The 135,696-nt window shown below is 43.1% G+C and overlaps 23 protein-coding genes and 1 long non-coding RNA gene across 30 annotated transcripts in view; 11 read left to right on the forward strand and 13 right to left on the reverse strand.

Moving 5' to 3' along the window:
- LOC129592898 (uncharacterized) overlaps positions 1–1,149 on the reverse strand; it is a 4,133-nt gene extending 2,984 nt beyond the window's left edge. For both annotated transcript variants that reach the window (XR_008691021.1, XR_008691022.1), the window contains exons 1-2: positions 828–1,149; positions 1–23 (exon numbers count right to left, since the gene is read on the reverse strand). The exon at positions 1–23 is cut by the window's left edge and continues 81 nt beyond it. This is a non-coding gene — a long non-coding RNA (uncharacterized LOC129592898). The remainder of the gene's footprint in view (positions 24–827) is intronic.
- Positions 1,150–15,235: 14,086 nt separating this feature from the next.
- Positions 15,236–17,942, reverse strand: LOC129592940 (uncharacterized). 2 transcript variants are annotated; one of them, XM_055489100.1, is made up of 3 exons: positions 17,456–17,942; positions 16,071–17,310; positions 15,236–15,881 (listed from the first exon to the last, which is right to left on the reverse strand). In XM_055489100.1, exons 1-3 carry the CDS (start codon positions 17,787–17,789, stop codon positions 15,386–15,388), a joined length of 2,070 nt encoding a protein of 689 aa, XP_055345075.1. In that variant the 5' UTR covers positions 17,790–17,942; the 3' UTR covers positions 15,236–15,385. The 2 variants fall into 2 exon arrangements, with proteins under 2 accessions (XP_055345075.1, XP_055345074.1); XM_055489099.1 differs by having other exon boundaries at positions 15,239–15,929.
- Positions 17,943–18,712: 770 nt separating this feature from the next.
- LOC129592908 (uncharacterized) lies at positions 18,713–21,602 on the reverse strand. Its single transcript, XM_055489062.1, has 4 exons — positions 21,545–21,602; positions 21,081–21,244; positions 19,838–20,975; positions 18,713–19,256 (listed from the first exon to the last, which is right to left on the reverse strand). Exons 2-4 carry the CDS (start codon positions 21,094–21,096, stop codon positions 18,713–18,715), a joined length of 1,698 nt encoding a protein of 565 aa, XP_055345037.1. The 5' UTR covers positions 21,097–21,244; positions 21,545–21,602.
- Positions 21,603–24,468: 2,866 nt separating this feature from the next.
- On the reverse strand, positions 24,469–26,226 carry LOC129592909 (uncharacterized). The gene is made up of 3 exons (XM_055489063.1): positions 25,917–26,226; positions 24,869–25,147; positions 24,469–24,794 (listed from the first exon to the last, which is right to left on the reverse strand). Exons 1-3 carry the CDS (start codon positions 26,224–26,226, stop codon positions 24,469–24,471), a joined length of 915 nt encoding a protein of 304 aa, XP_055345038.1.
- A 955-nt stretch (positions 26,227–27,181) lies between these two features.
- Positions 27,182–32,857, reverse strand: LOC129592884 (short/branched chain specific acyl-CoA dehydrogenase, mitochondrial-like). Its single transcript, XM_055489027.1, has 7 exons — positions 32,186–32,857; positions 30,850–31,157; positions 30,128–30,260; positions 30,007–30,044; positions 29,523–29,601; positions 28,734–28,873; positions 27,182–27,956 (listed from the first exon to the last, which is right to left on the reverse strand). The coding sequence occupies exons 1-7, from the start codon at positions 32,517–32,519 to the stop codon at positions 27,540–27,542; spliced, it is 1,449 nt and encodes a 482-aa protein (XP_055345002.1). The 5' UTR covers positions 32,520–32,857; the 3' UTR covers positions 27,182–27,539.
- Positions 32,858–35,433: 2,576 nt separating this feature from the next.
- LOC129592900 (uncharacterized) lies at positions 35,434–37,645 on the forward strand. Its single transcript, XM_055489045.1, has 4 exons — positions 35,434–35,609; positions 35,876–36,059; positions 36,317–36,581; positions 37,032–37,645. Exons 3-4 carry the CDS (start codon positions 36,472–36,474, stop codon positions 37,285–37,287), a joined length of 366 nt encoding a protein of 121 aa, XP_055345020.1. The 5' UTR covers positions 35,434–35,609; positions 35,876–36,059; positions 36,317–36,471; the 3' UTR covers positions 37,288–37,645.
- A 716-nt stretch (positions 37,646–38,361) lies between these two features.
- LOC129592941 (uncharacterized) lies at positions 38,362–39,848 on the reverse strand. The gene is made up of 3 exons (XM_055489101.1): positions 39,402–39,848; positions 39,123–39,251; positions 38,362–38,955 (listed from the first exon to the last, which is right to left on the reverse strand). Exons 1-3 carry the CDS (start codon positions 39,468–39,470, stop codon positions 38,536–38,538), a joined length of 618 nt encoding a protein of 205 aa, XP_055345076.1. The 5' UTR covers positions 39,471–39,848; the 3' UTR covers positions 38,362–38,535.
- A 6,113-nt stretch (positions 39,849–45,961) lies between these two features.
- Positions 45,962–51,046, reverse strand: LOC129592937 (uncharacterized). Its single transcript, XM_055489094.1, has 3 exons — positions 50,357–51,046; positions 48,989–49,929; positions 45,962–47,327 (listed from the first exon to the last, which is right to left on the reverse strand). Exons 1-3 carry the CDS (start codon positions 50,857–50,859, stop codon positions 46,249–46,251), a joined length of 2,523 nt encoding a protein of 840 aa, XP_055345069.1. The 5' UTR covers positions 50,860–51,046; the 3' UTR covers positions 45,962–46,248.
- Positions 51,047–51,749: 703 nt separating this feature from the next.
- On the forward strand, positions 51,750–54,620 carry LOC129592935 (major facilitator superfamily domain-containing protein 1-like). The gene is made up of 3 exons (XM_055489092.1): positions 51,750–52,145; positions 52,821–53,295; positions 53,697–54,620. The coding sequence occupies exons 1-3, from the start codon at positions 51,853–51,855 to the stop codon at positions 54,363–54,365; spliced, it is 1,437 nt and encodes a 478-aa protein (XP_055345067.1). The 5' UTR covers positions 51,750–51,852; the 3' UTR covers positions 54,366–54,620.
- Positions 54,621–54,981: 361 nt separating this feature from the next.
- Positions 54,982–56,476, forward strand: LOC129592965 (ELAV-like protein 2). Its single transcript, XM_055489124.1, has 4 exons — positions 54,982–55,479; positions 55,636–55,790; positions 55,961–56,120; positions 56,205–56,476. The coding sequence occupies exons 1-4, from the start codon at positions 55,269–55,271 to the stop codon at positions 56,405–56,407; spliced, it is 729 nt and encodes a 242-aa protein (XP_055345099.1). The 5' UTR covers positions 54,982–55,268; the 3' UTR covers positions 56,408–56,476.
- Positions 56,477–57,612: 1,136 nt separating this feature from the next.
- On the forward strand, positions 57,613–60,476 carry LOC129592882 (major facilitator superfamily domain-containing protein 1-like). The gene is made up of 3 exons (XM_055489021.1): positions 57,613–58,026; positions 58,699–59,173; positions 59,660–60,476. The coding sequence occupies exons 1-3, from the start codon at positions 57,734–57,736 to the stop codon at positions 60,338–60,340; spliced, it is 1,449 nt and encodes a 482-aa protein (XP_055344996.1). The 5' UTR covers positions 57,613–57,733; the 3' UTR covers positions 60,341–60,476.
- Positions 60,477–60,585: 109 nt separating this feature from the next.
- Positions 60,586–65,006, forward strand: LOC129592881 (uncharacterized). The gene is made up of 5 exons (XM_055489020.1): positions 60,586–61,420; positions 62,017–62,093; positions 62,225–62,652; positions 63,259–63,612; positions 64,217–65,006. The coding sequence occupies exons 1-5, from the start codon at positions 60,720–60,722 to the stop codon at positions 64,718–64,720; spliced, it is 2,064 nt and encodes a 687-aa protein (XP_055344995.1). The 5' UTR covers positions 60,586–60,719; the 3' UTR covers positions 64,721–65,006.
- Positions 65,007–69,901: 4,895 nt separating this feature from the next.
- On the reverse strand, positions 69,902–71,758 carry LOC129592957 (uncharacterized). The gene is made up of 2 exons (XM_055489115.1): positions 71,071–71,758; positions 69,902–70,419 (listed from the first exon to the last, which is right to left on the reverse strand). The coding sequence occupies exons 1-2, from the start codon at positions 71,698–71,700 to the stop codon at positions 69,967–69,969; spliced, it is 1,083 nt and encodes a 360-aa protein (XP_055345090.1). The 5' UTR covers positions 71,701–71,758; the 3' UTR covers positions 69,902–69,966.
- Positions 71,759–74,149: 2,391 nt separating this feature from the next.
- LOC129592910 (N-arachidonyl glycine receptor-like) lies at positions 74,150–75,748 on the forward strand. The gene is made up of 2 exons (XM_055489064.1): positions 74,150–74,710; positions 75,275–75,748. Exons 1-2 carry the CDS (start codon positions 74,150–74,152, stop codon positions 75,746–75,748), a joined length of 1,035 nt encoding a protein of 344 aa, XP_055345039.1.
- Positions 75,749–76,796: 1,048 nt separating this feature from the next.
- Positions 76,797–78,524, forward strand: LOC129592911 (P2Y purinoceptor 8-like). Its single transcript, XM_055489065.1, has 2 exons — positions 76,797–77,357; positions 78,045–78,524. Exons 1-2 carry the CDS (start codon positions 76,797–76,799, stop codon positions 78,522–78,524), a joined length of 1,041 nt encoding a protein of 346 aa, XP_055345040.1.
- Positions 78,525–79,835: 1,311 nt separating this feature from the next.
- Positions 79,836–81,827, reverse strand: LOC129592912 (proteinase-activated receptor 3-like). The gene is made up of 3 exons (XM_055489066.1): positions 81,258–81,827; positions 80,420–80,812; positions 79,836–79,850 (listed from the first exon to the last, which is right to left on the reverse strand). The coding sequence occupies exons 1-3, from the start codon at positions 81,825–81,827 to the stop codon at positions 79,836–79,838; spliced, it is 978 nt and encodes a 325-aa protein (XP_055345041.1).
- A 6,684-nt stretch (positions 81,828–88,511) lies between these two features.
- Positions 88,512–91,023, forward strand: LOC129592962 (uncharacterized). Its single transcript, XM_055489121.1, has 2 exons — positions 88,512–88,789; positions 90,080–91,023. The coding sequence occupies exons 1-2, from the start codon at positions 88,708–88,710 to the stop codon at positions 90,703–90,705; spliced, it is 708 nt and encodes a 235-aa protein (XP_055345096.1). The 5' UTR covers positions 88,512–88,707; the 3' UTR covers positions 90,706–91,023.
- Positions 91,024–91,857: 834 nt separating this feature from the next.
- Positions 91,858–94,933, reverse strand: LOC129592906 (uncharacterized). Of its 2 annotated transcripts, XR_008691024.1 has the most exons (3): positions 94,498–94,933; positions 92,926–94,105; positions 91,858–92,604 (listed from the first exon to the last, which is right to left on the reverse strand). XR_008691024.1 is itself a non-coding variant. In XM_055489058.1 (2 exons), the coding sequence occupies exons 1-2, from the start codon at positions 93,108–93,110 to the stop codon at positions 92,040–92,042; spliced, it is 750 nt and encodes a 249-aa protein (XP_055345033.1). In that variant the 5' UTR covers positions 93,111–93,278; the 3' UTR covers positions 91,858–92,039. The 2 variants fall into 2 exon arrangements, 1 of the variants encoding a protein (XP_055345033.1); XM_055489058.1 differs by lacking the exon at positions 94,498–94,933 and having other exon boundaries at positions 92,926–93,278.
- A 1,967-nt stretch (positions 94,934–96,900) lies between these two features.
- LOC129592913 (uncharacterized) lies at positions 96,901–98,067 on the reverse strand. The gene has a single exon (XM_055489067.1). The coding sequence runs from the start codon at positions 97,951–97,953 to the stop codon at positions 96,901–96,903; it is 1,053 nt and encodes a 350-aa protein (XP_055345042.1). The 5' UTR covers positions 97,954–98,067.
- A 1,987-nt stretch (positions 98,068–100,054) lies between these two features.
- LOC129592952 (uncharacterized) lies at positions 100,055–102,655 on the reverse strand. Its single transcript, XM_055489111.1, has 4 exons — positions 102,274–102,655; positions 101,638–102,199; positions 100,662–100,900; positions 100,055–100,401 (listed from the first exon to the last, which is right to left on the reverse strand). Exons 1-4 carry the CDS (start codon positions 102,396–102,398, stop codon positions 100,242–100,244), a joined length of 1,086 nt encoding a protein of 361 aa, XP_055345086.1. The 5' UTR covers positions 102,399–102,655; the 3' UTR covers positions 100,055–100,241.
- A 5,114-nt stretch (positions 102,656–107,769) lies between these two features.
- Positions 107,770–113,649, reverse strand: LOC129592885 (alkylglycerol monooxygenase-like). Its single transcript, XM_055489028.1, has 9 exons — positions 113,095–113,649; positions 112,592–112,899; positions 111,963–112,090; positions 111,182–111,333; positions 111,053–111,099; positions 110,356–110,519; positions 109,472–109,550; positions 109,195–109,405; positions 107,770–108,416 (listed from the first exon to the last, which is right to left on the reverse strand). Exons 2-9 carry the CDS (start codon positions 112,877–112,879, stop codon positions 107,947–107,949), a joined length of 1,539 nt encoding a protein of 512 aa, XP_055345003.1. The 5' UTR covers positions 112,880–112,899; positions 113,095–113,649; the 3' UTR covers positions 107,770–107,946.
- Positions 113,650–114,263: 614 nt separating this feature from the next.
- On the forward strand, positions 114,264–120,426 carry LOC129592972 (phenylalanine-4-hydroxylase-like). Of its 4 annotated transcripts, none has more exons than XM_055489136.1 (12): positions 114,264–114,310; positions 114,490–114,549; positions 114,716–114,883; positions 115,173–115,511; positions 116,271–116,338; positions 116,476–116,526; positions 116,599–116,744; positions 117,446–117,708; positions 117,852–117,947; positions 118,558–118,691; positions 118,795–118,910; positions 120,114–120,426. In XM_055489136.1, the coding sequence occupies exons 3-12, from the start codon at positions 114,725–114,727 to the stop codon at positions 120,152–120,154; spliced, it is 1,413 nt and encodes a 470-aa protein (XP_055345111.1). In that variant the 5' UTR covers positions 114,264–114,310; positions 114,490–114,549; positions 114,716–114,724; the 3' UTR covers positions 120,155–120,426. The 4 variants fall into 4 exon arrangements, with proteins under 4 accessions (XP_055345111.1, XP_055345109.1, XP_055345110.1 ...); XM_055489135.1 differs by having other exon boundaries at positions 114,293–114,310; positions 114,412–114,549; XM_055489134.1 differs by having other exon boundaries at positions 114,281–114,549.
- A 1,000-nt stretch (positions 120,427–121,426) lies between these two features.
- LOC129592887 (solute carrier family 22 member 6-like) lies at positions 121,427–125,955 on the forward strand. Its single transcript, XM_055489032.1, has 10 exons — positions 121,427–122,230; positions 123,094–123,154; positions 123,428–123,597; positions 124,165–124,610; positions 124,676–124,714; positions 124,778–124,879; positions 124,944–125,072; positions 125,275–125,401; positions 125,463–125,511; positions 125,608–125,955. The coding sequence occupies exons 1-10, from the start codon at positions 121,841–121,843 to the stop codon at positions 125,745–125,747; spliced, it is 1,653 nt and encodes a 550-aa protein (XP_055345007.1). The 5' UTR covers positions 121,427–121,840; the 3' UTR covers positions 125,748–125,955.
- A 5,899-nt stretch (positions 125,956–131,854) lies between these two features.
- LOC129592950 (uncharacterized) lies at positions 131,855–133,865 on the forward strand. The gene is made up of 5 exons (XM_055489109.1): positions 131,855–131,860; positions 132,348–132,512; positions 132,857–132,955; positions 133,024–133,170; positions 133,239–133,865. The coding sequence occupies exons 4-5, from the start codon at positions 133,038–133,040 to the stop codon at positions 133,751–133,753; spliced, it is 648 nt and encodes a 215-aa protein (XP_055345084.1). The 5' UTR covers positions 131,855–131,860; positions 132,348–132,512; positions 132,857–132,955; positions 133,024–133,037; the 3' UTR covers positions 133,754–133,865.
- The last annotated feature ends 1,831 nt before the right edge of the window (positions 133,866–135,696 follow it).

Consider the following 135,696-nt stretch of genomic DNA (forward strand, 5'->3'; position numbering starts at 1 on the left):
GTACTTTATACTGGTATTGTTGCCTGGAAATGGAATTGCAGCAATAAAACACAATACCGAAATGGAAAAAAATTGTTTTTTTTACCCTTCGTGAAATATGAATGGCCCCTTGGGAGCGGGGGGTCTCTTCACAGCCGCTTTACTTACTTTGTTCGCTGAACATGCTACATTTAAGACTGTATGGTCCCAGTTTTGCTCTACTACTACTATTAGTACAAAATTTGAAATTTGCCATGAACGTCAAAGCTGCCAACATTCTCCGCCGTACTGCACGTTTGCTGTAACTTCCTTGTAGTTGCAAGTATCTGATTTAAAGAGAAAACCTACCTTATTGAGTCGATTCCGTCATAACCTTTTCCTTCAACGTTTTACCGTAATAAGAACATATAACAATTAGAGTAAGGAGAAGATGATCGTCATCTGCTTTCCTTTTTTCTATTTTTTTGTGCTTTTATTGTAATCTTTGAGAAATTATCATAAAAACAACAGCGTTTGCGACTTAGAGAAACTTCTCATAAAACTATAGCGTTTATTTTTTGTTGTTGTTGACTTGTTAATGGTAGGACAAGCTCGTATTCTTAAATTTAATTACTACGTTAAATCTAATAAATTCTGACAAACATCCTGCAATATTTACTCTGTTGAAGATGTTGGCCACAATCCCGTTTCGACAGCTACTGGTACAATTTCATATAAATATATTTAAACGCATTCCGTTATCTGATCGGGGTTAACAGAATTATTTTGCAGGTGAGCAATCGTTTTCAGCGTTGAGGCGTATTAAGACATATTTACGTTCTAGTATGGGCGGCGATAGGGACACGCACCTTAATTTATTGCACTATAATCATGATATTCCTGTGAACATACGGCAAGCGTCCCTCACATTTCTTTCGCAACATGGCAGAGACAGTTCAAAACTTTTTGGTTCTTATCTGGAGGACTATTTGCAAGAGAAAGAGCACTACAGTCCTCCAAGGCAGCCGACCCATTACGAAGCGATGAACGAGGAAAATGATGCGGACGAAGAACAAGAGCCTGTACACCATTGCGGCTTGCCAGAAAACGATCGCATGGAGAACGAGGCTAATAACGACTGGACTTATGCCAGCATTCATCAAAGTGACGACGAATGAAATTTAAGCGATAATTTTCTGCTTTATGCGAACATGATAGAAGTTACGCTTGCTTGTGAAACAAAGTTGTCCTTGTTTTAACACGATAACAACGTGCTTTGTTATAAAAATTTGCGCATGCTTCCATTTTCTGATAACAGTGTCCGATAAGATATCGTTTAGTACCATGCGGCGTGCGGTACCTTATAAAGTGGTACTTGCAACGGACAAATAGCAATTTTAGCGTCAGATTCGCGTTCAGCGCATTTGATTTGTCTATAAAAAGTGAAAAGAAAGTCAAAAAAAAATGATTTATGACCGACCGCCCTTAGGGGGACGGCGTGGTAGGGTCAGGGGCGGAAGTCAGAAAATTTTTTACTTCTTTTCAACTTTTAGAAACGTTTTCTATGTCAAAAAATTCGCTGGTTTTGATTGTGTAATTAGTTTTGCTAAAAAAAAAGAGGTTGGGGGGTAAACTTGATTTGCTAATATCCTTACGAAGTCCATGGACGTAACTTAAATAGGCGGGGCTGTCACACTGTCACCAAAATTCTACCGTAAGCGAAAAATACCGATTCAAAAAATACAATTTTAATAAATATTTTGTGACGTAACTTAAATAGGCGGGGCTGTCACACTGTCACCAGAATTCTACCACCATAAGAGAAAAATACTGATTTGAAAAATTGAATTTTAATAAATATTTTGTGACGTAACTTGAATAGGCGGGGCTGTCACACTGTCACCGAAATTCTACCAAAAAGCGCACAATATAAAAACTGTGCTTTTTACAATCATATTCTAAATTATTATTAGTAATCATAATAAATAACGAAATGGCTACGCGCGAGAGTATCGCGCGCGTAGTACTTTGACTACGCGCGAGAGTTTCTCGCGCAAAGTCAAATAACCACGCGCGCGATTTACCGAAATTAGTAACTTATCGATTTTGAACTGACTATTATTATATCTGAATTAACAACCAAGGTCAACATTAATGTTATACTAGTGTCCGAATAATTTCTTGCATATATACCAGAACTGTGTGCAAGCAAGCATAATTTCGTATTACAAGCCGGCACAATTAAGCAGTTTGAGCTACCTACCGGTACTTGTGACGGTTGCAATTTTTAATTTTGTACTATTTAATCCTCTAAAATGGACTCGCCTTTGCTTAAAACCGAAGATCGTTTTATGTCATACAAAGCAGCTGTAAAAGTTGTCCAAGATCAAGGACAACTGATCAACCAAGTTTTTGCAAACCCTGGACGAAACGCGAGGACATCGAAAACACATCCGCACCATGCAACTTTCCCATACAGTTCCGCCCGCCCTATCTATAAATATCGCGAGGCGAATATCGCCCACACGGGAAGGACGAGCAGGTTACGCACCAGTCCATCACAACGACGCTCAGGAGTGGTTGCAAACCATACGTTCATCTTCATCACCCGCGTACCGCCTCGCATCATCGCGGGTACCATCAACGCGACGCGTCGGTCGACGAGAATGTTCGCGATAGTCATCACGAAAGACAGTTTCAACCAAGGGACGAGAATTTGCAAAGAAATACGACAGGGGGAGAACGAGATTCTAACGCAGGCAAACATCGCTAAATAGTAAAACACCAAGACTACGTCAACATTGCAAAGTCAAAGGTAATTTATAGCCTTGCGATTCCGGAAGTCGGCCGAGCGCTGGGCACTGCAGTTACTGAGTCTGCCGCGAGAGGCATCTAAGGTCAGTGTCTGCTGTTTCTCACCACGTGTGCGCACTGTACGATTGTCTGAAGCCTGACGCTGTAAGGATCTTCTGCTCGACGGGACAACAGCCAACAAATCTTCTAAAGTTGCAACTATTTCGTATGTTCTGTTTACCGGATTCAAACGGTCAGGTCGAAATTGAGTACGTCGCAGTATACGGACAGCCGCCGGTGAGGAGCAGCTGCCTAATTTATCCTTCTGCATTTGCTTATGACCTGCTGCTGCAAAACCTATCCATATAGCAAATTACTACCCCGACCGAAAATTTCGGGAATGGTTTCGCGAAATCGTTATAACGGGAGTGTTGAGGCAACCGCCAAAAACAAAGGGGCGAAATACCCATAGTAAGACTGTGATCACCTTTCAAAGCATACGCGTTTCGGGAAAAGAAGCCAAAGCGGTGAGAAAAGCAGTGAAGCTGCCGCCTAAACGAAGAGATACTGCTCTCTGAACTCAAATTATAAATTTAGAATTAATATCTGTAATGCTGCGGCATTTGTGCCAAATTTTAGTTTATCATTGCTCGTTTATGAAAATAAAAAACAACAAAACTCTCGCGCGTAGCCGATTGTATACAAGTTTTACTACGGGCGAGAGCTCTCTCGCGCAGTCAAACTACTACGCGCAGGAGCTCTCGCGCGTAGAAAAAGTGCTACGCGCGTGAGTACTCTCGCGCGTGGACCTGACCAATAAATAATTATGAAAATTATTTTTAAATTAATAATTTTTAAAAATAAGGAAAATAAAATGTTTTTTAGAAACATCCAATTCCATTAAGGAAAATTCCATTAAAAACGAAAACTGCTGCCCCGAGCCTTGAGCAGCGTCATATCGACTGCCCTGGCAACATTCTTATTTGGTGTTTTTGGAGTTCTTCTAAGGGATATTATTGAAATCCATTTGGTCAATGCGAATACTTGGGACAGTTCCCATCCTGATTACGACCCCGTTCATGAAAACGCATGTGTGCTCTTAGGGGTGCTCGGCCAAACGTTTGTCGGTACCTTCTTGGGACTGCATAGTGTTATGTGGATTTGTGGCTTGGCTCAGTCGATTACGGCAGGAATCAGTATATCGAAAATGCTCAGACGCAGCGAAACTCCACAAGTGGTGTACACACAATTGGCTTCTATTATACACAGGGTGCTTCAGGGCAACAAGTGTATTTCGTGGCGGACCAACCCGTGAGATCGGCTATTCCGCATGATCCATTGGCAAATCCAGTTCAGTCAGCTGTACAAAGGCCATGATAAATTTTGGCATACATATTAAATTTGGGTTAACGCTTTCTTGTCAATCCGATGCATTTTTTGACAAAAGAGGTACGATTACAGCACATACGCTACTTGTATATTGTATTATTCTTAAATCATCTGCAAGCACTCATGGCTAGATTCCGGTCAATAGAAGTATATAAAGATCGCTCCGGACTATCTAACGGTATTCAGTAACATTCATTGTGGTTTAATCTGTATGCATACCGAATAGTGATTATTTGAGCAGGTAACGTGGGCATTGCTCAATGATCCAATAATGGTCACTATTTTAGCGGTTGTCTGGTTCGTTTTCCGCTGCCAAGGTACTGGTTCTCGTTGATCTATACACGTAAGACTCATACGATACATTTGCACTATAAGTCGAATTCAGACGTATCGTTTCAATAATGATTTTTTTAAGAGGCGATACCATTGACCTTTGTAACTCTGTAAAACGCGCTGTAATTATCGAATTTTAAGCTCACCCCGAAATAAAAGTTCCCTCGTGAAAGGGCACCGCAACATTAGCCCCTCTAGAGGAGGGTCACCAAATACAATACAACTCCACTCGAACTAGGTGCCCATGGGCTTCAATTAAAAGTGCGGAAAAATGTATACATACAGGTACTCACAAATATGGCAATGTGACCAACCTTACTCAGGCAATAAAGATGGAATATGCTCTAGATGTACTCAAACGGAAACTCATGGAAACATTATATGGAACTCAGCACTAATATTCCCACACACACGCGCTTATTGTACACACTCACTCAGGATCCTGTTGGGACGATGTTGTTGTTCCTGGTTTCCGTCGGATGATGCTACTTCCGGCTCACCCACATTGATTTCCGCTCAGATAACTATGCCTAGTTGTCTTTACGAAGGTCAGCATAACACACGTCAGAGTGCCGTAACATGTCACTAATTATTGTAAATGTGCGCCACTGGGCATTCGACGCCATATACGTTTAGAAGTACCCGTAGAAATGGTTATTTCTCAGCTTAGGCGCTCTTTAAATCCAGATGCCTAAACTGATGTACAAAGATCGCAAAAAAATCTACAACAACCGTGCTATTGTGATGTAATTTCCAGCAGTTTTAGTTAAGGAGACAATACCATTCCAGTCTCTGTGCCTCAAAAAATTCTTGCAGAGCTTTAACATGGTTTCCCGTGCAATGCAAACCTACGTTGCGATGACCTAGCTACAATACAGAAGGTAAGAAATTCTTTACGCGCTTTCGCATTTCACACTTTGCTGCTTTTCACATCTTTCCGCTGCGTTTAAATGCTTCAAGCGCAACAAAGTTCGAAGAAATGTCTGTTTTTCAGCTTGGCGTATGCCTGTGAGATTCACTACGACTGCATCGCAATAATTATTAATATGTACGCGTAATTGTCCCAACCATTTCAAACCTGGAAACTCCCACTTGGATAGTCTACTTGGGACTTTTACGGTATACGGACAAAGAGGTGCGTAATGCGTTTTTAGAAGCAACGTACAATCATAATCCCGACAAGCTATGTTCCAGAAAATGCAGAACATCATGTTCGTTTATTCTGGGCAAGAACGAGGTAGGTATGATTACCCACTGATTTTTAATAACGCAACCGGCGGCTATTTTCTGTAAACAACTCGCTCCCCAGAACGTAATCGACAGTGGCATAGTTCAATAACCCGAATAATAGAAAACCGCTCAACATACATAGATAACTTAATCCTCGCGCCTAATGTCTCTTTCATAAGTTTTTCGTTGCTTAATCCCGCTGCGGCCCGTCGTCTCAGGCACCAGTACAGACTGTACAGTTATCCGGCGCATTGATGGACCATGATCAACCGCTTTATCCCTGCACGGCACGCTGCAATCCATCGGGATAAACATTTTATGTTTCTCCATTGTTTCACTTGTCCACAGAACCAGAATAATCTTGTACATCTCCCCTTTCTTCCCGGGCTGCGGAAGACGCGGACATGCGGCGATAGACCGGCGGAGCCACACGAATTCGCAATCACAATGTAGATTCCACAAGTACGCTTTATCCCACGTTAACCCGTTGTTTTCGTGATACCTCAGATAATCTAGAGACCAGATTTGCAAATGCTCTAAATCGTGAAAGCTGTTGATTTCCGGTGCGCTGACGGATCGAAGCGGATCACGCGAATTTCCGGTGATTCGAAAGATTCGAATTCGTTATGCCGAGCTGGAAATCCACCACGTTCGCTACCTCCAGCTGGGCCACTTTGCCGGTTATCCATGTGTCTTCGCATAAACGGAGATCCATGAGGACAAAATAATATCCGTTTTCTTATAAGGACCAGACATCTGTCCATAAAAAGGGTACTCGTATGGTTGGATATCGATGATATGGATGTGAACCGTTCGCAGGGGCGACACGGAAATCGCGGTGGTCATGTTCTTGAGGATTTTTTGGCGAACGTCGTCGTAGCACTGGATGCCCAGGCCGGAAAATCCCGTGAGGTACCACTTTAGCTGCACTTAAGCTGCAGCATGAATCATACAGTGTTAACAGATTTCAATGCACAAGATACCATCTGGACATACGTAGTTTGTTTTTGCTTTTCCCAAGATTGCAAGCAACAGCAGTTCCGATCTGTTGCCGAGTACAAGGTCGAAATCGAACACTTCCGTGCCGTTTTTGAATAGAATTGGAAACAAAATTAAAATTTTACGCTAAAAGAATGATTGCGTGAAATACTTAGTTCTTTTGATAACTACGTTTTCCTCACACACCAGGCGAAATTCTCTGATAGAAAAGCGTGCTACGAGTAGAAAAAAGCAGGAATACAAGTATCACAGAAGATTGCCGCATTCTTCGGATGCAGGCCCGCCACAAGGTTTTTGGAAAGGGGGGGGCTGCCGGACTCAAAGTATGGCGAAAAGTAACACGTGACACGTCGGCCAGCCTCGCCCTGCCCCCTTTCAGTACTTTAAATGCGCCCCCCCCCGGCGGTCAAAAATCCGCAAAAGGGGGCGCCCGCCGGTGCGCCCCCCCTTTCTGGCGGGTCTGTTCGGATGGCAAAGTGTTGTCCAGAAAACGCACGTAAATCGTAAAGAAATGATGGTTTGAAAAGTATTTTTCTTTAATGAAGTATTCCGTGTGAAGATGTTCCCACAAACGATTAATTTGCACACTTCCGCTGCATGTTTGCAGCGTGCTTTCACTAGGCAAGCCTGCGGAGTGCGGATGCAAGTAAAACGATTCATCAACAGATAAAAGCGCTTTTAGTTTAGATCCAGCGATAATTAGTATATACAAGTATCGGTCGCGCTAGCGCGCGACCAGTTGTGTTCGAGGTATGGAGTAATGAAAAAAATGCAGAATATACTTCGTACAGCAATAAAAATGATTTTGAGAAATATTTTATATATGAAACCCCAGCGAGACCAGCTACGAAAATATTTTAACACGTACTCGTACAGTAGAAATGAGGACAGTTTTCAAGGTTTCCGGTTAAATTCGACCAGTGTTGTAAAAACTGTGAAAGTCTCCGCAATTTTTCGTTTTGTTTCCATTTTTCACGGTTCTTTTTTACGTTTTTAACGTAACTTTATATTGCCGATCTAACGAACTGAAAACCTGAATTCTTTTGTACGACCGATAATATTTAAACGGTGATTAAATGAATGGAGTGGGATCATTTACACGATGCTCGCAAAAACCATTCAGCCGATATTTTAGCGCAGAATTAATGGAAACTTGTGAGAACCAATTAACAGTTGCCCAAGGTGACCTGGCAGGCTGCATCTTTAGCTACTAACTGTAAGATTTTTGGCCATTCAGTTAAGCTCTTGAGTATTCATAAAACTAAAATAAATACATATTTATTAGATTTTGGGGTTAGTGAATACCCAAGCTACCACCAGTACCACAGAGCCGCTATGTGAGTGAATACGGTAAACGGGCCGCGGGCTGGCTTTTAGATATTTAGAAATTACATATAAATTAGACAATTTAGACCGTGAGATATTGAGGTACTCAAATTTCTAGATATTTTTAAATTTCGAAACTTTGGAGGCTAAAAAAAAAAGGTAACGGCCCCGCTGCGCGGGGCCGAGTCGAAATATTTAGAAATTCTGGAAATGTAAAAGCTTTGGAGCCGACTTTCGGAACATTTATAGTTATTTAGAGGTATTCAAACAGATTTAAAAACATCTTAAAGGTTTCAAGAATTAAAAAAAAATTATAAGTTTGATGGGATTGAAAATTTTAAATAACTATAGTTTAGGTTGCTAAGTTGCGAAACTTGTATTTGCTCATTCGAGACTTTTATAGAATTTACTGGAAATTTCTATGAACTTTAAACGCTAAGTACTGAATGTTTGAAAGGGTTTTTGAAAACGTTCCGGAAACCAAAATTTTTTCCAAGTTGCAGGTAGGAAGCTTTAGAAGATGCTGGATTTTATAAAACAATCAAAAGCTTCACAAATGGAACCTCGAATTAGGAGATAATTTCCAAAACTAACAACCTTTAAGTACTAACAACCTTTAAGTACTGCAGCTTCTAAAAACTTTTTTAGACCTTTCTCCAAAACTTAAAATTTTTTTAAAGATGAAGGTAGGAACGTTTGCACGATGCTCTATTTTATAAAATTATCAACTTATTGAAAAAATCAATCTTGATTTAGGAGATAATTTCCAAAAAATAAGGACGTAAGGATATATGAATCTATTGATATTTTGCTACGGTGACATCCGGAATCAAACACCAAGTGAGCAAATAACCCAGCTACATACGCAACTAAGATATTTATTTGTATACGCAGTATCTTGCAAACAGTTTTGTGTCGAGATTGTTGGCGTTGTTTCGAGAACCCCAGAGCCGCAATGGCATCACCGCCCACTGTAACTGCTTTGCCAGAGTATCAGAAACTGGTTCCTGTATACGGCATCTTCCAGGTGCTGTTTGGAGCAGTTATGATTCTCACCGACATTATCAGTAAGTAAAAACTTATTCCTGTGGTACTGAAAAACCGAAGAAAACTCTTTCGCGTTTGCCACGGTACATCTCGAAAATATTTTACAGGCTTCGACATCATTGCGACATTGGACAGCTTGTACTTTAGTCCCTTCAACTCCGCATTTTTTTCCGGCTTTTTTTACATCCTAACGGGCACCTAAGGAATCGCCGCCGGTCAACCATTAACCAACGGACAGTCGTCGCGTTCCCGTCGGTGTCGGGGGAAGCTACCTTTAATAAGTATCACATGAGAGCACTAACTAAGTACTAAAAAGAAAATACAAGTTTCATGATGCATACGAGACTGCGGTAACTACTGCTCCTTAGGGGTGAACTGCCATTCACGCACCCCAATGTTAGGGGGCCAGTTATCTGCCGTGAACATTTTCTCAGACTCACTGGCGTAAGAACCAACACGTGCGAATAAACTATTCTTACGACCATTTTTAGCAGAATAAAGCGATACAAATCTCACAGCTATCCCCATAGATTCAATGGTTTTCTTGAGATCTTGGCTGTATTCGTCGTTTGATTGGTGTTCCGTTTGCTCCCGCGGGGGGATGCCATGTAAGCAGTAGTCTTTCGTCTCTTTCTCTTTCTCGACTTTCCCAACGCGCTTGAGAAGCAGTGTCGTCATCACAATGTCTTCACTGGCGTTAGAAGCTTTCTCTCGTGTACCACGGACCACCTTTCCTTTTTTGGCAACGGTCGCCCATGTTTCTTTGGCACTGGTCTCGACAGGGGGGCTGTCATCAAAGCAGGGGCGGGCAATCTTGGTGTCAGGGGTTTTCGTGGGCGCGTTGTGACTGCTAGTGGCGGGAGTATTTTCGGCGGGCGTCGGCGCGGTCGATCGAAAACCAAATGGTTGAGGAGCTAATCGACCAACATCGGCGGTTTTCGGGGTGGGGGTTGCCTGCGTTACTTTCATTGCCTCGACGTCGTTCCGGAGAACCTGCAGTGCCGCTGTGATATCATCGTACCTTTTCTGGCTTTCTCGTAGCTCTTTCATATGGGCTTCCATCGAAGATATCTCGGCCTTCAAGCGCTGGTTCTCTTCCACGACCGAGGCAACGATGGTGGGAACTTGCTCTGCGATCGCCTTGATAATCATAGCTGGCACGACTTCGTTAATCAGATCCAAGGCTGGAGTCAGTGCAGTGTTAGGGTTCTCCTGTACCTCGATAAGATCGTGGACTAAGGCAGGAATCATTTTTCGCATTATCGGTAGTAGTCGGCTGAAGGACCATTGGTTAGCTGCTGTGGCATCAGGAAACTGACTGGCAAACGCTTCGATGTGAAATGGGGGGTCTGGTTCGTCGGGGGCTTTGGCTGCCATGTTTGTCAAATCTGAACCCCGCAGGCCTTACTTATCTCATGCACAACGATTACTAGTATTCCCAAACAATAATCCAAATATCAGAGAAAGTACTGGAGAAAAATGTAGTTAAAACAGGCTGTGCATGAATCTTATTAACCATAAGATCTAGACTATGATTCTGCTTCTAGATCTAGACCGTCGGTGTCTGCTTCTCATCATCATGGTGATGGGCATCATGTCGACTATCTTGGCAACGGCCTTAATCGAGATTCTTGGATTTATGCTAACCATATCTACTGGAAAGAGCTGTTCTAAGGCGGACATTTACGAAAGTGGTGACAGTTACGATAGCAAGACAGGGTGTCCAGCTGCAACGACCAGCGGCAACGCCATCCTTGGCTGGCTCTTGGCACTGCAAAGTCTTATGTGGATTTGTAGTTTGGCTCAGTCAATTACTGCGGGAATATTCGCACACAAAATGTCGGAAAGCAGGGAAATCACACAAGTTCAGCCTTTACAGCCTGGCGCCACTCATCCACCCGGGGAACCGCATCAGTGGGTTCCTTTCGTGGCAGAATAATCAGTGACAACGGCTGGTTGACAAATTCCAGTGAAGGTTAATTTATTGCCGAGTTTATGATAAAATGTTTGATAACATTGAGGCTGCCGATAAAAACACGCGCATGTTCCGGATCTCAATATTATCATATTATGCAAGCGAAGGCGGCTTTAATTACGCACAGCAACGTCATGAAGCGACGCTGCATACTGAAATTTAGTAACTTATTAGAATGCACTACTTTTCAGTTAAAAATATTAGCAATACAGAAATTAAGCATAATAACCAGTCAAAATTACTTACTTATTTATCGAAAACAAGTAAATTTGACTGTTAATAGTGAATTTTGCTTAATTTTTGTGTTGCTAATTTCTTAAGTAGAAAACCGGCAATAAATTATCCTTCATTTTAACCTATCTACAGGGCTGTATTTTAGGGACAGCTGATGGGATGTACAGCTCGTGTTTGTAAGTTGTAAGCGTCAAATATGTGCACAAATTGTTATGGATTTTTGCTTTTTGGCTACGAACTGGAAATGCATGTAACTAATAATTTTATATTTATATTAGTGGATTATATATCGTCCATAAATAAATCTAAATTAGCCTAGCGCACATCCGCTGCATCCTGTTCCGGTTCGTGTTTTTCCCAAGTCTGATCTGTTGGTTAACAAAATTTATTAAAGATGAAAGCACACTTAGATGCCCAATAGTGAAGTTAATAGAATTGTATCAGATAAAATTTGTGTAGCGATTCTGTAGCTTAGGACGTGCACTTACGGAAGTCCAATGTTCAGCAACGTCTTTATTTGTAGAATGTAGGCACGAAACCATAAAACTTAAAATCCGCCAGTCGGCCAACGCCTTAAAAATACTTTAATGTTACCGCTTCCGGACTCCTCTGGGGGCACTGGAGCCCCGGCTGCTGGGCGGCTGGTGCTCTCGGTGATCGGCTGTGTGCGGTGACCGTGGGTCAGCAAAAAGCCGGCCGACCGGGGTCGGCGGAAGAGAGCGACCAGTGCCCTGCGCAACCGAAGGCCCCAAACAAAACCCCAAACAATCCAGTAAAAGGATTGATGCAGCAGTTGGCACGGTTCCACGGATGTATTGGTAGAAATTCCACTGGAAGTGCGTAAAATTCGGCTGTCCTTATCTCGCCAGAGCAGGCCCTTGCGTCGCCGATGCGGAAGGGGTGCGTGCTTGATCCTATCGTGGTACGGCAGCGCAATCTGGTCTTTTCATCGTGAAATTCGCTGTTGTGCAGGCTAGTTAAGCAGACGCTAGCGCACTGTAATCCGGTGCCGTCTCGAATTGGTTCGTCTTTGTGGTTCCCAGGTATAGGTCAGCAAACTCAGCGTTGGCAGTTACTCCGTCCAAGAGTGGAGGTTAGCTGTAGGTGCCAGAGAAGGGAACCGGTCCCGCTTGACGTCAGACATGGCGAAGTTGTCGCTAGAGACCCGCCTTTTTGTCGGTGCAGCTATAGCTGATGGCCTGTCATGCTGACCGAACGGAGTGCCGCCGTCGTAGATGCCCTGCTATGCCAGCAAAACGTAGTTGTAGCCGTTGCTGGAGGCCCCTTTCGTCGGAGAAAGGTGCGGCCCTAGGTGAAAGTCAGCTTTGCCGTCAGAAGTGGTAGAGCCATCGTCGCTGGCTTGATGTTTGCTTCCAGTTGATGGAGCATAATTGTTGGCTTTTTCGCTTCCGTTCGAGGTGGGTGCAGTCGTCGTTGGTATGCCTGCATGCGGTCCGAGGGAAACGCCGCTGATGCTAGGACGCCTAACTTCCGTTTGAGGAAGGTACAGCCGTCGTTAGGAGGCCAGCTTGCCGTCGGAGGAGGGCGCCGCCGTTGCTAGGGGGTCTGCCTCCCGTCCGAGGAAAGTGCAACCGCCACTAGAGGTCTGCTTGCCGTCGGATGTAGGCACGCCGAAGGTGGCGGCCTTGTGTGCCGTCCGAGGAAGGTCCAACCGCCGCTGGGGGTCTGCTTCGCGTCGGATGTAGGCGCACCGAAGGGGGCGGCCTTGTGTGCCGTCCGAGGAAAGTGCAACCGCCGCTGGGGGTCTGTTTGCCGTCGGAGGTAGGCGCAGCCGAAGTTAATGGCCTTGTGTGCCGTCCGAGGAAGGTGCAACCGCCGCTGAGGGTCTGCTTGCCGTAGGAGGTAGGTGCAGCCGAAGTTGGTGGCCTTGTGTGCCGTCCGAGGAAGGTGCAACCGCCGCTGGGGGTCTGTTTGCCGTCGGAGGTAGGCGCAGCCGAAGTTGGTGGCCTTGTGTGCCGTCCGAGGAAGGTGCAACCGCCGCTGGGGGTCTGTTTGCCGTCGGAGGTAGGCGCAGCCGAAGTTGGTGGCCTTGTGTGCCGTCCGAGGAAGGTGCAACCGCCGCCGGTGGCCTGCTTGCCGTCGGAGGAGGGCGCCGCCGTGGTTGGGGGCCTGTGCCGTCCGAGGAAGGTGCAGTTTTCGCAGGTGGCCTGCTTGCCGTCGGAGGAGGGCGCCGCCGTGGTTGGGGGCCTGTGCCGTCCGAGGAAGGTGCAGCCGTCGCCTGTTGCCTGCTTGCCGTCGGAGGAGGGCGCCGCCGTGATTGGGGGCCTGTGCCGTCCGAGGAAGGTGCAGCCGTCGCCTGTGGCCTGCTTGCCGTCGGAGGAGTGCGCCGCCGTGGTTGGGGGCCTGTGTCGTCCGAGGAAGGTGCAGTTTTCGCAGGTGGCCTGCTTGCCGTCGGAGGAGGGCGCCGCCGTGGTTGGGGGCCTGTGCCGTCCGAGGAAGGTGCAGACGTCGCCGGTGGCCTGCTTGCCGTCGGAGGAGGGCGCCGCCGTGGTTGAGGGCCTGTGCCGTCCGAGGAAGGTGCAGCCGTCGCCAGTGGCCTGCTTGCCGTCGGAGGAGGGCGCCGCCGTGGTTGGGGGCCTGTGCCGTCCGAGGAAGGTGCAGCCGCCGCCGGTGGCCTGCTTGCCGTCGGAGGAGGGCGCCGCCGTGGTCGGGGGCCTGTGCCGTCCGAGGAAGGTGCAGCCGTCGCCGGTGGCCTGCTTGCCGTCGGAGGAGGGCGCCGCCGTGGTTGGGGCCTGTGCCGTCCGAGGAAGGTGCAGCCGTCGCCGGTGGCCTGCTTGCCGTCGGAGGAGGGCGCCGCCGTGGTTGGGGGCCTGTGCCGTCCGAGGAAGGTGCATCCGTCGCCGGTGGCCTGCTTGCCGTCGGAGGAGGGCGCCGCCGTGGTTAGGGAGCCTGTGCCGTCCATAGCAGGTTCAGCCATAGGTAAAGACCTGCTTACGGTGCTTAGACGGTTCAGCGCCGTTAGTGGTTCTGCGTCGAACTTCCGTTGGACGTGGCTATTGCGCTGAGTGGTGGTTGATCTTGTCCTCTGTTCGCTGTGCACTGGACTGATGGCTCTCTTTAGGGTCGCTTAATGAGAGTGGCGTTCAAGAACTTCCACGAGCACGAGCTGTCTCCTTAGCTCTGTCGGATAAGGCGCGGATTCAGATTACGCAGATGATAACAGAATCATTCTAGCTAGCGCTGAATGAGCCATCGCACAAATGGCAGCAGGTAGAGACTAGTCAGTTGCGCAGTGATCAGCTAGATAGCCGCGAGCCCGCGACCGCAGATGAACAGCAAAGAAGGCTGGCGTGCGGAACACCTCGAAGTCCAAAATCCAAGGTGTGTTGATCAAGGAAGATCTCGCTTCCAAGGGAAAAACAGAAGAAAAGAACAGAGATCACTCGCGCGCACACGAACTCGAAGGAGCAGACTCAGAAACAAACAGCAATGCAGAAATGCAGAATCAGTGCGAGCGCACGAATAGTGCCAAGCGCAAACAGCATGCCCGTGCAAGACGGCGGCCGCTTTGATCTAAGCGCCACGGCGACGCGCACCGCCACCAACAGACTCACGTAACTTGCTACACATGGGGAGAGGAGAAAGCGGGAGCGCATGTCCTCCAGCTAACATTAACATCAATTAACTCGTTAATTGTCATTTAACATTATGATCATATCTTATTGTTTGATACTGTATGATCATATGGTATCTGTAGCAGCAGCGCATCCAATACGCATACCTATATCGTCAACGTTGGGTTAAAACAGAGAAAGCGCGTGTACATATGTGTCATTCGAAACGAAAAATCTCCAAGTCTGTTGGAAATTTTTTAATCCAACCTAAATAATTTTACAGTACTTAGAGATTTTTGTTGTCTTACGACACTCGTACTATTAAGGTGGCGTTCGGGTGGTATCAGGCTGTCTGAATCGGTAATTGTTTAATTATTAAAACTCCACTATTTTTGGCAAAACCAACAAGAGATTACATAATAAAAGGCAAAAATGAATTTTTGAGATCCAGAAAAATTGCAGTTATTCTCACAAGCATTTTGCCGGTTGAAAATGATGAAATTATCTTATCGTTTTTGTGCGTTAATTATCTCGTCAACCGGAAGCACGCACTATCTATCAGTTTCTTGTTCAGATAACATCGCTTGTCCAGATTCTCGAGCGACGCTTCTTCCCAAATATTCGTTTCCGGGTTATAAACCTCCATGGTTTGTGCCAGATCACCCTCCTCACCAGATGGATCGCTTTGAGTACAACCACCGAAAACGTACAGGCGCCCATCCGAAACAAAAGCTCCGTGCTTCTGTCTTGGTCGCCGCAGGTTGGCGATCGGTTCCAGTTCCAGGCTGGCACTGTCAATTCGTACACAGGTATCCAGAATTTTTCCCGCCACATGCATTCCGCCCGTAATGTACACGTGATTCTCCATAACAGCGCAAGCATAATCCAACCGCTGGTGCTCAGCGGGCATTTCGCGTACGAACTCCCATTCGCCAGTAGAGGCGTTGATTATTATGCATAATGCCGTGTTCAGGATGAAGATGCTTTGTCCGTCGTTAACCACGGCCATAGTCGGAGCATTCCTGCAGAAGACTATCATCATTTCCCTTGCAAAGTTCAGTTTTGGTGGCCTGTAAATTACAGCATTGGATCACGAAACGGTACTCGATTCAGAACAGTAATACACCTCAGGACCAAAAAAGTACTGTAGAACGGCCAAAAATAGTGTTATTGCTTTAGTCGTTGATTTGTATATTAATAATCTAACTCACAGTTCACAGATGTCACTCTCGTTGGCGCCTTCCTGTGTGATTAAAACAGTAAAAGACTGCTCCAAGACGATGTTATCCCCGTCAACGGCCGCTACATTCAAGAGTCTGTGCTGTTCATTCAAATTCGGGGTTTCGAAGGAATAAATCCTGTTCCCAATTGCCATCGGTGTTCGGTACCACGCTTTGACTGCGAAGTTAGCGTTAAGAATGGACCATTTCCCCGTCAGGATATCTATCGCCATGATGTACACAGATTCTTTAGTAAATTTTCCGCACACTTTCACTTGAAAGAATAAACGGCTTCCCATTACGACGTACGAAGAAAGAACATGGCAATCCGAATGCGGGTGTCCCGGAAGTTGAACTTCACGAAGCTTTTTGGCAACTGGGTCGTATAACTGTAATACAGTGAATGTCAGGCGTTCCGAACCTGGATAGTTAACCCCGGTTCCGTACAGCTTATGGATAAATAAAAGCTTTTCATGCTTATTTAACCAGAGATTGTTTATTCTGGAGAGATTATTCCGGCAAATGCAGTCTTGATCATCTTCCGTCCATGGCGTGAACGTATAATTTGGACACAATTCCCATGCGATTTTTATTAAAGCACTTTTAAGGTATGCTGCCGTTAAGCGACGGTTGCTGTCAACAAACAACTCGTGCACTAGAAGTTCACGGAAATTCGACGGTACCCGCTCGTTGACATATGGTGCTGCTCCATTCATCACGTTCATCGCAAACACGTTGTCATTGGTACGTTGCTGAATATGACAGTAATGTGCAACCGAAGAACCTTCCGCTGTTGGAACAACCATATGCAGTACTTGCTTATCAGCACCGTAGCTACAGTTCAACAGCTCGTGAAGGATGCATCCGAAACTCCAGATATCCGTCGCGCGACCCGGCGAAGCGGTCGGCACATCGCCAAATTTCCTCAGCATTTCCGGTGACATGTAGCGAATACTGCCGCGGAGTGTCGGGATATCGTAGGAGCTGGTGACGGTGTGGTGCATCTGGGTGAAATCGTCCAGATCGCCAATTAATACCCGGTCATGGTTTGCATGGCAGTGGCGCAGGATGTTCGCCGGTTTCAAATCACCGTGGATTATCTTGTGCTCGTGGAGGAATTCCAATCCGCTACATATTTGCAAAGCGTAGCAGAGCAATTTCGTTGGACGGAGAAATTCCGTTCCCTGGTGCGCTGTGCGTACTTTACTGAGGAGATTCGCCAAATCGCCGCCTGCGAGGAGACGTTAAAGAAAATAGCACTTTAAAACGTAGGGCAGGCAAACAATGCCAAAATGAAAAATGGGCAAATCGGCTAAGCAGTGTGCGAGTTAAAAATCGGCACTAGTAAACATTTCCGTCTTATATTGTATGCATACCGTTGCAGTACTCCATTAAGAACTCCACAGACGCTCCCCCTGTCGATGTATTGATCGATATTTTGTGGTAGTTGAGCAAATGGCTGTGTCGAATAGTAAGCAGTTTAGTCCACCTATCGCGCAGTCTTCTCCAGCTGTCCGCATTACTGTAGTGATCGGATTCCCGGTACAAATGCGTCACTTTCACCGCAACTGCAGTTGCTCCAATATCACCACCAGATCCCGTAATATTCCCTCGGTAGACAATGCCAAACCTTCCTCTCGCAATGAACGCGGTGCTATCATACTGATACATGCAACTGCTTCCCAATGTATCGCTTTCAGGTGCTTCCATAACGTATAGTATGATTAAACAGGAGCGTGTTTAGCTATTGCGAAATGCCATACGCAGGTAAACGACACTTTGGAGCCGTGTACTTATAATACATTAGATAATGTTTATGATTAATTTTATCAATCTCAAGTTGAGATTCTCAACTGCGCAAGGTACGCGTACCTGTGAAAACATACTCTCAAGTCTAGTCAGCAGATAACCAACTGTGGTACCCTTACAGCCACTGCAGTGCACGTAAGCTCGTAAACTGTTTAATACTGGTTCGTTTGTACTGATCAGCTGCTGTTTGTATGTACCCCGTGTTTCACGTAAAAATACTAGTACATGCACACATGTGACAACTTGCCTTGATACTGAACGGTTCGTGTCGTCGAGGATACAGTAAGTGCGCAAGCGCTTTGAAATTATTAATAGCCTGACAGTGCATGCAGAAATTTACACGCCGGTCAACGTGCAATATTTCACTAGTCGTGCATTATTAAATTTGACTGTTTTTGTCGTCGGCAAACCAAGAGTTGCCGAATACATATTTAACACAACGAATTAGCGTTAAAAACTGGAGAAGATAGAGCCTAAATTTAGAACAGCAAACAGCAGATTAAGAAGAGATTTTTACTATTCGACCGGCTAAAAAATTATCAAGGGTATTTTAAAACCTCACTATTTTTACGTAATAAATTAAATATTACTACTCTGTAAGCGTTGCTGAATTCTGTGAATAAGCGTACATAGCTACTGTTTTTCCAAACTGAAATTAGAAGTACTTCGAAAAGACAAAGTGTTGTCAAACAATTAAAACGTCTTCTGCCTTGTTCCTAAGCTCATTAATGCTTTATTATGTTTCATTAAATTATGTCGTACAGGATCTTACAAACTTGAAAGAAGAGCACCAATCAAAAACAGAACCATTTTTAATTTTAGAGTTATCTAATAAACTGAAAACATGCAGTTTCTATCAAATCCTTGTCCAGAAAACATTGCGTGTCCAGATTCTCGAAAGGGAACTCTGACCATATATTCGATACCGGGTCGTAGACTTCCATTGTTTGTGCCAACTGACTTGACTGTCCAGAAGCACTCGGCACGCAACCACCAAAAACATAGACTCGGTTGTCAAACGCAAACGCACCGTGCTTATGCCGACGGTTCCGTAGGGGGCACATCGTCTGTAATTCGAGGTTTTCAGCATCCAAATTAATGCGTAAACATGTGTCCAGCGTTTCCCCCGACTCACTCGATCCACCAGTAATGTACACGTAGTCACCCAACACAGCTAAAGCAGAATCCACCCGTCGGTGCTCGGGCGGTATAAAGCGCATGTCTTTCCAGTAACCTTTGGTTGCATGAATTTTCAAAAATAGTGGCGTACTAGTACAAATTGTATCTTCTTCGTTAGCCACCACCATTATTGGGGAATTGCTACAGACTTCCTTTACGATTTGATGGCCATAAATAAGTTTGAGTTCCCTGCAATATCAAACGAAAAATAGCTAAGTACTCATAATGGTGCTTTTGTGTGTAGATTATTCTGCAGTATTGTGCTCTTTAGTGTTTCTCAATGACAACAGCGACATTTCTAATCACACAATTTAAAGACCAACAACGTGTTGATAAAGCATTACTCTAGTGAAAATACGAGTACAGAGACTCAACCAGAGCCTTAATTATCATGAAACTCATCTGTAAGGACACCTATTCGGAAACAGGTTGTGCTACACAAATGGAAAGCAACGTTTTCGGTCGTGTTGTATCTGGTACGAGTACGGGTGGTGCAGTCACTGCCACTGCAATGCTCCCGTGCGTGACCGCATCGTCCGTATGTCACCGGTAAAACTAAAAGGAACTACATCGTAATATTAGCGGGCCGAAGGCGATTACTGTCAGTAAATCCGTGGCAGCGCAGCTAACGTAAGCCGAACGCCCGACGGAGCCCGGACGTACATTTACTGTACATACTACGGCACATAGCCATTCTATGAACTGTGAAGATGAATAAAGACTGTTCAAAGACAATATTATCCCCGTCCACCGCTGCTACATTCACAAACCGGCGTTCTTCACTCGGATCCGGAGTTTCAAAATAATAAATCCTGTTCCCGATTACCACCGGTGTGCGGCACCACGCCCTGACTTCAAAGTTCGCATTCAGTGCACACCACGCTCCCTTCTCCAAGTCTACGGCCAGAATTCGCGTTACGTCCTTTCCAGATTTTTCCTTAACTACGACTTGAAATATTAAGCGAACCCCCATTACGACAAACGATGAAAGAATATAACTGTCTGAATGTGGATGAACAGGAAGTTGAATTTGACGCAATGTTTTGGCGAGGGGATTAAACTGTTGCACTGAAGTGGAGGTCACCCATTCCGATTCCGGATAGTTTCCCCCGGATTGTTTTAATTTGTGTACAAACAAAATGTTATTTTTCAGATTCGAAGGGGGTGGGTTTCCATGAGATGAAGTATTCCGGCAAAAGCAGACTGAATTATCATCCAGTTCCCTCCACTGCGTAAAACTCGGATATAATTTCCAAGCGATTTTTAATAATGCATTTTTAACGTCTGACGCCGTAAAGCGACGATTGCTGTTTACAAATAGTTTCTTTTCCAAAAACTCCCGGAATATGGAAGGTACCAATTCGCTGATGAATGGAGCATAGCCGTTAAGCACGGTCATGACGAATACGTTATCGTTGATGTTTTTCAGCATATGAAAATAATGCGGAATCAGGGTGTTTTCGGGTGACAGGAGAGTCGCGTGCAGCACTCGCTTATCCACACCGTAACCGCAATTCAGCAGCTCGTGAAGGATGCACCCGAAACTCCAAATGTCCGTTACCCGACCCGGGGACGCGGTCGGCATACCGCCGAATTTTTTCAACATTTCCGGTGACAAGTAGCGAATACTGCCGCGGAGCGTTGGAATATCGTAGGAGCTGGTGACAGAGTGGTGCATCTGGGTAAAGTCATCCAAATCGCCAATTAATATCCGATCATGACCGTCAGCAGTGCAGTGACGTAGGACGTTTGCCGGTTTTAAGTCGCCATGGATAATTTGGTGATTGTGCAAAAACTCCAGTCCTTCGCTTATTTGCAGAGCATAGCAGAGGATTTTATTAGGCCTGAAAAATTCGATTCCTTCGTGCGAGTCACGAACGCTGTTCAGAAGACTCGCCAAGTCGCCGCCTGTAGTAAACGTTAGAACAAGTTGTTATAACACTGCTTAGGGTAATCGTATTTCGCAAATCGACTAACGCGAAATCAAGTGATGAAACTGCTCGATATGTTTACCGTTACAGTATTCCATTAAAAATTCCACGGACGCTCCGCCAGTTGATGTACTGATTGTCACTTTGTGGTACTTGATCAAATGAATATTTCGAATACCAAGCAGTGTTGTCCATCTGTCGCGCAGCCTTCTCCAGCTGTCGACATCATCGTAATGCTCGGATTCTCTGTATAAATGGGTAACTTTTACGGCTACCTTCGTTTCTCCAACATAATCACCACCCTTTGTAATAGTTCCTTCGTAAACAATACCGAACCGTCCTCTCGCAAGGAAAGCGTTGTTATTATAATGATACTCGCAACTGCTTCCCAGTGCATCGTTTTTGCGAAAATTCAGCACCTCCATGATGCAGTGACCAGTTAATGATACAATAACTGTATCATTAGGTTATAGTATACTGCACTAATTTCTATCGTTAACGTAACCTGCTGTGAACCATTAGTCATAATACAATTTATACATGTACCTGTAGTCAGGCGTACCGATACTATATCCGCCTGTGCTACCGTAGGCGCCTTGGACGCGTTGAGTTACTAAACGTAATGTAAATATCCTAATAAAATCGCAATCATAATGTAAATAATATAAATAATGCAAATAATAGCAAACCTCATCGTCAGATAAACTTTTATTGCAACTGGGTGTGGATCTGCAATAACGTAAGATAAAGTAATATCGGTATGAGAGGTATCTGAAAACATAGAGCTGCGATTAGAAAGTGTATTCAGTCCAGTTTAACCCGATAGCGGCATTGGTTTACCACGTTTTTCAGTGACTTTACTATGTAGTGTGATAATTTTACGGTCAAAAGCCGGTTTAGATTATGTGCAGGCGGCATCGCATTTCATGCTCGTTTACTTAGTATGTATTATATGCTTCTCCAAACTGACTCAATGCTACCGACGGTCAGCTCTTATTGTTTGTCCCAATGTTGGACCACGTCCAAGTACATACATTACCTCCACAATTCCTGATAATTTATAACTCAACTCAATATCACCAATAATTTTATATTCCTCTCTTGTACAGAGTAAACTGCAGAACCGATGCAGATATTCAGGTGCAGTCTGCAAATATACACTGGACAATAAAAATTTAGGATTTCCAAAATCTAGGAACGTACACTGGTACAGAGTACAGCAGTGCGCAATTGATGAAAATTTATACATGAAATAATTTCGACCTTTGTCGCAAACGGCGCAAACTACAGATAGCTCCAACCCAACGCCATCTTCCACAGAGAAACCAGATACGATAAAGGCCCAACGTAAAACAACAACAACTATAACTGGTGCACTCAGATCTCCTTTTCATCCCTTACATTCTGATTTGAACTCCTCCTCCCCCGCTTTCGCACTGTTTCCCATAAAGTCGTGCTTGATCGAGTAGACAACTTCCGGTTGACTATTCGACATTTTTTAACCCACTCTGTTAAGTTTTCGCAGAGACGGAGCAAAAATCAATCACGAGATATTTTATTACCGTTAGATATAATTATAATTAACATTTACTTTTAATTGTTTTAATTATTGTTATACTTATTTATTATAATTAACGTTTGGTATTTTCTTTGAGATATGAGGAAAAATCTGTGAACGATCGAAAAGAATGAGATCAGTTATTTGTCGGGAAAAAATTAAAATAACAACAAAAACCGAAGTGGAATAAATCTTGAAAACTTCCACGGACTTGCAGCTAGATTGCACTTTGAGAAACGAAAATATTAATTTAACAACGCCATCACACTGCGATACTCGTACACCGGAACAACAAATGACGGCGCCTGCTTACATAAAAAATTCTTTGCAAAATTCAAATTATAACAGGAAAATACGGCATATTTGCTAAATTTTTACATGTAATGCATGCTGACTGTACAGCACGTTCAGTACATACTCTACTTATCGTTAGTGATCCTTGAGTATTAGCCTGTTTATTAGCTTACTCTAATATTGATTGGTGCACAAATAATATAACTGACGTGTTAACTGCTAACTACATCCCGCACTGCATGTTATTTATGTACAGTAATTTGTTTGTTTTAATAAAACCCGGTACATTTATTTTTGTATTGGGCTAAAGTTTTTGCGGTTTTTACGTCTTCTTCCTTCATCCAAACTGAAGTCTAGCCACAAAATAAACAACTCAGCTATTTTCCGACTTTTATTTTAAAAATATTTCCCAGCCATTGCACACGTGCATCGAAAGGAATCGCTGGCTGCATAGAACCAGCTGTTTTACTCTACAGATATAAGTTCCTTTTTTCCCGTGCCATCGAATGAATAGCCAGGGTCCATTATCATCCCGAAAACGCTGAAAAACTTGAACTCATTATAAGCAAATCTTTGTCATACGCAGTTGCTGACCATGGACCACACGGTCTACACCGTCAGATAGCGTAAAGCTACTGATGGTTTATGTGGTGAATGGCCTTTACTGACTAACAACTACAGACACGACGCTGACCCAATCGTTCTGCTAATGTTGACCTTTATGTAAACTTATTCAAGTTAGCACTGCAACAACATCAAGGCTAAGAAGACATTCGGGAACCCTTTTCCAAGACCAGATATTTCGGAGCTGCTAGCCATGCACGATGACATTAATTAATTCACAAGAAGTTCTTCGCCCTCAAACACTCAACAAAGTGTCTCATCCAAGAATATGAAAGATCAGAGAACGCCTTCAACTCAAAGGCACTTACAGGCAAACCATGAGACAGCCTTTTATTGATTGTTGTATGAAAGATCAAAGTATACTTAACACCAGACCTGGGCAGTTAATTTTAACTATTTAACTTAACGCGAGTTATTTTCGAGTTATTGAGTTATAACTTAACTCTTTAGCGTAACTTGCTCAGAAGAAAACTTAACTTTAACTTAACTCTCATACAAATACTATGTATTGTCTATGGTACCGTAACTCGCGGTTTAACTCGAAACTCGGTTTTCCTGCATAAATAACTTAACTCTTAACGTAACTCGCACGTTCCTGTAACTCCTAACTCTAACTTTGGGTCAAATTTCTATAACTGCCCAGGTCTGCTTAACACATTATTAATTGGCTGATACTTTCTGGCCACTTCCTTCCGTTGCAAACCAAGTCACAGTATCACTGCATCCATACAAACTGTACTTCAACCAGTCGTACACTGACAACACACAGACTATCAGAACGCAGCTTCCAATTGCAGCTGTTTATGCCCAGCACTTGACACTGAGTACCTATGTACTGCTAAAAAAATAAAAATTTGACACATGTACAGGAACTGCTTACGCACAGCGTGCAGCTGGAGAGCGCAGATAATCCGTATATAACCAGATAACCGTGGGATATTAGTAATTTTGATGCAGGATACGCGTGCGGCGTGAGTATCTTTAAATAGTGACATCAGATAGACGACTGCAGTTCACGGTAAAGAAAAATGTCCGCTTCCTGTGTGGCCGGTCGCGGTAGAACCCATGTCGATACCGTCTCTGGGGAGCAGTGCAGAAAGTCATGCTTCATCAGATCCTTGGTTACCCAGCGGTCCTTTGCATTACGGCTGAGACACTTGCTGAGGAAGTCTTGTATCTCGGCCTGCAGCAGTGGAGAAACAGTCGGCACACCTCCATGCCCAACAAACATCATGACTGGCAAATCCTCTGTTAGCAGATCGCCGTCTTTCTGGTAGAATTCCGGCCAGCCCCCGTTAATTATCTCCAGCACGACACAACCTAAGCTCCAAATATCGCCTCGCATAACCAGCTCACTGGACTTGCCCAGGGTCTCACCGCGACGGGCGACTCACCGCGGATCCTCTCCGGCGGTACAAACACCAGTGTTCCCCGTTCACGCCTCTCTTCGCCGCGCCTATCCAGTGCATCGAAGATCCACCCCATGCCGGTGATTTTGATATGAGGAGCGCCCCAGGCGTCGACGCATATCATTATGTTAGCGCCCCGGAAGTCGCGATGAGCATAGCGTTGCGCGTGTAGATATTCCAGACCGGCAACTATTTGGCCAACTGTGTGCTGCAGCTGCAGAGCTGTAATAGTGTTTGTAGTCACGAAATCATGCAAATTTTCACCTGCAATGAAAAAACAAATATACAATATATCTCAAACTAATTCCCGTAATCAGGCAAACTGCTTTGCAAAGGCATTCTTCATAGACGAGCTTAACTCGCTTGAGCGGGAGGGGCATCGAGGAACCGAAGACCCAAAAGACGGTTAAAATAATCTGCTGTAAAAATTGCTTAAAACTATCAAAAGTTATGTAAGCTGAGTCAATTTGCGTCTAAAGCAAGGCGCCAACCTAAAACGTAACCGTTGCAATTTTTCTCGCCATGCCAATGACCCATTTCGCTGCAAAAACTGCTAAAAATCAAATAATTAAAAAAAACAGCTGAAATAATTCAAATTTCTGCAGCGAAATTTAAAGGGCAAGACATGTAGAGTTGTAACATATGAGGAGTTACAGAAAAAGTAAACGAAACCAGTGCACGTTGTTAACAACTTAACAGTAAAAAGTACTTCATAATATAAAAGTTAGTAGTTTGTGATCTGTTTTTTTTCATAATTTTCCGAGCGTTGCCCGCACTGCTCGAAGGTTAGGTTGCACAACTTCAAAGATTACGGGTTGGTTACGACACTAAACGACTAACCGTTGAGATTTCCATTTGTACCCATTTAAAAATTCCACAATATTTCACGACATTAGTCAGTTACTGGGACTAACAGCCGAAACTGATATTTAACAGTCTCGAACAGACTTGGTCGGCAGACTTTGGTGAATTTTACTTTGGTTTATTGTTTAACAAATATTCAGATAATTTACATGTTACTGATGTTAGGTACCTTCGCAGAACTCGGTGATGACTTCATAAAATCGAGGCTCATTATCAGCATATCTGTCGTGTTGAGATTCCTGATGATGGATCTGACGTAGCAGATTTCGATGATTCAAGTTGGCAATAAAATCAAAATTCGCTTTTAAACGCTGAATTTGGCAGTCACGCTCTCGTTTCAGGACATCTAGCGGAATATGCTTAACGGCAACGCACTCACTGCTTTCCGTTAAAACATCTTTATAAATTGATCCATGGACACCGTCAAAAATTTGGGAGAGAAGCTGAATTTCTTTTCCAGGCTCCGTATAGGCCATCATATTTGTATTTCGCTGTATACCTTACTTCCGATAAAAGTAACAATGCGATAAACGTTCAACCATTTCCTCTATGGTTCAACATTAAAACCTTTTCATGAAAATAGGTATAGAAGTATCTGTATTAAGCAAATATTATTATGAATCATGTAACGCATACCCCTATACGAGCATAATATGATAAGGATAATATTATTATCATAACGCTCGCATGCTGTAGTGAGTGTATACACTGTACAGTAGTCCTACGGGGGTAGAACAGTCCCCGTCTGTTGCCGCTGCGCATGCTTGACGTGCTGGCTTCCCGGCCCACCCTGGCTGCTTCATCGACTGCGCCAAAGCATGGACACTGCAGTGCCATGCCTGAGGGTCCTACCGTGCTGGGCCACTTCCACATTACTATATAGACAACTTGAAAAGTCTTTCTTGTAGTCAAAGAAGAGCTTTATTTTCTTTTTCTTCTGTTAGTCTTGTGTACAAGTTTGTATCAAAACACGGATTATCTCGTAATTAATTTTAGAAAATTTTTTGTCACGTGGAACAACGCAGTGAACACCGTGACTTTGGTGTCCGATATGTGAAGCCATAGTATGAAAATGACCGGCATGCAAAATATAAATATTAAAGCTGATGAACGTTGTCTAAGCAGTTCACCATATGCGACTGACTACTTTACCTGTTCTGACCAGCTGTCATGATCGTAGCATGACTAGACACATTATCGGAAGCTGACCATCCTATTGCTAAACCTGATTTTAGTTTTGTTTCTTCTTCCGTTCGTACGGGACGACGTCTAATAAATTAGGCCTGCGGTCTGGCCGCACAGTAAACCGGTGTCTCTCCCGCTTCTGGTAATCGTAATCATAGCTGATTCGTGACCTTGCATCCTTTTCCAACTTGTACAGTCGTAAGCTCCCTCGAAGCGCTGAGTAAGCAGTTCGAGTTGAGTGCTTTGAAAGCATCGTTTCAATATTTATGCTTCAGTTTAGTTTCACCAGAATATCGTATTCAGTTCTTGTACAGAGTACGCTGCGGCCCGGTGCAACTACTCCGACTCAACAAAGCGTCAGCTAATAACATTTCAGATTCTCAACATCAACGGAGCCCGCACATACTCTGTACTGTATCAGTCCATAATAATAATAAAAATTTATACCGTAAGCATAAACAATTATAACGTCACACAGTGCGCAAACTCTTGACCTTTCCAACAATCCGCAACCCCCACCATCCCTCCGCAGTGCAACACAATAAATCTCCCCTTGAAAGCATAAAATTACACAACAACTACAACGTGTGCACCATTCAGATCCCGTTCACATCCTGATTCCCTGTTTAAACTCCTCCTCCACCGCTTTGGCAATGGTATTCAGCTGGATATTGGAGGTGCCCTCGTAGATGGTGCCGATCTTGCAGTCGCGGTAGTACTTCTCCACGGGGTACTCCTTGGAGTAGCCCACCCCGCCCATCCACTCGATGCACTTGGAGGTGGTGGCCGTGGCCACCTGGCTGGCGTACAGCTTGGCCATGGCCGCCTCCTTGATGTACGGCATGCCCTGCTCCCGCAGACGCGCCGCGTTGTAGATTAGCAGTTTAGCCGCTTCGATCTCCACGGCGATCTGCGCCATCTGGTGCTGCATGGCCTGGAATTGGTATAAGGGGCGGTTGAATTGCCGGCGTTCCTGCACGTAGGCCAGGGTGGATTCGTAGCAGCCTTGCGCCAGTCCCAACATCTATTGAGAATATAAATTATATTGTCTTTTTTTATTTTTTTAAAATTATTTTGTCATCTTTCGTTTTTTACATCATTTTTACCGTTATTTATATCATGTGCATCGTGCATACGCGTTCCAATAATAATTATTTTATATTTTATAATCGAACAATTAACATTCACATTTGTTCTCTGAAGCATGTTAACGATATTAATTTCTTTCTTTGTGAAACATAAACAACTTCAACTTACAGACACTCGTAATTTATTTATCAAAAAATATCTGTACAAAGAAGAATTTTAGAAAATAAAACTAATACGATACTCATGGAGAAAATTAAAAGAAATAAACTGCACAGCAAAAACGCTCATGGAAAAAGAATCATTATTTTGGCGTTGTTCCCATTTTCCCACTCACTATTATAAAGAAAAAGTATCATAAACAACAATGAAAACTTGCACTCGCAACTGGACAGGCACCTCGGATGTTGACAACACAATCGGTGGACAGAAATTATCCTTTACACTACGATATTGATATATGGTAAGAACTAAGAGGTGACGGTGTCGGCGTACTGTATGATGTTGCAGAAACCAAAAATTTCGTAAGCCAATACATTTTCGGATCGCCAGTAAATTTACAAGCCTAGAACAATTATGAATACTTATTTATTTCTACAGTAGCCAGAAGTACTAAAAATCTCAGAGCGGCATCCCTGAACCGTAAAATAAACACGAGAAAACCCGACAATAATTGGTATTTTCTTGTAAAATAAAATAAATAAAATCCCCCCACCTGACTGCCGATGCCGATGCGGCCCTCGTTCAGCACCTGGATGGCATACTTGTAGCCGCGTCCCACTTCGCCCAGGACGTTGGCGGCTGGCACGCGCACCTGGTCCAGATGCACCGGACAGGTACTGCTGGCACGGATGCCTACAATTTTGCAATACAGAATTTGGAGGCAAATTATTTTCGCCGCTTGACAAGCATTTTAAGGCAAATCAACATGCAGCGCAAGCAATGTATTCTTAGGCCTACGGTATATTTTGTTCTAATGTTAATAAAACGCCACCCTCAGTTCTCACTTTGTAGTTTGTACGACAGTGTAGTAAAAATACTTCCTGATTATTTTATTACAGTGCTGCGGTTAGTAAAGAGGCTTATCATTAAACCTTTTTCACCATATTTGTTTACTACCATATTTGTACGGGAAAATGTGCCGGCTTTGTTTTTATAATCGCTGCATACATTTTTACTGTAATAATCGGTAATATTATATTCAAATTATCGAAAAATATTGGTTTTTGTATGTCGTGCAAGCGACCTACGAGTGCATATCTGTAGCTACTTATCGAAATAGCAGTTAATTATTTTATTAAAAATTGATAAACTCTTCTGTTAAATTGCCTTACAAACTGCAGAGTTACGATTACGATCATACATGGTATCATATTATGAAGCCTATCGCATATTCTTTTACTGTTAGGCGCGTTTTACAGCAAAAGCTTAAGTATAATTATGGAGAAAGTAGCCAGATGAACGGGTACAGCGTACAGTTACAGGAAATTTGTTGCAACCATACCGAGTTTATCCTCTTTTTTCCCGATGGTCAATCCCGGCGTATCGCGATCCACAATGAAACAGGTGATGCCTTTGTAGCCCTACACAACGAACAAACTGTCAGCATCAAAATACTGCAAAATCAAGCTAATTTTCTCCAAAAACAAATCCAACAAATACTAAGATACGAAAGCTGTTTTGTCATTCAGCTTGAAAACAAGAAATTATGAACAGGCAAAGTTTTGGAATTTTCGTACAGGTTTCAAAAATATATGCAAAATGATATCTGTTACTCGATAACTTTCATTTCCAAGCTTTAAATAAAATCAGTAATGATAAACAAATCAGATAAACTATAAAATATTAAGTACCATCAGACGATGTCTGAAATTAACAGAAGAACGATGAAAAAAAGGGCGGTAATCAAATTGGTTAACCAAAAAAGATGTAAAATTTTCAAGAAATCTCGGCACAAAATATGCTGTTATCTCTGCACCACTACGTACGTCGGTTGGGCGAGCATTGGCAAAAACGAGAAAAACACCTGCAAAACAACCCATGCCGATTCAACACAAAATAAATTCGAAATCCCAAAAACTTAATAATGAAGTAACGTATTTTTCGCACCGGCATGTTCTGCATTGGTGATCCACATTTTCGATCCCGTCAACACGTAATCGCCGTCCATTTTGACGGCCTGCGTCTTCAGGGCAAAAGCGTCCGAGCCGGATTCCGGCTCCGACAAACAGAAACTACCCACCTGAAATTTATTAATTATTATTCACATTAACACATTTTGCCGGCCTGCAAAGCAAGCGCTCATTACGCTGATATTTCAACGCAAACGATTCTTTAATTAGTTTTATATCGCTAATTATTAAAATTTCGATAGCAAAGGCATATTTCCGGACTTCAGGGGGAGTATTTTTGGATAATAATCATAATAATTTTAAAATTAATACAGTACGACAACGTAAATTGTACACAAATCGAGCTGAACTTCGTAAAATCCAAGAGTAATTAAATAGTAACAAAGCCCATTATTATTCCATTACTAATTTTGATTATTACAAATTACTGATTAAATTGAACTATCTAATCTTACCCGTTAAAATACGCAAATTTTAACAAAACTGCACTATACATTATTTACTTATAAACATTTACGCAGACATTTTTCCTGAGGATTAAAATCGTAAAATAAAAAAACAGGTACTAGTACAAGTAAAAATTTCAACAAATTCCAAAAGAAATTTTTTTCTAATTGTTAAAAAAAAAAGCGGAAGTAATATAGATAAAAATATTAGCAGTACAGAATAGTAAAAAAACCACCCGAAAATCGTTCATACCATATTGGTGGCTAGACGCGGCAGGTATTTCTCCTTCTGCTGCCGATTTCCGTGGATGCGGAAAAGCGTGTTCATCAGGGTGTTCTGCACATCGCAGAAGACACTGACGGACGGATCGACGCGGGCCAGTTCCTGGATGACCAGATTGCTGACCATGAAGGTGGAGCCGGTGCCGCCGAATTCCGGCTCAATCTCGATGCCCATCAGACCCAGCTGGAACAGCCCGTCGATAATCTCCCGCTTCATCGCCGACTTCTCGTCCATCTCCCGCACGAACGGCCGCACTTTCTCCTCGGCGAACTTCCGCACTGCAACAAGATGATTAATAACCAAAAGCGACAAAAAAACAACTGTCTTGGTACGATACAATGTAGTACAATTCAGAATATCATATGCTAATTGATGACAACTTGAAGACTCGTGTCAGGGACTTACGAAAACATCAAATAAAATAAGCAAAATTTATCGTACACAATTCATGACGTGATCTTACATTCGAACTACGGATGTGAAGAGTTCTTCTAATAAAGTTAATCTGATAAAAAAATCTATTCTAACCAGCTGATAGGGCATTTTCTAATTTAGAGCTGAAGTAAGGCCAACAGTAGAAGCCCCAAACTGAGCCAGTGTACTACGTTATACCACACACGTTACTCGTACACCATTCATACAGCGGCAGGTAGGTACTGTACTCGTACACAAATTCTGACAAACACCAACAGGAAATTCACATACAGACACATTATAATACGTACGACACAGATCGGAATATGGGCTTTGTAATTAGTTAATTACTACATTTGATTTCCTATTTTTTTTACACATATTATTACAGATAGCCAAGATAGGAAACCATAAACTGTTAGAAAAAGCAGCTTTAGTCAGCTTCATTGGAAAACCTTACTTAATTTAAAGACACACAAAGTAAAAAATTATGTATTACTTATAGAACAAGCAACGTTCAGTTTTTTTGAAAAAACAACATAGTAAAATTCATTTTTAACTTTTAACTATTGCATCAACATTCAACAACAATTTTCTTCAATTCCAGCCTAAACATCGTACACTTATTATTAAATCACAAATTAATAAAGATTCCATTGTGGCACCACGTTAATGAAAGTATAATTAAATTTTTATTTATATTCAGAAGATGCAGTATTATTTGCTATTTATTCTTACCAAGAGAAATAAAACCATTTATCAATTCATGTCGTTCATTTATTGACGAGTATAACAACTAACGGCATGAAAAATATTATTTCTCTCGTTATTGCAGGCTCTCTCCTTTGCAACGATTATCAGACGACTTTTTCAGTATTTCCCCACCTCTTACCTATGTTCTTCATCTGCTCCTCCTCTTCCGTCAGCACCGACAACGGCCAGCGCGTCTCGTGCTGATGCTGCGCCCGCGGCTCCCCCCGCTCACTGCCCCAGTCCCCGTGGGGCGCCATGCCCGCCTTAACGTGTCCAGGGGTTAGGAAGTCATCGCCCAAGCGTTTCTCCTTCGTCACTCCGAAATCCCCACCGGATTTCTCTTGGCGCTGCGTCTGGGTCGCGGGGAAGGCCGTGTGCAGAGCGCGTGCAGGGGTACCCAGAACCGCGCAAGGGGGCTTGCAGAAAGAGGCCAGCTGCACGGGGAGACGCAGGAGTTTGCTGGAATTCATCATTGCAGAGTAAAAATGAACCAATGAGGATTAGTACAGTGGAGACTGGAGGAGATAATGCGACTGAGACGGGAAATAATCCAACAGACAGTAGGTGACAGATTCGTTGCCCGTTGGCACTGTTTAAAGAGGTTCGAGTTTCGACACTACGGTTTTCGACGAGCTGCTTGCTGCTGCTGCTGAAGGTCGATCAAAAAGAGCCCAGAAATATTACACGGCGAATTTATGATGTTGCATCAAACTTGCACGTCACCTGTACAGGCTGTACGGCCGGACACGCACCAAAAAAACCGTCAAAACATGTTCTGACGTCTTTTCTATCAGCTGATCGGAAAATTAATTTTGAAAAATCAATTCTGCAAACTGCAGTGCATCACTGCATAGTGGTGAGTCCCACTGGTGAGACTGTGATGGGAGTTACACACAACTGGAATTATCGAGCAGTGCACTGGAATTGCAGATGGGGATTCCATTTCGTCGTTTCCGGTGGAATGCACAAAGCAGTGTTCAGTAAGCTGCTGTATGCATTTGGCCACTTGGCGATTTGACCGGTTAGCTTTTTTTTCTGGATTTAAGGAGTTAGCGCTTACTTTTTTCGGTTGGTCCAGCTCAGAGGTTAGCCGATTTTATTCACTTTCCATTGTCCAACTGGATATATACCAAATTCATTAGATGCATTAAAAAAAAATCTGTATCATTAAAATTATACGCATACAACTGTATACGTCAGTATAATTATCATGTACATGTATACCGTACACGGTACATACTCTGTACATCGATGATATACGCTATGATTCTCGACTCCTTCAGGGTAAAACCGTAAAAGTATAAATAGATTTCAACTGTTATTATAAAAACAGATTCTTTAATGTGCATATTACTGTATTTATAAATAATTTAATAATTTCCAGAACCCGAACCGGTCATACTTTAAGCGCATGCAGTTGGCTGCAATTTCAACGGCTCTTTGCTGTATTTTCGTTTAATCAATTTGATACATAAATACGCGCAATGCATAAACAAGGTGAATAGGGTACCCTATTCACTTTGGCGTAAATACTTAATGATATTATGCACGTGTCTTATAACATTTTGATTGCTGCGTTCACTGATACACACAAACATGCACACGCACGGAATAATTATATGCGCCGTAAAAATTTAAAAATTGTGATTGTTGTGCATGCTCACGTTTCGTACAGAAATGCAAGTTCATCGCTAGCCGCAGCTCGCAATTAAGCACAATCGAGAAACTGCATAATTGTGCGCATGTGCAGAGTACAATATTAGGCATTTTACGAAGTACAATAATAATTGCGTATATACAGCCCTGCTACACCAAGTTCGGACACTTTTGTAAATAAATTATAAAATATTCGGTTTTGCCGTCTTGTTTCACTTTTTCGACTTTTCTAGTACAACTTTTTATCGCAAATCTAGCAGTATCAAATTCGGATTGTTTTGATCTGCCACTGCCAGTAAGGAGAAAAGGTCAAATTAAAGGGATGGGGTAAGGGTCATTATCGGATTGATTATATCGGCAACTCCCGTAAAATCCCCACTCAACAGTTTCGTGCGAATGTTTTTAAAATCTTTTCAGGGACCGACAAGGTATCTGGCACGGGTTAACAAAAGCGTCTTACGTGATTAGTGCGCTAGGTGAGCTCGAACTCGAAGGATGATCTGTCACCCATAGACTTGTATGTTAAAAGGTACCTGCCGAAGAATGGGGTTGCCTAGTGCGCTGATCGCTTTTGGAAAGATGTTAGTGCTTAAAAAAATGTTAGAAAGGGACCATTAGCAAATCGCAATACCACTTGGAAGTTCCCAATTTTCCAGAATTTTTAAAGAATTATTGATTGAACACGATGATTTTTTCGTAAGCAGTGCGTTTTTTTAAGAAACAGTGAGAGTAAAACTTTTGCTCGCGTTCCCGACATGGTAGCTTCTTGCACAGAAACATAATTTAGAAAGTTGCTATAGATAATAATCTATCATAAAAAAATTACATTAAAGGTTTAAACGTCAACGGTCGTAGATGAGAAATATTTGTTACTGTCCGAACTTGGCCTAGCAGGGCTGTATTAGGCATTTACGAATTGGCGAATTAGTAATAGTTGTGTATACAGATGCAGGCGTTTTACGAAGTAATAATTGCGTATTTTGTACTATGCTTCATGGAGATAGGTTTTTTTCTAAAAACAATAAGCAAGCTGCTAAGAAAATACTAATTTCGTACACAGAAGTACAGTATACTCGGGTATCTGCTGGATAGTGATTGTTAACTGTAAATACAGGCGTCGTTTAACGAAACAAAGCTTTGTTATATTAGAAACCATTTATAAGCACGCTAAAATATTCAGCAGTGTAATTTAACTTTAAATGCTGCATTTGGAATTTATTATCGCTTTTCTTCCAGCTCCTTTTACAGTAGTAATCTCGGTTCCGAAATTTTCGCATACTTTTACCGGTCTGGATTTATGTAATTCCTTTATCCGGATATCCTGCCAGGTAACTAAAATTAGGTCAAGTTAACTAGAAGCCGTATACTTCTACATCATCAGTTTTGTAATAACATTATGCGAGTGCATTAAGCAATAACCGCATGATAATAACCGTGTATCCACAATGGCGATCTGTGGACATTGTACTTCCGACATTGTAAACTCACTACAAATTACATTTTCCAACTGCAGTATAGTACAATTCACGAAGTCGATGTGTAGCAAAGAATCGGCGCTGTCCACGGCGTGCCAGCGTTCTGTTCTCCCATTGGCTGGACACTGTGCAAAGGTCAGCCGGCAACCGTGTAAAATTGGCGATCGCGACCGGTGATTACATGAACCACAGTGTGATGAAAACACGGCCAAGGCGAAGTCCACACACCCGCCACATAAAACAGGTTGCTGTTGAACGTGTACGGATCTGTGCAGTCTACGAAGAAAATATTTTTACGGACTAGAAAGTTGTGCTGGATTTAAACGCTTAAATTACCTCACTGTAGCATTTGATTTTGCCCGTGAACGTGTGAAAGGTCACAAAAGCATACTGCTTTTTGCCGTTTATTCCTTGATTCCGCTTTAATTCAATGTAAGTCCATTTTTATTGTCGTTGACTTTCTCAAACCAGATTCGATCGGATTACGTGTATTATTTTACTGCCATTTATATTCCACAGAAAATAATATAATTTCGTAAATAATACAGTTATTTTGTACAGGTATGCATACGCGAGCGTGAAATATTTTCTTTAACATTTTTTTCTGCGGAGGCATATTATTACTATTAAACTGTATGAAAGTTAAGTAATCAGTCGTAGGTAGTTCGCAGTAACTATTCCACTGTTTTACTTTGCAGGTATTCGCTGTATTTTTGCCTTGGATTTCCTTACTGATTTATTCATGGGTTTATACATTTCCTCCTCTCTTCTGCCTCCCTGGATTTCGGCATTTTGCTGGTTGCTGCATCTTGATAGTTTGGAACGCGAAGTTTGCTGGGCTTTCTTGTTTGGTGTCCATGTTTACTCTACTGTCTATGCCATGTAAGTAAATAATTTCTGCGGATCGATACTTTACAAAATTATTTGTACATTGCATTAACGAAGCTATTTGTACATATGATAAAGTTTAAAATTTACAATTTTATTGTGACTATAATTGTTGCTTAGATTATATGTGTCTGTATATAGAAAATCAGGTTCATCATATTTTATTGAAATTTTATACCTTATGCTATTGATTTAATGATTCTCCTGCATTAATAGCGCTTTGTGATTACGTTATTCATTTTAACTTGCAGTGTGACGTGAACGACTCTTCTTCGCATATTCTGATTTTCCTCAATTAAGCTCTCTTCCAATCCGAAGAAAGCTCACTACTGACCGGTGAACTGCGTTGTTCCCAAGTTGCAAATCAGCTTTTTGCCCTACTTCCAAAATCGCATCGCCACCGAGAATGTCAGCCACTGCTGTTGAAATGCAGACGTCACCCGTGACCTTCCCGCTGTCCATCGGGCATCGGCTGGATACGATCCGTACTGCGGCCGAAATGAAATGGAGTTCAAAGTGAGTCTGGCACGACTAATAATTTTTTTGTGCTGCTTTATATAAACGTTTACTGTACTTAACCTAACTAAATAACTTAGTTTTTATAATCACTTTAAACGTATATATAATATTGTTTATCAATTAATTTAACGTAATTAATAATAAATTAGTTAATTTATGACAATGAAGCTTGGAATTATTAGTATTATTGAAACCGGCTTTTTAAGATTGATATCGGTTGCCAAAAGCTTCGAACTTTTAACTTATCACGCACAGCGTGGCTGCTAAGCGCATGATTTTTATCATTGCCGTTGCATCAGCTTTTGTTTGGTAACAAGAAGACGCCTTGGCAATCTAACGAGAGCATCAAACATTGATTTTCCTTGAGAACGCAATAGACCGTCGCCAAAAGTGTATACTGCGCGCATGACCTTCGTTACTGTGCCTGTAATCGTTGGCGTTTTGCAGTTGGTCCACGCCAGCGAGGCCGGAAGGACGAAAGGTCACTGCCGGTCAGCGCGACCGCATTCCAAAGGTCCTGCTGTCCATCGAGCGCAAACCGAAGCCCAGCGTTCCCAAGGACACCGAACGCAAACATCCGGTTAATGAGGTCCAGCAGACACCGGAGAAGGTCACCGCCGCGAAGGATCCACAAGCCGAGGAGAAAGCTTGGGGTCCCCTGTTCAAAAGCCGCGAGCACTTTACGGAGATGCATCTGTGCTGAACGGCGCTGCTTTTGCATGATTGATTTTAATTTGCAAGCCAGTTAAACTTTACTCGTATATACATAATATAGAGTATATCACTTCAAAGAGCCGGCGTATTTTTGCGGCACTTACATGTTATTTCTTCTTGTTGCGCATAATAATATCTTATTATTCTACAGTACTACTGGCTGTATCAATTATGTTCTATGAGTACAGTAATAACTATGAGCAATGTTTTACGGGAATTCATTTTTATATGTTTCCTACTTAGTTCTAAATGCATGTAACCAATATTTCGGTGCGTGAATTAGTAATCTACATACTCTGATTATGCATACAGTACACATAATTATAATAAATACTAGCGCATCCCAATCTGTCCGGCAATAAGCACCTTTATATAAGGGGCGAAAGTAAACGCGTTCCACCGTTCCCCTGTACTGCTGCCGTCACCCGCCTGGAGTGTGACGTTACGGCAATACATGTGGTTAAATCTGGCGCGGTACATAAGCGCCATGTTCAGCCACAACGTCAAACTCCAGCCGGGTGACGGCAGCAGTACAGGGGAACGGTAGAACACGTTTAGTTTTGCCCCTATATTAACTACATGTAGTGTATATTAACTACATCAACATAGTATACATTTTACAGACTACAGCGAATAAAATGAATGGGCGCAAAAATGTCTCGCTTGCAAAATCCGGTATGCAATACTTATCGGTACATTAACATACTGCATACAGTCATTATGCAGAACAATGGGAAGAAAACAGCAGTACCACAGAATCTCGAAAAGACAAGCCTTCTCCTCTGGTTTATCATAGAAGCATGTACGAGTAATTATAAAGAATATAAACTGCTTTGCGTAGAAATTGCATTTCTGCCAGATTATTGCGCAATCTACAGGGCACAACCTTCGAATTTGGATCTACGGTAAATATTTAATTACAAAGTGCAGAAAGCTTAATTATTTGTAAGAAACCTTAAGTGTCACCTAGTATAATGTATGAACACATACTGTACGACAACTTACGTTAGTATTAGACTGTACAAAAACAAACCGAAAGTGCAGATAAGTTTTTCCTGTTTTTTTTTGCGTGCCACTTCAGTATACATACTCGATCTGCTGTAGTTTTTGTTTTACATATAAGCAATGATGATGTAAATTATGGAGTAAGCAAGGATTAAAAAAGTGGTACAGGAGTGGAAACGAAGAAATGAAATATAATTACATGGCAGCACTATAAGAAGGATAAAAGATCATTTCAACAGATACTGTCACTGGCGGAGACATTGGGCGGAAACTGATACCCGCCGTTCATCGGCAGAAACACCGCAATAAAAATATTCGACACCAGCACCACAAAAATACAAAACGACCCGCCTAAAAAGGCCAGTTTCCGCAGCGTCTTATACGTCTTGTCCTCTTCACTCTCCCACCAGTAAGCTAATAGAAAGCAACCGGTCGCCGCGATTTGCAGTACAATAGAAAGCATAAGGAGGGTAAAGGTGAAGCACCTGAACGGATGATACGGCACTTGCAGTAGTTCGCGCAGCTGCCCGGCATTGGACGTCAAGAGCGCCACGTCCATTATACCGAGAATCACGCGTTTGGCGGCCAGTGTGGCGGAGCCCGGGTTCTTGGCCGGCTCTTCGTCATCCGGCTGCAAAGCGTCATTTTCATCCTGCACAAAAGCACGAGAAAACTTGATTTTAATCGTTTTGTAATGAAGACCAGCTAGTTACTCATACTGAGATTCTGCTTGAAGCTTCGTACTGCTTCGCACTGAACGCAAAATAAAATTACTAAAGACGCAGTAAATTTCTGAAGCTTTCAAAGTACAGTACAAACCGGAATGCCGTTCGACCGCAGATGCAGCTTTTTCACGGTTTTCATATGTGTGACTTCGGTGGCTTCCGGAATGGGTTCCAGTTCGTCGGATGCTGGAGGACCCTGTATGGCGTGCAGTGTGATTCGTTCCTGTTGAAAAATGGCATAGGCTTTGTTGGGTTACAAGATTTACTAGGTTCTGCGCAATTAAATTTCCGTTGCGCATAATACGTGTACGTGAAAATGTCTTAAAACTTGGCATATTCACACTTGTACAGAATCAGTTTTAAATAAGAGTACCTCGTTTTCAACATATCCTTTATTGGTATAGTTGGATTTGCCGCAAGTACGTGGATCAAGTACAGCCATTGTGGACAGTATTTACACTGGGTTTAAAGCAGCTTTTGAGGATATCCTCGGAATCATCCAGCTTTGAAACAGAAGAAGTGCTTGCTACGAATAACACCTAGCTGTGTTAGCAATTCGGCGAATATGCAAGGGAATCCAGCATGAAATGTACCCAGGATAAACACTCGGTCAAAAAAGTGCTTTAATAGTTCTCGAAGATGAAAGTACCGACAGTAGCCAGTTTAAATTATAACAAAAATACAAGAGTTACACAAAAAAATCGGTAAATAGGAAATTATTACTCTGTTGATCGTTACAAATGCGGTAAGCGCGAGGAAATTTTCAGTGAGGCAAAGTATAAACACACATGGACATTCTGTACAAGTAGAAGGTAAATCAGCGTTTATACACACAAACCACTGACATTAAAATTAATAGACCATAGATAATAACACATCAACCATTGAAGTATGTACTTATAATCAAACGCCTCTTATCAGTTTCGCGGTGATACAGTAGATCGCACGTTGACCGATAGGCCTAGGGGACCTCAATATCGTACATGTTGACATATGCAATATTAAATACAAATAATGAATACAATAATTATACAAATTGTATATCGCGAAGGACTCCGATTTCGAGAACTGTATCGGCTAACACCGGTCGGATTAATCTCATGGTAAGTAACTACAATAAATACGTATTTACGTATTATAAAATAGCTGATCAGATATCAAGAAGGTGCATATGGCTGTGTAAAGGTAATAACGCTGGCTATTTTACGGCATGACTGTAATATGTCCTACAGAAATAATAAAATTAATGTACAAGTACAACGAGTACAGTAGTACGTGTAGTTCAACAGTTATATCCTCATGCCTTGTCAACGTTAGCAAAACTAGTTCAAATACGAAGCAAAATTTAGTTTAACGTTCCCCTTGACGTTCAGGGCTCACGAAATCGGAAATCGTGGTTGCATCGAGTACGCTGCTTTGCTCTGCAGCAGCATTATTTTTTTCGAGGGCGTTCCAACGGTTGTTTGAGCCGGAGGCGAGTACAAATCCGGCAATCAGTCAGCGCGCAGGTTTTCCAATGATAGAGGATTTCAAAGGATGAGGCACAGTGCGGCACTATAAAAAAGCAGTAGTATTCAAAATATTCAGCCTTTCGCTCCGGTGTACGGAAAATGAGGTCTTCACTCAGATTTATTAGGTAGTCCGTAGTCATGCACTATTTCTGATACGCTATATAGTACTTTTTAAAAAATTTCGCTGACACTTTTCGATAGTTTGTAAAATATGCAGGAAATGTCAGATATGTACTCCCATCCAGTTCTATCGTGAAAAATCACCTGTACATGTCTCTCGATATTGTTAAATTCAAAATTTACTTATAACGAAATCAAATAAACTGTTTGACAGGAGAATAATTTCCATCCAGATTGTATTTCTGGTTTCTTACCAATGCACAATCTGCGAGCGGTACACTGTTTCATATGGGCGCAGACATTTTGGAATGTTTGACAGTGCGGAATCGCGCATCCAGATTTTTCAGGGGTGCCATCGCCCTCCCCCTGCGCATCTTTTTGCAGGCATTTATGCGCATGTAACAGCAATACCAGATGTTGTTGGATTATCTTGATCCTCTCTGTAAAACAAACCACAAAAATTCAAGCCAAACCAGGCATGGAACAGAACCTATCGGCGTGCGTGTCATTCGCGCTGTGACCTTCTAGCACTATCCGTAAACAGCAGGTATCCTCTTGAAAAAATTAAGCGAAGGTAAACAAGAAATTTTTAATTTATCTTCAACGCTCAGGCGTTTTACAGACAGATAGGTGTATTTTCTTGTTAACTACAGATGCGCTTACGAAGTATCTGTATTTTCGTGATGCTGGAATCTGATCCGAGCACAGTACGCGTCAACACAAAAGACTCCGCTATTTATCAAAAATTTATGTTTCAGAATAAGCATATGTAAGATATCTAAATCAGGAACAACCGACCCGCAGGAGCTAACAAACGAAAACCACTGGGATCCGTTGGATTTTCTGGATCCGATTTGGATGCCATAACTAACGAAAGCACTGAATGCAGCAACCAAATCCAAAACAAAAGTAAAATTTAAACTGAAGACCTTAACTGCTTCCGCCTGAAATGTATTTTATTGATAAACGACGGCAGAGTACAAATCAATAAACATTTACAAGTTAACCAAACAATGAAAAAAGATTAATTATCACAACAGAAAGAGTTCAATAAACTTTTCAACTCCATCCATTGTTCCTAAAACCGAAGCCGCGTTTCCCCGCTGAATCTCCAAGGACAGTCGCTGCCGGAGAAACTCATGGGAGCGAGCCTCTCCGGTTTGATTATATAAACGTTTCCCGATTTCCTTGATAATGGCCGTAGCTGACGGTCCCCATGGGCCCATTGTTTCGAAAGCAATGGCTGCGAAAATGTATCGCCCAATCAGATACGAGTACAAATTAGTTTTCCTTTCTTCTGCTTGTAACGCGGCCGATCCGGCAGTCGAGGATGTGGACCTGATATGGGAAGCAGCGACCGTGTCGACACAAGTGACATCCCACGCCAGGCACATGCCCCTCTGCCAAGCAAACGTAGTACAGCCGTCTGGGCGTCGTTCGCTCGTGTGGGAGGTGCCGCGCGGTTCTAGTTTAGAGGGGAAGCCGGCTGAAACGAGGGCGCGGCATACAATGTTATTGAGCCCACCATGGCGTGGGAGCCTGCCGGCGGAGAATGTGCAGGATAGGCCGTGGTGTGCATATTTGTCAACTGGCTTGTGACACTTCGTACAGTCATGTGGCTCACAGATAACTGCGCCAAGACGGAGCCCAACCGAAATCTTCAGCGTGTCATCGTCGAGTAAATTCCCAATGTGAGCGGAGGGCAGCGCGTTCAGCCAAATGCCTGCTTCCGGCCGTGACTGGGCAAGTAAGCGCGCTTTATTAATTTCATCGTCGCGGTACACATCCAGCAAGATAGACAAAGATACGTTGCATAGCGGTAAATCCCAGGTTTTCTGCAATTTCCGGAAGTTAGATTCGGGCAGTTCTACTTGACGAGCGTTTAGCTTCCACAGGTTTAGAGCCTCCGTGACGTTCACAGCCGGCCGTGCGGGTAGCAGACGGGATACCAAGTCAGATACGGAGTGAATCGAAGCCAAAAAGGCGGGAAGAGCTAATTCCTCCGAACGACGTATTCCGATACCTCCTCTGCTGACCGGGAGACTGGCTTGTCGCCAACTAGGGTAATCATCAAGATTGGTCCGGACGTTGCACAGCTGCTGGAAACAGGAGCGTAGCGTTTCGTCTACCTGGTACAGCTGCTGCGGATACCTCCACGCGTTGCAACATCTCAGCATGTAAATAATCTTAGGCGCGCCGAGGCAATGTCTCAGGAGGTACAACGCTTGGTGGCGCGGGAGAAGCTGCATTCGCTCACAAACCGAAAAAAGTGTCGTTGCTTTTTCAGCAAACATCGGGGCGATTGCATCGTCCAATACTGGTGCTCCAAGAAGTGTCAGGTTAACGCTTGACATGACACGCAGCTGCGGATACCGTGTGAGAAAGCTGTCCACTGCTTCTTGCTGGATACTTTCAGGTCCGCCTGTAACATATAGTTCACATTTTCCGACGTTTATATCCAGGCCGATTGCTTTGGCGCCTTCGATAACCCGTGTAAAATTTTCCAATACGCTCAAGGGAGGCCCGCCCATAGTCCCATCGTCGAGATACCAAGCATTTAGCTCGGTAGTGAGGGTGGCAATTACAGCTTGCAGGGCTATACAAAACAGTAATGGACCCAGTGGATCTCCCTGCTGTACTCCAGATTCTGACGACAGAATGTAATCGTCGAGAAACAGTGACGAATGGTGGCCGTAAGTTGACAGGAAAAAGGGATAGTATTCTGGGAAATGCAGTTTCACAGCATTAAGAACCACTTCGCGAGAAACTGTGTTAAATGCATTCCTAAAATCCACTTTGATAACGGCTTTTATGCTGTCCGGCGACGCGTCAAGAAAGCATCTGGTACCGTGGACTATGGCCTCAGCTCCACCGCGCACGTTGAAACCAAGCTGCACACTCCACCGCGCACGTTGAAACCATTTTGCTGCATGTTAGCGTATTCCGCCTGAATACGCTAACATGCAGCAAAATGACGATAACTCTTAGCTAGAAAATATTACGAGTTAGGAGTACAGTGAAATTTCTAAAGGGCAAATTAAAGTAGTAATAATAATAAAGCAACCGCTGCACAAAACTAAATCCCTTTGCTACGGAAGTTACTCGTAGCAGCTGCGGAAGCAGTATAAAGGCAAACATACGGTTATACCGAAAAAATACTCGTCATGATCATTATGGGATGTTGTACCTTACTCGCAGATGAATTTTACTGCAGGAAGCACGGTTTTCCGATCGAGGGGACCAGCGAGTTGGGAAGCACGCGGATCGTGCGTTCACTTCCGCCCGGGTAATGGCCTGCTTGAACAAGCTTCGAGCACGTACAACGTACCCGTTGCTGATTGGGTACTACGATAGATGACGAAACGAATACCTGGCTTGTACTGAGCGAACGTTCTCGTGGCCGTGAATGATGTGCTCCCACGGCTGTCACAGCGGTATAATTCCTGGCGTTAACGAACACCCGGAAGCTGCCTATACGGTTAACATGAAATTAAGAGACAGCTAAAGTTTACAGTTCTATACCTGATTGAGTAATTTTAAGGGTCAGTAGAGATGCTTGATGCGAGTATAAAGTCAAGCAACTTTATCAACTGACATAAATAAACCGAAATGTTAGCCGTATAGCCGCTTCCGGGTGATCGTTAACGCCAGGAATTATATCGCTGTGACAGCCGTGGGTACACATGAGATGACGGGTTTGTACGTATGTTCGAGCCCGGAATCCTTATAAGTTTGTACGTATGTTCGAGCTGTAAGAACTTCCATTCCGATTGATTTGTCACGGTGCGTTTATTACGTTGGACATATCTGTAATGTTACATACAATCTACAAAAGAATGGAAATACACAAATGTACAAATAGATTGGTAGACTTACCTTCGCGTTAGAAAAAATTGTATAATATACCGGTTCTAATTTGTAGTAGCATTTATCATCTGAATTTACGAGTAAGATAAAATGAAACGTCATGTTGTGTACGTATCTGGAAAAACTAAATCTGTTTGTTTGTTTACGTATTCTTCAGCACTGGGTGTGTGTTACTTAGCAGTGCGTTTCGGCTTCAAAAGGCCCATGCGCATGTAAACTGAAAAATTTTAATGAAGAGATTGTGTGACGGAAATCTGATGGTTATCGCGGAAAAAGGCAAGGATTTGTCGGTTGTTTTTATTGAAAATAGGGAGTACAACCGTGCAAATGCCACAAATAAGGCTCGCAAATTCACTCGATAATCGCGGAACATTACGATTTTTCTACTTTATGTCAGATTAAATAATAATAATGCAGCAATTTCCTTAGAAATACAAACTAATTTTGCGTGGATAGTGAACTATAAAAATTAATGTTTTGCATGCGCAGAGAAGTGACCACTTTTCAAATAGGCAGATAAAGGCATTACGCTGCCATGTAAATTGTAATGCAAGCTGAAAAACATTGCGACCGTGTAAATTGATAACTTCCGCTGTTGAAGATTATAAAAAAATTTATTTGAAATTTGTAAGCAGCGGATAATATCTGTATATTAAATAACGAATGACATTCAGTGCAAATTATTATTGTCGTTCCACAGATAATACTGTGTCATGCGTTTCTAATAATTTCTGTTGTGCTTTGTCAGCCAAAACTGCGTTGCAACGGAATGACTTTAGTCTGGGTGGCCGTAAAGCCGGTAAAGGCGTAGATGATCGTGAAACACGAAACCCATTAAAGCGCAGCGGCACTTCTGTTATACTGGAGCGTTGCCCTTTTGTGTGCTTCCGGAGTTTGACGCACGCACCGCATAAAAAAACCTCTTCAAGATATCACAGTAATTGCATGTGCCAATACCAATAGCAAGATATCCAATTACCGGTCCCGCCGTCCACAAACTTTCCGATAAAAGTGCGTTCCAGCTGTATTGCCGTAGCTGTTCGTTTCATAGGCAATGCAAATATGCGATATCATGGAGACTTTTTCAGGTTATCCGTGCGTCAGTCTCCGGACGCACGCAAACAGGTCTGGTTTATCTTTAATTTCTTTTTCAAGCAATAGTCAATATCGGCATCGTTTCTCCGTGTTACAAACCGGTTATCTATAGGGAAAGTAAACGCTCTACAACATCTTGCTTTTAACATCTGCAACGACGGAACACAGCAATAGTAGCAGTAGGACAGCCCTGCATTCTTCCGTACTAACACAGCGAACGAGGAATTCACCGATAGTTTTTTTGCAAATTTGGATGAGAACGGAAAATCGGAAACCATGTGAATGCGAGTGGCCGTTGGCGCCACTATATACTCGCTGGGGAGTTCATAATATGCCAGCATTTTTTGCGGCCGTACACGTATGCATCGATTATCAAATTTCACTGCCGAAAATTCTGAATTTTAAAAAAACAAAAAAGGTACGCGCAAAGCGCAGAAAAGCTTAATTGGGCACGACTGCAAATATACGTTAAAAAAATGCTGACAGTAAGCGCAAAAAGGGTGCTTTTGTATCACATTAAATGGCTGCATATCAGTGCAGAATCAGCTCACTTGATTGCACGGTTAACGTTTAACGAAATTCGCCGAATTCCAGCAACTGTTTCACCGTGATCACAGCATACTAATGTTACACTGGTGTTTCTTTCATGTTGTCGAACGGGAAACTTCTGAGTAACAACGGTAGTTTGACTGGTGCGTGCTGACCATTCTGTTTGTTAACTGAGTCCGACCGGAGAACGCACCGTCGTTTTTTCAGTCTACTCGTTCGCGGACTGTGCAAGGAATTCGGATCAGTTGGTACGGACTCTCCCGACCGATCATTATCCAGGCGTAGTTCTTTCGTTCGCGTTAAAAACATTTTTACCCTCTCCAGCATATCTATGTCGTCTTTGCCAGGAATGACAGCCGCAATGATATCTGTAGCGGAGGAATTGTTCTCGATTTTCTCCAACAGCTTTTGCATGGTCTCGTCCTGGATAAGATAACTGTGCGCGCCGTGCACGGTAATCTCTTGCAGAACACACTTGTTACATGCGGAATGCTTTCGTCGGAAGAATTTAGCGATTTGCCAGCACGCTTGCTGTTGGTCGTGGTTGAAGATTCCGCGACCGTACGCCGATCCTTTAAACAGCAGTTGTTCGGGTAGACTATATTCCAACAGCTCGTACAGCGTTGTCAAAAATTTCAACATATCAGTTGGCAGCGATAATTCTGTGGTTTCCGGAGCGTTCCGGTCTTGTACACCGAATGGCCTCAACAGGGGAATAGTAAACGTATTTGTGCCGTTTTTGGTTAGTAGAATATTGGCCAGATTCACACAACGGCTCGCCAAGGCATTCGGAGCGCTTGTGCGCAAATTATTCATCAGCTTAAAATGTCCAGGACACAGAAGAAAATCCTCCTCTTCCTGTGTTACCGGGACTTCCGCTAACAGCTGCAAAATGCACTGAGCTATCCAATCGGCTTCTGTCCATTCGTTTTGAGAAAGACTGAATGGGGCGATGTAAGGAATTCTTCTTTCTGTCCTTTGCGACGGTGTCGTGGACAGGGCAGGTGTGCTACCAGGACAACAAGATCCCGTAGTTATAGTCGGGGAAGACGGTGCAGTTTCTGCGTTATTATTGACTGGGTTATTGGCGCCGGAATGGCACCACTTCCATTCACACAACCAACAGGGGCGATAATGCAAGTAGCGGTCCCGCAGATCTACGTACAACGAAACAGGTTAATTTTAATTGGTTCTGATAGTATGAGGAAAATACATTTTGCTATAAGAATTATTTCTGGATTCAAACAATGAACATTTTACAACAATGGGCGGTTACTCCCACTGTGCAAGCTCAATGGGCGAGCCGTCACAAGCGTTACGCAAAACCTTTCGTTTCCGCAATGCTAACGGAAAATCTGGAGTGAAGGTTTGAAATGTAGTACTACTGTATGAACTTCAACGTGCTGGTGACATTTTTAGTTTCACCGCGTTTTCCTCAGTATTTATTTCAGGCTGGGTCATTATTGTTTCGTAATGGTACACGATGGTGTCTTTGTTTTGGAGTGGGTTTACAAATCGCGGAGGGTCACCAGTTGATGTAAAATTAGGATAACAAGAAATGGATGCTGCAGTGCAGCATTATACTTAAGGACCATGAAGGAAGCAGAACTTTTTGTTGTATTCAGCGGTCTTATCTTCCCTGTCCTGGCTTAAGCGGAGTTACTACTCGTTTGCACCCCTTTTGCTAGAAAAAAAGCCATGAAGGGCTCGTAAACAGTTCCATAGTGTACGTTACTGCTTTCAATGCTAAGAACATTGAACTACACTGATTTAAACTCAAAATGTGCGCGCTATAACCGGCTGTTGTGCTATCACCGGAAAAAGTTTAAAAAGTCAAACGCGTCAAATAACTCAGCTATCGACTCGAACTTTATGAAACTTTCCCATATGGTAAAACCACATATGAAGGACATTCTGAACCAATATCATGATGTACTCTTAAAAAACAAAGGTGCAGCGAATTTTCAAATATTTTAAACTCGTATAACTCGGTGAATTTACTTCGGATGACCTTTATTTTGGTTCAGAATGTGTACAGGAATTTACTCCATAAGATGGAGGTGTCAAACTTAAAACAGGAGGAAAAGCTGAGTTATTTGATCCGTATTTGTAACTTTGAGAAATTCAACTTTTTGTGTTGGGCCAGATAGGCCGGAGAGCAACTTATTCTTGGTGCGACTGCTGCGTATCCTGTTGTGTCCTGGTCTCATCAGGTCACGTATTGTTCAGCTGAGCAGGAATGGCTTTCTGGTGCTGACTTGTGAGTCAAGCGCAAGCAGGGAATGGTGATGCACATGCTAACAAGGCAATAAATCTCATTGTTCTACCTGATCATTTATGACAGAGTGCGCGTATTCTGATTCTTATACAAACACGCCTGTCGCTTGTTAGCTTCTTGTGGCTTGTGGTCAGCAAACTTGCCGCCATCCGGAACAGAGATATTCTCCTCTACTGCGCAGTATTAAACCCTTGTTAAAGATTTCTACCCTATGACAGTTTTTAAAATAACTGCTTGTCTACAATTTTTTCACAAAGACGTAATTCACATCAGTAGATAGAAAAATGAATTCTCTATCGATTCCTGTATAGTTTAATATTGTCTAATTTGAGTGGAAATCCACCTTAAAATGAGACTGTAGCAGTTGAACGGTAACTGGTTGCAAAACAAAACAAGATGTAGAAAGCGAAGCACTTCTGCATTCTAACGAGCATGGGTATGCTGATACAGTACTCGGCCGCAAAGCACTACTTTGTACACTGTAGTTTGGATTGCATCGGCGATTCGGCAGTGTGGTACTATGAAAGTATAATTGCTGACCTGAGCACGTTTTGCATTCCTCGAAATGCGACCACTTCTCAATATCTTTCCAGCAAGCGTTCATTGCAAAATGGCAGGCCGGTAAGGCTAGCAGCGAAAGGAAATCAGCGGCTGCCAGGATGTGAAACAGCAGTGAACCATGTTTTTCCGCCTGCACCAGCACTTCATCGGCATCGGCCACCATGGAATTCAATTCGGAACTCCAGTCAAAACTAAACGCTACCATGTACACCACGAACGAGCACAACTGCAGCAGGGTGGCCATCCACATACCCACCCGCGTCATGGTGCTCGCAATGGGCACCACGAGAAAATGCCCCACCACGTACAGCCATTCCGCGACAAACGCCAGCAAATTCTTGCCACATCCTTTCGCACGATCCGCCGGGGTCTCCGCTTTGCGACCGTACTCTTTCTTAAATAGCACCACCATGAATACGGCAATAATCACCATCTGGACAATGGTAACCAGCACCAGACAAGCATAGTTGTACAGAAAAAGCGACGCCACATGACAGTAGCGACACATAATGTACAGTTGGTTGGCCAGCACGCCGGCGTAGTTGCACACGTTGGGCTTCAAGAGTTCTGTTAGTTCTTTCCATTCGATGTAGTCCTTCTCCGCCAGAAGCCGGTTGTTAGCGGAACACATACCCGGAAGATGGTTAACCGCCGGGAAATACTTGGCGATGGAGAAGAAGGCAAAGAAGATGATGATCCATTTCCAAAACGGCGGCGGGGTTCCCTGTGATGCCCAGGCTAATGCGGCCAATAAAAGTTGGATGACTAACTGCGGAGCCGATTCGAATTTGATTTCATCCAGCTGGGCTTTCTGTAGGAAGAGCAGCTGGAAAGTCGGGTCGCGCTTGTACATATACGTATCACGGAATTTTTGAGGATCCTCGCGGTGTAATTTAAAGTCCTTCATAAAGGCGAGTGACCTGCAGAAAGAAATGAAACCATGTTTCTGTGCTTATTGCGGTTGCTGTACCGAAGAGGGTCTATAAGATCACTTAATTTCGCATTTCCTCGTGGCAGCTGAAGAGCTTATCGAATTTCTTTTGGATTTCAAAAACTTTGACTTTCTCAATAACTTAAAACTGTCATTTTTATACAGCTATAAAAAAATTGCCTATTTCGCTTTTTCCTCTATTTTAGGACACTCTTTGTGTACACGTTCCACACGGTTACGGGTCACGACCGAGTAACCGTCGACTGGGAACGCTTCTGCGTAAACTGTGGTCTGTGGTACCAAGTGCCTCATTTCGTTTTCATTTTGTTAAATAAAGGTTTTGCGTTAATTCGAGGTTTTGCAAAACTATTATCATCAGTGCCTTAATAAACAAATAATAAATGAGTACCTCATACCTGCAGAGAATACTTAAAGGGTAAATTTCACAAAATCGCTTTACGTAGGCCTTCCTTAACCACTGCGGTAAATAATGCTCCAGACCATATTCCGGATCCAGATGCTCGCTTTCCGACGGTACCAGCGTGATGTCCGTATTAGTGATGAGGCGGTCCGTCACGCGTGACCAGTTTAGTTTGATATTCGGGGCGCCTGCCAGGGCACTGCGGCAGAGGAAGCGGATAAACGACACCACCGACGGCAGGATCACAATCAGCGACATCACTATGCGCCACTCGAAGTGGATGCGGTACGGGTTTTTTATCCACATGTGGTATACATCCCATACATCGAAGGCAAAATCCAGCACCATTAAACCCAGAGTGCAGATCAAAAAAGAGGTGACGAAGGTGAACAAGGAAAGGTTCAGCGGATCCGACTGCAGGCCAAGGCACCAATGTGCCATGGAAAAATTGGGAAGCAGCGGCCGGCAGATGCCCCGGATTACGTCCCCGTGAGCCATCAGAGAAAGAAAGGGAAAGAGACCACTTTAAAAAAAATGTAATAGACAATAAAACGTTATCTGTGTTTTTCATGTGCATTGTGCGCGCGCATGATGATGAGTATCACATAAAAGCATTTTTTATGCGCTAACAAGAGAAGTTGACTATAACGTGCGATGCTGATAAAATAGCCCACCTTTTTCGGAAAAAAACTAGAGATTACCAGTGGTATTCGTAGTTTAATATTGCGCACTCGGTGTATAAAAGACGTCAGTTGTATGATAAAAGTACTTGTCGGCTGTGTGACTAATATGTATAAACCATGATATAGTATTTAACATAGTATCACCAGTTGAGCTCAACGTCCCCTCCGGGATGCCTCCAGGCTGCTCGAGCCAGTGCACATGAAACCGGCATCTTTTTGACGAGTGACTCCAGTCGTCCAAGTCAACCAGTTCACGTTACTAGTAAAATATCATATTTTTTGTCATTATGTCGTCAACGTGGTTCTCAGTGTAGTCTCCGAAAAATCAGCAAAACTAGTAACCAAGATACATTTAATTTTCCCTTTACTAAAAAATTATTGTTAATCTGCCCCTCATATCTTTATTTTTAGAATTTTTTCTTGAAAGTAAAAATACCATAATTTTTGGGTTTTGATATCGTTGGCTCATTCTTAAAATTTGGCAAATTTTAGGCAGGCAACAAAACCGCACATATTCTGAAAAAATATTATATCTTCACCGTAAAGATCTGAGACACTTAACGTTGATTATTGAAATTGCCCACGGGGCGCAACATTCAGCAGCCGTTTGTATTGTACTGTAAATAGCACATATCGCCTCCAGTTGCCGGCTTGCTGTAGCGGTACCTGGCTTTTCCTTTGCCAGACGCACCGACAGTGGGCTCCTACCGTGTTTGTTGTTATTCCACCCCAAAAAAATCATAATCAATCATTTATCCAAGTTCGACTCGTGTTATACATTTTTAAATAAAATCAACGCCAATACAGTATGGGAAAGGAACGCTGGTTTATCTTGTTCTACTGTTGCGTTGTGAGCTTCGCCGTGGATTTCTTCTACGATGAGCCGTCAGCGTTGGTGCAACGTTTAACCGCGCAATCGGTGTACTGCGTTAATGGGACCGACCAAGCGTGCCTGCATCTGGATATGGTGCAGTTTAATTCCTTCTTCTCTGGAGCATCGTGGGCCAGCGCCGTAGCGGCAATCGTGGCCGGTATCTGTGTCGATCGCTATGGCGCAATTACGCCGTTGTGGCTGTCGATGGGATTCCTTTTTGCCGGCTCGTAAGTGTTATCCGCCATCCGGCAAAAAAATATTTAAAACCCAGGAAATTTAGTTCTTCGTCTGGGATGTAAGTATCATGTTACTATTAAATAACAAAACAAAGATTGTACATATGAACAGAAATTTTACCCTTTTTGAGCAAATGTTTCTTTAAACAAAAAGCTGTAAACCTGTCAAATTTTGGCAAAAAAATCTGTCTAGTGATTTTAAATTCATTTCGAAGGATATAGTTATGCTCACTACGAATAGTAATTGACATTTATAAATACGAGTATGTATGTTAATTAAAAAATGGATCCGGATCCCAAAATACTAAAGCCATTTAAAACATTTTTATTTGTTTTATGCGTCAGTTATCATTAATATATTCTGACAATTAAATCCAAACAATAAGTACAATACAATCTATAATTAAAAATAATGAGAACCGTGTAAACAAAATGTTTCGCTACAAATTCGCTGCGCCACAAACTAAAGGAAGTTCTTAATTATTTTATCTGTGATTCAAGTTAATTCCAGTGTGTTATATCTGAATTTGAAAAAACAAAATTTGTAGAAAACACATTTTTGAATTATTTTTTTTTATGAAGCATGAACCGAGAAATGAAAACATGAAACATTAAGTTTTTTGAAACATGAAATATTTTTTTTTGATTTATTAAGATTTTTTGCAGTGTAATGTTTGCCGCCGGCAGTTACGCTGCCTCAAACTCTGGCGCCTTCGGCTGGATGCTGTCCGGGCGTATCCTCTACGGTCTCGGCACCGGGGCGGCGGTGACCATTTGCCACCAGCTGAAAGCCATCTGGTTCCAGTACGACGAGCTGGCTGTCTCCTTCGGCCTTCACATTGTCGCTGGGCGGATCGGCAGTGCGGCGGCCTACGCCATTATCGGCACGGCGGTGACCAGTATCGGCCTGTCCAACTGTCTCTGGATCGGGTGCGGTGTGACCGTCCTGGCGTGTGTGGCCATCGTCGGCCTGGTCAACCGGGAAGAGAGGATTATCGAGAGCGGGATCCCCGTGACGGTCACTAAGGCCAGCGAATCCTTCCGCACGCTGGATGGGCTTTACTGGTGTTTTGCCGTGGTTGCGTTTCTTATGTACGGGACGGTGTCGACCTTCACCGCCAATGGGGTGGCGCTCGTTGCAGTACGTAGCGAAAAAGCTGCTTTCGATATAGAAACTGCTACCTTAGAAAATAAATTTGCACGACAAAAATCGAAAATCTACCATAGGCTGATATGCGTAATAATTTATATATAACCGCTTACAAATTTAGTTACGCGAATGCGAATAAAATAATAAAACACGCAGTTTTATAATTACTGTACATTAAATATTCTATCGAAAAGATTCACTGTCAGATTAAATTAAAATTAATTGTACAAATAATCAGGATTGATTACAAATGCCCGAAGAATTCGGTGTGAGCTTCGATTTCTCAGCGCATTTCCATAAATGCATAAGTAAACAGTTAGAAAAACTGCAGAAAGCATAAATTGTTCATAACTGCTCGAAAGCCTAAGAAATCAAAACCATGATCGTTTTAGGATGTCTACGGCCGCACCGAGACGGTCTCCAGTCTAATCGTCGGCCTGGTGTACGACATCAGCCTAATCACGCCCTTCCTGGCCATCTTCCTGGATAAATTCGGGAAACGCGACTACTGGGTGACGTCCAGCAGTATCTTCCTTCTGGCCGGGCTCCTCTTCTTCCTGATCCCCGCTTGTCCTCCCTGGGTTCTTCCCGTTTTCATTGGCATCGCCTACTCCATCTTTCCCACGACTGTCTACAGCTCCCTACCTCTCATCGTTCCCCAACGCTCCATGGGCGTGGCCAACGGGGTTATCAAGTTTGGGCAGTACGCCGGGATCGGGAGCTTGACACTGGCTGGAGGAGCGATACTGGACCTCCTACCGACGAACGATAACCGGCGTTGGCTGAATTTCGCACTGTTTCTAGCCGGGATGGCGGTACTGGCTTTGGTTATTGCCGTTGTGATCAATTTCTTGAATGCCAAGACCGGAAAGCGTTTGACGCCGTCACAGCGGGAGCGCCGTCAGGCGGCCGATATTGAAGAAGTCACGCCCATCAGTGTGGATTTCGGGGTGGAGCGGCACGGGAGCGTGGTCCGAGAGACGGTCGAGGTTACGAGAAAAATCTCACCGGGTTCGTCGCTAGGCTCGCTGCCGCCGCCTCAGCGCGTTTCCATTTCCTGACTTCCCAAATCAAAACGCAGAAAATAACGCTTTTTTTTCTGGATCGTGCATTTGCAATGGTGATAGATTGGTGGGTGCCGTTGTTGAAAATGTCGGTAGGATATTTATGATACGTGTGAGTTTAATAATTTCGAAATATGTGTGTAGTTTTGCGAGTATATTGTCGGCCAGTGTAAGGCTTGCCACCAGTCTGTTGTGATGCGAACTCTATTTTTATTAAGACATGGATTTTGTTCATCCGATAAACTAGCCTAATAAACTTTAGGGTCTTACTCGTACAGAAGCAAATGTTTTTCTTCGCCAAGGAAAACTAGTATTGCGGGACGCAATATTGGTTTTCCAGCGGCCGGTTTTTACTTTGGTGCCAGCTCAAAGACATCCACACCCAAAAGTGTTTTTCAGTTGGTGAAAACTTCAAAGCGGCAAAGGTATTCACTATTTTCTTAGGAAGGAAGCCGATTTTAGTTGACTTTATCATGTATAGGTAGATAACAAAGTGTGAGTATTTTTACCGGGTACGAATAGTTTAGTTTATCCTGCCATTTATTGCTTTTTACTGCTGTTGTAAAGCTATAAGCTGGTGGGCAGAAAGAAGCTTCGCTTCTCAGTAAAGCCGATACATCCTGTGTCGTTATTGGTTGTCGTTGGCGCCCAGCCCCTGAACCGATGCCCGCGTAGCCATTTTTCTCTTCTCATTTCGAACGCGCGCTACAGGTTTCAGAAGCCTTCATTTTCCGAACCGTGTCGATCTGAACTTTCACTGCGCGTTGAAAAATAATTTTCAATAGTTTTTGACCTTTGAGCTCAGGTTTTCTGCCTTAGTTTTTACAGTCTTATAGGTTGATTCGTCTTCTGGCTATTTCGAGTCTTTCCTTTCCAGTTTAAGCCGTTTAGTGACGTGAAATGGCGACCCGCAAGTCCTTCCTGCCACGTGACATTTCGGGAAATGCAAGTCAGTGCCATACTGCCGAGATCGACAGATGCCGAGTAATCGTCAACTATCTCCCCGTCACCGTCAAGGAGCCATTTGTCGAGCAGATCTTCGGCACGAGGAAGATCCTCGGTCAGCACGGCGAACTGCTGGAATGCAGAGTAATTCGCCGTCGGGTGCACGGTAAGAGAGCGCGTCTGCACACGGAATTCAACGTATGGCGTTCACTATATACTGCAAAAGTGGATTTGAGGCCGTTTCTTCGGGAATATCGAGTTCACATGATAACGTTTAATAATAAATAAAATACCTTAATCGTAAACGGATGTGGAATTTCAGGTGATCGGATTAGTCGCGGATACGCATTTCTGACGTACAGCCACGAGGACGCGGCCGCTCGGGCGGTAAAGTTGCTGAACGGGTTTATCCTGCTTAACAGTGGCTCGCCGGAGGATGTCGATGCAGCGGGCGATCGCAAAGTGAAACAGCTGAAGGTAGTCTTGGTGATCGGTTCAGCACATACAGGATTCTATTGACAGAAAATATGACTTTACGTTTTCTTAATGCAGGAATATCTGTAATCTTAAAGCTGTTAAATTTCAATTACTTTACGATGGAGTTAGAATTTTATGAGTGATATTGGTTATCTTGCTATTTACCGCAGGTATCCTTCTGTCGACCCTCGGACGCCGAGCACCAGAACACCAACCTCTTCATCACTGGCGTTCCGTGCGAGTGGGAGCTGGAGGACCTCCGTGAGCATTTCGGCCGTTCTGGCGGCGCCATCCTCACAAACAAGCTGGCTCCCCGCAACTGTATCTGCAGTAAGCTGACAAAATCTCGTTAACCATTTTCTAATGCTTCCATTCAGGAGCCATCAACCGTTGACCTGTTTATACCTTTTGCAGAGGGCGCTGTGGTAAATGGCAATCCCACCGTGCCGTGCGAGACGACCAACTGGGCCTTTGTCCGCTTCTCCCGCCACGCGGATGCCGTTGCAGCGCAGCGTCGCTGGCACATGCAGCAGCCACAGCCCGGACGGGGCCGCCCCCTCAACGTAAGGATCCTGGACGACGACCGTGCCGGCCTGCGCTACTTGCAGCTCCAATAAGCGGCCGCGTCCAGGTCATCTGCATTGTAGTTGTGTTTGTTTTTTACTTTACGTGTTGATATTGCAAGTATGTACCGTATCTGTTGTTGTGTGTGTATCTGTTGTTCCCGTATTTTGTTTTGTCGAGGTGCCTTGTGCGTCGATCCTTCGATCGTATTTTTTTGCAAATGTATGTATTGCGCTGTTAGCCGAGTTGAAACCGGCTTAATCACTGTATGCGATGGGATGTTGGTACGCACCTGAGTGAATAAATGAAAAGAGTATATGAAAGTAAGCAGTTTCGTCACTGGAGTAAGTGAAAGCGTATATCGCAAATTGACAGATAAATAATCTGTTTCGTAGCATGAGGGAGAAAGACTATATCAAGATATACTGACATGTGAAGAGGTGTGTCGAATCTTACTATGCGATTCGGGATCGGAGAGGGAGAATTCCAGCAAAAATGGTCAATACTGCTGGCTTGATGAGCAACTTCATGCAGACCTGGTTAGTATCTAGGTATTCTGCGGCGTCGAAGCAACGGTTCCGTGCAGCAACCCCAATTTTGCAGAGTAGTGCATTTTGTAGTACATTCACTAATATGTTCGTGTGTATTCAGTATATGACTGTATATCCATGTGCCCTTTATCAATAATGAAAAACCGGCACTTCCGCCCTCGAGAAAACAGTGTCTGCTGTTTCGGAAAGCCATGACACTTGTCTGCATGTAGGTAATTTTTACACAGAGTAGTGACCGATACCACCAGTACGCAGAGATGCGGACGAATTTGTTTCTGAATTCACTGTATCGCATGTGCAACTACACTATCCGGTGTCCCGTACCAAAACACGTATTGCTTCGTCCAAATACTCACATACGTAAAACCCTGCGTACCACCTTGATGAGAATAGGCGGCGATTTGCTTATGAAATCGACTAATAATAATTTTTTCGTTTTGTTAATGAATGTTATTACCCTGTTATATCTGTACATTGTTCTGGAGACTATTTAGATTTTCTATAGAGATAAAAACGCGTAACAGAATTTCAGTAAATTACTGTACAAGTACATGTACAATATGATTGACAAGTGTATAAGAGCTTTGCAGACTGCGCATTGTCTGAGCGTACATAGTACACTGCTGCCGGGCATTTACGCTGTGAAATTCCGCCTGTAACCACTTAATCGCACTCAGTAAACCAGAAAAATTATTTTTCACCTTCTACAGCTGATTTATAGAACAGAATTCCCCAGATATGGTCGTACGATAATAAGGAGTTTCCTAATTAAAATGTGAGTGCATAATTTCCAGCGCAACATTACTTACCGTTCCCGTTGGTGGAAGGATGGCCAAGGAGCGCTGGTTTATCCTCTTCTACTGCTGCATTATCGCCTTTTCCGTGGATTTCTTCTATGATGAGCCGTCGGCGTTGGTGGCCCGTTTGACGGGCACCTCGGTGTACTGCGTCAATGGGACGGATACGTCGTGTTTAGAGCTGGATATGGTCCAGTATAATGCCTTTTTTTCCGGCATATCCTGGGCTAGCGGGGTGGCGGCTTTGGTAGCCGGGCTATGTATTGATCATTATGGGCCGGTGACACCGTTGTGGTTTTCCATAGCGCTGATTTTTGCCGGCGCGTAAGTGCATTCGCAAATTACCTACAGAAAATCGCTAATGAGAAAATGCTATTTTAAAATTTGTATGTATGTATTTAGTGACTATTTACAGTCTGTACCCTGCTAAAACTGAATATGTTTAAATTTTCTTAATTCATAGAAAATTCCCGTATGTACAGTAGATTTCTTTGTATAGATTTGCGCACTACGTTGAATTTTGTCACTTGAACCGCTTTTACAAAATTCGTAAAAATTGCTGCGTATAATAAATTTGCCTTTGAAAGTGAATTCAACTGGTGCTGCCTTATTTCGAAATGATAATTAAAGAATTTATGTACACATAATCATTTTTCTTTAAATATTATTTAACTGTTAGTTTTCTATTTGGCAATTTTTGCACTGAGTTCAGTTTTTGAATTTTCATTTGCAATTTAATAAATCTAAGAAATGATATACGAGTAATTCCTGCTCTGCTGCAAAATTGTCGTAATTCTACAGAATTCTGTATTCGTACTTCTGTATAATATCATGTGTGAAATTAAAAGAAAAGTCTTCTAAAATTTTTAAATATTCTACATTAAAGCATAGTCGATCCTGTGTTTGGAATATGGTAGAAGTAGGGTATAAGTCCGTATAACGTATATTATTTCTCCAAAAGCGAAAAAAAATTAATTTGCACCACTTTCGCTGTAGATTATTATTCGCCGGCGGCAGCTACGCCAGCTCCACCACGGTGGCCTTCGGCCTCATGTTAGCCGGAAGGGTGATCCACGGGATCGGTGGCGGGACCGTCGTTACGGTATGCCACCAGATGAAAGCCGCCTGGTTCCATTACGACGAACTAGCCTTATCCTTTGGCCTGCACATCCTATGCGCCCGCCTGGGGAGTGCGGCCGCCTACGCCATCATCGGGACGGCCGTCACCACGCTGGGACTGTCCGGTTCTCTGTGGATCGGGTTCGGGGTGACGTTGTTGGCCTGTATCGCCATCGTCGGGCTGATAAACCGCGATCACCGCATCCATGACAGCGGCATTCCCAGTTCCATGTCGGGGGCGGGGCATTCCTTCCGCCGGCTGAATGGATTGTTCTGGTGTTTGGTCATCGTGGCGTTTTTGTTGTACGGCGTGGTGTCGACGTTCACCGCCAACGGGGTGGCACTCATTACGGTGAGATTGCTCTCATTGCAGTCCGCAACATTTTAAGTATTTCCGACTATTTAAAATAAAAATAATATGATATGCTAACGGCAAAATAATATTACCTCAAAATTAACTTAACGCTACTGTTTTGCTTGATACCAACATAATAAAATCAGTTATTTAACACGTACCATTATAAAAAGAACGTTTTTATTAGTTTTTTCAATACTACTGTCTATAAATATTAAAATCTATATGCCATACTGAAAAAAAGGCTATAGCACAAATAGTGTGAACAGTGAACACATGAATATAAATAATTTATAAAAAAATAAATATTAATATTATTGATGAAAAATAAATATTTACGTTATATAAAACTCGTGGCAGCCAAAGTCGAGCAATAATAATTTTTATTGAAGCGGTGATAAACGGCACTTCAAATATTTCGGCAATTTGTTCACCGTAAATGCGAAAGGATGAAATCAAAACGTAATGATTTTGCGTCTGTAGGACATATACGGCCGTTCCGAATCCGTATCCAGCTTGATCGTCGACCTGATCTACGACATCTGCCTGATCACCCCCTTCCTGGCCATCTTCATGGACAAATTCGGCCACCGCGACTGGTGGATCACAGCCAGCAGCCTCTTCCTGATAATCGGTCTGGGCCTCTTCCTGGCACCCCGCTGCCCACCCTGGGTGATCCCGGTGTTCTTCGGCCTGTCCTACGCCATCTTCCCCACCACCCTTTACAGCTCTCTCCCCCTGGTGGTCCCCCAGCGCTCCCTGGGCATCGCCAACGGCGTCCTGACCTTCGTCCAGTACGCCAGCACCGGCATCTTGACCCTAGGCGCCGGGGCCATCCTGGACATGCTCCCGAGTGATGACAACCGGCGATGGCTGCGTTTTACTATCTTCCTGGCGGGAATCGCCGTCCTGGCGATCCTCCTGGCTTTTATTATTAACTGCCTAAACGCCAAGACCGGACGCCGGCTGACACCGTCCCAGAAGGTCCGCCGGCAGGCCGTGGACATTGAAGAGGTCACCCCGATTAATATTGATTTTGTCACGGAGCCCCATGGGAGTGTGGTGAGGGAGACAACGGAAATCCGCAAATCGGAGACTTCGATGCCGGCTTCCTGGAGATCGTTCCCGTCGCGGCAAGAAGTGAGAGTGACATCGGATTTTTAAAACGCGCTTGTCTGCTTAGATTTCCGGTCGATTTGATGAATTTTTGTTTACGCGATGTGCATTTACCGTTTACCGGCATTTTAATGGATTTTGCTGCTGTGCGTTTTCGGCATATAAAGAAAGCGATGCGTTGTAAAAACGCCTTGAGCTATGTTCCGCGCAACAACCATGCTTCCGCCGCGGGCACAACAAGCGTTTTTCTTTAGCAAACCTTTACACAGACAACCTAGGTTCTTGTTAACGGTTTTACTATGTACACATCAACACATCTTCCACGCGTTACGTCATGGTAATTCCAGTATTTCACCACCCACGATTTTCTTAAAAATTCATTTAATCAATTTAAAATATAACAACCGGATAATTGTGTATATATAAAATGGGATTAAAATGGACGGTGATCGTGGCGGTATGCCTGGGCGCCATGATGGACGAATACCTGTACCAAATCCCGGCAGCCTTATCCGGGCAGTTCCGCAATTCCACCGCCTGTCAGTCGGTGTACAAACTCCTCCAGGAGGGACGTCTCCGGAAGGGGAAATTCGGCCGTCTGGAGACCGTCCCCAGTGAGCCGGTGACCCTCCTCCCGGTCCACCACACCGCCACCACCTCCACCGGCCGTACCCGCAAGCGTCACGACTACCGTCACCGCCCCACCACCGCGGAATGGGGACAGTCCCGGGATTTCCGGGCGGGAACGCCGGAGCGGGAAAAATCCCGCCGGGAGACCCCGAAATGGGAGGAATTCCGAGAGACGACCGAAGACCCGGAAGATAGGCGGGAGGATTTTAAGGCCGCGTTTACTAAGCGGTATCGTACCACGAGCACGACGCCGGCAGAGGAACAGGAGGGCGGAGAGTGGGCGGAGATTAAGGAGTCGGATTTGTTGGCTATGGACCGGGAGATTGAAGAGGCGGATAATGATCCGTGCCTGCATTTTGGACCGCTGCGGTATAACCTGCTGTACGCGGTGCCCGCCCTAGCGACGGCGGTCACGGCGCCGTTTTATCAGTGGGTGCTGCGGCGGTTTGGCACGGCGACGGTGTGCGTGGTGACGTATGCGCTATCGTTTATGGCAGTGTAAGTTGCTTAAATAATTTTGTTCTCGAAATAACGCATAGAAGTAATTTTACTTTAGTAACCTGTTTTATACGTAAACTAATCCTTGTAAGAAGTGGATAATCAGAAATACTATAAAGAATGCAATAAAACTTTATCAAACAACATCATTCTTATCAAACCACTGTGTAAACGATTTTAACCGTACTATCTGTACGAGCGTTAAATCACGGCATACAGTAGTTATAGTTTTACTGATAAAACCTTCTATGTTTAGCGTTTCAAGAATAGTTATTAGCTGAAATTAATTAACAGAACTATAACAGGAATTTTGAAAAAAATAGCTTAATAATTATTATTATAATTTTACTTGTCATAATAAAAATTTTATAACTACAATGTTGGATCGCTTAAAATTATTAATTACGATCCGTATTCATCTTAATACGATACTTTATATACGAACCAAAGAAGTCGCGATACCCGGATTATCAGTCAGCGGCTGCAATATTGTTGAGAAGTTGCTGGCAATTTATTGCAGCGTTGATAATGATTCTACAGTTTTCGATTCGTTCGTTGGATCGTTGAATTAATAATCATTATGTCATGCATCACAGGGTGGCAATGGCTATTGGCAGTCAACTTTCCATTTCAAAAGCGCTGACCACGATGCTGGTGGCTCGAGCTGTTCAAGGTTAGCGAATCAGACAGAGTTATCGCAAATAAAATCAGTCAAATATAATTAAAACCCGTAAATTAAATTCAGTTATTAGTACGAGTGTTACAAAAAAAAACCTCTTATTAATTTTCTATCACGGCATGCAGGTATCACGCGCGGTCTCAACTTCAGCGCCGCCCTGCGCATTTTATCCAAGACATCGGTCCACTACGAGGATTCCCTGTACATCACCGGTCTGATTCTCTTTTACGACATCGGCGGAGCGTTGACCTTTTGGATCACCGGCTCCCTGGGCAGTCGCATCGGGCTGACCGCCACCCTGTGGGTGGACGTGGCGGTAGCTTGTATTTCCTTCGTCCCGGCGATTATTCTCTGTGTATCGCTCCGCCGCAATGAGAAACGCGATCAGATGGCGGCGCTTGTGCAGACGGAGATCTTCCAGGATTCTCTCAACTGGCGCAAGGCACTTAGCCGACAGAATGCTCCAGCGTCCTATTGGTGGCTGATCGGGTTCTCCGTGTTTTTCGTGGGGTGTATACAGATTTTTATCGCGAACGCGCCTCAAATGATACAGGTACGTTGCAGTCAGTGCCGGCATTTTATTCGGAAATTCGGGTGTTCACAAAATCGATAAAATCAATAAAAAATCAGTTGGGCAACGATTAAGACAGTTGACACAAATACGATTAAAAACGTTTATTTTAAATCAAAATATGAACGCGACTGTTTTAATCAGGGGTTGCATACACCTACTGTACATGTATATGCAAACAAAAAATTAGATAAATCATATTTAATTATGTAGGTATGTTCAATCAAGTTAAAAAAGAAAAAAGCAGAAAAGGTTTGAGTTAAAAAAGTATACAAGTACCGATATAAGTTAGATTATGTATACATTTATGCATGTACAAAATTTTAATTGTTGTTGACTTGTTGTACGAGTATTGCAATGGGCCCTTGTGAAATAATGGGTTAATGGTTTGATTTACATAAAAAATTTTGCTTTTGATTGAAAAATATAAGAAAATGCTGTAATTATTATTTTAGTGCGCTGCACGCAGTGCCACTACTTAATATTATTTACTTCAAATCAGTTTAATAAGCACTTAAATATTTTTCGGTAGAAAAGCTGCTTCCGGTAACAGATTAAGTAATTCTTTTAAAAATTTCTCCGTTACAGGACTTGGGCTATACTGAAAATCAAGCCAGTTACGCCATCGGCTTGATTTATTTCACCGGCTTCTTACTGCCGATCTTTGCCTTCTTGGTGGATTACTGGGACCGAAAAGATCTGTGGATCGCCGTCACCGCCGGACTCCTGCTGCTCGGCTTCTCCTTTATGTACCTGCTGAAATCCCTGTCGCTGTTATGCTTCTTCATGGGCACCGCCTTCGCCATGCAGTACATTCTCATCCCAGCCTGCGTGGCCCGCAGCGTCCCCAACGCTAGCTTCAAGTCGGCCATGGACTGCCTGATGGCCGTGACGAATGCCGGGATCGCCGTGCTAACCGTGGGTACCGGCTCCGTCTTACAGGTACACAATGGTATAATATAACATCCAGTTACTTAATTCACTAGGGTAAAGAAGCAGGTGCAGTATTAGTGACCAGCTATAGGAGCTATCGGTACATGTACATAAAATAGTTCACCATGTACCGAATGTAGGTATTAACAGTTTCCAAAATACATATTCTTCGATGTTCCTCACATTAGAACGTATTCGATTTTTTTGCTGCACTGATATGCAAAAAACACTCTAGTGTGCGGCTACTTGAACAATTTACCGCTGCCGGATATCGTAAAGTTTTATTCGAGCATAATTTTTTTTATTTTTTTGCTGTACTTTTATCACAGTACATTTGTCTACTGCCATTTTTGTTTTGCAATCTATTTTCGCAGCACATTATGTTGCTTACCGCAAATATCTTTATTTGAATACAATAACCAAATTTGCGAATAATAAAGTTGGTTTCAAGAAATACATGCATAAGAGCTTGGAGTAAATTATTTTTCCTGTAGACTGGCAGATGTTTATTCTGCAAGTTCGTTTAACAAACGCGTTTAGGATCAGAAAAAGAATTGAAGCGGTAATTCACGCACACCGGTTAAAGTAAAGGAACTGTGGTTAATTTGTCCAGATATTTTCCGGGTATCTCCGCGATGCTTGGGGCAAATTCCTCCTGGTGGACACCACCATGGCCATTATCGCCGCTATCATGGTCATCATGGTCCTACTATTCGACAGCCGTCTGGGCGGCCGGATGCGACAGCGCAATCCTGAACACCCGCGCGCGCTGACCATGATGAACGACACCGTCGGCAAACTGAACTGTATGGGCCACCGCGAGCCGCACCCCCCGCCGCCACCGCGCTCCGAACCGCCCATCGCCATCCGTCCACAACCGACCCGCCTGGTCCAACGCCCCGGTATCCAGCCGGAGCACGCCCACATTGTTGACCATCCGCCGCCCCCGCCCAGCTACGACGCGGCCATGCTGCCCAAAGAGGAAGAAAAGTTTGGGATCCTGCGCAACCCAGCAGGGGGCCGGTCGTACGCCACCATTGGACGACCGGGACGAGCGCTGTCGCAGTCGTCCCGGAGCGATTCCACTTCCAGCCGCCGCTCGCAGTATGGTATATAATTTCTGATATTTCACGGACTGTCTATTGTCAACTGTATTCTTAATTCATAAACGCAGTCATATGCCACTCTGTCCTGTACAACAGAGGTTGATTTTTGACACCTCTGATTGTTTCGTCGACGTTGCGTTGTGTTTTGTGTTTTCCCGTTTTGCTGCTATTGCACTAGCTCCATCTGTCCATCATTTCATTCGTACCGGAGCGCACCGAAGGTCCTTCTAAACGAAAAATGTGTGTCAGTCTGTCGGTTACGGAAGTAAAGATTGACGCCATATAAGAAAGTAAAAAACGAAATCCTACAGTAGATTTGCATAACTGTATAACAGTCCTTGTGACGTCGGCGCAGAGCGGGAAAGTCCCGTATTCGGTTCCAGTGTAGTGTCAATCGCAGTGCAATGCAGTGTCTTTATAAGTTTATATTGCCGACAGAAGCAATTTGTGCTTAATCACAGTCAGTACTAGCTGCAAAATGTCAAAGTTATCTCGCTTGTCTGCATTTCCACCTGGGGATTGGGTAATATAGCCGAGTTAGCATTATACCCTTGGGCTTGGGGGTATCCGTAGCTAAGAATTATATTGACCCGTGCCGTGACTTTTTGTTATTTTACGCCCTGCCAAATCCAGGTAAAATATGACATCATGTTATGGGCTAAACCAGTTTTGTGAAAAGAAGGATCAGTAGTTTAACTCCCATCTTGAATACTTAAATGTGTACGAGGCGAGCGGCAACTCTTTCCCATCGCTTTAGTAAATTACCTCACTTTCCCTGCTGCATCTTACCCGTGTGCAGGCGCTCACGTGATACTTGATTTCAGCCGTTTCACGTCTAAACCGGTTTGCGGCTATAGTTGATTATGCAAACTGATAAAGAATATAGAGAAGAGCACGGCAGGCGAGATTTTATCGCCGGCTCAGTAAGCGCTGATCAGTGATCACAATGGATACGTAACGGCTTGGACTGCTACTCAGTAACGGCTTGGACTGAAAGGCCTGTGATGTCCGCAGCACCAATCGTGCCAAATGGAAGGAGACAGGGAGATCAGTCGAAGCAGAGGATTGGCGCCTTCCCTAGAGATGTGCTTGCTGTCTACCTGTTTAGAATTCTCTTAGTCTGGTTCTGTTGAACGTCTTGCTCTGCCCGAGCCGGTTAGCGCCATTGCGCGTTAAATAAAGCTGGCGCTCGCGTTTGCGAGCTGCTGCATACGATCTGTCTGTTGCAGTGTTATAGCCTCCATTGTAACTCTGCGTGAATGAATTACCGTACTTTGCACAAAATGTTCTGTCTGTCACCTGATTAATGCATTGCTGAACATGTAAACCGAGCCGTTTTCGAAACAACTAGCCGCATAAAGCAATCGCAAAGTACCGGCTGTGTTTTTCACGTGAGCGCCTGCACACGGGTAAGATGCAGCAGGCAAAGTGATGTAATTTACTAAAGCGATGGGAAAAAGTTGCCGCTTGCCTCGTACTTAAGATTTCTACAATTGTGCCAAAAAAAGCTGAAAAACGGAAAATCGACTGCTTTTTTAAGAAAATTCACATCAATTTTTTTATTGGTGCAGATTCTATAGCTACCATCATATAAAAACTTCGTAGACGTCAACGTAAGTACATGTACTGGTGTCATTTATTTTACCAGTGCGCTGTCGTGCATTTTTCGGGTTCCTTGCAGGCAAAAACTCGGATTTACACTCAAAGGAACGGCGTGCATCAGGTTAAAAGGTTTCCTGTTGTATTGACTGAGCATGTCTAGTGCATACCTGTCGTATGGATGCAATAATATGCCTGGTGTCAGAATTTCAGAGAAACAGGTGCTTAGGCTTTTTTTCCGAACGCTGTACTTAACTAAGATAATATTGCTTAAAAATTCCTGCCAGATATCCAGGAAAAACAGTTTCTGGTTTAACTCGGTGTCGCCAATGGTAGCTGTATGGCAGACGTGCATAAACGCAAGTGACAAACCGTTGACTTGTACTTGTAACCTGTTGAAGTTTGGTCGGGCCCGATGTATTTTGACAGTGTTTCCTTGTGCGGACATTGAATAGTCAAAGAGTGTATCGAAAAGAATTCCAACGCTGCCGAGTTTGCAAACAATAATTTTAACTGAGCCTTTTGCTACCGTAAAAACAATATGCAACGGTTGTCAGCTGTCACAGCGGAGCAAATGCAACCTGGGCGAACAGAATCATGCCAACCTTCTGGGGCAAGATCGCCATGGAGATCGAAACATTCATGCTGACAAGATGTCACTGTATGCCACAAACTGTGCAATATACGCACCACAAAGAATTTTCCAAGCATCATAATGCACAAAGTGTATTATATACACATTGTATATTATGGTGGTTGAAAAATGCTTTCGGGTTCCCGGGACTCCATACCAGCGAACCACTACCGGCGAAGTAATTCCACCTGAACCACATGAAACTGACATTGTTGCAATAAATTTAAGAGGACAACTCACCCTTAAACTTGTTGAAACGAGTTATATTGTCGTTGGGGAGGCCGAAAAGTAAGAATTGTAAGAATTCCTACAAGTACTGTACGTACCAAGCTGAAATACCGAAAAGCTAGCTGAAATACTTGTAGCAAAAAAATCAAGTTAGGTCAGTGGGCGTTAATTCACGTTAACCACTGCACTCCGGTATGCAGTTTACCAGATTGTGCATTTATGTAGTTACTAAGTTTCTAGTTACGAGCTTGTTTTGCTGCTTGTGCGAGCTTGGCTGTTAATATAAAATTATTTTAACTGTTATAAAACTTGGCTGCCGAGTAAGTATAAAAAAAATCGACCGCTTTTTAAGAAATTTTATCTTTACATCGGGGCAGGCGCCTTATTATTAGTAAAACAATCGTTTTTTGTACATTAACGTTAGTCGGTAATTTATTTACACCAAAATGCGCTGTCATGCATTTTTCTGATTCCTTGCCGGTGAATACTTGGAGGTACAGATACACTCAAAGGAACTGCTTGCATCAGATTTTTTGTTGTAGTGACTGCGCACGTAGGCACTCGTATGAAGTGGCTGCCGGTCTTATTAATGCAGTTATGTACCCGATGTCAGTGCTCTCCACGGAAGTTTGTACGGGGAATCCGGGAATGGTACACTTAAAGTGAGATAACAATTATTTAAAATGTCTGCCGTCAGAAATCCAGGAAAGCAAGCACGTATGTCTATCTCAAGGTCACTCATGTTAACTAAATTGTAGACGTACATAAATGCATTGGCAAACTTTTGCTTTGAAACCTGTTGAAATTTGATATACCGTAAGCCTCATTGGCCCTTATACATATTTTGACGACGTTTCTCCCCGATATGACCGATATCTGGGAGAATTGGCAATATGTATAAGGGGATATCGTATCGCTATGCTTGTAGCTGTGATCTTTACCTTTTTATAGGTGTGACTACAGTTACAACCGGTGAAAAGTATGAACCGGTATGTGTGGTAAACTTCGCATGAGCACGATTTGTCTACATAGTACATACGCCGTGACAGCGTGACCGCTTGTCTGCGTGAACGACAGCATGTCTGTAGTTCGTTACACGGAGACACGGGATGTACAGGAACAGGGCACATGCCCTGTTCCTGTACATCCCGTGTTCACCTGAGCCGCTGACCATTCAAGTTCCAGATTTTAAGAAGGACTTCATGAATTGCATGCAGCACTGTGACTCCCAGTAAGTTGAACATATCCACATAGGCGTTTCACTTCAGAAGCGCAAGCAAGTTCATTGCAGAACAATTCAGAATCCTAGTGAACGGTGAAATAGATTCATAACATTACATAACTATTGATAACACGACATAATTAATTTTTGCTTTTTAATTCTTGTATGACTCTGCAAGGGTGTCTTTTTTTTCTTTTTTATTATTTTTTTAAAATTACGTGCTAAATAGGAATAAAGCGATTTGGGAAACGGTAGCTGAGGTGTAGCAGCTGCAAGCACTGCAATGCATTTTTATCGAAGATCTGCACTGAATTTTTTCTTAGTTAAGGAACCGGCTTGCTCGGATCAGTAAAAAAGTTCATATTTCCAGAAAAACCAGCGATAAAAATATCTGGCAACGTTATCCGAATTTTCTATTTGTTTGTACGAGTATAATTCCTATGTTAAATTCCTATGTTATAACCTTATTCCCAACATGTTGTTATGACAGAATGGCGAAAACCGGTCAATCTTCATGGCTGGAAGCCGGACGGCTGCATGGAGGGGAGAACACCCCTTGACAGCAGAGTAATCAAGAAGAACAACGGCAGAGAGTACCTGGCGATTGTCGAAGAGTGTATCAATGTTGGTACATTCGTCTACCATGGCTAGGTACTCGCTTCTGTTAACAGGAGCGGCAAGACCAGTGGGTTTGCAGTATATTGTCTATTTTGGTGACGCCTTTTGTGATTATACGAGCAGAAGAACGCACGGTTGCGTGTATCTGTGCATATAAGCCGGGCAGACCAACCGGAAACGTTCACATTGCAGCGCGATGAGTGTCATATTGTGCATTCTAATGCCTGGAAAGTGTTTTGGGGTTACAGAATTGCAGTCCCAGTGGAACATTACGTGGAAAACTGTTTTTAGCGGAGCCAAATGAGACGGACATCGTTCCAGCAGAGTTACGGGATGCTTTCGCTAGAACGTTTATCTTGGTCGGCTAGGAGGCTACGCATTCCTATAAGCCATGCCTCCTGTTTGACAACATGTGGTATGGCGTGTAGGAATGCTTAGAATCCTAGTGCTGAAATCTCCCTGGTTTCAACTCTGCTTACGTCGGAAAAAAAAACTGAAAAGACACTAACCCTTCTCGAGAATTAATTTTTTTAAACAATCACTACCGCATTTTAGGTAGGAGTATTCTGCATATTTTACAGTACTTACACTGACTTACAGAATAGTGAACTCCTCGCAAATGTTTCGCTTTAATTCTTTTGAGGGAAGGCCAAAAAAAGATCCCCTCGCATTGTCATAGTGTTCCCGCACAGCTGTACGAACGTTATGTTTACGTGTTTTAGATTTGGTATTTGTGTGCTCGTATTTTAATGACGATAACATACAGTAAGCCGTGTTTAAGCGTGGTTATTTTTCCGAATTCTACAATGGAATTCTCCGGCGACAGTCAGCTTTCCAAAAAACACAGTTTTAAAGAGTCTTAACTGTTGCGGGAAGCATCATGCTGAACTATGTAAAAATGCGTTTGAAGAAGAACTTAACAGATTGCTTCTTCCTGTGATTTTTGTATACTGAATCTAGCCGTTCTTTCCCAACATGGTCTCCCCAAATTTGTTATATCCATACGTTCTGCTGTTGTTTGAGTCAGAAAACTTGGTCTGGAAGCCGGATCGTTCCTGAATTGTATAGTTGCCGCAAGTCCATGTGTCAGAAATCGGCGCATTATCCTGGATTGCAGGGAACAAATTACGGATCCCCGGGATCCGCTGCAGATAGTCGCGGATTGGTTTCGAAAAAAAATTCCGGAGGTTATTCAAAGACGAGCAGTGGCATTGTTCGTCATCCAAACAGAGAGGATTCCACTGCAAATTAAGCCCCGATCTCGAACCGGACGCTGAAAGACTGTCCAGGAAACGCTGCTCCACATCCGTCAGGTTATTTCCATCCAGGGAAACCCGCAGTATGTCGCGCATGACAAACGGATGGCTCACGGAAAGTTCAGAGATTTTGTTGCGGGATAGGCTAATTACCTGCGAAAACAGTAAAAATTGTGGAACGACCGGTCTGAAGTTATTGCTATATTTTGAAACGTTTTGCCGTGCAGACCATTGCAGAATGCTTTGTACTAATGGTAAGAAAAATAGCACAGTTGGTCACTGATTTCCGAATACTAATTTATTAATACGTACAACAGTACAAGGGTACAATGCATGCAAAATGATGAGAATTCTGATGAGTACTCGAGCTTGTGTACAAGCTCTATCAGGTATATTATCAGTCTTCAATCGCATCTCACGAAGTACGAAGCACCCTTACAAATGTTGAATTCACAAACCGCTTTCATATGTCGGAACGGCGTGTGGTAGGCCACTGAGTTCAACGCAAAGGAGTATAAAACTAGAGCCGAAAAATTCTGGCAGCCGGAAAAAGCGCTCTTTGCAAAAACTGAGCATTGGGTTAAGCATGGCTCATTGCTTGAGTACGTATCAAAGTTCTTCTTCAGTTGTATACATATTACATATATTTTTCGAATGTACGAGTTTTCAATAAAGTATTATATATTGCGATAAACTGGTAGAGACAACTAGATTAATGGATCACTGTGCAAACGCGCATAGGCGGCATTGCTGCCTCTGAGGTTATGTAATTTGAGTGCGTTGCGCAGTATGTAATACTCTCACTGCAATGTCAGCAGCCAGCGGCTCGAACACTGACCAGTCAAACGTCTTGAAATTATTGTCAGAAATATCCAAGAATCCTAACTGGTAAGACGATGCGCTTCCGCTAACTGGTGCAAACGATTCAAACGCATCGAGTGCAATCGTCGACATTCGGTTGCGCTTCAGTTGCAAATATAGTAACGCAAAAAACCCCTCAAACGTATCCCGCGCAATGGTGGGCAGAAACGTATTCTGGATAAATAAAAGGACAACTCGTTTCTTGACATTGGTAAGAAAAGCGGCAATAGGAAAAGGCGGGTCATCGGACGTCATTGAAACACTCCCGATATCAAGACGCGTGATTTTGGGAAGCGATGGCAACGGATCAACTACCGGCAGAATATAGCGGGGACTGCAGATTTCGAATTCCCATGGAAAAATGCCTATTTGCAGGAAATCAACATTAGTCGGAATGGCACTTAAATTATACACCGGTTGCCGGCATGAACAGCTCTGTTCACGTATTTCTGCAGTGCAAGTTGGTAAACCGTAAGACATCTGGAACTCTCTGCCCGGCATCTGAAACCCAAATGAACTGACACGAGTCCAAAACAGCGTTACAAAAATTATGTTAATTAAAAGAGTGTTCATTCTTTATGTTATGCCAGACTTTGCAAGAAAACTAATGCATGCAGACCGCATTAACACTTTTCCGATACACGGTCGTTTAAGTAAAAAAACGCTTTACCCGTTTACAAAGCAGCTTTATTTTATAGACCGTGGATCCGCAAAGCCTACAATAAACGCTCTTATTGCCTCTGGTCATATATGCACGCTGCTGTTAGCAGAACGTTTATTTTTATCGTTGACGTGGAAAATAAGCGGATTTTACGGAGCGCAGCGACCTTCTGCGAAAATTATGCGTAATAGTTATTGCTCATCTCCGGATAGCGTCCTGCATGGCAGCGGCGAATATTGCTGAGCCAGTTGAATGATCGATTAACGATTTTCGGGGTTAGTGGCAAATTTAATCAGAAAACAAAGAACTCGATGTAAGAACTACTAAAAAAAGGCATTTAGTGACAAAATGCGGACCAGGATTTGTTTTTTCTGAGAATTACTGATGAGAATTAGCTGTACCGCGCGTCAATCATGGGGCCAATCGCATGTTACAAACACGCTACCGGCAGTACTGTACTATTCGACGATCCGGAATAATGAGGACTGTTGTTCATAATGTGTATGACCTTGATGTTGGATTCGTCGTCTATGTATTCGTCGATTCAGATTCTGTCACCATCAGATTCTATCAGATTCTGTATTCTATCTACGTTTATATCTGTACATAATATTATGTACACAATGCCATAAAATGCTTGTTTTTGTCACCAGCAGGCAGCAGAAGCTTTCCGAAATACCTGTGCATAACGCTACTTTAAATTTGGGAGTGGGCGTCGACCTTTTCTACAATATTATATGGGTTGCCGGTTACAGCTGTGCCTTTAACAGGATTTTGGAAAGACAAAGGGCGACCGCATAAACACTATAAACTGCATCTGATCGTTTATTGTCCGTTGCACCGCAATTACACCGGAATAGGCGGGAGTGTAGATTTTAGTTGATCATTTCGGATGAGCAAACACTGCGCACAGATCCTTTATTACTGTTCATATCTGGGCAAAAACGTACACCGTACAAGTACAGAGTACTGCTTAATCCATACTTCGGTTTGAGAAAATAAATCTATGCCGGTTGGAAAAAAAACCGGGGTATGTCGAACGAAGAACGACGCTTACCTTTAAAATGTGCAATGAATTGCGAAGACCGAAATTCTAAAACGTGGTGCGATGCTCGAAATAATTTTCATTTGACGGCATCCATATTCTGGAAAACCACGTTAATCGCATTGTAAAACGTTTATAGATACCATAAGAGCTCACATTCTGTCTCACGACTACTCGATTACGCAGACGCTCGTATCTCCGTTCCCAATTTTCGTCCATGAAATATTCCTCAAACTGGATGTGCTAAATAAAACTGCCGGTTGATTTGACAATGATCGGGGTCGCCGCACGAATGTGATAAAGACGACCGGAAGTGGATGCAAACCCTTCAACGGAAAGAGTTGGCACGGCACTGCAAAACTAGCGATTCGTGCTCACTACACTGCAGTTGTGTGATTGCTGCATAACGGTCAAGCATGCTTTTATGATGGTCCAGCACTTTTTTACCCTACAAAAATTAATAATCACAACGAGAACTCGACGCATTTGGCACTTGTTTGTGTGAAACATTCTCTTGGGTTCCGTTAGAAAGTTCCGTGGTGTCAATCAGAAGCTGAACGATCGTTTGTTAGAACAATTAATTGTCAAATCGAATTAAAAAAGTACGGGATTGGAAGCATCATCAGCAGCAAAATGCTCCCATTACTTGTAACGCAGTTGAGCATTGCGTTTGGTAACTTCAGTTAATGCAGCATGCAGATCCACAAAACAAAGTGAAAACATTTCCTTGTAGGAACACTATAAGCAAGCAATTTGAACAAAAGTTTCGTAGTACTTAATTCAACGGCAGATGCCGGAATATCGCAGGCAGTTGGTGCGCATAGTTTTTGAAGTGTTTAAGGTCACAGACTTAGTTAGGTACTGACCGTTCCGGAGTGACTACACAGAAGCTCCAGAGCACCGTACCGGTTCATCGGTAGTTTCGAACATGCATGGTGTTCGGTAACTTCGGTTAGCCATTACGCTCGTCTACAAACCAAAGTGAAAACATTTTCCTTGGGGGCCATTCAGCAAGGAATGCGAACAAAAGTTTCGTAACATTTGATTCAACGGCAGATGCCGGAAAATCACAATCCACTTTGTGCTGCACGCTTTCCTTTTATTAAACGGTCGTGTTCTTAAAAAAAGTTATGTAAATCTCTACCGTGTATGCTACAGATAGGATGTCAAGATTTTCAAGCGGTCACACATCACTTGGGACTTTTGAATATAAAATGCCAGTTGACTGCTATTCCGAAATTAAATGCACCTCTCTTTCTAAATGGACTAAAATTCTTGCCTTTGACTAGAAACGATGGCTTTGCAAACCTCTTGTCATGGCTGAACCAGGCAGTAATAACACAACGCTGATCGTATTCGACGGCAACTTGACCGGTATACAATGGAACATCCTAGCTGGACTGCGGCTCTTTACCTGTACCACAACATTCTCCTTAAATGTGGCTGTATTGACGGTGTTCATCATGACTAAGAAATTGCACACACCGTTCAACGTTTACTTGATCAACCTTCTCGTGGCGGATATTGTCTATGTGAGCCTGTCCTCATTTCAAGGCGTCATCGAATGGTTGAAACCCAATTGGTGGGGTGGTTTTGCGCTCTGCTGTGTGTACAAATACGGGATTAATGCGCCGGCCGCCTGTATGATCTGGTCGCAGGTGCTGGTCACCGTCAACCGCGTGTGGGCGGTCACGTGGCCGCATTTGTACCGGACACACCACACGGCACGCTGTGCGGTCCTGACGTGTACAGCCATGTGGATGGTCATTCACGCCATCTGTGTGCCGTATCTCATTCTGGATTCCTGGTGGGATCTGTTGCCGGGATCACTTTATGGGTGCTTTTTTAACTCCGAAGCGCATTTGCTGTACACTCAGGCAAGTTTCCAGGCAACAAGCCAGAAACCAATAAATTCAAGTATATTCGATAAATTTTTAATTTTTTTAAAGATAAACACTAGAACAAAATAGAACAATCTGCCGCTTTCGTCAGACGTTAAAGCCTAGCGAGTGAATTGCAACCCACTGGTTCTGTGATTATACAAAGCGTAAGCGTCAGTTTGACGGGAGCACCGATTGACTGCAAAAACTGAAAAAAACCGTTCAGCAGATGATTGTAATATTTCGATACTTGAGTCTGTTCGTCTGGAAGACTGAAGGAAAAGAAGGATTTCCTGAGCTCACATTAAAAGTAGACTCGTGAACGGAAAAATCATATAAAACATAATTTAGCCTAAACGTTTAGGCTAAATTATCTTTTATATGATTTTTCCGTTTTAACTGTTTTACGCAGTTTCTATACATTTTTATTGCAGATATCTTTACTGAAAGAGTTTCGATGGCATATGCTCATTTTTAATAAAAAGTGCTCACCGTGAGCTTAATTTGATTATTGGCATTGCCAATGTAAGTATTTTAGCCAGTTTTTTATTAACGCCACAGATTATCGAGATCTCCATGGCCGACTTTCCCGCCCTGTTCATCATTGTAACCTATCCTTATTTACTCTGGATGACCCTCAATCGCCGACACCGTCCCACTCGCCCATGTCACAGACGCGGCTCTGCCCCCGTGTCCAGTGGGGGCCCCCTCGATAAAGAACACCGTACCGCATTCTTGGTCCTCACTCTGCTGACCATCAGTGTAATTATCTTCCTGGTTCCATTACCGCTCGTCATGATGATCGGGTTAGCTAACAGTTGGCTAGCCGCCAGTGCATCATTCCGCGCCTCACTCTGGCTACTAGAGATCCAGGCGGCGGCGGACACCGTCATCATCTTCGTTAGTGTCAAAGATCTACGGGACACCGTAGCACAGACACTGTGCTGCCGGAGAGGGCGCGGGCCAGATCGACGGTTCTCACGGAATAGCGTCGGGAGTATCGGATTGAACATCATGTTTATCTGCGGAAAATAAATGCGGAAGTGTCTTGTTCGTCGCTGCTGTGTATCCGCTCTTTACTCCACTATTGGGCATTTGTTTTTAAGATATCATATTCTTCAACTTGTTACCACAGATCTGGAAGAACGCGGTGCAAGGAACGTAAGGTCACCTTCAGGTCAGGTTAGATATTGTGAGTCTGTTCCGTTGCCCTCCGGAGTTTAACTATATTAACTATACGCGCGAGAACGGCAGTTATGTGATGTCAGTATTGTCATATTGATTAAAGCTCATGCAAACATGCTAATAACAGATACAGGATAAATCTATTCACTCACCTGGAACGCTATCCATTACAATCACTGCATACAGAACAGATGCAGCGTACATCCGCTACGGCCTACATTCCAGTGCAACGAACGTTCGTGGACCTTGGTTGTCATTACATGTCACGGACCCAATCTCAAGACTCAACCAAAAACAGTTTGCCCTGTTACCGTGAACTGTGTGTGTAGCAATCAGTTGTACGGGAGTTTGGAACTCTATCCACATTCTACCCGGTATTTTACGTTGATTTGTCACCGTTACACTTAATGGTGGAGCAACGAACGTGACCCGTTATTGTGTTGGTACAGAAGCCAGTTAATGATGATCGGGATAGAACAACAAATAATTGATATGCTGTAACAACGCTGACTGGATCGTTGAATTCTCGAATTTTTGTACTGTATAAACTCCGGAAAGATCACCGCGCAAAATTAGCATCCAGGCAACAATGCAGTTTCAACGCACTCTTTACAACCAAAAACGCTCTACGACTCACTTTTCCAAATATTCAGTTCCTCGCAAAATTACTTCTCAATCGCGGCGTCAGTTGAGGGTTCATTGAGAAGCTGGTGTCCTTAAAGCAACGATATACCGCAGTACAAAGCGGCGTTGATAACGGCAATTAACCACCGGTAATCGTGTGGTGACAGTTACAAACCTCCGATATAAGCGAACTGCCGAGCGGGCGAAATGAAAGCAATGATCATTTCAATCCAATCTCGCGCAGTCTTGTCGCTCTTGCAGTAGCGCTTCCACGATGGCTGAACCAGAAAGCAACAGCACAGCACCAACAGTATTCGATGGCAACTTAACCAATGTGCGTTGGAACGTCCTTGCAGGGTTGCGTATATTCACATGCACGACGACAATCTGGCTGAACGTCGCTCTGCTATCCGTATTTATCGTGACGAAAAAACTGCACACTCCCTTCAACACTTACCTAATCAATCTTCTTATAGCGGATATTGCTTATCTGACACTGTCGTCGTTCCAAGGCGTAATCGAGTGGCTGAAGCCCAACTGGTGGGGTGGTGTTACGCTGTGCTGTTTATACAAATACGGGATCAATACGCCGGCGGCCTGCATGGTCTGGGCACAGGTCCTCGTCACTGTTAACCGTCTGTGGGCCGTCACATTCCCCCATTCGTACCGCACCCGACATACCACGCGGTGGGCCGTCGGGGCGTGCGTCGCTATGTGGGCAGTCATGCACCTTTTTTATGCGCCCTATCTGATAATGGATGTTTGGCGGTATCCGCTGCCGGGACCGCTGTACGGATGCCGCATCAATGCTGACGCGCAGCCAGTGTATGTCCGGGTAAGTATTACGACTAGACGTTTGTGACCTGCGGTAAAATTTGCTTCAGGCAGCAGTTGCACCACCGGAACTGGTTGCTTTGGGGAGGCAATATTTTCGGCCAGAGATGTTACACTTAATGTTCGAGACACATGCAGCATGATAACTGTGACAAAACACTGCATTGCAACACAAAAACAAAATCACAGTGTGCTGATCTTGATAATAACTTTAGCCATATAACCATTTTACCTCTTTTAAAATTATTGGAGGTGAACGGAAGTGATGCATTTTCGAATCTGACGACTTCGTAGATCAAAGAAAGCTTATGCGCGTTTGCGCTGCCATAACACTACATAAAATATAGTTTGGCAGCTAAGTAGTTTCAATGCAGCCACGCTTTCGTGTCTGTGTAAATACTTTTACGGATTTGCGCTGCCAATTATAAGGGCGTTCCTTTAATTTTGTCAAAAGTTGGCGATATATTGTCGATGTTACTCAAAATTAGATAAGATGTTGGCCTGAAAAACAGATGCTTTGTTTCCACACATATCGCCAACACAGGCTCTTTTCTTTTCGTGCCTATGCTGGCAATTTATGCGCGTTTCTGTTGCTTTTTTTTGTTAATCTTCTGTATTGTATTGTGGAACGGCTGGCTAATTTCAACTTCTTGTACTCTGAACATCTTTTACGCCATCTCTTTTTCAGATTATTTTTGTTTCCATGGCCGATTTTCCGGTCTTGTTTATCGTGGCGACCTATCCGTATTTGCTGTGGAAGACCGTCAAACGCAATCGCTGCCTAGCGGTTTCATCACGAAGGATTAGTGCAGCCTTTATACCGGCACCCTGTGGACGACCGCTAGATAAGGAGCACCGCACCGCCTTTTTGGTGCTGACGTTGCTGACCATCAGCGTGATAATTTTTTTGTCTCCGTTGCCACTCGTGCTGATGATTGGGCAGGCCACCCATGTACTGGCGCCTGGCGCGTCCTTCCGAGCCACACTCTGGCTGCTGGAGATCCAGGCGGCTGCTGATACGGTCATCATCTTCGTTAGCGTGAAGGATTTACGAGAGACCATATCACAAGCGTTGTGCGTAAAGAGGCATGCCACGGACAGGCGTTTCTCGCGAAACAACGTTAATCAAGTCGCACACAGCCCCATGGTCATAATCCATGGAAGATAAGCAACAAATTCACACCCCAGAAAAATCTATCTCGTAACAGGAGTGGCTTACAAGTATTAATTTACAATATGTGTTGCACACAGTTGGCGCCTGCTGCCGAAATATGTAGCAGAAAACGGTAGCAGGGCCAACGGTTAACGGAGTAGTGCTTTGAAACGAGCTGCTTGCTGAATGAAACGTTACAAGTATTGTGCTTGGCTGTGAAAATTTTGCATTTGGATTGTTGGCTTTTTGTGCATTAGAATCAAGAAACCTTGGTGAAATGTATAATTAATGTTACCGCTTCCGGTGACCACTGTGGGCGCTGGAACCCCGGCTGCTGGGCGACTGGTACCCTCGTGAGCGGCTGTGTGCGGTGACCGTGGGTCAGTGAGAAGCCGGCCGACAGGGGGTCGGCGGAAGAGAACGACCAGTGCCCTGCGCAACCGAAGGCCCCTTTATTGAGCAACGCGAAATAACAACGAAGAACAGCAGGGTGTGGCGGGTGGTAAAGAACAAAATCACTCGCGCGCACACGAACGGAAATGCAGTGACAGAGCAAATGCAAATGCCGAACCAAAAGCAGAACCAAGTGCGGGCACAGGAACAGTGCCGAGTGCAAACGGCCGTCGTCGGCGCGTGTAAGGCGGCGGCCGCTTAGATCTAAGCGGCCGTAGCGGCGCAGCGCCACCACCGATTCAGGTAACTGGCTACAGAAGGCGAAAAGAAAGAGCGGGAGCACACAACCTCCAGCTAACATTAAAACCAATTAACGTCGTTAATTGTAACTTACAGTCGCAGATTCATTATAATTATATTGTCAGATCAGGACTAAGTGTAAGTGGTTTGTCTGTTATTTTTGTTGATTGTTCGTTGTTTGTTATTGGTGTTGTTGTTGACTGTCGCTACTCCGGCCGGCAATGTGCCGCAAGATCATTCAAACGTTGAAATGCTAAACATTGCGATTAGTTTTACGGTTTATACTTTATACCGATGGCAGCAACTACAAGGTTGTTCGTGGCACCGTTTTGTTGACCCATACCGAGATATGTACGCCGCTAATACGACGAGGGGTTGCTGCTGACTGTCGCTGACTACATCAGTCGCTCGAGTTCGGTGTAATTGTGGTTTTCCTGTGTATGCTCCTTAAGCGCTTTGCCCATTGAGACAGAATGACGCTGCAAACTGGAACGGCGGACCGTCAAACGATCCACTGTACATCTTAATTATGATTTCAATGTTTACACGCTCTAGGGAGCAGATAAAACCCGCAGGATCGTGCAGTCTCTCTTAAGAAAAAGGGACACTCCTTAAAACTTTAACTACTGTGTATCACTCCTCCAGCATCTGCGAGGCGAAGTCCATTGTGACAAATTTAGATTATTTCAGCCACTTAACAGCCGCTGAAATAATTTGTGCAAGCTATCGATGAAAAATAATAACAGTAATCCTCTTTCAAACAGATGCGCTATTATAACAACATGTATTGTAATAGCAAACGTGCTTGTGGACGCATTTGTATGTTCCTAGTTCTCCTTGTTCTTTGATATGTTTCTGATTTATGCTTTTTATGCTCTTCCAAGCATTATTATGCTCTTAGTTAATATCTTAGCAATATAGTGAACAAAAGCAAAAATAATTGCAGGAGTATAGACGTAGCGAATTGTAAGCGGCTGTAAACCGTGTCACCATTAAATTCAAAATTTACAGCTCACGTTATAAAAACTGGTACCCTGCAAATCGAAAGTGTTTCTTTCCATGCTTTAACAACGCCAGAGCTTTTTGTTTTGTTATTAGTTTTTAACACTAATAGTTTGTAGATTTATCTGCGTCTGTTCGTCTAGACTGCTCGTGGGGCGGATCGTTGATTCGTCCGTAGTTTTTCTCCACTTTCTACAGAAGAGAATTTGGCTCACGGCATCGCGGAGATCCTTGACGATGACGAAAATAATGACGCCATCAGCGGTGGCTTGCAGTTCCTGCAGCCAAATGGCCGCCCGGTAGAAAGCGACCGGAACGTCGTGGTTGACAAAGCGTCCGGCCAGCATCACCAGGGTCATTGGCGTCAAGCAGACCACCACACTGATGGTGAGCCATGTTAAGACGATGAAGGATGTCCGGTTCTCGTCGCTAAAGGTGCGCCAGTTTCCACTTGCAGGCAAGGACGTGGGAAACGTGTATTCCCTGGTTTTCGGTTTGATCGATTTGAGATTGTTTGGACGTTTCCGCATGATGGTTTTCCATAGTAAGTACGGATATGTCACCATGATCAGTATAATCGGCAGGTCTGCCATGGATATTTCGATCACCTGCGGTCAAAACAAAGGTCACAAAAACCCATATATGAAAATTAATGGCAATTTTTTAAGTGGTAGGAACTCGTGACAGGGCGGTAAAATACTGCGAAAAATGAGGCACAAATTCGATAATTTCGTTGTAATAGGCAACGTTTAACAGTACAGATAGAAGCAGGACGTAGGAGTAAAAATAAAAATCGGCCAGTCGGTTCGCGGTTCAAAAACTGAATAATGAGAAATGGGCAGTCTGCACCAATAGCGCATATAAATCACCAGCAAGAATTTCAAACAGGGAAACGTTTGTTTGTGCAATACGCGTAGAAAAGGAGCAACTGCTTGGTTTTAGCTTACCTGTACATTTGTAATTGTATGCATAGTATTCCATAGTAATATACTGACTCTATTCAAATTCAGGTAGCGTAAAGAACTCTTTAACATAATGCACTTCTACACTTGCCTGTGAATAAACGGCCTGTGGGTCAACATTGATATGGCAGCCGTTAATCTCACCGGGCAGTGAATACCACCAGGCATCCATCACCAGAAAAGGCACGCACACCACATGCACTACCATCCACATGGCCACGCATGTACCGACCGCCAGACGACGCGTATGCAGGAACCGGTAGGAATGCGGAAAGGTCACGGCCCACACCCGGTTCGCCGTGATGAGGACCTCCGTCCAGATCATACAAGCCGACGGCGTGATAATACCGTATTTGTAGATATTGCACAGCCAGAAGCCGCCCCACCAATTTGCTTTGATCCACTGGATTACACCGTGGAAGGACGATAGCGCAAGATACAGAAGATTCGCCACGAGCAGATTGATCAAGTAGATGTTGAACGGTGTCTGTAGCATGCGTTTCGCCAGGAACACCGCCAACAGCACCAGACTCAGCCAGAAAGTAGCGGTACACGTGAACAGACGGAGACCGGCGACGAAATTCCACTGGACGTTGGTCATATTGCTGTCGCATGCCGGCGCCACGATATGCGTTGTAGTATTGTTTCCCTGTCCGAGCATTGGAGGAATGTTGTATATAATAGCACATATGCACTACAGGCAGGACCGTTTCCTTTCCGGAAAATAATCAGCAACTAAAACAAAACTGCATCACGAAACAGCGGCTTATATGGCATGGCTGAGTTTTCTGGAATCATGTGCCCAGAGCAGAGAGTTGAATGCGTGCACCAGCGCACCTTTAGCAATTACTCACTATTTTTAGGTCAACGACGTTTTATTGTCAGTCGGGGTAGGGTGGCAAGCTCACTGGATTTTCACAAAAGAATGTGGATCGGACGGACGAATCAGTGGATTTTCACGGCGCAATTGTCATAAAGCAAGGAAATTATTTCCTATCACAAGCGTAAGCGTTTCAGGTAAGCCTTTCAGAATGCATCTATCAGTAGTTACCATTTACCAAGATAAACGAAATTGCGATGGTTGCATCGCATGAAGGAATATTTACTGCACTATCATTTGTTCACGAAAAATCGATGCACAGATGATCGGTTACTAACCGATAGTTAGGCCGATGGAAAAAAAGTTATGCATGCTCTAAAACTTTGTAGGAACACCGAGGTTATCTGTGACTATAAATTCGTCCTTAGCGATCCTCATAAGGTCAACCATGAGTGGATGTGCGGGAACTGAATTGCCTCGCACATTATTAGCTTGATTTTGTGCACTTTGTATCAAAACATTTTTGTGCGTCATTTCAAACATATACATAGAATTATCTAAAAAATCTAGAGTAGGGTTTAAAATTTTGATTGCGTGCGTAGAGGATGTAATAATCCGCCGGCTGTTGCCTGAAAAATGCATTGTTCAAAATATTTTGCCTCCTAGACAACACAAGGTCTCAAGTACAGACGGCTGACGACGAGTAACGCTTTGATGATAAACTAAAACGATACAGCTGCATGTGAATCATGTTCTTTGGTACGACCTGCCAAATCTTGCAAGGGTTCAGCAGGCTACCTAGTAATTAGTGTTCCGTGTGTACACTCCGTCGTTCGCGTTTCCCCATAATTTTCTGGAGTGAAGCAGACAACATTACGGACTGCTAACTGGAGCGTGTAGACGGCACAACAGACTTATGTGTCATCGACACTACTTTTGATAATCCCTAGGGTACATCTTTGGTACAACTTAGTGAACCTATTATTCTTCTTTCCGGACACAGGGAAAGGTCTACAAACAGCTGCGACGGATGCCCCTCAAGTTCACCGTGGGCAAAAAGCGTAAATATCGCCAGATAAAACACAGACATTTCACTATCTGGTCTATCTCCTTGTACGCGTAATTAGCCAATGTTGATCGAACGCGTTTTGAACAGCGCTTCAAAGGGCACTTTTACCGGCCAGTTGCCTACACAGTAATCATTACTCGCAGTGCGAAAAAACTGGCCTTTTCTGATGACTAGCCGTAACTAATGGTCGAACTACGGCCATTAGTTCGACCATTTTGCAAAATTATTGGGCAGTTGTTTAAAGAGAGTTGAACAACTTAACTACAGTGAAACTTCTCTACTACGTACACCCTCCGTTCCCAGCTTCCTGAACGTTACAAAGGGGTGTACGTTAGGTAGGGGCACTGCCCCCAGGGGCGAATTAACGCCCCCCCAGGGGTGAGTTATATATTTGCGTGTAGCAACCGGAGGCGGCGCCGTGTATGTTTTGGAATATAAAATGACTTCTTCAACAATGATTTTCGAGCTTTTTCTCCAAAGAAAAACTCTGACGCTTACGTCCCGCGTCCATTTCTAAACAGATACAGTACCGTAATTGATAGGTTAAGTTCCCAACTACGTCTGTAAATGTTGTTTTTCATCGTTCCGCTGCTTCGCATAGCAAGATCCGGCATTGGGCACACTTAAATCTGGAAGCCGGAGCTTTCTTTGAAATTGTTGTTCCTCGTTCTTAGCCAGGTGTACGTAACGTAGGGGTTGAACGTATGTTAAATATGGTCTGCCGTTCCATGATAGGTGTACGTTATACTTGTAGAGGGGTGAACGTTATAAAGAGAACTGCCCCTATGTTATAATATGCCGGACAGTCCGGTTCCGATCCGTATGCACATAATAAAGGGGTGAACGTTATAAAAAAGTGTACGTTACGAGGGGTTTCACTGTAGTTTATTAGATAAATTTGCCTCTACTTTTGCTATGCGCTTTGCTGATGCTTTTTTCAGCAGTCATACTTCAGCACAACATTGTTCAACCATACGTGAAATTGTATGCCGTAAACAAAAATTGCACTAACATGTAAGCTTATGTTGTATCCAAATTAGTATCAATAAAACAATTCTTGTGTAGGGCAACTTCGATTACATTAACTGCATAACTTCGGCTAAAAACAATTATCTGATAACGATGCCAATAATTCACCGATAAAACAAAGTAATACATTGATGCGTACCAATAAAAAACTAATTAATAATTGAGCTACTGATACTTTTATAGTCAATAAACATTGTGCTGGAAATTGGACTGGCACTTTTATGTTAAGCATTGTACTGGTAAGTGGACGTACCTAGTAATAGTCCACAGCTTGCCGTCAGTTGTGGATACCGTTTCGAAAGTGGAAGAGAAAACTGCAGTACGCTCTCTGCATATCATGCAAGGCCAGATCGTTTCCGCATAGAAACGGACGGTACCAGTTGGTTGAGTAAAGTTTAACTTCTGTACGAGTAACGCGAACTAGGGTATCGTTTGGACAACGACGGCTAATTAACAGTGTCACGTTTTGATTTTTTAATCTGCTACATGGTGCCGGCTTAGTTGATTAGCATTTAATTATGTGCATCATGTTCAGTAAGACTTAGCGGTTATAACAAGACGCATAAAATGCGGCGCCTTGTATGCGCGCAATGTCAGAATCCGCAAAGTAGTTGCACAACAACTAAGTACTGTTGTAGACGGACGCGGTTATTTTGACAATCGCATACGGCAAAAATGAATCAACTGACACAAGTAGATGAACCCGGACGGTGTGAAAATAATCATAATTATGTTCTGCTGATCGTTGTGCTTGGGGCTACTTTGAGGTTAGTATCGCTTTACCGCTTAGAATTTTGAAGTACGTATAAGTTTATAACCATAAATTCTAGAACGATTAACAATGCCGACACCTGCTGTTACTGTCTATCTAGTCTTATAAAAATTTAACGTGGATTACATCAAGATGGATTTCCCTGCCGTTATTGTTCAGTTTCTTAAAATATAACCACACCTACAGATCTGTAGATGGATGGGCGACTTAGCGAAGTGTACGTCGTAGGAAGATACCAACTTCGCGTCCGTACTTCGCGCTGTACTTCACGTCCGTACTGCTAATATTCGCTTGTTATTCGAATATTGCAATTCTGGAAAGGGTAGCATGGAAGAAGTGTTTCTGTTATGAATTATAAGTTATGAATATTTAGTTTGTATTGACAACGGTACTTGATAAAGGTCTTACAGTTGTATTATGTCAGTCTTCGTAAGTATTAGGTACGTATGTGCATTTTCCTGTCATGTTTCTTACTAATATTTGACGGCTTTCGATCCTGAAAGTGTTTGTTATACTTGATACCCATTTCAAAACCTTTTTAATAATGCCGGAAGAATATGCTCTAGTCACAGGCAATTGCTCAGGTTACCTTCTGCTTTAATACGTACTCTGTTTACAAGCTGATACAGCTAATGGCGTTATTACAGACTGCGAAAATGTTTACAGTTGCAATGTGCTTGGTTCTATAGCTTTTTCAGGGACACTCTATCAGTGCCTTTAAAGGTCATATCTACCGTTACTTGCCACATGGGTACATGGGTAATTCACGACGTCTTGCCATTAATTATCTGTAGTTTGTTCAGTTTTTGAGTGCAGAATTACATATTTCCTGTTATTGTGTCAGTTTCCATCTGATGCAACGAATCAAGACAGACGTACCGTGAGCGTCGCAATCAACTCATCCGTCTGCGGAAGGTAATATTGCAAATTACTCATACTTGTGCGTACAAAGTGCTTAATGGAACGACCGATTAGCTGCTCTAGTGGACGAGTTGAATCGACTCGTTCAATCGACTCGTTCTTTGTGAACAAGCAGTGGTTAAAACTGTTTGCCAAAAAAAGCATTTCATAATACAATGCAAATACAGAGGATCTTGTAGATTAATTGATCGTCCGTGCTAGTAAGATATCGAAAAGTTGAAAGCGAGCTGCTAATAAACGATTACTAAAAGCTTGCACAACCAAATGTATGTAGTTCACCCTGTTTCCAAGTTGCATTACAAAGTAAAGGTGTTAATGGTATTAGACCAATCCTATACTTGTCTACGCCATGAACAGCAGTCCAAAAGGAAAAGCGAGGTTTTGTAGAACCATGGGATAAACAAATTCCAAACTGGAGGTTAATAACATCGCCTCCAACAAAATCGGTAATGTGATATCTTCGAATAATAATCATCTGTTTAGTCCTGTCTTTTGTAAAAGCTGAAAACTTAAAAGGCTGGAAAAAGAATTTTGCGCATCGGATGCTATTCAACCTCTCCTATTTTTCTAATTACTCTACGAGAGCCGTCTGTTGGATTACGGTGCTTTGCCGTCCATGCGTAATTCAGGCAAGGTATATTACGACCTTTTGGCTTTCTTATCAAACCGTGCCTTTGAATCGTTTTCCGAGGGTACTCTACGGCCAAATCGTACAGACTGATTGGTAGATAAGTAATCCGAAATTTATCGATGCTTTTTGGATTCTATTGGCTCCAGCTGGCGAAGTTTTACCTTACGATTATACCGAATGCAGTATTTTCGCTCGACGAGATACGTATACAGCAAATCGGTTTGCTGTTAAAGCAAAGCTGTTTACTTTGGGTTGTACAGTTTCTTGTTCTGGATCACATGCGGCACATGCTTCCGCTTTGCTTTAAATGTCGGAATTTTGCACTTTTCGACACCCTGATCGCTTCATTACCCGTTCAAACTGCAATATTAGGACAGTAACCGCAATTGTTAGCGAAAGATCTTGACCGATATTGCGCCCACAACCGAGCACACACAGTAGAATGCTGATTTATCGTTCAATCGCTTCGCAGTTTTAACACTCGGTCGATTATTCTTGGATACTTCCGATTAACGTATGCCGTGAGCAAAAACAGTTCATCAGTTGGTTATTGTATTTAAAGACCTTGCAGATTGGTAGCGGCTGCCATTTATTCTTCCATAAAATACGACGGCAAATGCGTGTCCCTATGTTAACTGTATATGGACATAAGCTTTTCACACGCACAACTGCGCAAAGTTTATGCAGCCCGGTTTCTCCAGAAATGACGGGGTTTACGTAAGTGATACTTTGGCGGGCACTGGCCTTGCCCTGCATATTAGTGGTCCTCCGGTGTCTGTACCACCGGATGATCGCTGATGTGTTGGTTAAGGACAAGCTAATCATCCCACACAGCGACCAAAACCAGGGAAAGCTCGTTGTAGTACTTTCCAAACCCCTGTTTTCTTGGTAGTCGTAAACTCGTAACACAGCAAAATACACGTGCGCCACACAAAAGAAAACTGGGATCCCTTCCTTGCGTCGGTTTTATGTTCAGTCTTTTTTAATTCTTACGGCTACCTCAGTTATAGTTCTTATGAGTTAAAAAAACTGAAGACAAAAATAAGCGCAGCAGCTGTGCTTTCGTGTTTTTATGTTGCTCGATTATCGGAATCCGGAAGGTCAAGCTGCAACCGGTCAAGCACTGCTCGGCAGCTCGATGAAGAGAGCGAAAGATTCTTTAATTATCTCGATGTTGCACGCCTGCTTGTTCCGTGTAGCATATCCAACGAACTCAGAGCCGTATTTCCTAGATTTTTTTAAATTAGAAAAACAGAATTTCGAATACTGTATGCCTTCGAAGTTCGAATGTCTTTGTTACCTTCATGTCCATTTTTCACGTCCTATTTTTGCAACTCGGTTTTGTGCGCACAGACTATTTTCAAGCTATCGTACACGCACCCGCAGAATGCGATAAAACAATGTAAAAAGTTGCTCCAAAGTGCGCGTAAGCGAGCGTTTTAGCGGGTGTATCGGTATTATGGTATACTAAAATTGCACATTGTATCAGTTAGGATGTTTCCGCGAATTATTAAAGAACCATAAAACAAATTCATTTTTTATCTTTGCATTTTAATTGAAAACCCAGTTATGTATAAAGCGGGATCCGCAATTTTTATTTCCACCATTCTGCCATGATGGTACATTTGTTACTACATATATCTAAAGGTTATTTCAGCAATCATGTGCTTCTTCTGTCTTATTGATGGGGAATTAGTGGGCGGTATGAAGATAACAGCTGTTAAACGGATCAAGAACATAACGGTGTGAACAAATAAATCGATCTCCCATAGATCCGTTGAGACGAGATCAGTATACCCGCCGAGCGCTATAATCCCGCCACATGCGGTAACAATACGGGCGTTATGAGCAACGGAAGATTTTTTGCCGGCAGCCCTTGGCATTGATGTAAACCGGAAATCTTGTATACCGGCGAATGCAGCGCAACATAGAATTGAGCGGGATCGATAGCAGAGAGAGAGCGAGAGCGCGAGATATTTACTAGAAATCACCGCGGCTAATTCACCGCTAATTCAATGGCAGCGGATCCAGTTTTTGCTGGTTTGCGTGGTTGGTGTCAATCGGCGGAAGAGCGCGGCGTCAAGGTGCGCAATCCACCGGGAATCCTTGAGATCATTCGTATTATCCGCTGCGATCAATACCGCGCGTTTTGGATGCTAAATATCCTGGATTTATTGCAGTTTGGCGACTGCATATAACATTTTGTTTTATGGCTCTTATGGCGAATTTAAATTTGATTCGTGTTTGCGAGGACATTCTTATATTTTTCAATATCATCTAGAATATATTGTTGACAGAAATGCAGGGAGTGCGGGAATGCGTAATTATTGGATCGCTGTTTGTGTTTAATGGAGCGGCACTGCTGGGCGCCAGTCTGCAAGGTAAGGCCTCATCGACAATCATTAACTTCCTTTACTTTTACACCTGACAACAAATAGCGCACAGAAACAATCTAATGTGAATTCGAAAGAAAAGCGTAATAGCATCCAGTGTCGAATTTTTACTTTCTTTCATCAGTGTTTCTTGGATGGTTTTTTTGCTCTCGCACTTCAATACAATCTGTATATTGGTTCTTTCGGGTTCTTAGTAATTGTGCGATAGCAAAATATATCGTGGAATGTGATCCGTTATTACGATAATTCTGTCCTCTGATGTCAACTAGACCCACTGTAATTAACTTCCCACATTGATCAGAGGCAGACGAGGCAGATCGCAAAATTAGGCAGCATGCTAACATTGTCCGGTAAGGACCGGTGTTCACAATCTGATAGCCCAACATTAAGGGAAGCGCCCCGGTACATGATCCCATGCTCGTGTACATGCACGGTACACTTCGCGTAATTGCGCGCACCCCAAGAAACGTTTTTGCATTGCTCAATGTCATTGTGTAGCCAAATAATTCCAGCATAAACTGGCCTCAACAACATTTCTGCGCACGATAGCCGGTTACATGTACAGATACTTATAGGTGAAATAACATTTAAAAAATTTTTACCCTGCATGGTTTTACCAAAAGCCTTATTATGGAATAATTTTCGAAAAATTTTGAACGGAAACGCATTTCAGAAAGATGCAGATCGCTCTGCAAGGCAAACGTTTCCGTGCATGTACAACGAATTTGCTGCCATATATCGAGTCATTTTTAACACCGTCATGATTCTGAAAAACGAGCACGACGATCTGTACCTTGCTCCCAGGAAAACTAATTATTCATAATACAATAAAAGCTAATAAGCAGTAACCCAATAACAGTATCTAATCAAAGTTACAGATACCAGATCGGTGCAACATAAATACGGATCGTGACCGGTAAATAGCAAGAACTACCGGTATATACAATACATCGCAGATCAGAAGGGAAATAAAAAGATAGAAGCTGCGACGAAGAAAAGGATACTCGTATAGGTAACACAACGATGAAAACGAAACAGAAATCACTATAAAGGCATTTAGAGAAAAAACAATCGAATCAAAAATCAAAAGGGAATCGATGCAAAACTTTGATGGTAAAATCAACAAGCAGTGTGCGACAGAAACACATCCATCGCAAATAAATAACCTCTAGTCGCCGACACTGGGTCTAAACAGCGAAGCGTACACTGTTTTTACGGTGCATCCGAAAAACCGGTGAGCTAATGTTATTGGTCCTAAGTTGATCATGTTTTTCGTAGTTGCACGGATATTGCCGTATCCCATGAATGTTCTTCACGAATCCCAGCACTACAACAAGACCATTGCCGGTCTGCAGATGCTCACCGGTTGCATGCACTGGCTGCGGGCCGTTCTCAAAGCGCTTCACTCTACCAACCGTCCGGTCGTTGCCCGGGAGTTCTACAGCACTTTAGCCAATCTGTTCCTGACGCACAGCATTCACGGCGCGACCGGTCTCATCGTCGTGACCTTCGTAGCCTACACCTTCTTCGAGCACCCGGTAGAACCGCGCCTCGTGGCGGAGCTCATTGTCAGTGTCAACAGGACCTGTGGAGCAGAAGCCGCTGGACACGCAGATAATCAAGCGGGCAAGCTGATCATGCTGTACACCCTCATCGATCTTTTTAAGGTCATTAATTACTGGCTGATGGTGATCAATGCCGTGATACTGGTACGGCTGATTTGTACACACTGGTACGGTGCGCCGAAGGTGAGGAAAGTGCGGCCGGAAATGGAGGATATTACGGAGACAACGACGCTGATCAGTGTGGAGGAGGTGAAAAGCGATACGGATCCGGAGACTGGGCTGCCCATGAAAATGGATCCGTACGGTGGAAATTACGCAACATTCCCGTCTCATGCATAAGGTGAAGACGGTGCGATTTTAAATCATGCTTTATGTTAGTGTTTGAACAAGCGTCAATCAAATCACTGGCCGTGCTTGCTTATTTTTATCACTACTTTTGTATTTTTCGGTTTTTCAACAAATAAAACCAGTTTTTTAATGCTTTTTTGCTTTTACCACATAATAATACTGTCGAAGTGTGAACATACAAGGTAATGCTGCTTCGTTTAGAATTCTTTGTTCTTTGCTTTGTGCAATGCTCTCTACAATGCGAAATTGTTTTAAGTATTTTAAGTATTATTGTTTTAAGTTTATATATTTGGGTATTGCGTATTACATCAAAACAACCCGACTAACTCAACGTCTTGCCGGTAAAAAAAAACAACAGAGCAACTTCATACCGTAATTGCGACAGATCTATTATTCGGAGACCGAATTAATCTCACACGATCAACGCTCAGTGTTTGAATAATAAATTTTATGTCTGTCTGTTCTGCATATTAAATAAGGTCCTTCTCTCGCACTCCTGGCGTCCTTTCTCCGATCTTCTTTTTTGCGGTGGCTTTTTCTTCGGCTTCTGGAGATTATACCGTAACGTAAAGCCTGAAGTCTTCCATCTCATTCAAGTACGACGGCGCGTGGCATGCTTCGTTATTGTAGCTCTTGCACCACCACACTGCTTTTAGAATGCATCCGACGGTCGTACGCCGGCAGGATACGCAGTTTCTGGCACAGCTCGGGTGGCGTCCGCTAATTTCAGTTAGAAATCGCTCACAGTGACCACCCATGTACAGATGCTGTACGCGAAGCTACCTTACTAGGTTAAGTCGCTGTATCGTTAAAAGGTTCGCTTCAAATAGTAGGGCCATTCAAGCCGCACACTTTGTCATAACTCATACATATGATTAAACCGTTTGTTCGATCTTCGCCAAGAAGACCAGTTTTCGGCACAAATTGTTGCTCTTCTCCTGCATTGTACGTACATTTGTTATGGACACATGGTAACCGACACACAATCACTTAGCTGCTATTTTTACAAAAATGCCTTCTGTGCACTTGGCTGAACATCCCTGTATGCAATAAAAGGAATAATGTACGAAATTATTCGTAATTATGCCCACGCTTTCTTTACAAATCCTCGTACAACGGCATCTACTTTGTTGAATACGGCGATTTAATAAATCACGAAATACACATGAAAATTGAAATGATATACGACAAGCCGACATTTTATAACCAGTTATTTTTGCAAAACAGTGGTTTATACTTCAGTATTGTTACAATATAACAGCAACGTCTCGTCTCAAAAAGTGCATAACTATGGTCAATATCAGTTACTGTAAATATCAAAGAAACTAATGAGCAAGTTTTTCCGGCACTATGCTAGCACCGCGACTATTAAAGGGAAAACATGTACTTCTTTGGAGTCTTCCACAATCAAATGTTCGTTGATCCAAATTTGTAAAAGGATACTCTGCCCAAGTCTTCAGCTCGGGATTGTAAATTTCCATGAACGCCGTTAGGGAGTCTTTGTGTGTCCGTTCGAATCTGCCACCAAATACGAAAATGCGATTATCCATAACAAAGGCCCCATGCCGAGTTCGAGGTAGTCGAAGAGGGCCAGCGGTTATCCAGTTCATGGTGTCTACATCGAATTGTAGACACGAATCAATACAGTAATCACGGCGATATGGATTATCGCCGCCGATGACGTACAACGCATCGCCTACTTCAGCAAACGCACAGTTTTGCCGTGGTTTCAATGCTCGGTAAATACCCGCAACCGTTCGGTATTTAGAAGTCTTGGTGTCGAAGCGCGCTACCGATTGCTCACTGTAGCCGTCCTGAGAAAGGCCGGAATAGATTTGACCGAGCAGCATGATGTGGCTGCTGTGTTTAGATGTTGCTACTGGCTCTTCTCTGAAAATAAATTTGAAATCACGCAGAAGTCCGATTTCTGCAGAAGTCAAAACCTTGTTGTGCGCATCTGGCTAAATATTGGCAGCCAGATGTTACAATTATTAAGCCAGACGCGGCAGTTTTATCATTCATTACTATGCTGATGGCTTATGGCAGACTTTAAGAAAACTTCGTTGGTTAACTTGATTTATTGGATTACTAATCCATGAAATTTCAAACTGTCCAGAAAAGAGACATGTACGAACTATGCATACGCATTACATATACCCAAAGCCAAACGGTTTCCGAGTAGCGTTTCTTCTTTCTTGACGTCAGACTTACGTTTTATGTTCATCCGTTAAAGTACTCCTTTCTGAACGCACTTCGGTGATTTGGTCTCCCGAAACCTTTGCGATTTTTGGTTCGCGGTATTTAAAAGCAGTACCGTCATTTTCCCAAAAAAATATCCGGTCGCCGATTGCTACCGGGGGCAGACACCATTCCTGAACCTGGATATCGGTTTGCATGGTACGCCATTCCCGGCTTTGCAGGTCCAAGCAGATAATCGCTAGGGTATGACTTGAGGTTCTGTCAATCGAGCCGGCGTTTACCTGACTTGGCAAATCAAACGATTCTTGACCATAGTGAACGATGATGGAACAAAATTCTCGCAGAACTGGTAAGGTGGAAGCACCACGCCATGCAGTGTTTTAGTTTGCGGGTCGTACAGCTGCACGCGAATTTCCACCAGGTTGACGGCAATATAAAATTCGTGCACGATCAGTATTTTGTTATCACTAACAGCCTCCAAAATATTTTCAGTGGTTTCTTGTGCACCGTGCAGTTGAGTATTGCAGACACACGGGCAAATAGTCGCCGCCGCTTGTTGAGCAGTCTCTGCTGCCAGTTCTTCAATGAGCGCTTTTGTTTTATCAGCCGTGGGCCGGTGTTGAGCACTGCGAGAAAAGCATCTTCGAAGAAGACCCCGAAAAAGTGACGGGATACTATCTAGTGACCATGCGTATCCATCAATAATTTTTGAAGTAAAGTCGTAGTCGGTCACACCTCTGTCATATAAAAAGCTGTCAGATTTATTTGCATTCCAGAGCACTTTTTCTTGGATACCGGAACAGTATTCATCTAAATCGAGGATAACGCGCCCAAGGCTCCAACTATCGGTCTTTCTGCCGACGCTTTCATGGCTTTGACGAAAAAACTTCGTAAGCATTTCCGGAGACATGTACAGGTATGTACCATGAAGTCTTGACGTGTCACTAGATACGGTGCGCTCTTCACGCATGTGCACAGAATCGTCGAAATCTCCCACGAACAGTGCGCTGTGACGGTCTTCGTATCGTTTCACCAATACATTCTGTGGTTTCAGGTCTCCGTGGATGATATTCTGCTGATGTAAGAATCCCAATCCATTAGCAATTTGCAATGCGTAGCAAGCTGCGGCACTTAATTCAAGGAGGGCATCGCTTTCTTTTTATTTTATTTAGCAAATCGCTCAGAGTTCCGTCTAAAAAAGCTGTATTTTATTAAACTGCCGTATTACAGTTAAAAAACTGCTGAAGACTGTACTAATGAATTTTCCGAATACGTAATTATACTCGTAAGTATTTGCATCAATGTCTACTTTCATTCTCATAATCCTGCCGGTTCAGCTCGCCCTTTCCCATTCTACAGTGGACTTCCAAAGAAAAAAACGGGAAAAAGAAAACAGCCCACGCGTAGGGTGTATATTACTAGTCCGTTTGCACGAGCTGTACACACGCTGTGCAATAGTTTCATATACATAATGAATTGTACATCATATATAATATCTATATTTGTGGTACAACTGCGAGAAGTGCGAATGGGCCGAATGGCTACACTATCCAGTTGTTGTCAATCGCACTGTTTCAGACTCACCGCTGTAATAGTTCATCAACAGTTCTATAGTCACTCCTCCTCCATATTCTTCAATAAAAAGAACCTTATGATAATCAGTTAAATTTTCATGCTGCAGCTTGACCAAACGTTGCAGCTTCTCTTTCAAAGCGCCGTAGCCATCGTCCACAGCTGGGCTGGTTTTATGCAGATGTATCACCTTGACCGCAACGTACGTCTCTGTCGGAAAGCTGTCACAACATTTTTGTGAAATACTCCCAAGATGTACAGTCCCAAACTTGCCTTGTCCAATGATCCTGTTGGCGTACTTCTCATAGTCACACTCTTTTCCACATGATACATATGATACAAGTGCATGCGGTTGGGCGGGCCCGACATCCATCCTTCCGCAGGATGAAAACAAAGTCCCCTCGGTTATGATCAAGCAAAACTAGCAAAGAAAGTGTCCAAACCCAAATTTCTGTTTGTTTCGCAAAGGCGCACAGTCAGCTTAATCAAGAGAATATAGCTAGATTACCTGGGTAATGCAAAGTCGTTATCGTGTGAAAATTACAGATACCGTGGGCATTTATCAGAAAACTGTTTACATGCCCTTTTACTGCTTGTTCGAAAGCGCATCGATCGTAATGTTATCTTTAACTGAATTGATTAGTCGCCACATTATCCAAACTTTCTCGCTTGCCTTTGTTTTCACACTAATTATGGGTTACAAACCGAAAGTGTGTATAAAATAATATAAACGATACCGATACGCAGATGCTTAGCCAATTACGGTAAGTATCACAGCGTAAAATAAAACCAACTAACCACCAAAAACTGTAAAATAAAAACAGTTCATTTAAGCAATTCTTGAGCAGTGCAGTTTAAAAGTAGAAACTGATGGTGTGCACAACGGCCGGAAATAATTATACCTAGAACTCGAAGTACCCAAGTACAATGTACTGTTAACAATTATCAAGTAGTCCTTACCAATAAGACCAATAAGACTACGCAAATCCGGCAATCTTGCGCAGGGCAAGAGATCTACAGGATGTATCGAAGTATGACGTTCTCGGCTTGTTATGATTTCTGTTAAATGAAATGGCGCAGTGCTGCACTAAATTTTAGTTTATTATCATGCTGTTTAAGCAAAGCCGGGAAAGTTTGCGGAACATATAAACAAAGCTGAAGCCGACGGTGATGATAACACAACAAAGGGCCAAACATTCCGTTTAAATCTGCAGTTCTTTGTAAAAAAACCGTGCTTCTATTAAAACTTCTCAAAACGTTTTATGGATAAAAGGTTTAATTAAATACCCGTCAAATACACAGCAAATTCAAGCAGCAGGTGTAAAAGTCGCGTAACCGTGATATTCAAAACCGATTCGGTTACTGACGGGCAAACCGGTTTCCGGGTCTTTATCTGGTTTGTCATTATCGTCACCGAGCAAATTTGTTGTCTCTGTAACCACAGTGATTGCCAGCAATTCGTCCTTTTCCTCCTCGAAACCCATTTCCGGATCTCGCTGTTCCTCCCTCTCTTTACGAGTAAGGCGTACCACGCGGACCGCCCCCACAATAGTGCTAGCCAACAGGACGAAGCTAGTGACCCATATCGTTATGTGCATCAGCCGCAACAGGGCGGCCACTGTCCCCGCTTTGGCTTGCAGATGGCGGGCCTCGACGAGACCGTACTGCTTCTGCACGTCGGCCACCACACGGGCTATGTAGTGCGTGTCGACATCATACGGAATAAGGTGCGATCCGCCGTAGATCACCACAATCATCACGGCCGCTGTCAGGAGCCACTGGCACAGGAACTTCAAGAAGTGCTTGGTGATCGAAACGGTAGGGTCCTCGTCGCATTTGCTGGCGCGAAGGACCGCTATAATACCCAGCATCGCCGCCGCCACCAGGATCATGGAGCCCACAAATTTATTCAGGAAGTGGTAGGTCGGTAGACCGTCAACGGAATACGGCAGCATCCGGGCGCCTGGAATGCAAATCATGCAGACTTACAGTCATGACCATAAATTAATCCGAGCGTGTAGCGTCGCGTGGACGCCTGGTTAACTTATATTATGTCCAATCGTTTATTTATTTGTCTACTGTAGCATTCAGCCGAAGACAAGTACTTGCGTAATTGTGTACGAGCGTATCCCCGAGTAACACGTTCAAGGTGCACTCGTACTAAATACTGTAAATGTTTTGTAATGGCCATTTGTTCGTACTACAAAACGTACATAGTTCGCGAAACGTCTGGGCTTTTCGCTAGTACTTGGTATAAAAAAGCTAACTATTATTTTTATTTCAACCTTGTACAAGCAAATGCCATTTACAATTAAATCCCAAACACCGTATAGCTAGAACAAATAAAACAGCTCTTCTAGCTCTTTTGAGCAACCAACAGTTCCCAGAACAGAAGCGGCATTTCCGCGCTGAATTTCAACACTTATGCGCTGCCACAAAAAATTCGGTAGCGCGCGTTTCTCCGGTTTGATCTTTTATGCGTCGACCAACTTCATTGATGAACTGACGGGTACTGGCGCCACAAGTTCCTGTAGTCTCCAAGGCCACAGGTTGGAAAAAATGACGATCAGTCAGTTCCCTGTAATTGTCCCTCTTTCGTTCTTCCGCGCTCTCTGCTGCCGATCCCGCTACCTCTGATGAGCCAGCAATGTACGATATAGCGAATGTGTCGCACACTGTTACATCCCAAATCAAAGGAAGGCCGTTCTTCCAAGGGAAAAGAGATAAACCGTCCGGCCGCTTCCCATCTATCCTGCTTAACCCCGGCGGCTCCAGAATAGTAGGGACTTTTGCAGATCCTAAGCTGCGCTGAATTAGGCTATTCAGGCTTGCGTGACGCCTGAACCTTCCTTGACTTTTCAAACATGACAAACCGTGCAAACCTTGGGCGTCAACTACTTCGCCGCATCGGCATTTGTGCTGCTTGCAGATCGGAGCTCCCGTCCGTAGCGCAACAGCGATTCGTAAAGCAGCATCGTCTAAAAGTGTACCAAGGCTAGCAACCGGCAAGGCGAACAACCAGGCACTGGCATCCCTAGTAGAGGCGGCCAACAGGCGAGCAGAGGCGATAACGTCGGCGTCCTCCCTTAAGGCTTCCAGCTTCCTGATAGTCAACATTTCCGACCACAGGCGTTGATTGCTTCGGTCCTCCATAGATGGGGCTGATTTTCCAGTCAATTCTTCCCAGCACAACTCGACATCCAGTCGGTCATCAGGACAGTCCTCGGGCACAATACTACTGACCAGCTCGTCGGTGGCATAAAGTGAAGAGAGATAAGCTGGTGCTGCAATTTCTTCCGCTTTCGGCAGACCCAGCCCACCTGATTTAACCGGCAGGGAAGCTTGCCCGTATGTAACATCGTCCATCTTGACATTTGTGATCTCTTCGGCCTTGGACTTGATCACAACATCAAATTCTCTGAGCTTCTCTGGGTATTTGTAGCAAGGCGCTGCTCTGAGAATGTACATGAGACGCTAACGCTAACTACTTGGCACCACCAAACACTGACATCCATTTGTTTAATTAATAAATTTTGTAGCGATGGACTTGTAGTAAAATAGGTAAGTGTGGTACAGTGTAATGGCCAGCCACTTGCAGTACCGTATGTGCTTGCCGGGTAAACTTTCATCATTGGCACCACCGCCAAATCTGTAATATTTAGGTAGAAAGTGGACATAGAGCTGTATCTCCACTAAAACAGTCACTTTCAGTAATTTTACATCAGTTTGTGACCTTTCCACAACTGCCACTAATGTTCCCCAAGCGTTACCGACCTCCAGAAATTTAAAAAGAAACATGGTTAGAAATGCCGATCAACGTTACTAGTATTGCTGAAAAGTTAAAACCGGTATCGGTCGTGGGGCGCATCATTCTGCCGGGTGGCCGGTATGAATATTATTTGTGCCCAATTGCATAACCTCGGAATTGCATAACTGCTTCGATCGGTCGTAATATGGTTCAAGGATTAATAACATATGTTGGGATATTACTGACCGGTAAAGAAAACTGAATTAACTTTCAAAATGCACCTCAATGGTAAGTCCATACGAGGCAATATTTCAGTGCAATGTTTCTTGCGGGAAATGAATTGCATGGAATGAGGTTAAGCACGTTATACATAGTACAGTTCTTTATTAAGCACGATAGTTAATACGATAGCTACGAAACTCTACCAGTTAATCTGATCAACACTTACTTGGAATGGCCGCGCCAAGAATTGTCAGTCCATTAAAGAGCAGTACCATCGCCAGGATCGTATATTCGCGCGTGTTCGCCATCAACATATATAGCGGCACATTTTGGGACGCTTTAGACATTTTTGCTGCCTTATTGTAAATTATTTACTATGTCGAAATGATTCCAAATCGGTCGCTAGAAATTGGAATAACCGCGCTTGATTACTGAACCTGGTAGACGCTCGTTATATATCGCGCAAATTTTTCTCTGCACATTCGAGCCAACGTTGGATCGATAGCATGCAATAATCGAGTTCCCTACGGGATTCCTCTTCTTCACCGGTATGTTCTAACGAGACTGACGCACGCACCGCAACACAATCCCGCACTCCACGTTATTGGATGGTGGTCGGCCTGAAAGGGCACCGGTAATTAAATGACAGGTAAAGCCGGTAAACATCCCTCTCTCCTGCGGAGATAATGGGATCAAGTGCGCGGCATCGGTTTTCTTTCGGCCAATTAACGGCAAAAACCAGGCTTGTCTTTAATTAAAAACATCCCGCTCCTCGTGACCAAGGCGGATAGTTTACCGGCGCTTTTAGCGTTAGGACTGGATTGAAAATTTACCATGTGATTCCATATGATGATCCTATGACTAGATCATTTCCGGTGGCTATTAATAATTTCATGTTACGAGTCGGACGAAATTCGATGCTTGACATTTTATCCCCATATTTATTTGTGTTAAAAAATGGCTTGCCGGTAACATAATGGAAATTGTGATCTTTGTGTGATATAGTAGAGGAGTAGTATAGTAGTGGATATACTGTAGAGGAGGTCGTTATTAATAATCCTAAGTATGCCATAAAGGGAATAAAATGAATAATGAAATATTTGAAATTATCTAACCTTTAATAAGTAACGACATCGGATACAAACTAGTACAGTACCAAAATCAAAATACTTATTACCATTACTATTAATTGCATTTTATCGGCCGAAAAATTCTTGAATTAACGGGAGAAGTGCGTTTTACTGCTTTCTTAGGCAACGGTTAAGTTTGGCTTCGTAAGGGAAACGTTAATTACAAGGGTGCGCTAACCATTTACCTTTAATCGATTCTGATTTTTTCTACAGTAGTTTTAAGTTTTAACTGTTGTATGATGAAGTGTGTCCGCGCTTGCACTTGTTGTTACTGTACTCGTATTTTGATGGCTGTTGCCTAATACAGTTTGAAAATTTGTGGAATAAACGCATTTGAACTCCTCTTAAATTAGAATCCCTGTGATTTCTATGCGCCTTTTACAGCATTCTAACGCACATCCAGTAACAAAATATTTTTGGTAAAACACAACGAGTTTGATTTTTGAATCGCACCAAAGACACTCCCGTTTATAAATTATTCTGTTTTTGCAAGCGGTTAAGGGCACACCAATTAAAAAATCGTTTAGAAAATCGGAATTACGCTGTTCGTCTCAAGAAAATTAGCAACTTTACCAAGGCAATGTTTAGGAACCTATGCACCGGACAACACGAGACCCGCTTCTCAGTAAAAACTTGCAGTTAACTCCGCTACCACTTTACTCATTGGGCAAAATCGCGAGGGACGGGTCTTTCAGCAGCTCCACCATCAGATACTGCAGCCAGCGGGGAAAGGACCGAATCTTCTCCAGCGTTAGTCCCAGGGAATTGATGGGCGCCAAGGGATACACCTCCTCCTCGCCCAGCAGCTGCACACCCCTGCAAAAACCGATACATTACTATTTTTCAGCGTTGAGTACGAAAGCTTCCCGCCACGAAGACTTCCTAATGCAATGAAACGCCCAGTTATACAAACAGACAGGGCCAGACTCCGTGCAGAGGTAAAATGCGCGTGCTGGCAGGTACCTCTCTAATTGCCGGTGGACACGCTGTATCCGCTTCGTATGCACAGTCTTCCGAAGTTCTACGTCAAGCCGTTTTTTCTTGAGAATGTTATGTTATTACAATAATTTACTTACTTTTTGAGGAAACGGGACAGAATCCAGCCAATGGCCTCCTCTGACTGCAGTTTGCCTTCCAGGAAGTTCTCCTCGTCGGCGGTCATGGAATCCGGCAGGAAGCGGCTGAAGTGCTCCAGATTACCACGCCGGATTTCTGTGAGAAGCGCGGTGAAGTCAGGAGCCGGTGCCTCGGTCCATGGCCACACACCGTTCTCGCGCACCAGCACGGCTTTTTCCACCGGCACACTCAGCGTCACCTAATAGTTAATACCACCGAACATTAATGCTGAAAATCACTGGACTATTTGTCAGCAAACGGTCCCTTTAACTACCCAGTAGACAGTTCAAAAGCCGCTCACCTAAGTGTCGCGTTACATTATAGTAACATAGTAACAGTACTACATATCTATAGACAACCAATGCTAATGCTAATTGCAGGTACAATTAAAACGCGCAGGAAAGTTACTATCGCGAGCAATGAAAATGAGATGTGAAATCGTGATTGTACACCAAAACCGGTTCTGCGGCTACATCCAGTTGCGCAACTAAATAATGAGAGATCGGAGATAAGAGACACACCTGACTCGCTAACTGACTAAACTGAGCGGTCAGTTCTAAACACTAATTATACTGAAGTGATCGGCTGTTAGCACCGAGTGTATCGCAAAAGTGACCAGTAGAAGGAAATACCGAATACTGCACCTACACAGAATACCTATCATTGTAAAACAATAGAAAACCGAAACTATACCATCGCGGTGATTCGCGACCTGCGCACTGTTTCCTTCGCTTCCTTGAAACTTTAACGAATTTTTATTGTACAAAAAAGCAATTATTTTCCTTATTGAACAAAAGATTTCTCCGCGGCATTTAAAGCAAATTCTTGTTAAAATTAAACACGTCGTATCATTCGCGATGCTTAAGCATATTGTGCTGTTTAGAGCGATATCCGTAAGTACATCAAGGATGTAAATAGTAAATACGCACGGCGAACCTGCGGTGGTTTGGCACGTGGATGGAAAAATCCCGTGTAGAAGTAGCAGCGCATGACGACATTCTCCAGATGCACCGTCTTGACATATCCCGGCAACAGGTCACTGAGATCCCCGGTCTGCATGTGGACATTCTGCACCGTCACCAGACACTCGCCGCGGGCGTCATGCTCACCGCCCGCGGGCGCGGCGGGCAGCAGCTCCTTGATGGCCAGCAGGGCGTGGTAGATATTGCCCCACAAATAATGCCAGCCGACGGCCATTTCCTGCCCCCCGTCGCCGCCCTCCTGGATGGCCATTTTGATCCAGCACTCGGAGGGCGCGGGGGTCCCCGGTGGGCGGCGGAAGATGACGTGGCGGGTCTTGGCCGTCCAAAAACGCTGCAGCAGCTGTCGACGCCATTCCTTCTCTACTTTGGCCGCTTCACGGCGCGCGTCTGCCTCGGAGCGGGGTGGCAGCGGCAGCAGCGACAGCGGATGGTAGGTCTCCCATTTCGTCAGATCGAAGATGACGGTGTGCTGCAGACGGGGGTCCTCGCTGATGGTGGCCCATCGCTTGCACACCCTGTCAACAGAATCGGTGTGTCAGGCTCACAGGAACGGTTGTTGCTGTGCTGTCGCTAAAACGCCAGTACTTACACCGCGCAGTTGGTGCGCTCGATGATATCCAGCAACGTGAAGATGCGCAGCACAGATTCCTCGGGGAGATTATGGAAAAAGCAGGGCGCATCTGTGCCGCTGTCTTCCACTAAAACATCAGACATTTTGCAGAAAAGTAAAGCTCCAGAATGAGGAGAGAAAAACTTATAAGAATCGCACGGGAGGACTGATAATTAAGAAATAAACATTCACGCGGAAGGACCGAAACGATCATGATGGGAGGTTGATTGGTTGAAGAACCAGAATTGTGCAGCGTACTGCGTATGCGATAAGTGAGCGCTTGTACGCATTTGGATTACCGCGATAGACAGACGCACAAAGCCATACACCGTCACAGAGTCAGACAGGCTCCTTCTGCTCTTTTGTTCAATTGCGCAACCGGCTATATCTGCCCAAATCCGCTTCTCGCGTGCATTTTGGTCGACCATTTGTACGTACAATCTGGTTTGAACTGCCGAACTTTCCGTCTCTGTGGCATGAGTCGTGAACTACTTACTATAAAAAATTTCGTACTGGATTGCTTTGAGTTGTACGTAAATGGTGTGTTTCGGCGAGTCGAGTCAAAGTGAACCAATTTAATGTTCACAGCATTTTCCCATAATTTTAAAATGAGTTTTAAAACGTTTGAAATTCATATTAAAATCGGAAAAAAATGCTATGGATCTGATATTGGTTCACTTTCGACTTTGTGGCCATATGTCTTTTATAGCAAAGTTTCAAGAGATCGGGTAATTACGACTTTTGGGACACAACAATACATTTAAACTTTTCACCCATTTTAGCACGCCAAACCTCCTCAACCGGATGTTGCGCGCGTAAACTGTTTTCAGAACAATGTATAAGTAGTGATTCGGAGTGCGCGAAAGCGAAAATTTAGTGTATGTATCCCATTTTTGATAACATGTACCGGGCCGACTGCTCTTTCTTAAAGTAACGACTGCTCTTTCTTAATGACCCAAGAAATTCTGAAAAATCTTTGAAAGCTTTCAAAAGAAATTTTTGGATTCCAGGAAGTATCACGCTGCTGTACAGTCATGTCAAAAAACAGAAATTGTATGAGTCGTACTGACTCGTACGAACAAGGTGGTACGCCACTACGCCGACCAATAGAAAAAGTCGAAATTCCAGCTCTTGGATCGAGTACTTTCACTCATGGTCAGTGCATCTAGTTACAGTAACTTGCAGACTGCAGTCGCCGACATGGGCGGTTGAACACTTCTGTTCTGAAAGGTTTCAACAAAATCCTGATTCGGCCCGAGTGTATACATCGCATCTCGGATACGCTTCGGAACACGATTTCGATCCTTGTTCGTATTCGAGTTCGCACTCGTAGTCGCCCGTCCGCCCATCCGGCGCCCGGGAACCCGCACGCGCAGTCATTAGCGGTATTAATTAATGCTTATATTATACTCTTATTGCCGCCGCAGGTATGTACTATGTACGGTAATGTACCGTATCTGTATGGCAAGTACCCATTAATTATGTGAACTGTGATCAATCAACCGAAAGTGGTCGAAAGACGAAAAATATCTCCAGGTGTTGCCACTTGTCAGCATATTCTGCACCCGTCTTGTGAAAATAATACACTGCAAAGCGCCACGCACAAGTACAATATACAGACTACAAAGTACTACACACTTTCTATGTAGCTGATACTAGCACAAGCACTCGTACTTATTGCTTCTAAGCTTCTCTACAGAGTTAGTGGTAAGCCTGAGAAAAGAACTCAACAACGCATGCAGTCAAGGTGACACGATATTGTAATGTATGGGCCGCATAACGTACATTGTACAGCACCTGTTTTAATAACTTGCACAAGGATAGCCCCGGGCATAACGCTCAGCAGTGAATACTTATTCTTATTCCGCGTTTCTCGTAAATTTTCCGGTATTCACTGTTCTTCGTAATGGTTCTCGGATTATACTGAAGAAGATTGCGGTATCTGCGTGTTACACATTTATCGCGCGACATCGGCCAATGGGAATGCCCCAAAGGGGGTTCCTTTCACATCCTGCAAGTTGGAACGGGAGGCAATTTAGCCGCCGAGGTCATCCCAGCACGTACGTACAGCTGGAATGACCTTGACGGTTTGAAATTGCACGTTCCCTGCATGGGCCGCTCTGCTGATTTCGTCCTCCCTAATCCCGCTTGGCATGCTCTTTTGCGAAGATACACCGGGATACCAGGATACCACTGGGAAGCGTTGAAATTTTTTTTGCTTCCCCGTTGGATCCTGATATCACAGTATATATGCAGTTCAACGTATTGGCATCTTCCAGCAATCTTAAAGATATTAAGTTTCTTGTAAGTGCTGGAAGTGGAGGTTGTTCATCCGGTAAAATGGACCGACATAATGAACGGACCGCATTTGCTTTATGAGTCAGTGACTGCGGGTCCAGCGGTGCGGCGTGATGGGAATGGCGTGCGGCCGTCTCCCGGGGGCGGCGTTGTGCGGTCCGGAGGTGTTGGGGCTGCAGTACGGCTGGTGTCCGGGGTGTCGGCGTGCGCGTGGATGGCCAATTTGTATGTGCACCCGCGAAAGGCCCCGGGAGGAAGGTGGGGTAGACCCGGAAAGAGGAAAACTCGCCTTGTTAGCGTGGTGATTGGTCGGTTGGTTGCTGCATTGTTGTGCGGTATTTTGCGATTAATGGCAGCTTTTGTACTTGCGGTGATTTTTACGGTTGTTGTGTGTGATTCTTTTGAGGTGCTGCGGAGAGATTTTGATCTATTAAATTTTTCAAGTTTTTTCTTCAGAAATAGTACACATATAAAGGAGACCCACTACAGATTAAAAAATTAATAAAGGAGGGGAACCACGAGCCGGTTCGCAGTCGAGGAATTAATAAATAAATAATAATACTTATAAAATCGGCTAGGGTGGTGAAATAGTTGAATTTTTCGCAGCTGTAAGAAGTAAATTAATTTGACTATAACTGTTTAAATTGAATTACTATTAGTAAATTAATTAATTTAAGCCAGTAAAATTAATTTGATTGTAGTTACAAATTCTATTATTAGTACTCTACTGGTGATACCTCGTATCCACCTCATTACTCAATATCACATAATATGAAAAGAATTACTTATTGTACGAGTACGTAATAATTTGTAAGGTTGTATCTGTACCAATGTCAGCCATTGTCTGCCCATAACATTATTTATCGTTAAATGGCAGCTGAGATGCATATGCATAAGATGCATACCGTACTGTACAAAACGAATCCTGTACGTAGGGTAGGTACCGAAGAAGAGTTCTTTTAAAAGTTGTAATAGAGAACCAGTGTTCTTTTTATCAACCCAATGATTTCTGGAAATCCTTTGAAATCTATCAAAACAAATTTTGAATGACAGGAGATCTCGCGCTACATGTTTTAAAAATGGAAGTTGTGCAAGTCACTGGCTCGGATGATGGATATGGTACAAGCCAGTGGTACAAAGAAGACCCGCCGACCAATAGAGAAAGTCAAGAAGCATTCTGTTGGATGGGAGGCCTCGAGTAAACTTGCAGTCGCCGACTTGGGTGGTTGGACACTTCCGGTCTGAAAGGTTTCTAACTTCTAAGATATCCTGATTCGGTCCCATTGCATACACCGTATCTCGGATACGCTTCGGAAACGATTCGATCCTTAGATGGCGCTTCAATACCATACACATGGGATTCAGGTAAACACAGCACAGCGCGCTATGCCACCACGCAACCGTGAAAAAAAGGCTTGCTTGGGCTATTTCACTACGATGTTTATCCCGCAGTTCTTTTCCTTGTAATACCCAGCCGCGGGTATTGTATGTACCGTAGCTCTATGCCGTATAGTAATAAGAAAGTATAGTAGTAAGAAAGTAAAGTACACAATATTTATTTAAAGTGATCTGTGATCAATCAACCGGAAGTACTATGCGTAAGACGATCGAAAAAATTATCTCCAGGGGTGTCAGCACATTCTACACCGGTCTTGCCAACTAATTAATAAGTGCACTGCAAAAGCGGAAGCGCCCAAGTAAAAGTACAGGTACATTGTACGTACATGCATACTGTACTTTCTACAAATACAGGACGTACTACGTACTCTTTAATATTTAGCTGATACGAGTACAGGCACTCTTACTTATTGCTTCTGACCAGTAAGTCTGACTCACTTCTGAGAACAGAATCTGTTCAAAAACATTGCATTGAATACGAGCCGTCAGTGTGTCACGATACTGTGATTTATGGTCCTCATTGCTGTATGTGCTTGTGTTAATACTTAATACCTGTTTTAATAACTTGCTCAAGAATAGCCCCCGGTCGCAGCGCTCAGCAGTGAGCAGGAATAAGCACTACATGGAAAGTATGAAAAATAATATGGTAAGCTCATCAAAACACAGGGTCTGCTAAGTCACTCTGCTTGCACTTTCGCGCTAGGCGCATCCGCGTTACAGTGCGGGCATGGGCGTACCGAATGTTTTGCTGCAGTATCACTTTCCGGGTTGGCTCGATCAGGATGATCTCGACCAGTAGATGCGCTAAAGTGGATAGAACATAAATCTCTTTGTTTTTGTTTGGTTTTTGTTAACCTGGTTAATACCCATCCCACTTTAACCTAGCTCGTTGAGCTTCTAGAAAAAGTTATACTCGGTTAGACCGCAGTAACCTCCCATTCACCATGCCTGCCGCGACGGGAGGCTGTTGCATGCGATCCAGCTGACAATGTGACCAGAACCGTATGCCGGCGCTACAGTAAGACTTGAAAATCTCGCACTTCCCATGGATTTTCTCGTATTCACTGTTCTTCGTAACGCACATACAGGGCCGTAGCGAGGGGGGAGGGGTGCGCACGAGCGCGCGACGGCCCTGCGCACATATAATATATGTCCACTAAATTACTAATTAAAATTTGCAACACCATTCAAATTACTGTAATTCGATGGTTTTCATATCCATATCTTACAGCTGCGATAAATGCAACTATTTTACCTTTAAGTCGATTATGTACAAGTACGCGTACTTGCTGTCTTTTGCTTATTAAGGGAACTTTGCCGGTACATAGCATTAGGTACATGTAGAAATACAAAAAATAAGTGTTGCAGTTTTTAAAAATTTGAGAATGACGGTACAGAAAGAACCCTGACTCGGTGTAAGAACAATAATCATGCCAATGTGCGTTTTCATGGAAAAAACTGAAGATTGTCGGTTTGTATACCGGTAATTTATTTCACCCCAACTCCCCAACCAAAATTTGCGGACACGAAAGGGTTTTACTCCCGTCAATTATTCGACAATGGACTGAGATAAAGCGATGCAAAACAGTGCTTGGGAGTGCTCAAAAGCGGAAGTTTTTCGTGAATGTGCACGAATGGCACCATACCGGAACACTTCTCTAAAGTTCTTCGACCGCGATCCGACTGGTCGTTCTCCTGCTTTTTTGGTATCTTATTTATAATTTTGTACTGTGTCTACATTAATTTACATTAATTTATGCCTACATTACCATTGAAGAGAAAACTTAAAAAATTTAATATATCAAAATCTTTCCGCAGCACCGCAAAAGAATCACACACACACTATCGTAAAAATCACCGCAAGTACAAAAGCTGCCATTAATCGAAAAAACCGCACAACAACACTACGAGCAACCGACCAATCACAACGCTAACAAGGCACTCCTCTTTCCGGGTCTACTCCACCTTCCTCCCGGGGACTCTGTTATGGGACTTCCGCGGGCGCACATACAAATTGGCCATCCACGCGCACGCCGACACCCCGTACACCAGCCGCACCAGTCCCACCACCTCCGCACCCCACAACGCCGCCCCCGGGAGGCGGCTGCACGCCAGTCCCATCACGCCGCACCGCAGGACCTCGGCGATGGCCACCCACCAGGCCCCGTCCAGCACCGACCCGATGTTGGCCAGACTCCAGGTGACATGCGCCAACGAGACGACCGTCTCGGCGTTGGACCAGGCGTCGTGGGCGCGGATGAAGGACAGGAAGTAGGGGAGGACCAGCAGGAAGTGGACGACGGCATAGCTGGTCATCCAGGCCGGTATCTGCGGGTCGTAGCGGATCTCGGGGTGGTCTTCCTTCTCGCGGATGGGGATGCGGTTGAGGACGCCGAGGAATGGGAGACCGGGACGCCAACGCGGACCTACGGCGATCGTCCAGTTTGAATTTCGTACATCCATAACATCCCGTTACACCACATAATATTACTTTGCACCAAAATTAAATAACAATTACCAGAGCGAGGTCTGTATCTGCTCACTACGAACAGAAGAAAATGCCCGAATTAAAATAATAATTATTAAAATAAATACGAGAGGAAATCGCTAGGAACATAAACAATTTTTATTCTTCAGTACAGGAAAGTAAATGAAAAAATAACAATACTAGGACTGATTTCTTGTAAACCAATACAGGAAAGACGAAATTTAGTAAAATAAGTACATACGAAAACAATCACCAGATAAACAGAAAAGGAATACAACAGAGAAACGAAGAAATAAATAAAAAAAATAAATAAACAGGAGGTACTATTAAGAACGAATAAGCAAAATATAAATACAAAAATTAGCACCAGAACCGACTGAGCACATAACAAAAATATTGAAAAGTTGCTCCATTTTTTAGGAAATAAAATTTGCAGATAAAGAACAACCAATACGGTTCTTTTTGGGCGTTCATACAAACAAAAAGAATAAGCAAATTCCTGAATTTTATTTACCGGAAACCAAGCATTTCAAGGCACTTGAACAGCCTGAACATAAGCGATAAAAAAATTTACCACACCATTATGAAATTCGTCAAACTAGTGATACAAGAACAAACAATTCTGAGCTTTTGAAAAGCTGCCGAGCGAAAGCAACTGAATAATGGGAAACCACGAACCGCCCCTTGACTGCGTTTATTGCCAACATCACGCTTACCTTTCAATGCTGCCGAGAGTTTATCGGGGATGGTCGGGAAGAGTTTCATCCGGCGCCAAATCTCTGCTAAGCGAATAATCTGCACCCAGATGGCGTTGTAGGAATCCAGCCGGCCCACCAGCCCGTAAAACGCCGGTTCGCTGGGGGATTCTGGGGCGAATGTGCCGAATAAGCGGTCCCAGATAATAAACACTCCGCCGTAATTAATGTCCTACACGAGATTAAAATGTTTTATAGCAGAAATTATTTTTAAAAATGATATTTTCTTGGCGCGTACAATATAGATGGGATTGCGGCCGTGGTGAGCGCGATGGTGACTGGGTGTGTTCAGTACCAATTCCAGCACTCCCAAATTTCTGAAAAAAATCGAATAAAATTATTTTGTGAACGAATTTGTCGATGTACTGCCAACTGCTTCGCAGTGAACGCTGCCGGCCGTCCATGCAAGGCATGATTTCAAAAATCATTATTCAAACAGTAAATTAATTAAAATTTGATCAGCCACCAACTTGTACAGTTCACAGAATCTTGTTAATTTTTTTCGCTTGTATAATTTTATTTATCATTCTTTTCATTAAATAAATAAAATAATATCATTTTCATATTCTGCATACTATTTATTTATTCGTCTTTACTACTTCACTTTTAATTATGATTCTTTGTTTTCGGGTCTGGTGAAAGTAGGGAAACATCCAAAACCATAGTACTTTGTAATAATATAAATTACATTCACTAAAAGTCCATTTGAGCTTTCGCACCGCACCGATTTCTTTCCACAAAAGATAAATTTTAAAGTTTTAAGCGATCGTAACCGTAAGAATTATGACCCGAAACAGACGAAAAATGTGGATTAAGTAAAAAATTTTACAAATTTTTTCTGATCCATTATTCTATAGAGCTCTTTCGTCCAGGTCGGGGAGTGAATCAGGTACGAAACCCTTATACTACGATCGCCGTCATTATTATGCCAATGGACTACAGTGCCGCTGCGAATTTATCGGAAAGTTAATTCCCGGGCAATTTTTGGCAAAATGTGTTTCTACAATTTTTCCTATTAGTTACCAGTTACTACAGTTTTTATTCAATTGCTATTACGGAAACTGTGAAACACAAATAACAGAAAATCAGCGATTTATCACGTGGTTGCATATAAGTACGTACTTAACCAGCGAAGTGTGAATCCAGAACTGGTAGAGCAGATTGAAATGCTGGTGAATTAAGAAGGCCGTCGGGGTGAATCCGAGAACAGCCATCGGCAGATAGAACACCCACGCTCCGAAATTGGACACGACGCTCTGCCGCAGCGCCACACTCAGGTTGAATTCCTGTGCGAAACAATATTTACTTTAAACAATATTTTTCTGAATTAAGTTCAGAAATAAATTATTCAAGTCATATTATACGACAATATTCTTCCGAACAGATTCTTTTGCAAATAAATTATTAAAATCAGAAAACAGCCTACACAGGCTACCCTGATAGACACTTAAACTGTAAAACGAATCAAAATTTATTTTTGATTATTGCGATTCAAACTCTTACAGTATTGCAAGCAGCAACATTTCTATGAAATTTATTACGAATAAAAAGGGATCCGATATTACTAATTCGCCGAATTTTCTCCAAAGGTTTCTTAAGTAAACTTAAACATAATTATTCACGGTAGAGACCGCATCCTATACAGCCACCACACCACGTTGCGGATGAAGTTTATGATGTACGCGATAACCAGTGTGCCCGAGCAAATTTCGAAAAACTATGCGTCGAAGTCAAACACAGCCGCCGTAAAATACACAATTATAAACCCAGAAAACAAACTACAGAAGCGTAATTGAAATATACCGAGGACTCTGCTCACCTCGGAACTGTGATGGACCTGATGGGCCGCCCAGAAAATATTGATTTCTACGAAAACAACCGTGGTTTACCGATATGCATCAATTACAAAACAGAAAGCAAATCGTCACACACATACACGCAAACCAACCATGACTGGCCCGGTGAAACCAGTAGTACGCGCAATCCGTGGCCAGGATGGCCAGAATCCAGGCCCACCACGTGTCCAGGGGCAGGGTGGTCAGGCGGTAGTGACGGAACAGCCACACGTACGCCACCGTGTTCAGACTTTTGACGCACAACCTGTACACGCTCAAAAAATTAAGTACAAACTGCATAGCTCCACTCGCTGTGCAGCAAGCGGTAAAAATACCGTACAGATACGTACTGTAATTCAAAATAAATATGTACAATTTGCCATTTCAGCCGAACAAAACAGAATTAGCAGATATAACAAAAAACTGCCGGAAAATATTGAAATACTGCTATTATGTGCTAAGAATGGTGGGCCTGTTGTATAAACCGATTCAAGATTTGTTTGGCGATAAAAACAGACTACGCACCGAAAACTACGTCAAAAATGTAATGCATAACTAATGAGATGCTAATTTTCAAACGTAATTCATTTCAGGTGAGCAACACGACAGGATATCTTGAAGGCCAGTGCCACTTCACTACGTTGCGCACTATCTGCTCGAATGATTTTATTCATATAACCATATAATCATTAACCGGTATAATTAGTTAATGAATGCGGAGAAAATCCGCACTTTTAAGATTAACATTTCTTCATGGATGCTAAAATGGTACAGTATCACACTTTCACTAGCGGAGTCGTCGACACGAAATCAGTACTCTATCTTTTAGCATTTTTGTGTGGTAAAAAAAATTGACAAAAATAACTGCAGCAAATGATGACTTTGCGCACCTACTTGGCCATGTGCGACAGGACGCCGGCACTCCACGATACCAGCGTATCGTTGATCCGGAAGCCCTCCCCCGTCAGAACAAAGTTCGCGAACAACTCCAACAAACATACCAGCATAAACACCGGGACGGTCTGCAGAAAAGATAAAAAATAAAGATGAAATAATCGTAATGTTACCACTGTACAAAATCGAAGATAATTAATTCGGTGCGTAATTAATGCCTTCCTAAAAAAAAGGAAATAATTTTATTTTGAATGCGGATTGCCGAATAGTAAATCCTGTGAGCGTATATCTGACAAAAATGCATGAGTGATATTGTCAAAATACAAGATCATCGTTTTTGATGATGCAAAACAACAGCGGAAATTCCCAAAGGAATTCAAGGAAGAAAAAATTAATAGATAATTTAAAAATTCAGCAACTGTTGCTGGAATGAAACCAACACATAACTAGAGAGAAAAAAACGTAAATTCTACTTTCCCGATAATTTTTAACAAGTAAATAAACGGGAATTTACGGAGATGCTGTACTACAGGAAACACAGAATATTCACCCAAAATAAACACATATTCCTAATTTAGCTCAGAAAAAAGCTACTGAATTGCAGCAATTTTTGGAAAAAGGCGGCTTACGTTGGAAAAATAATCCGGAACGAGATGGTAGTCGGGATACATGTCCGTCTCATTCCCATAACTCCCGTTTACCGGAAGTCCGTGCGGGATGACTTCCGACGGCGAGATAAGGTAAAACAGCGCGCGGAGATGGAAAAAATCCATTCGCTCGGATAGATCCTTCGCCACATCAAATACACCGGTTGCGTTGGACTGGTTCATCCCGACGAGAGATTCGGGAGCAAATTTCAACGGGTCCATCGTCGGGATGGAAAGATTAACAACAGGAACTTCAACACCGGTTGCCATTCTCAACAAATACTAATAATCTAAAAAGCGAAATCAAATTAAATATAACCATTAAAGTGATTAAACAGGTCGCTAGAGCATATTCCTTGTAGCCAGTTGTACCGCGCACCATAAGCTGTACAGACGTCATTTAAATTGCGCAATTTAATTTTTACATTAAAATTTCATGCGTTTAGATTCTCTTAATTAATTGTAAGTAAAACTGTTTAACTTACCTCGTACAATAAAAAAAATTCCAAATATAACGCGCTGTACTCTAATAGCGAATCACGTTCAAGGGGCCCGTCGAAGAAGCCTTTCAACGCAGTCTCCAGTTGGAGATAACTCCGAAAAATTTCAAAATGAAAACTCGCACACTCGACGAGTCGACGCTGCTTATCAACCGGGATAAAGTGCAACACCGTTCATCACGTCTTATCAGTTCACCGGAGACGCTTCAGCGTATAGCCGCGTAATTCCCATCCAAACCGCGGAACAACAGCGATAACGATAATTGTCGGACAATCATACATCAAAAATTATACAAATTCGCAAACACAACAGTAAACGACTAAACGAAACGAACTTTTCCAAACAATGCACATTGCAAAATGTTGCTAAACAGCTGATGTGCTATCAAAAGTTTCTCAAAACCACAAATACCAGTGAAATTATTTAATTACGTCATAACCACAGAGCCAGTTAAACTGCTAGTAGAACTTAAAAGGATACCGTAGTCTGGACTTTCAATCACTTGCAAATCTTGCTGTTTGGCAGACATGGCAGTTGCCTGTTTGCAAATGCAGTCAAAACGAAAACATTTGCACTTCGCAGATCTACTAATGCGCCAGCGGCATTTTCCAGGCCCGAAGCGTAACGCACCGAGCCCCAGTTTAGTCATCAAACCCACACACCGGGGCGGCTGCATCTTTGCAAATGGTCAAACTGCTTAAAAACTGAGCTGTTATTCGTGGTCGCCAGTGGCGACTCGCCACTCGCCATTGCCAGTATAATCAAACAAGTACAGTACTTTAATGATTAACCACATGGAATACAGGTTTCGAACAAAAAATACGCACAACAGTAAATCTATCAATCCTGCAAACATGATAAACCAGATTAGCAGAAGTCCAAAAGACTTGAAGTAAGATGAAAAGAGAAAACACCATTTATTTTGCATTGCTACACATTTTTTTTGCTATTTTTGTCCCGAAAATTTATTTGCAACAATTGTCCACGAGTGACGCATATTGTCCTTTTCAGCGTATAAAGTTCAGACAGCAGCAATTTCATGCGACCTTTGAATTGTTTCTGTCCTGATTCTTTTACTCTGATCGTATCTCGCTGTTTAACTTGGCATATAGTGGCAAAGGCGATATTATTTGCTTGGGTTAAAATTTCTCAAATTCAATGTGCACGATAGTCGATCCTAACTTTTGGCTGCAAAAACAGGTGACGTTGAGATAAAATAATGTAAAATAAAATTACTATTTATTTTACTGTGTAACTTCATCTAATTTCCGCCGTATGCGGTGTAATTTGAGTAATTTCAGTGCATTGGACGTCCTGCTCGCTGGAATTGTTTATGATTTCCCCACAGCCACAATTTATTTCCCGTTATCATCTTGCAGTAACTGACAAGCCATTTCCACTTGATACGGGGTTATAATGGCGTCGACAGACCGATAAAGGCAAGGCCCCCATTTCTTTGCGATAACATTGATAAGGAACACTCTGGTAGTCGCCAGCGCTATTTATAGCGATGACTGCGCAGACCTCAATCTGGCAGAGCAGTTTCTAACCTCTACCCACGTAAACATTTCCCCCGTGTTTTTCTAAATTCCCGGCATAATGCAGGCGAGTGCCATGAGCGGATATAGTTATCAGGCGGAGAACGGGATGGCCAACAAGAAGAAGGAGGCCGTCAGCCGGAAGAAGTCCACTGGACAGCTGGCGCAAGTGTCCCTGGTGCTGCCGCTGCGCGATAACGTCACTTCCCTGTCCAAGGCATTGGCTGTGTTCGAGGTACAAACGTGGAAATTTGCTATGCGCCGTGTTTGTAAATTCGACGTTGCACAGCCTGTGCAGTTCCCTGTACTTTGCTATGGCATCTGCTGCTTACTGAACCGAGAAACGACCGCAGCGCTGCAAAGCAAAATTTCACTGCGCTTAAAATCCAAAACTTTGTTGTTCTTTTTCGACTTTCGTTGTTAGTTTCTGTTTACCAGTTTTTTGGCGAGCAGATTTTGGGATACATTGTTTCTTTAATTTGTCACTAGGTTTGTTGCTGTTTGCAGTTTTCTTTTCTCGGTAGAAATTCGCCTTGAAAATCAACCACATTGAATCGCGTCGGTCGAAAAATCGCCCAGGCGCGTTTGATTTCTTGGCGGAGATTTCTCGTCCTCACGAAGAGGAGTTGCAGCAGGCCATCGCCGAGCTGAACGAGATCACTGTGGGTCCCGTGGAGCAGCACGCCGAGAGCTTCGTGGAGAAGGGCTACGACAAGACGGTGGTGAGTGAGGATGTGGACGAGAGCAAGCGTTATCTGCCGGGATTCCCGGGGGTGCCCTGGTTCCCGCAGACCCTGCAGGAACTCATCAGTCATCTGGGCAAGACGCTGCAGTGCGGTGCGGAACTGGATGCTGACCATCCGGTAAGGATTCAGTGGCTTGCTACCGTATTGACGTTAGATTATTTCCTGCAACTCGCCACCTTACCGTGATTTGCAATAAGAAACTTAAGATTTGTTAAAGTTTTGACATTAAACTACTTTATTTTGGGAATATCCATAAATAGTTAGTAGACTATTTACCTTTGCTATTCCGTAATAAATAATTTATTTTCATTATTGTAAATTATGAATATTCCAGAAAATTGGAAGTTTAGTAATAATAAGTAATTAATCTGAAATAATGTAAATTCTGAATATTTCAAAAATTGGAAGTGTGACAATTGTCAAACTGTTAATGGAAAGATATTTTAATTAGTTAATTACGTACCATTTTTTTTAATATCAGTAAACGTTCATTTTCGCTTAATTCGGTCAAAATTGAAAAAAATCAGTCTGGTGCTGTAATTATATACGATGCAACCTTACGATTAATGCTTGTATTGGTATGAGACTCACTACTATGAGTAACGCCATCTAATTTTGCCATTATTCTACAAAGCACAATGTTTTTGCCATTATTCTACATCCTCGCTCTCGTCCATTTTCTCTGCAGTACTGTATATTTGCAATAATACTTATAAAAAGTTCAATAATGCAGTGCAGTGCATGGCTCGTGCAAATCAGTAGAATTAATGGTGAATTATGGAAATTCAATATTAATTCAAATTAAATTTGTATAATTGCATTCAATTAATCTTTTGGTACGTATAAGGTATAACCATTATCTCATCTGTTCCCCAGGGTTTCAAGGACAAAACGTATCGCGAGCGACGGAAAAGTTTTGCCGATTTGTCCATAAGCTATACAATGTAAGTGTTACCTGCTAAATTCTACTGTGATGTTTTGTTAGAGTTTAAGTTTGTCTTCCGAAGTTGTTGTCGGTTTACGCGTAACAATGTTGTGTTGCAATTTAATTGCTGATTAACTCCCCAAAAATTTTTTCTAGGGACAAACCGATACCGAAGGTAGAATACACGAAGGAAGAGACGGAAACCTGGTATGTAACCGCATTAGATTAGCGGAAGATGTAACGTGCTTTGACTTTTCGGCTTAACTGGGCAATTTACAGGGGAAAAGTGTACCGGGAGCTGACACGAATTTACCCGACCCACGCTTGTTCCACGTACAACGAAATGTTCAAGCTGCTGGAGAAGGAGTGTGGATACAGCGACAAAGCCATTCCACAATTCGAAAAAGTCTCCAAATTTCTGCTGTGTAAGTCGCTATGGCCGTTATCGGCATTCCGACGACACAGTTGGCAGGAAATTTCAATGACCAAAATTTCATATCACACCGCAAAACAATGGTGAATTCGATAAGAAAGGAGGTGTGGGTACGTTGCAACTTGGACTTGCCGGTTGACTATAACTACAGTTACTACACCGTTTGTAAGAATATTTTTGCATGTCAGTGAGGAGTCTGAGACATGGATGACGATGGACTAATACTCGTGCTGCGCTTATTTAAACAAATTACGTTTGCTTTACTCGTACCAAGTATTGCGGCTTTTTTGTCCTACGAATTATGTACAAAATTCTAATGTAGATTGTGGTATACTGGTACTTAGTACATGAATGTACCGTTATGTACGTACAGTAAATTTTAGAAAATAATAAATTATCAGTTAAAGGTAATTGTTGTAAGAGACAAATTCAGCAGATTAGAAAAAATTGCGAGATAATTCGGAGTGGAACGATGGAGTGCAAGTACTGAAGACGTAGGGAGTAGTAGGGACATTATCAGCAGCAAACGTAGTGTGATGGCTGCACTAACATCATTGAATCTACGGTTTCCGTGTGTAAAAATGGCTTGTAAAGCCGAATTCATTGGTACAGGTCGTAGTATAATTTTTTATGCATTCTTTCTCATGTATTTATTCGTTTAACGACTCGTAAATTAAATTACACCAATTGCAGCACGCACCGGTTTCCGGCTGCGCCCGATATCCGGTCTGGTGGACTGGCGGGATTACTTGGCCGGTCTGGCCTTCCGCGTCTTCCACGGCACACAGTACATCCGCCACGCCGACTCGCCCAGCTACAGCCCGGAACCGGATGTCTGCCATGAACTGCTGGGTCACGTGCCGCTCTTCTGCGACCCGGTCTTCGCGCAGTTCTCCCAGGAGCTGGGCCTGGCGTCCTTGGGCGCGCCGGATGAGTGGATTGAGAAGCTGGGCGCGGTGAGCAGCCGCATTCATTACAGGGAAATATTCGACATAAAAAAAAATAATTAATAAAAAATAATGCGATATAAAAAATGAATTTTATTTGTATTTTTCGAATAATAAAAAATATAAACGAAAATAATGGGCGTCTGTTGTAGCTGTACTGGTACACCGTGGAGTTTGGTGTGTGCCGGGAGAAGAGCGGGAACCGGGCGTACGGTGGGGCGCTGCTGTCGTCTTTCGGCGAGCTCGAGGTAAAAATTACAAAATGCACAAAAAAGTTGTTTCACAGTAAATCATTTTGAACTTAGGTGAAAATTTTTACCGGCTCATTTAGAAATTTTTTCCGTGACGTTAGAAATAGAAATTGTGCCATTACTCTACGAATGTTGTACAATTTTTGCTGCAGTCTGTGTAAGAGCATACAGCTACGGAGTCAACAATTCTACAATAAATCATCGCTAATTCGCATTTAATTTCGCCACATGATAACCTTTCCTTTGACTACAATGTTGTAATTAGTTTTTTACTAATTCAAGAACAGCGTCCCGTTTGATTAAATCAGAAAATATCTAATTTTATTTATTATTGGTTATTTCGATTTTGGCTGTGATTTATAAAATGTCTCTATTATCTTCCATAGTTATGTTTAATTCGGATATGGGTGCGGGGACAAATAATTGTGCTTTTAAATTTTTTAATAAATTAGCGGTCATTTTTGCCTACGCGTGAAACACTACCTGATTTTCTTTCTCTCCAAAATGCTTTTGTCGACCTATAAATATTGCTCATACACGCACCAATGGTTATTTAATTAGATTTTGAGATTGAATCGGTCAGTTTTGCATCGCTTGTGGTTTGCAGCACTGTTTGAGCGAGAAAGCCATCACCATGCCGCTGGACACGGAGAAGGTGGCGGCCACGCCCTATCCCATCACCCGCTACCAGGATGTGTACTTCGTGGCGGAGAGCTTCCATGCCATGCGTGACCAGCTGGCGTAAGTCGACCTGACTCATAAATCCCGGGATGGACTAATTTTATCCCGCTAAGTAAATAATCCACGCGATTTTTGATGATGATGTTGTTGTGTTGGTGCACAGCGCCTGGATGACGCAGATCCCGCGTCCTTTCGCCCTGCGCTACAACGCCTACACGGACCGCGTGGAGCTGCTGCACGAGCGCCGCCATCTCGACGCGCTGGCGCGCGATATCCAGAGTACGTTGGGGAATTTTTAGAATTTTTCACAATTTAATACTTTTTAATTTATTAATTAATAGTCAATAAATTTGATATTGCTAATTAATATTTTTCTAATTTGATTTTCTCAGTGAGAAGTGTACAGCAGCAACAGAAGTTAAGTTCACAGTAGAAGTATATGTTTCTAGTAATTTATTCTTTAAAAAAATGCATTTTCATGCTTTCAGTATTAATATGTAGACTCGTACAGCTGCAACTGAAACGTGATAAAACGTAGAACGAGGTACGGTAGACGGTAGACCGTAGAGGTACTATGAAATGCGGACATTTTGTGGCCGGAAAATTTCAAAATTTACTTGGTCGAGAAGAATTTGACGCTTTAAATTTTTATTTTGTGATAGCGATATACTCTGTAGATTAGTATCTGCTAAGTAGTAACATTTTTTCTGTTTGAACAAACAGTATTTATTGATCGTATGAAAATCCCGTCATATTTGTATTGATAATTTTCTTCCTTTTTCTTGATTAAACATATTTTCCGGTGCATGCAGTACCGAGTACAATACGAGCACTGGTAATAATCGTTTTTCTTTTTAATGGCCAATCTGTGATGGAAACGCGTATAATGTGGTTTCTGTCCAGGGAACAAATACCATCGGGAATAAATGTGAATCAAATGTTAGCAATGATTAGACCACATACAGCTATGACCGTTGAATGCTGATCACTGATGTGTTGCTTTCTAAGCAACACAAAAAATTTACGTTGTATTTTCTGGACTTGAAATGGTTTACAAATTTTAATGGTAGTCCTAAGAATAAGATGCATCCCTTGCTCGAAAGATGAGAGTACGCAACAGGGTCACAATAATACGAAAATTTCGGATTTGTTTTCTGAAGCGGAAATATGCGTCGTAATATATGTGATAATGACTAAATTTCAGGCAAAATTTTTTGGCATTACATTACCACTGTACAATGTAAATTTATTAAGCAATACTATATATTCTTGTATCATGTTCATACAGATACATGCAACAGTGTACAGTACATACATTCAGATTATTACTACGTAACAGGGTATATTTTGTTCGGATGGCAATCATGGCACTATCTCAAAATTATGTCACTTTCTTTTAAGATATTCCTACATAACGGTGTAAAATATTCTTAGCCGGTAATACAAAATTGCAGATTAACTATGAATGCGTTCTTTTTGCAGCGGAAGTGCGCATTCTGATGGACGCCATTAATAAGCTGTAAATCCGCCGGATGATCCCTGCCAGCGCTATGGTGTGGGGGTGTTGCTGTTAGTGTTATATGAGTAATCGGCCATTGATGAACTCGGAACAATTAATGTATACCGTTGTTTGTTGAACGATTTCCGACTGTTACGTGTTTTTCGTTAGTCATTCTGGTTGTAATCATTGATGGGCCTGTCAACCGATAATTTGTGGTAATTTATGCGTAGCTCACATCGTATGTTTTTAGCGCTGAAGGGGAAAAGAAGAGAAAAAACGTATTTTATCGATTGACAGTGAATGCTTGCGGAAAGACTTAGCACGGTTTACTCACCACAAAAAATCAATTTTTAAAATTAAAGAAAAAATATCCCAATACTAATGAGTATCGAACTATTGGTAATAAGTACATCATAATAAAATATCAATAAAAATAAGTTAACTGAGTACATCAATGTTTAAGAAAAATCTTAGCCATGTTTTATTCACCCAAACATTAGTTTTTTTGCAGCAATAAAAAGGCAAAAAAGTATCATATATATTAATAATAAATAAATAATAGAGTAGTATTATTAGTAAAATATAATCATATAAATAAGCACTTTTTCTGATATACATAAAATGCCGGAAAGTTTTTGCGCGGTTTTTTCAACAGAAAAATTGTTTTTGCCTTTTCCGTAAAATAAGCGGCGGTGTATTTCGAAATTCAGGAATTAATAATTTTGTGGGTTTCGTGCATGAATGTAAAATTGTGTTGTAAATTGTCACAGGGGGAATGGTAAACGTGTTTTATTTTAAATGGACTATTAGGTGAGTAATAATTAATTTTATTTGTTTAAGAAATGGAGCAGGACAACAAAATCAAGCCGTATGTGGTATTATTGGCAGATAACACTGTTTAATTATCAGCTTAACGATTTTTCCACCACAAACTACTCGAAGGATGAAAGTACAGTCTGTAGAACGGGCGATAAGTGGACAACGATGATAAATTAGAAAATTATCCGCTCCATGTGTTCGCAACACTGTCTGCCGCGGCACAGCGGCCGAGCGACATTATTCTGTCAAGAACGACTCAAGATTGCCGCTCGAAGAGGGTGTATATGCACTTTAGCTCAAAAAAGATAAAACCCCGCAAACAACACCGCGTTTCCGCAAAATTTGCCGGCTTCCTCGCGGGCATCCCGAGAATAAGCACTCGGGCACTAAAGCGCAATTCGGCCGACAACAATGCATTTATCTCCACCGGTGAACATGGGCCGGCTGATAATTGCCCCCGGAGCGCTTACTGCATGCCGGCTCCGCTCAATAATTCACTCGTCCTTTCACTCTTATCACAACGTCGGCGGTGAGCTGGTAATCAAGACAAATGCGTGCGGAATCGCACGCTACAATTACGCTGTTACTACACCAACGCGAACTTCGCTCGCTACGCTAACCTTCGCTCGCCTTGCTCGGCGTCTTGTGGTCTCAGCTTACTCCGCTATTAGCGTCGCTTCGCTCGTGCGATAAGAGGGTACACAGTGCGAACTTCGCTCGTTTCGCTCGTCGCGAAACATACGCATTAATCTTCGATCCGGTGACGTTTATCTGCGAATTGTGCCGCTTTACTGTTTACTCGTATGAGAGATTGATTTCGTTTGCTCGCTTCGCTCGTCGCGTGATTACACCGTAATTACTCCAAATCTCCGGTGGGATTAATTGTGGAATGAGTAAGCTGGATGTGTACGAGTATAACGGGCGGAACAGTGGGATGGAGCCGGAAGTGGGGGAAGCGGAGCGCAAGAGCAATGTGGACGTGTTCATGGATGTGCTGGGCAATCCGGGCCGCTTCCAGATGCTGCAGTTTGTCCTGCTGAGTATGCTGTTCATCGCTTGCGCCATGAACGATCTGGCGCCCATCTTCTACGATCTGGACCCGCACAAGGTGGACTGCTCGGCGTCCAACGGGGGCACGGTGCAGCCGGATCTGCTGTGGGCCAACGCCAGCGAGACCAAGTGGTGGCACCATCCGGAAGTGTGCAAACAGTACTGCCCCAACAGTCAGGTGTTCTGGTATTATTACCGGGATAATGTCACCAGATCTGTCGTTGCCGATGTGAGTCGATTTACACTTCGCATTTTTCATCCTTCGCAAAGTAACAGTACACCAGCATACTTGCTTAAAACTTGTTTATGTTTGAACAAGGTAGAAAACTATTAGAAATTTGTTATTTGTAATAAATCAAAATAAAGGTACACATGTCTAATAACTGTATATGATTTGCATAATATTATAATATTATGCAAATCTTGTTAACTTGGTTTTAAATAATTATTAATGGGATATCATTTTTTTAGCAGTTAATCGATTTATAATATAGTTGTTTGCCCGATTTATACGGTATATGTACCGATTATCGCTACTAAAAAAATTTATTTTATACCATCAGAATTCAGATTTTAAGTGCGAAATTTCTGAAGCCGGGACAGGTGTCCGTGGTTGATTTTCGGGGGATCGTTTGCGTAAATTATCCGACGCTCTACGCCGATTCTTGTTATGTGCATGGTGATAAAATTACAAGTATAGACGTCATATAATTATCATAAATCGAAAGAACAGTGTTATGTGTATCTTTTTCATAATTTCGGTATCTTATTTCATCACCTACAAAATGATTAAATTAATGCTGCACATTCTGCACAATATTATTTAATCAAATTTTTTATTTAAAAAAAGTTTTAAAAGGATAATTTTGAGCGCAAAATGAAGGATTTTTATTATTGTTATTGTCTGTTTTTATTGCTCTTTTATTTCTGCTATGTTATTACTGTTAATAGTTTAGTGTAAATATTTAAGTGCTATCTGGAATAATTTTTATCAAAAATAATCTCCTATTAAAAACCTGAATAATTTTTTCCATACTGGAACTCATAAGTTTTTGACACGATATTTTATGGAGAGGATGTGTTTGTTTGCAGTTGAATCTCATCTGTGATAATCGCGCATTTATTTCCCTTGCTTCGACCATATATTTCGTCGGTAAGTTGTGGATCGATAATATGGTTTATGTGGCCGGTCTTAAGTGTCAATAGTATTACAAAGTATTGTGGTAATTTAACACCAATTAAAGGTATAAATATAGCGGAGAAATACGTCACACATTGTCGTGAACTATAATTGTCACGAGTACACCTGTTCGTTCTTCCAGCGATAAAAACAGTTAATTTTGTGCTTATTAAGCTCGCATGCATAATTGTAATTTCACGGAACAAAATTTTTCCTCTCTGATTCCCTTCCGCTTGGATGTTGCAGGATGTGCAGTTGGTGGACCAACGTTCGGCTTCCTGGCTGATAAATTCGGACGCCGGCGGGCATTGTTCTTGGCCAACATACTCTACACGACATTCTCTGTTGGATTGATCTTCATCCAGGATATCGTGGCTTTTATAATTCTGCGCTTTGCTATCGGCTTCGCTAGACAGGTAATCCATGCAGGATTAGATTTAAGATGCTGAGTCGGTAAAAGAATTCTGAATAACTTTTGGTTACAAATTGCAATACATATAGCCTGATCGACCTAGGTACGTACATTCGCTTTTTTTCGACAAAATATAAGTTTTTTATGTATGAAAATGAATGTGTCTTATAATAAAATAAAAGATTTGATTACCGCTACAAAAAATGAACTTTCTGCGGTCAAAAAATATTTTTCGCGCCCTTAATTTTCCCATATATAAAGTTAGTTATGTGCTTACGGTAATTTAAAGGATGTGATGGCACATGAAAATTTGCCGATGCTCTACGATGATTCTCGTTACGTTCATGCTTATGAACTTACGACTGGCTGTATATGCGGCATTTTGTCCACCGCCAAATACTACTGTTGCTAATGGAGTGCCTAACAGACATGGACCCAGCTGAGTCCATGTGCTGGCTAGGAGTCCGGGGTTCCGTTAATACTGTTATTTTTTGTTGTTCTATCTCGTCCTCTTTGCAAATAAGCGGAAATGCTATCGATATAAATAAACTCCCATTATTTCTCGCCACAGGGTCTACAAGCGACATTTCTCGTGCTGATGCTAGAATGGACCCATCCCGAGCAGCGCAGCCGCATCGGGGCGGCCACCCAGTTTTTCTACGTAGCCGGTGTGCTGCTGCTGGCCTTCTTCGCCTTCCTCTTCCCGTGGTGGCGCCATCTGCAAATTGTGCTTGCCTGCGCCAATTTTGTCTTCCTCACCTATTACTGGATGGCGCCGGAATCCCTGCAGTGGCTCCTTATGAACGGTCGGTACACGCAGGCCGAGAAAAACTCACAGTTCGTCGCTAAATTCAACGGGATTAATCTGCATACCGATGATCTTTCGCTGTTGCAACGGTTGGCGGATGAGGAAGAGCAGTTGCGAGCGTCGAGCACCAGTAGGAAAACTCACAGTGTGCTGGATTGTTTCCGCTCCAAGAAACTGGCCATTTTGACCTTACTTTCGTGTTATATTTGGTGCGTACGTTTCGTTTACAAACGCTGAATAAAATTTCATAATAATCTGCTGGTCGTCTTTTTAGGTTTGTGGCCAATTTCGGATACATTGGAATATCTTTCATGTAAGACATCTCCTAATGCTTGGAGGCGCAGCAATAACGATCAGTACTAGTATTTCTCAATAGGATTGGAGATATTTCGGAAACCATGAGCGCATACGCTAATTTAGCATTAGCCGGATCATTGGAAGCCATTCCAACCGCGCTGACCATACCGCTGGTTTCCAAGTATGTATGCGCGGAGCATCACTTGCTGATTATTACGATCCGATTAACAATTGTGAAATTGCAGATTTGGAAGGCGCTTCCCGATGGCCGGCTACTTCACCGTGGCTACCATCTTCCTGTGTGTTGCCGGCAGTTTAACGGGGAATCCCGCTCAACTGCCGTTAGCTTTAGTTGGTCGAATGTCCATAGTCGGGTATGAAAACAGGAATTTCTGACTTAATCGTATGAATAAATCTGAAATGTGTATTACCTTGCTTGGATCCTGCTTCTGTTCACTTAGAATTACAAGTGGTCTGTGCCCCCAAATTTTTGTGCACATAAACGATAGACATGACCTGTACATTAGTCGAAATCCATCAAGCGATCGCTGCGTAATGGATGTTGTGTTTCTCCAGGTCGTTTTCAATTATTTACGTCTGGGCAACGGAACTCTTCCCCACCGTTATCCGCAATCAGGGTTTCGGACTACTATCCCTGGCTTTCATGACCGGTGGAATGGTGGCACCGGAAGTCCTGCTCCTGGTACCGCGTTTTAACTGCCATCATAAACTAGTTTATGCAAAAATCGTATGTCTGACCGTAGGGCGAACGACTTGGCTATGCCGCCGGTGATCTGGCCATTCCCATTACCGGTAGGACTAAGGAATGTTTTGAGTCTGTATATCTGTACCGTAGTAGGATGATCGTCCGACAAATGATATATTAAACCTCCGTGTTACGTTTTGCAGTGATTGGCTGCTGCACATTTCTAGCCGTGATAGCCGCATTGATTCTTCCGGAGACCAAGTATCGTAAAAATTATCCCGAAACCTTCGAAGATGTTCAAGCGTTGCCATACGGTTTCAGCAATAAGTGCACTGGTCGATGACCGTTGTTGTCCAGTTACTGTTGCAGTGCATGGAAAATGTTACTGGCGCTCTGATTGTTGTTGGCATTTGCTGCAAATGCCCTTTATTTCAAACCTAGCTAACAACGAACGGTTTCTGAATGTTAATGAACAGTTAATTCGCTGCATGCGACTAAATTAGCGGAGACCCATTCGGGCGAGTGGAATTAAATGCTGAGAATACGTTCGATAAAATAACGACCAAGAGTGTCTGCGCTATCAAGCCAATTAACTTGCTACATACTTACATATTTTGCCGGATTACCATAGCAGGTTGTCATACGGCTGATTGTAAGTATCATTCAAATATCAAGCTGTTTAGTACCAGATCAACTCCAGAATGCCATTTAATAAAGAATTCGCTTGCGTATTGGGCTTTGGCAAGGCATATCCATAATTTGCATAGTAAACATGAATCGTTAGTTTTATATTACAAGAAACACACACCGGTGTACGAAGGTAACATCCGCCGGCGTTCGCTTTATACTAGTAGCATCAACGACAGAATTTCGCCGGCGTCCGGCCTATCGGATTATATGTCGACAAATTAAATCACACTATTGGCTGACAATTGAAAAATAAAGTTACACAAGGTCTGCGCAAGCATAGGTCAGCCGTATTTGACCTATTTCGATATCGTTAGCAAATCAGACACGCGGACGCTTTAGCGTCCCACTTTCTGGATAATTTTGTTATCGTAACAGAGCGACAAAAGTTTGCGACACAGTGCGGAGTATGATGCCGAAGTTGTCTGTACCCCTACCAATTTCTAATAATATACCTACAGCATGTAGTACTCGTGTAAGAAGAACAGTGAAGGTTGTTGCTCGGCACTCGGCAGTTCAAGTGAAGATAGCACTACGCGACGAAGGAATGCAGAATGTTACGGACAAATGGGTTCTGGGTTTGGACAACACAACCTACCGGTTGCATATATTCTGCACCGGTGCATCACCTGCCCTGGGTGGGTTCAGCATAATTTTATTCGTACTGATTATTTTAGCCAACGGCATATGGCTACTGGCTATATTGCCTCACCCAAAATTGCGCACCCCAGTCGGCGCTTTCATAATTTCCAACAGCGTCTTGGATGTTTTCTTAACTTGTTGGTCAGCTTTCACTTATTTCCATTCTTCCATCGGTCTGGGGTATCCCACTTCGCCATACGAAATGGCCATGTGGAAAGACACAGTAGCCAGCGCGGATATCATCCACATAGCCGTAATCTCTGGTGTTCGGTATATGAAGACGTTTCATAACACTTTCCAGGAGAACTGGCTGGATAGAGAAGGAGCCACGGGTTCTATGATTTGCCTAATGATTTTCGCGTGGGCTTGCACAAGTGTACCTTTAACACTTGGTGGAGCGTCCTTCTTACCCACAAGTACAAGTATCTATCCATCTGTTTACTCAAATAAAGAAAAAACTCCCATGTTAATGTTTATTATAATAATGTTGATTTCCAGTATCCAATGGAAGCTTCTGTACAGCTGCGCTTTTCAGTTCAGAAGATACAGGCCTGTATCATGCGACAACATTGGTACTGTATGCCGTGCCCCTTTTTATTGTGGTTGTATTTTATGTGATACTTTTAGTGCGAATGTATCGCCGAGCACAAATTGTTTTAGCAACAAGAGTAATCATACTTCGAGACTCGCAGATACCCGGCCAACCAGCTTTTGGTCTGACAGAACGCATCGCAATTTTTTTTCGAAGCAAGGAATACATAGCCAGTCGAATGTACCTAGCCATAACGCTTCCTGTGGTACTTCCGGTAACACTACATTGCATTTTTCGTATTCTGGGAGCAAGAAACGTCCAGATCAACCACGACCATTTTGGAGCAGCGATGTACGTTGCGATGCTCATACAGTCGCTTATCAATCCAATCTTACTATTTGTTTTCAACCACAACTATCGGATCAGATTGAGAATGACCTTTGCCAAGCTAAAATGTTTGAGCTGTTGTGCAGGAAATTGCGAGAGAATAACTACCGGCACTGCGGAATGGGATGAGATGGCACTGATCCTTGAAAACACCTGACACGTTCATTCAAAGATTTCTATTGGCTTTGGGAAGAAACCGGTAATCATCTACGTATATAACATACTAGGAAAGTGCACTCGCTTTATGCGGGCACTGCATGACCGAAGCGTAGCTCAGTGCAGAGTAGAATTAAGTTACTGTACTCGTACTAATTTAAGGGAAGTGGCCCGGTGCATGGTACCAAATTCGTGTACATGCACGAAATCTTTCACTTTCGCGCACTCCCAAACCCTTTTTTCTGTTGTTTTATGACAATCTGTAGTCAAATGATTTGTATACACAGGCCTGAAAACCGTTTGCGCGCGCAACATCCGGTTCGCGAGTTATGGCTGTTAGAAAATTCCCAAAAGTTTAAATGCATTCAGGTGTACCAAAAGTCTCTTTATGGGCCGATCTCTTTCAGATTTTGCACGTAAATGCACATAACCACGACGAACGTTTTTACACCGATCCACTGTTCCAGCATGTTTTTCAAATTTTAAAATGAATTTCAAAAATTTTAAAATTCCTTTTAAAATTTGAAAAAAATCGTGGAAGTCTGGATCGGTGTAAAAACAATCTTCATGGCCATGTGCATTTACATGCAAAATTTGAAGGAGATCGGTCCATAATGAGACTTTTGGTACACCTGAAAGCATTTAAACTTTTGGGAATTTTCTTACTGCCATAACTCCCGAACCGGATGTTGCGCGCGCAAACGGTTTTCAGGCCTGTGTATACAAATCATTTGACTACAGATTGTCATAAAACAACAGAAAAAAGGGTTTGGGAGTGCGCGAAAGTGAAAGATTTCGTGCATGTACACGAATTTGGTACCAAGTACCGGGCCACTTCCCTTCCCTTAACCGTGTCAGCAATTTTTAATCCATGAACCCGTTGGTGCAAACTTCGAATTCATTATTAAATTCCACTGTAACGGATGCAATTATATATTTGTACAGCGGCACAAAAACAACGAAATAGTGGCCCAAACTGGTATTGAATTACTGAAGGGTTTTTAACCGGTCAAGTTCACGCGCTCTCTGCTGGGTGGCCTTCTTGGTTTTGATGCTTTGCAGTAAACTGTATGAAAACATAGGCTCAATTGCCAAGCCTGTCCATGTTTTCACACGTGAAAACCCAACGTATATTAGACCAGAGGCGAATTCCCTAGCTCCGAGGTGCACGACGGCGTGGTTGCACGTGATGCCCTGGGATTTGTGAATGGTGATCGCCCACGCCAGGCACAGAGGCACTTGCGTTCTTGTGCACTTCTCCGATTTGTCGTTCCATTGAGTTGTGATGGGGACGATGGGAACGCAGTTGTTCGCCAGTGTTGGGCCGGTGTACCTGTCGAACTCTACCAGGACGCCGCGCCGGTAGGAAATAAGCACGGATACGCTTGAGCAATACAACCGGGTGTATTAAATTCATCAATAGGATGAGATGACATTTCGGGATAAGCTATTTCAGATGCGTTGAATGCAGTATAATTGTCCACTGCGCTGCGGTTAACCAACACAACGGAAACCAGTTCATGTATGCTGTGTGGCAAAGATTTCGCAAATGATTTTACATCCTGCATAAAATTGATAACATTCCCACTGTAGCTCAACTGTTGTCCGCGACCAATTTTGTATACTGACAGGACAGGGTGGATTCGGGCTACCAGTTGCTGTTCCAAATATGTCAAGTTTGCCAAGACTGCTGGTACAGCACCTGGATCCATATTGTTTTGCTCGCTGAATTTAGAGAAAGCTTTCCTGCAGTGCGCACAACGCATTCGATTATCCAGTTTTAACCCTGGCCAGGACTCCTTACAAACAACACACTCTTTCCACATGAAGGTCATCATATGTTCGTGGAGTGAAACTGCCAATAATTTAGGTTCCATTGAGGCTCGCAACACAGCCCGACTGAAGCGAATGGCGGCCACTTGCATATCTCGTTGTGGTGACGTTTGTGATTGTCGTACACGGGCATGAGCTTCTGTGTTTCGGCGCTGTTCCCGCGCTCTTTGTGAAGGCTGTTGGCAACGACGTGCTATACGTTCTCGAGCCCTCGTGTTCACATTATTTAGGGCATGAGGCAATAAGGTTTCGTTACGGCGTCGAGCGGCAGCCTCTCTGTCTTTTCTTCTTTTGCTGCGTAATTGAGCGGAAGTCATTGTCGCTCTTTTTCTTGCCTGGTTGACCTTGTTGCGCGCACGAGCTTGCTCAGCTTGCTGGGAAGATTGTCGGCGTTTGCGTTTAGGGGGAGGTGGAAGTGGTTGGGATGCGGAATCATCACTCTCTGACAGTTCACCTGCGGTGTGAAATTGACAATTGTTGGAGGCATATTGGTCTGCGGTAATTACTGTACATAATATTAAACTTACGGTTTGCTGTTTCCGCTGTCTTTTCCGCTTGTTGCTTGATGTTCCAATCGGGGCTACCCTGGGCGCCATTTCGTAAGATCAGCTGGTCTTTACGTTAAGCGATGAACGGCACCGGTACCGGCAAATTTTTGCCGGCAGTTTAATAGGTCATAACTTTACAATACATAGTGACCTTTTCGATTTACTGTATTTACCTGCATTTTATGTACCGTATTACAAAAGCATTTCAAAAATCCGATTCCATGGTGACAATACTCTAATGAGTACTGTACTTAAAAAGTATATCATGTGGCAACGACCGACGAACGGACATTACCATTACCATCTGTTGGAATATATAATGGCATGGGCATGTTTGTTGGCGGTGACAGACGAACGGACATCACCAGTTACATGGGGTATGAGTATATACGGCCACCGCGCATACGCGCATTTGTTTCCAGTGCTACTGTGCGTATGTGCATTTTGTGGCGGTGACCGACGAACGGACATCACCAGTTACATGGGGTGTGAGTATATACGGCCACCGCGCATACGCGCATTTGTTTCCAGTGCTACTGTGCGTATGTGCATTTTGTGGCGGTGACCGACGAACGGACATCACCAGTTACATGGGGTGTGAGTGTATACGGCCACTGCGCATATGTGCATTTGTTTCCAATGCTACTGTGCGCAAGTGCATTTGTGGCGGTGACCGACGAACGGACATCACTTTTCCCATTAATTCTGAACATAGAGGACCTTCGCTACGCTTCGGTCGATCAAGTGATGCGAATTTGCTGTTACCGGCGTGGAAATGCAACGATAAATCTCTTTTGGAACTCTGTTTCTTGCTGGTACTAATACTGATAGTTGCAACCATAGTGCCATTTAGTGAGTGCAGCCTTGAAGTACAATTTCAGATTGAAATCTTTATGGTTGCGAAGTGTTGCGCTCCTGGCGGCGCGGTATGTTAAATCGGAGACGTTGAAAAATAACGTGTGCGTCAGATGACTCAGGCTGGACAAGCTCAGAATAAAATTTATCCTGCTTACGTTGATTTTTAATTTGCAAGATGTGCAGGAGATGCTAAAGTAGTACAAAAAATGTAAAACTAGATACAGCGCAACTGCACAAGAAAACTTATGTCATTTATGTGTACATATTACGAGGCCGTACAAACGTAAATGAGGCCTTGCTGAGGAGCAGCAGACCCAAAATCATTACTTTCACTCACTATTTGCAAAATGCAGGAACTCGCGCAGATACTTTTGTTTCATCTGAAGATGTAACGCTGTCTCTGATCAGGCATTACAAAGTGAAAACTCACCTGATTGTACACCTACCACATGGTACATACTGAAGTATGCGAATATGGTCACTCGCCACCTAGGTTGAATCACGAAAATTAAGCTAACAAAATTTGCAGTAAGATTTGCACTTTTGTCATCGTAAACCCGGATACTTCTAACGTTAGTTGTTTTGCTATTAGTTGATAGTCGCCGGAGCGGTAAAGTACAAAGGAGCGGAAGCTTAAAACGACACTCATTACATACATGTATATGACTAACGCAGCCGGGTACGGGCCTGCATTGCATAACCGTAAAATTTTGTATCTATCGTAAAATTTTGTAGTTGGTACTCGTAAAATTTTGTAGTCTGATTTGCCATCAAGCACAACAGCAGTTACATACCGACCATCGGAAGAATGCGGTACTCTTCTGTGACATCCGTATTCCTGCTTTTTTTAGTGCGCTTTTCTGCCAAAGGACTTCGGTTGGTAATAATAGGGCTGGGAACAGGACGGCTATATTGCCCTGAACCCGTACTTTTTCAATTTTTCTCTCCCTGAACCTGTCCTGTCCCTGAAACTCATCGTGTCGATCAACCTGAACCTGTCCTGAACCTCATGCCCTTCACCCTGAGCCTGACCTGAAAACCTGAGCGTGTTGAAATTAAATTTTAGTTTTAAAATTTTTTCCGCACTTTCACATCGGAAAGTCGATGAGCAGACAGTAGCGAAACGAGCTAACGCGCGCGTAGCGCGCGCATTTTTAGTGTAACGTACTGAGGTAGTGTGTTTTTATGCACTTTTAGCGCGTGATGCAGCCATCACCCGCAATTGTCAACTTGCGGGTGCCATGTTTGTCTTCCGCAAAACTGAAATTCCGATAACTTTAATTTTCTTTAAAAAATTCAGGTTCCTGCAGGACTGAGTTACGCCCTGTCCCTGAACTTTCAGGCAGTTTAATTACCCTGAACCTGAGGCAGATTTCAGGGCAGCATTTTACCCTGGAACTGTCCTGCAGGGACAGGATCCTGCAGGATCAGGACAGGATCCCTGCCCTGCGCCCAGCTCTAGTTGGTATGTATGGAAAACGTAAAGTTACAGAAACGCCACATGGGGGGTTTCTGTTGTTCGTTTGCTCACTTAGCTTATCTGTAGTAACACTGTTTGGTCCGAGGCATTGAGTGTTTGATGATATAAAAGTGATGTCGAGAAAAAACACGTACATCGGTTTAGAAAAAGGCGGTTTTAAAACTATTTTCGATGATACAGTATTCCGTGTAGGGTTTTCCCATATACCGGTCTTTGCACTTCCGCTGCATGTTTGCTGCATGCTTTCACTACAGTAGGCATTAATTAGGCAAACCTTCGGCTGCATGCAAAAACGATTCATCAACAGATAAAAGCGCTTTTAACTCTAGATGCCGCGATAATTTACAACGATGGAAATGAATATACGATACCACGCAACATACAAGCGAGCAAAGCCGCTAAAAAACTCAGGCAAATAGAAAATTTAGGTACCTGTAGTACTTATACTGTGTTTACTTATCCAGAAGAATATTTTGCAACTAAATTTCGTTTTCAGACTGCAAGCATTGCATGGAGAATATCAGAGCCGGAATGGCATCCTCGCCCTCCGTAATGTCTTTGCAGTATAATCATAAACCAATTCTGGCACTCGGGATACTGCAGGTGCTGTTTGGAGCGGCTATGATTATCACCGACATCGTCAGTAAGTAAAAATGCCGAAGAAAACTATTTGCTTCGCCGTGGCACATTTCTAAAACAAATACCGTTTAGATTTCAACATCATTCCGACTTCGGACAGCTTGTACTTCAGCCTCTTTGGCTCCGGTTTTTATATCGGCAGTTTTTACATCATTACGGGCTCCTTGGGGATTGCCGCCGGGAGACCGTTACCCAGCGGGCAATCGTCGCGTTCCCGCCGATGTCTTCTTCTCACCACCCTGGTGATGAGCATCTTGTCAACTATCATGGCAGCATCCTTGATCGTGGTGCTTGGATTTCTCCTGCACATTTATTTTCATGCCGGCGATGATGACGACAGTGGTACCTACTGCGGTAACTGGAAAGAGTGTGCAGTCTTAAGGGCCCGCGGCAAAGCCATCCTTTGGAGCTTCTTGGGACTACAAAGTATTATTTTAGTTTGTAGTTTGGGTCAGTCAGTTACTGCGGGAATAAACGGGCGCAAAATGCTGAAAGGCAACGAAATCCCACAAGTGGTGTACCTCCAGCCTGACGTCAGTTATCCACAAGGAGTGCCGGAACAGTGGGTTCCTTTCGTGGCAGAATAACTAGTACAATCGCCTTTTGCACTGATTTTAGTGCAGGTTCATTTATAATGCCGATGTTCTTAAACAATTAGCATGAGCGATGGTAAACGGAATTAAATGCATAATATGATATGCCCGGTAAAAGACACGTCGAATTATTATTTACATGAAACCAGTAGCGCCGCTTCATGGCGTCAAGAGCAAAATGCCAAAGAATCGTATGCAACTCCCCTACAAGATCATAAAACTGGTACATAGATTGTGCAATGGTGACCGTTTTTCAGGTGCGCTTTTTAGGCGCGCATAATACAGTAATGTCATGAAGCGACGTTAAGTGATCAATTAAACTTTACTGGCAGTAGTGAATTTTGCTTATTTGTGTACTGCTAATTTTTGATTAGAAATTCGGCAATAAATTATCATTGATTTGTAAGCATTGCAACTCATGTTTCCGGGGGGCAACCAATGGGTTGTGCTTGTAAGTGTCAATTTTATTATAAAAGCTGTTATAGATTTTTGCTTTTTGGCGACGACTTGGAAATTATTATTAAATTTACAAATTTCTAATTATGAATTTTAGAATACCCGTATTAACTTTAAGTCCACTGTCCAACAACAAATCTAAAGGAGTTTTGCACACATTCGCTTCTTGTCCGCTCGTGTTTTATCAGGACTGGTCGGCTGCTTAAAAAAATTTATTAAACCATTTAATTCATTGTTAACAAAATCACAGCAAAGCTGCCAAGAGAAACAACATCGGGCACTAATTATTCCCGAACAGCCGATCTAAATGCTAAGAAAATATCCTCGTTGTCTCTCATTTATTAAACGATAAAGACACGTGTGTAGAATGTAGATGTACGATAGCGAAATCAACAGGATAGTATCGAAACACATTATTTTACTTGTACATTACTACACCCTACATTTAAGTAGTTCTCGAATCTGTGTTCTATGCATTGTACATGCTTTATTTCGGAAATCAGCGATATAATATTATTATGTCCAAAGTTTAGCAAGGTGATTACAACAACGTACTTGTAAGAAGCATGTACTTGGAGATTCGTGTTGTCATGCTGCACACATGCTACGTCCTTGTTATTTGGCTATTTGGCTTGATGGTACATAATGCTGCCTGCACCATAACCTGCAGTTTCGGACAGTTTGGTTCACGAAAAGTATCAATTCACTGATTACTAAATAAAACGCTAAAATTGGCAAGGCTAGGAAAATGTGGGTTACGGCGGATTAACAGTAAAAACGACACTGCAGCAACATTTCCGTTAGTTTTTAACTCGACATTGTTTGCTTTTCATTCAAAAGTCAACAAAATTTAGGAAGTATTGCAACAGCTGCTGCTGGTTTTCCTACCGTTAACCACAAAAGGGTTGCTTTCTTAGTTATTTTGGAAGTGAAAAGAGATGTGACAATTTTTACACAGGACCTGAGACTGAGTACAAATACATAACTGAGTACAGAGTGGTATTGCCTATGCAAATACAGTTGGTTTTTAGTCAATAGCATCCGGATCGGCGCTGTTCAAAGCTTTAGTACGTCACAACCTACCTTATCATACTAACGTTTTCCTTTTACATACGCCAATGACCAAACCTACGATTAACGGAGATGGCCCAGTTAATGTATCAAACCGGCATGGATCCGCTGCACCTTTTTCTTTGCAAACTCCCAAAATTAGTACACTTTTTCGCATTGATTTAACGCATTAATTATAGCATTCTTAAGCGAAAGGTGTTGTACTCGTATACGACCAAATGATTTGTATACATATTATAGAAGCGGTTTGTGGGCCCAGCATCCGGTATCTCCCTCTAATATAATATAAGCGAGTTCCATTGGGGTTTGCAATCTGGTGATTTATAATGGGGAATTCGGGCGAGGAAATGAAAGAGCCATCAGAATTCGGTAACTCGACTTATCCGCCTACTGTCAGCGGAAAGGATGGC

Source organism: Paramacrobiotus metropolitanus, unplaced genomic scaffold, assembly GCF_019649055.1.
Source record: "Paramacrobiotus metropolitanus isolate TYO unplaced genomic scaffold, Prichtersi_v1.0 Parri_scaffold0000057, whole genome shotgun sequence".
NCBI classification, from domain to species: domain Eukaryota; kingdom Metazoa; phylum Tardigrada; class Eutardigrada; order Parachela; family Macrobiotidae; genus Paramacrobiotus; species Paramacrobiotus metropolitanus.

Excerpts from the sequence above, each read along its gene's own strand:
- LOC129592940 (XM_055489099.1), bottom strand. The coding sequence starts at position 17,789 with ATGGAAGCACCTGAAAGCGATACATTGGGAAGCAGTTGCATGTATCAG. Across the intron at positions 17,311-17,455 it reads CTTAATGGAGTACTGCAACG|GCGGCGATTTGGCGAATCTC; the intron begins GTATGCATACAA and ends GTCTCCTCGCAG. Across the intron at positions 15,930-16,070 it reads GAGAGTGACATCTGTGAACT|GCCACCAAAACTGAACTTTG; the intron begins GTGAGTTAGATT and ends TGTAATTTACAG.
- LOC129592908 (XM_055489062.1), bottom strand. Across the intron at positions 19,257-19,837 it reads GATCCGAGTGAAGAACGCCG|GGAACTCAAACTTATTTATG; the intron begins GTTTGTGAATGT and ends TTGATATTGCAG.
- LOC129592909 (XM_055489063.1), bottom strand. The coding sequence starts at position 26,226 with ATGATGGCCTATACGGAGCCTGGAAAAGAAATTCAGCTTCTCTCCCAA. Across the intron at positions 25,148-25,916 it reads CATCACCGAGTTCTGCGAAG|GTGAAAATTTGCATGATTTC; the intron begins GTACCTAACATC and ends TTTTCATTGCAG. Across the intron at positions 24,795-24,868 it reads ACCGCCGGAGAGGATCCGCG|GTTGTGTCGTGCTGGAGATA; the intron begins GTGAGTCGCCCG and ends TTTGGAGCTTAG.
- LOC129592884 (XM_055489027.1), bottom strand. The coding sequence starts at position 32,519 with ATGATGAATTCCAGCAAACTCCTGCGTCTCCCCGTGCAGCTGGCCTCT. Across the intron at positions 30,261-30,849 it reads CGCGTCTAGCCACCAATATG|GTGGGTAGTTTCTGTTTGTC; the intron begins GTATGAACGATT and ends AATAAATTTCAG. Across the intron at positions 27,957-28,733 it reads GCATCGGCATCGGCAGTCAG|ATGTTGGGACTGGCGCAAGG; the intron begins GTGGGGGGATTT and ends TATTCTCAATAG.
- LOC129592900 (XM_055489045.1), top strand. The coding sequence starts at position 36,472 with ATGTCAGCCACTGCTGTTGAAATGCAGACGTCACCCGTGACCTTCCCG. Across the intron at positions 36,582-37,031 it reads GAAATGAAATGGAGTTCAAA|TTGGTCCACGCCAGCGAGGC; the intron begins GTGAGTCTGGCA and ends GGCGTTTTGCAG.
- LOC129592941 (XM_055489101.1), bottom strand. The coding sequence starts at position 39,470 with ATGGCTGTACTTGATCCACGTACTTGCGGCAAATCCAACTATACCAAT. Across the intron at positions 39,252-39,401 it reads AAGGATATGTTGAAAACGAG|GAACGAATCACACTGCACGC; the intron begins GTACTCTTATTT and ends ATTTTTCAACAG. Across the intron at positions 38,956-39,122 it reads TGCGGTCGAACGGCATTCCG|GATGAAAATGACGCTTTGCA; the intron begins GTTTGTACTGTA and ends GCTTTTGTGCAG.
- LOC129592937 (XM_055489094.1), bottom strand. The coding sequence starts at position 50,859 with ATGGCTCACGGGGACGTAATCCGGGGCATCTGCCGGCCGCTGCTTCCC. Across the intron at positions 49,930-50,356 it reads CCTTTAAGTATTCTCTGCAG|GTCACTCGCCTTTATGAAGG; the intron begins GTATGAGGTACT and ends TTCTTTCTGCAG. Across the intron at positions 47,328-48,988 it reads GGAATGCAAAACGTGCTCAG|ATCTGCGGGACCGCTACTTG; the intron begins GTCAGCAATTAT and ends CGTTGTACGTAG.
- LOC129592935 (XM_055489092.1), top strand. The coding sequence starts at position 51,853 with ATGGGAAAGGAACGCTGGTTTATCTTGTTCTACTGTTGCGTTGTGAGC. Across the intron at positions 52,146-52,820 it reads GGATTCCTTTTTGCCGGCTC|TGTAATGTTTGCCGCCGGCA; the intron begins GTAAGTGTTATC and ends GATTTTTTGCAG. Across the intron at positions 53,296-53,696 it reads ATGGGGTGGCGCTCGTTGCA|GATGTCTACGGCCGCACCGA; the intron begins GTACGTAGCGAA and ends TGATCGTTTTAG.
- LOC129592965 (XM_055489124.1), top strand. The coding sequence starts at position 55,269 with ATGGCGACCCGCAAGTCCTTCCTGCCACGTGACATTTCGGGAAATGCA. Across the intron at positions 55,480-55,635 it reads AATTCGCCGTCGGGTGCACG|GTGATCGGATTAGTCGCGGA; the intron begins GTAAGAGAGCGC and ends GTGGAATTTCAG. Across the intron at positions 55,791-55,960 it reads GCAAAGTGAAACAGCTGAAG|GTATCCTTCTGTCGACCCTC; the intron begins GTAGTCTTGGTG and ends TATTTACCGCAG.
- LOC129592882 (XM_055489021.1), top strand. The coding sequence starts at position 57,734 with ATGGCCAAGGAGCGCTGGTTTATCCTCTTCTACTGCTGCATTATCGCC. Across the intron at positions 58,027-58,698 it reads GCGCTGATTTTTGCCGGCGC|ATTATTATTCGCCGGCGGCA; the intron begins GTAAGTGCATTC and ends CTTTCGCTGTAG. Across the intron at positions 59,174-59,659 it reads ACGGGGTGGCACTCATTACG|GACATATACGGCCGTTCCGA; the intron begins GTGAGATTGCTC and ends TTGCGTCTGTAG.
- LOC129592881 (XM_055489020.1), top strand. The coding sequence starts at position 60,720 with ATGGGATTAAAATGGACGGTGATCGTGGCGGTATGCCTGGGCGCCATG. Across the intron at positions 61,421-62,016 it reads GCGCTATCGTTTATGGCAGT|GGTGGCAATGGCTATTGGCA; the intron begins GTAAGTTGCTTA and ends CATGCATCACAG. Across the intron at positions 63,613-64,216 it reads GTACCGGCTCCGTCTTACAG|ATATTTTCCGGGTATCTCCG; the intron begins GTACACAATGGT and ends TAATTTGTCCAG.
- LOC129592957 (XM_055489115.1), bottom strand. The coding sequence starts at position 71,700 with ATGAACACTCTTTTAATTAACATAATTTTTGTAACGCTGTTTTGGACT. Across the intron at positions 70,420-71,070 it reads CGCTGGCTGCTGACATTGCA|GTAATTAGCCTATCCCGCAA; the intron begins GTGAGAGTATTA and ends CTGTTTTCGCAG.
- LOC129592910 (XM_055489064.1), top strand. The coding sequence starts at position 74,150 with ATGGCTGAACCAGGCAGTAATAACACAACGCTGATCGTATTCGACGGC. Across the intron at positions 74,711-75,274 it reads CGCATTTGCTGTACACTCAG|ATTATCGAGATCTCCATGGC; the intron begins GCAAGTTTCCAG and ends TTAACGCCACAG.
- LOC129592911 (XM_055489065.1), top strand. The coding sequence starts at position 76,797 with ATGGCTGAACCAGAAAGCAACAGCACAGCACCAACAGTATTCGATGGC. Across the intron at positions 77,358-78,044 it reads CGCAGCCAGTGTATGTCCGG|ATTATTTTTGTTTCCATGGC; the intron begins GTAAGTATTACG and ends TCTCTTTTTCAG.
- LOC129592912 (XM_055489066.1), bottom strand. The coding sequence starts at position 81,827 with ATGCTCGGACAGGGAAACAATACTACAACGCATATCGTGGCGCCGGCA. Across the intron at positions 80,813-81,257 it reads CACAGGCCGTTTATTCACAG|GTGATCGAAATATCCATGGC; the intron begins GCAAGTGTAGAA and ends TTTTGACCGCAG.
- LOC129592962 (XM_055489121.1), top strand. The coding sequence starts at position 88,708 with ATGCAGGGAGTGCGGGAATGCGTAATTATTGGATCGCTGTTTGTGTTT. Across the intron at positions 88,790-90,079 it reads GCTGGGCGCCAGTCTGCAAG|TTGCACGGATATTGCCGTAT; the intron begins GTAAGGCCTCAT and ends TGTTTTTCGTAG.
- LOC129592906 (XM_055489058.1), bottom strand. The coding sequence starts at position 93,110 with ATGCAAACCGATATCCAGGTTCAGGAATGGTGTCTGCCCCCGGTAGCA. Across the intron at positions 92,605-92,925 it reads TTAACGGATGAACATAAAAC|AGAAGAGCCAGTAGCAACAT; the intron begins GTAAGTCTGACG and ends ATTTATTTTCAG.
- LOC129592913 (XM_055489067.1), bottom strand. The coding sequence starts at position 97,953 with ATGTACATTCTCAGAGCAGCGCCTTGCTACAAATACCCAGAGAAGCTC.
- LOC129592952 (XM_055489111.1), bottom strand. The coding sequence starts at position 102,398 with ATGTCTGATGTTTTAGTGGAAGACAGCGGCACAGATGCGCCCTGCTTT. Across the intron at positions 102,200-102,273 it reads GAGCGCACCAACTGCGCGGT|GGTGTGCAAGCGATGGGCCA; the intron begins GTAAGTACTGGC and ends TTCTGTTGACAG. Across the intron at positions 100,901-101,637 it reads CACGTGCCAAACCACCGCAG|GTGACGCTGAGTGTGCCGGT; the intron begins GTTCGCCGTGCG and ends ATTAACTATTAG.
- LOC129592885 (XM_055489028.1), bottom strand. The coding sequence starts at position 112,879 with ATGGCAACCGGTGTTGAAGTTCCTGTTGTTAATCTTTCCATCCCGACG. Across the intron at positions 111,334-111,962 it reads GTCCTGTCGCACATGGCCAA|GTTGTGCGTCAAAAGTCTGA; the intron begins GTAGGTGCGCAA and ends GAGCGTGTACAG. Across the intron at positions 109,551-110,355 it reads ATTCACACTTCGCTGGTTAA|AAATTTGGGAGTGCTGGAAT; the intron begins GTACGTACTTAT and ends GATTTTTTTCAG.
- LOC129592972 (XM_055489133.1), top strand. The coding sequence starts at position 114,710 with ATGCAGGCGAGTGCCATGAGCGGATATAGTTATCAGGCGGAGAACGGG. Across the intron at positions 116,527-116,598 it reads AAGGAAGAGACGGAAACCTG|GGGAAAAGTGTACCGGGAGC; the intron begins GTATGTAACCGC and ends GGCAATTTACAG. Across the intron at positions 117,948-118,557 it reads CGTCTTTCGGCGAGCTCGAG|CACTGTTTGAGCGAGAAAGC; the intron begins GTAAAAATTACA and ends TGTGGTTTGCAG.
- LOC129592887 (XM_055489032.1), top strand. The coding sequence starts at position 121,841 with ATGAGTAAGCTGGATGTGTACGAGTATAACGGGCGGAACAGTGGGATG. Across the intron at positions 124,611-124,675 it reads TTACTTTCGTGTTATATTTG|GTTTGTGGCCAATTTCGGAT; the intron begins GTGCGTACGTTT and ends TCGTCTTTTTAG. Across the intron at positions 124,880-124,943 it reads ACCATACCGCTGGTTTCCAA|ATTTGGAAGGCGCTTCCCGA; the intron begins GTATGTATGCGC and ends GTGAAATTGCAG.
- LOC129592950 (XM_055489109.1), top strand. The coding sequence starts at position 133,038 with ATGGAGAATATCAGAGCCGGAATGGCATCCTCGCCCTCCGTAATGTCT. Across the intron at positions 133,171-133,238 it reads GATTATCACCGACATCGTCA|ATTTCAACATCATTCCGACT; the intron begins GTAAGTAAAAAT and ends AATACCGTTTAG.